The sequence below is a fragment of the Trichoplax adhaerens genome, genomic scaffold (assembly GCF_000150275.1).
Source record: "Trichoplax adhaerens TRIADscaffold_3 genomic scaffold, whole genome shotgun sequence".
NCBI classification, from domain to species: Eukaryota; Metazoa; Placozoa; class Uniplacotomia; order Trichoplacea; family Trichoplacidae; genus Trichoplax; species Trichoplax adhaerens.
In genome coordinates this window covers 3561566-3683954 of record NW_002060945.1, presented here as the reverse complement: position 1 = coordinate 3683954, position 122389 = coordinate 3561566, and the positions used below count along the sequence as shown (strand labels likewise).

At 34.2% G+C, this 122389-nt stretch overlaps 15 protein-coding genes across 15 annotated transcripts in view; 10 read left to right on the top strand and 5 right to left on the bottom strand.

Annotated features, from left to right (window-relative positions):
• Positions 1-10640: 10640 nt before the first annotated feature.
• Positions 10641-15982, top strand: TRIADDRAFT_23084 (uncharacterized protein; the record flags this gene model as incomplete). The annotated part of the gene is made up of 22 exons (XM_002110914.1): positions 10641-10702; positions 10906-11025; positions 11168-11345; positions 11429-11528; positions 11604-11685; positions 12000-12068; positions 12140-12210; positions 12288-12380; positions 12469-12635; positions 12738-12866; positions 12987-13056; positions 13134-13215; positions 13289-13343; positions 13473-13722; positions 14029-14126; positions 14193-14330; positions 14407-14520; positions 14832-14966; positions 15058-15154; positions 15278-15360; positions 15459-15674; positions 15761-15982. The coding sequence occupies 22 exons, from the start codon at positions 10641-10643 to the stop codon at positions 15980-15982; spliced, it is 2631 nt and encodes an 876-aa protein (XP_002110950.1).
• Positions 15983-19330: 3348 nt separating this feature from the next.
• TRIADDRAFT_63748 (expressed hypothetical protein) lies at positions 19331-27458 on the top strand (the record flags this gene model as incomplete). The annotated part of the gene is made up of 16 exons (XM_002110913.1): positions 19331-19364; positions 23164-23333; positions 24543-24611; positions 24741-24824; positions 24902-25039; positions 25183-25338; positions 25424-25492; positions 25564-25695; positions 25766-25824; positions 25914-25960; positions 26025-26093; positions 26164-26244; positions 26321-26401; positions 26476-26678; positions 26779-26883; positions 26969-27458. 16 exons carry the CDS (start codon positions 19331-19333, stop codon positions 27143-27145), a joined length of 1674 nt encoding a protein of 557 aa, XP_002110949.1. The 3' UTR covers positions 27146-27458.
• Positions 27459-28944: 1486 nt separating this feature from the next.
• TRIADDRAFT_54408 (uncharacterized protein) lies at positions 28945-33532 on the bottom strand (the record flags this gene model as incomplete). Its single annotated transcript, XM_002110388.1, has 9 exons — positions 28945-29011; positions 29202-29329; positions 29405-29517; positions 30137-30231; positions 30778-30893; positions 31065-31195; positions 31561-31668; positions 32477-32514; positions 33501-33532. 9 exons carry the CDS (start codon positions 33530-33532, stop codon positions 28945-28947), a joined length of 828 nt encoding a protein of 275 aa, XP_002110424.1.
• Positions 33533-34667: 1135 nt separating this feature from the next.
• Positions 34668-37426, top strand: TRIADDRAFT_54407 (uncharacterized protein; the record flags this gene model as incomplete). The annotated part of the gene is made up of 8 exons (XM_002110912.1): positions 34668-34716; positions 34870-34960; positions 35754-35887; positions 36072-36123; positions 36373-36488; positions 36863-36941; positions 37084-37141; positions 37289-37426. The coding sequence occupies 8 exons, from the start codon at positions 34668-34670 to the stop codon at positions 37424-37426; spliced, it is 717 nt and encodes a 238-aa protein (XP_002110948.1).
• Positions 37427-41847: 4421 nt separating this feature from the next.
• TRIADDRAFT_54406 (uncharacterized protein) lies at positions 41848-45038 on the top strand (the record flags this gene model as incomplete). Its single annotated transcript, XM_002110911.1, has 15 exons — positions 41848-41911; positions 42031-42266; positions 42387-42533; positions 42703-42789; positions 43010-43152; positions 43271-43308; positions 43392-43452; positions 43555-43651; positions 43717-43789; positions 43890-43966; positions 44122-44290; positions 44381-44457; positions 44578-44667; positions 44762-44854; positions 44961-45038. The coding sequence occupies 15 exons, from the start codon at positions 41848-41850 to the stop codon at positions 45036-45038; spliced, it is 1530 nt and encodes a 509-aa protein (XP_002110947.1).
• Positions 45039-45416: 378 nt separating this feature from the next.
• Positions 45417-51375, bottom strand: TRIADDRAFT_54405 (uncharacterized protein; the record flags this gene model as incomplete). The annotated part of the gene is made up of 13 exons (XM_002110387.1): positions 45417-45452; positions 46102-46287; positions 46378-46439; positions 46560-46630; positions 46703-46833; positions 46955-47013; positions 47139-47224; positions 47342-47678; positions 48321-48414; positions 48533-48654; positions 48962-49117; positions 49725-49841; positions 51324-51375. 13 exons carry the CDS (start codon positions 51373-51375, stop codon positions 45417-45419), a joined length of 1509 nt encoding a protein of 502 aa, XP_002110423.1.
• A 2255-nt stretch (positions 51376-53630) lies between these two features.
• Positions 53631-62657, top strand: TRIADDRAFT_54404 (uncharacterized protein; the record flags this gene model as incomplete). The annotated part of the gene is made up of 13 exons (XM_002110910.1): positions 53631-53672; positions 55274-55303; positions 57797-57905; positions 58575-58618; positions 59542-59602; positions 60298-60578; positions 60689-60744; positions 60884-60942; positions 61023-61132; positions 61206-61286; positions 61397-61418; positions 61541-61639; positions 61756-62657. The coding sequence occupies 13 exons, from the start codon at positions 53631-53633 to the stop codon at positions 62655-62657; spliced, it is 1896 nt and encodes a 631-aa protein (XP_002110946.1).
• A 1814-nt stretch (positions 62658-64471) lies between these two features.
• Positions 64472-67146, bottom strand: TRIADDRAFT_63747 (expressed hypothetical protein; the record flags this gene model as incomplete). Its single annotated transcript, XM_002110386.1, has 5 exons — positions 64472-64828; positions 64915-64984; positions 65101-65172; positions 65405-65543; positions 67068-67146. 5 exons carry the CDS (start codon positions 67144-67146, stop codon positions 64526-64528), a joined length of 663 nt encoding a protein of 220 aa, XP_002110422.1. The 3' UTR covers positions 64472-64525.
• Positions 67147-69705: 2559 nt separating this feature from the next.
• On the top strand, positions 69706-72468 carry TRIADDRAFT_54402 (uncharacterized protein; the record flags this gene model as incomplete). The annotated part of the gene is made up of 9 exons (XM_002110909.1): positions 69706-69753; positions 70218-70329; positions 70725-70806; positions 71010-71130; positions 71324-71396; positions 71480-71535; positions 71634-71695; positions 71818-71929; positions 72049-72468. 9 exons carry the CDS (start codon positions 69706-69708, stop codon positions 72466-72468), a joined length of 1086 nt encoding a protein of 361 aa, XP_002110945.1.
• A 647-nt stretch (positions 72469-73115) lies between these two features.
• TRIADDRAFT_54401 (uncharacterized protein) lies at positions 73116-75959 on the bottom strand (the record flags this gene model as incomplete). Its single annotated transcript, XM_002110385.1, has 10 exons — positions 73116-73304; positions 73551-73641; positions 73710-73813; positions 73911-74026; positions 74107-74190; positions 74421-74565; positions 74860-74999; positions 75145-75264; positions 75528-75608; positions 75881-75959. The coding sequence occupies 10 exons, from the start codon at positions 75957-75959 to the stop codon at positions 73116-73118; spliced, it is 1149 nt and encodes a 382-aa protein (XP_002110421.1).
• A 3234-nt stretch (positions 75960-79193) lies between these two features.
• TRIADDRAFT_22803 (uncharacterized protein) lies at positions 79194-83442 on the bottom strand (the record flags this gene model as incomplete). Its single annotated transcript, XM_002110384.1, has 5 exons — positions 79194-81289; positions 81479-81608; positions 81699-81889; positions 82143-82242; positions 83314-83442. 5 exons carry the CDS (start codon positions 83440-83442, stop codon positions 79194-79196), a joined length of 2646 nt encoding a protein of 881 aa, XP_002110420.1.
• Positions 83443-84414: 972 nt separating this feature from the next.
• TRIADDRAFT_63746 (expressed hypothetical protein) lies at positions 84415-87805 on the top strand. The gene is made up of 5 exons (XM_002110908.1): positions 84415-84621; positions 84745-84827; positions 85295-85375; positions 86587-86720; positions 87709-87805. The coding sequence occupies exons 1-4, from the start codon at positions 84547-84549 to the stop codon at positions 86702-86704; spliced, it is 357 nt and encodes a 118-aa protein (XP_002110944.1). The 5' UTR covers positions 84415-84546; the 3' UTR covers positions 86705-86720; positions 87709-87805.
• Positions 87806-94231: 6426 nt separating this feature from the next.
• On the top strand, positions 94232-99642 carry TRIADDRAFT_22755 (uncharacterized protein; the record flags this gene model as incomplete). Its single annotated transcript, XM_002110907.1, has 12 exons — positions 94232-94571; positions 95869-96143; positions 96832-96983; positions 97156-97353; positions 97466-97604; positions 97709-97832; positions 97945-97993; positions 98140-98166; positions 98305-98457; positions 98540-98585; positions 98705-98977; positions 99106-99642. 12 exons carry the CDS (start codon positions 94232-94234, stop codon positions 99640-99642), a joined length of 2313 nt encoding a protein of 770 aa, XP_002110943.1.
• An 84-nt stretch (positions 99643-99726) lies between these two features.
• On the top strand, positions 99727-100851 carry TRIADDRAFT_22731 (uncharacterized protein; the record flags this gene model as incomplete). The annotated part of the gene is made up of 4 exons (XM_002110906.1): positions 99727-100068; positions 100176-100299; positions 100420-100472; positions 100651-100851. Coding segments are annotated over 4 exons (720 nt in total), but the record flags the coding sequence as incomplete, so codon positions are not given.
• Positions 100852-116124: 15273 nt separating this feature from the next.
• TRIADDRAFT_22640 (uncharacterized protein) overlaps positions 116125-122389 on the top strand; it is a gene marked incomplete at both ends in the record, with an annotated part of 7417 nt that continues 1152 nt past the window's right edge. The window contains 31 exons of the mRNA XM_002110905.1: positions 116125-116257; positions 116340-116431; positions 116513-116623; positions 116882-117011; positions 117133-117242; positions 117422-117542; positions 117714-117778; positions 117855-117954; positions 118041-118169; positions 118256-118370; positions 118509-118645; positions 118731-118867; positions 119000-119080; positions 119169-119296; positions 119368-119452; positions 119578-119628; positions 119703-119750; positions 119853-119944; positions 120057-120097; positions 120234-120292; positions 120372-120452; positions 120594-120714; positions 120803-120844; positions 120940-121079; positions 121161-121322; positions 121407-121537; positions 121625-121716; positions 121804-121880; positions 121972-122142; positions 122215-122276; positions 122365-122389. The exon at positions 122365-122389 is cut by the window's right edge and continues 33 nt beyond it. Of these exons, the coding sequence (XP_002110941.1) occupies positions 116125-116257; positions 116340-116431; positions 116513-116623; positions 116882-117011; positions 117133-117242; positions 117422-117542; positions 117714-117778; positions 117855-117954; positions 118041-118169; positions 118256-118370; positions 118509-118645; positions 118731-118867; positions 119000-119080; positions 119169-119296; positions 119368-119452; positions 119578-119628; positions 119703-119750; positions 119853-119944; positions 120057-120097; positions 120234-120292; positions 120372-120452; positions 120594-120714; positions 120803-120844; positions 120940-121079; positions 121161-121322; positions 121407-121537; positions 121625-121716; positions 121804-121880; positions 121972-122142; positions 122215-122276; positions 122365-122389 (3069 nt within the window). The remainder of the gene's footprint in view (positions 116258-116339; positions 116432-116512; positions 116624-116881; positions 117012-117132; positions 117243-117421; positions 117543-117713; positions 117779-117854; positions 117955-118040; positions 118170-118255; positions 118371-118508; positions 118646-118730; positions 118868-118999; positions 119081-119168; positions 119297-119367; positions 119453-119577; positions 119629-119702; positions 119751-119852; positions 119945-120056; positions 120098-120233; positions 120293-120371; positions 120453-120593; positions 120715-120802; positions 120845-120939; positions 121080-121160; positions 121323-121406; positions 121538-121624; positions 121717-121803; positions 121881-121971; positions 122143-122214; positions 122277-122364) is intronic.

The following is a 122389-nucleotide window of genomic DNA, read 5'->3' as shown; positions in this document are numbered from 1 at the left end:
TCGCACGCTCGAAAAAGAATTACTATCGTAATTATTTACTCTTAATCCAGGATATGTTGCAATATATCGCAACATATCCTGTATAGACCGTTTCTATAGATAACTTTTACTCTGTATTTAGCTGCCAGTGTGCGGTAATAGTTCTACCGTACAGTAAATATGACCAGCCAAATTGATGATCACCCTGTCTACAGTAGTTGGATTTTAGTTGTACTCTACTCAGTCTACTGTGCCGTATTGAACTACAGTACACAAGAAATTGAGCTTTTCTTTTACCTCCATGCATGCGCCAGTGTACGGTGGCTCACAATTGTGATTGTGAGCCACCGTACCAATGTCTTTCATTCATCTTAACTATGCTGTTAACAGCCTTAGCTGCATTGCAATGCCCTATATAGTGAATGAGTGGATACGTACTTTATATCATAAACTACAGGAACTGTACCTTTTGACTGGTTGCAAAATCAAGACAGATGACTACTCTTTCTCCTATAAAAACCAATAAATCAGTTCAGTACTGACAGCCCAGCTGAAAAATACTACGTATGTAGTAGTCGGCTAATAATACATTGCAATGTTTCTTAATTTAACTTGTATGATTAGTACAGTATGATTGTAGGCAAGGCAATGAACGTATGTATACTGATTTGTCCTCTCGAGTATAATTAATTTATAACTACATTGTTGTATATACTCTACGTACTGTATCAATAATACAGACATTAGTGGATTGCCACTGTTCTCTTGTAAGTAAATGCAATTACCATAGTTACCGTATTAACGAAATAATATTGCATAGAGAACATTTGGATTTCCAGGGATTGTCCTTATTATGAACTTGATAATAAAAATTAAGGCGAGTAGTTAATGTCCATAACCTATGCACTGTTAGCGGGAACATGTAGGCTTTGAAAGATTGTTTTAAAGTATACTATTGCCTCTTGTTTAATTATGACAATTTACTGTACAGTAATTCGTAACTCCACGGTTGCGTACAGAACTAAGTGCGCCGTACATTGATTAATGACTAACGATAAAAATATATGGTGTATAACATTTAGTGCGGTACTCTATGACTATACTATGTAGTATAATTATGACATAGAGTATTTTAATTATTTGATGATACTATTTATTCTCCAGTCGACACAGCAGGCAGCGGGACACCTTAAGGCCGTTCTTTCTTTGTACCGTTACGCGTACTATCGTATGGGGCTTGCTATTCATAGAAGTCCATAAGTAGGTTGGTGTCTTGCAGATCTTTTCAATCAACCGCAGAGACGGCAAAGTCGATGTAAACCAAATTTGATCAATTTTTTTTCATATTTGATACCAATGCATTAGTTATTAATTGCATGCTGCAATTAATAATTTTGAGCATAAAAGCTTGTTAAATTTCATTAACGTAGGCTTTGCGACCATCTAATCACGGATAATTAATCGTGGAGCGATTCCCGGCAATAGGCTTGTAGTCTGCAGAAACCGTACGAAATGAGATATTGTATACTAATTAATAGAATCTTAATTAATTCCTGCTCCTCCGCTAACACGATCATATTCGTAAATCACTATTTAAACATTTATAAATTACATTCATACCTTCCATTGAAACTTTTTGGTTAAGCATGAGCTACTAAAATTTGAAATACGCGTATATATTGTATATCATTCACGCTAATTAAATATTTTACCATTAGCTTAAACTCATACTGTGCTAAGATATATTAGTATTATGGATAGATATCAAAACATATGCTCATTAAAATGTTTACGCATAGGTCGCTGAGAAATTCTCTGATCTTATGGTATAGAATAACTTATAGTTATGTAAGTCAGTGTTTGCTTGAAATATAGTGTCAAAACATTGCTTTCTTGATCTGCTATCACGGCATAATTTGTTATCCTTTTATGCAGTTTTATAAATATAAGGTTTTATATAAATTATATGTCTTCAGCACAAAGTCATGCTCACCTAGGTGCTCTATTTTAGAATATAAGAAACAATACTGTGTTTTACTGAGTACTGCTAAGCACTACATTGTAATGCTATGTCCTGACTTACAAGGATTGTATTGCTGCAATAGTGGTGATTTGAGGATGAGGAAAGGAACTGCATTTGCGGGGTAAATGCGCTTGCAGCTATACAGATAAAAAGAGCAGCACAAAATAGCTTTGGTAATAATAAGGACGTGGCTTATATATGCAGCTAGCAATAACCTTCAGCATGGTGTTGAATCGTATTATCTGTGATGGATATCGTCATCAGTAACAAGATAAGATACTACTGAAAATAGAACATATAGACTATCTTGAATTAAAGATAACTTGAATCTGATATACACCGTACTCTTCGAGTCATTTACGAATTTGCGAATATTGCTCTTTTCGGGAAGATATTTCACATTATTCGTGACTCATATTACTCGATCTTATTAGTACAGCAGCCACACAGATTACTTATACGATTAATCCAATCAATTAAATATAGTTATCGTCCTTGAATATCACTTTCTTCTAATGAAAGAATAGACTGTAATCGTAATTAGTTATTTTTTCGATATGGAAAATATTTTCGCTGTAGTTAGCTTCGTGCGATTACAAATCTATAAAGTATCTTTACTGTGAAAATATTAGATGTCACAGTCATAATTCTAACAGAATATATTATATGTATAACACTGCACGATATCATTTCGATGTGGACAATTACTTTAGTTTTAGTTTTAAGACTCTATGAATACCCGTAGCCCACGATATAAGAACTGAATTACTTTTTACAACTGTATTACGTACTAAGAATATAATGCAGAAGAAGTTCTACCAATCTATATTAGATTAAAGATGGTAACTAATACTGATCACTGTGCTAAATCCTATTATATCCGTAAATTGTCGAATATTTTATAATTAATGATAGTAAATAAAAAACGTGATTTAATTTACGTTGCGACTTTCGTTTGCTCACTTTTGCTGTTAAAAACAAAAGCGTGGTTGAAAAGTTTCACTACTTTAATATATGTTGTACAATTACTATTTTATACTTAAGATTTTGATTTTCGTTGACTTTTTTATTGCTCTAGCATATTTCATTTGAAATTATACGTAAGGAAGTTAGGGCTTTTGTTATTATTAATTTTTAGGGCCATGATTAACCAAAATAGCGCAATACACAGTTCTTTGCGTAGGTTACTGTATTATTGATGCAAATTTGAAAGATTCTACTGAGAAAAGCTAACATAGGAACAAATACGAATAAAAAAGGGGTACTATAAATTTTGTTAATGAAGAGAAAAATAAAAATTTAATTGAAGACAATCACAATGAATAGACAATACCAATGGAATTAATGGTAAAGTATAGTACTCTAGACCCCCACGATATATTGACTATTAAAGACAATGATGATGATAATTGGTTTCTGCCAATGTTTAATATAAGTCAGAACATTTAATAAACTATTTAGTATAGGCAATTTTTTTCTACGAAGAACAGCGGAGCAAATATGGTAGATCATTAAATCAATCCTTTAACGGCAAAAATCGAGAATGAACTATTTTCGAAAAGCACTTGCGCTTTCTCCTGCTACGAACTCTTTCCAACGTATAGTTAACGATAAGAGATTTATTGCTATTAAAGCATTCCTAAATTTACATAAGCGTAAAAAACAGCAAATTGATCCAAGTGCCGATGATTTGCATTTCTTCATGAATATCGCTGGGGTAAGATCAAGAACATCTTTAACGGACTGTGATATTTGTTCTTTACATACAGTAATTCCCATATGCTATAATTGCTATATCTAGTACACCGATGTTATTGTTTTAAAAGATATTAATATCGTTGATACCTTTATATATTTTATGACAACATTAATAGCGCCGTTTAATTATTTCAATACAAGTGAATGACCTCGTCAAAATAATTTAAGGACTATCTTTAGAGTGTAGGAGGTGAACTATGCTCTATATTTAAGATCCGGATTGCTATGTATTTTTGACGGTATTTACAACGATTTATTATATTTCATTCTAAGTACGGAGAAAGTACAATTATTATTTACGATTTCTACAGAATCTTGTAGCTATTGAATTCATATTCGATCATGTCAACGTTAGCAATGTGCTTGCTAATTAAGTTTTAACTTACCAAGATAACAATCAGGACGTTAAAACTCTTAGGAGGATGTAGTCGATACTAATAGTACGATAAGTTAATTTATATTTTCCCATACTCACATCCTATGGTTTACAAATACAATTTTTTACTTAATAGAAACAGGAAGTTACATTCTAAGATATCATGAGTATATCGTATCGGTACAACAGCAAAGTGTTAGTCAGTATGCCTGATACGAATAAATCTATAGTAGAGTGAAATTTTAAGAAGAACTAACGTGGACAAAATATATCTAATAATTAAATTTAAATCAGTTGATATGACAGAAGTTTCAATGATAAGTAGGTAGTTATTAACCATTAATAATTAAATACCGTGTCATATTTCATCTTGAAATACTTACTCACGATACTATAAATTCCAGAATGACGAAGTAGATAGTACTGTACACCTTTAAATTAATTGCCCTAATTGATATTCTATTAAGTTAAAGTTTCGTTGTTTAGTAGACGTTCGTCGATATCTACTACACTATCCGTTTATCCCATATTGTACTGCGGAGTATTTAAAATTGTAATGTACTGTATGTACATAATGGTGATTTGTAGGAATGCTCAAAAAGCAGCGATTGCTTGTACATTCTTAGTAGATTGACATTTAACAGTGACAATCACAAAGGTATACTTTAATTTGAACGACTTGTAGTGCAAGATGTATACTATTAAGTTATCAAAGTGGCACCAGCCAGTCAGTAGAATAGACGACCGTGAATAGAGTATAGTCAATGTGTAAAGCTCTTGAGCCTGATTTTAAATGCCATTAAAAGATTACCATTATTTTTAATTACTTCTCTTTTAACCGTTTTACGTATGCTGTTGCTGTATATTTTCCTGCTGTTTAAATCTCAGTTAAGGTACGAGTCATTAGGGTGTTTTCGATTTTGGGGGGTTTCTTTTCGGGTCGTTCTCAACGCGTACGATATAGAATAATGTCTATGCCAACTACTGTACTTAATTAGTAGTCGTAAAAATTTTGAATTTTATAAAGTAATACGTGTACGGTATGTACAGTATACGCGTATAAGCTGTTACCAAAGTGAAATACTGCATGCTGATTCTGACACTATAGTTGGTCATGATGTATGAAGCATACATGTTAGCAAATTAGGCGGAAAATGCATTTACTGTACATACATACGTATAAAATTTATCATACTGAAAATATCTCATTGATAGCGGTCTTAATATAATAGCCACGAATAAATTGGGTTACAAATTGCTACCGGAGTAATAATGATACGCATACTTTATAGTAAAACTAGACTCGTTATGGTCTCGTCTGAACATGCTAAAATGAAGTAATTGTACCATAATTTTAGAACATCTTTCTCTCTAATGTTTATCATAATATCAATTTTCAATGAGCTTAAGGAATGTAATGTCTGCTGATTAATTAAGAGGTCGCAGAAAAATAAAACTTGCCGAGTACTTAAAATCGTATAGCACTTGAGGGTAATGCCATTCCGTAATGTCATTGATTCCCTATCTAAACTTGTCCTTTTCTATTTGTATACTGTAGTTGTATTTCCCTTAGGCTTATTTCAATGTAAGTTTGAAATATCTTATCCTACGCTTCTTTTAAATATACCTAAATTAATATGAGAACGTCACTACTGACATAAATACTCGTAATGTAGCAAAAAGTATTCATAATACGGTATAACTATGAAATACTGATGCTAAACGATTATACATACACTATACGCGTAGCTTCATACGTATATTCACATTATGCATCGGAATTGAATTTAGATTTACTTTCTTAAATAGCACATCAGTATTAAAATGATACGACGTAGTCAAGACTGATAGTGATAGCAAAAGCTAAAAACGATTATGGTTGCATACTGAAGTTGAAAATGTCGATATTTATATGCTTGAATGAGACATTTCTTACAAACAATAACATTTATGCTGATGCCGATACTGGAGCCGGAAGGGTTCAAGTCTGGCGCTAATTTGATATATGAGAAGTTGCATATATTAATTTGTAGAATGAATAGTTCGCATTCATACAAGCCCTATGCTCATCACTTCGAGTCTGATACTGCTAGTAACAACGACTTTCTATCATATCGGCAGTAGAGTCAATATTATGGAAGGTTTATCGTCTCTTTAGCTGAAACGTTAACGTGTTAATGATTCTATATATAATTATAGGTATCTGATGAGACAATAAATAAAGATGTTTGTGTTTACTTAATTAACAGTACATTATATAGAAAACTGTCTCCCCGATACCATGGACGTTGTACACTACTAGCCTCGTCATTTGTATAGAATTCTTTGTAAAAGCTATTCTACCGATACACTAGACACTGAATATCAATGGATATGTCTAAAATGAATTAAAAAAAAATGGCAAAATCGACGCCAATCAAGTTTAAAATTTGAAATGCACGAAAGAAACTCTTTGCGATTCTTGTTGTCACTATAGATACTCATAGTCCAGTCAATCACTTTCCTAGCCACCGAAACCCTAAGCTTCATACAGTCTACTCAATACAGTATACTGAACCGTACTGAGTTGATATTAACAGGCCACAGTATACAGTACAATGTACTGTATTATCAACATGGTAAAATTAGAAAGTTTTTCATACTGTACAGTACAGTACAGTACAGTACAGTACAATGCTACAGTACATACTGCACAGCACTACAGTGTATGTACTGTGCATGAGACTCAGCAGCACCTCACTCACATCAGACTGAACACACACACCTTCTGTAGTGCGCTGACTGCTGTCATTTTGAAAATGGCGGAAGACGAAGTAAGTTTGAATGAGCTATTTTATATCATGATGCTACATTGACATATTAAACGGAAAGTTGGTTATTTGTGTTATGTTATGAAAGAAGATACATGTCGTTTCAGTCAGCGGCATGACACTGCTGTAATATTGATTCTATTGTACATCTTAGACTGTATGTTGAACTTGACTCCAGTATGTTGGACGATCATATTGATGATCGATGGATTCATGATTTTCTTTTGATTTACTGTAGTCCGCAGACGTGCAAGAAATTGTCGACTATACCACTGCCTCTGATTGGGAAAGGTAAGGATGTCAATTTTAATGCTTTCGCATCTTATGGGATAGAGTTCTAATCGAGTTTATCCACTCGCAATCAACAGTACGAGGATTGATAGTACACTCTACTGTATAGGAATGCACAATCATACATTACTAGATATACGATGGTACATCTAGTAGTCCATGACACAACAATCACCTTACTGCAAATAGTAAAGTGCTCTCATCATGGCTCTCATTGGGAATCAGTAGCACATTAAATTCAATTTGATGCCAAGTGTACTGCACTGGGCATCCTAAAGACCGACAGAGAAATTTGTAATGATGTAATTTCTCTATTTTTTGGTGCCACATAGTGTAATGATCATTAATATCTAAGCTTCAAAATACCTGAAAAGTAGTTACAATAGACACAGATAAAGCAGATTTTAGTAATACTAATGAATTCATTACAACACATTTACCCTACTGTAGAGTCAAGAGAGTTCAAATACTGTGCTAGCCCGTTAAATTCTATAACATCAGCAAATATCAACTGTATTCATTCCAGTCGCTCAATAATACTGTACTTGCCAACACCCGCATTTTGAGCTACGCTAGATACCGTAATGCGATCCCTTTATAGTTATAGAACATATACAGTCTCTTCCAAAATTCTCGGAAAAGCCTTTGTTGAACAAGATAATTAGTCATATGATAATTACTAGCTTACTATCCAGTTTCAGGATCGATTAGTCCCATTTTCATTTAGTGTTAAGGAAACATGTGTGCAACATTTTTTCGTTGTTATGGGACGATCGAAAAATACTATTGAGTTTAATATATCAGTATAAGTGCACATAGATACTGAATTGGTCGTTGAAAGTCAGCGATAGTTTATGTTTGGTAATATGACGTAAAAAAAGAAACACTTACGAACGAGCAGTAGACTCAATCATGGTAGCTGCGTAAATAAGCAAATGAATAAATTTGTCTAGACAAAATTCTTCTCACTGGTCTGAGATGGACGATGATATACTGTGGTTTAGGCGATGATACGGATAGTAAAATTATGCAAGCGCTCTTTATGGTCATTCATTATAATTATCTGTCGCTGTTAGATCAGTTTGATGAATACACTTTCCGAGTATTTATTGTAGTTATAAGTAACGTAATTTAAAAGGCACATATTTTATTTAGTTTACAAATCATATCTATTTGTTGTGCTAACGATCATGATAGTTGATTCAGTGATTGGTCAAGAACTTGATGTAGTCATAACGGTTCTACCATGATGATGCAAGTAAATCCGAATCACTTTACCTTATAAAGAAATTGATTACTTTGAATCACAACATGTTAGGGACGATACTGATACTGTAATGGTATGTGTAGGCTCTGCTTTTGCTCGACAGTACAGTCTACTCGACGTACTAAAGATTTCTTTGAAGTATTCAATTGCTTGACTATACTACAGTATAGTCAAAATATTCCAAAGTACTCCATCTTTTCATTTATGATAGGTTTATGCAATACCACGTGTATGAACAGACAGAATCTTATTGTCAGAATAAATATAAAGTAACATCAGTAGTTAGCTATTGCATCAGATAGTTTCCTAATTAAAGAATTCAGTCTTCATCAATGTTTCATTAGAAAAATACCCTCAAGGAACGAAAATTTGAGACACAAACCACCTCTAATACTGTACGATAAGTAGTATTACATAGCAGTGATACGCTAATGTTCAGTTCTGATAGGTCATGGAATTTTTTAGGCAAGTAAATTAGTAAATATTGCATTCTGAATTCTCACTTACTGTCTTAGATCCGACGATTTTAAATGTCCCTCATTGTTATACCTTCGTGTCTCTAATTAATACAACATTGTGGCATATGCTACCGTAAAATAATGTATACAGCCCACGATTTAACCAAAACTATCCTATTATGGTTCTTCTGCAGTTTATGGAGTTACTATAGCGCAGACTAGTTTGCGAAAATAATCACTTATACTTGCAGTTACGGTCTTGGAGTATTTGAAAACTATCGTACGTGTTGTTGACATTACGCCACAATCAATCTGGTAAAAAAGGATTTTGTGCTATTTTTAAATTGTATTCGATGAATAACCATAGCCGTGACCATAGATTCTTAGATTTTTAAATGAATAGATGTAGATATTTTAGTTAAACGCCCTGTTTAAGTAGACATATAACAATGCTAACATAGGAAATGCATTCTTGCCTTTGTTGTAATAACAGAATTTTCTCCAAAATTTAAGCTATGAACGAGTAAATAAAATGCAGGATATTAGCTATCGGTGAAAGATTGAAGATGCTTATGAGCCTTAGTTTAGCTTATAATAGTTAATATCGTAATTATTATTATGGTATACTTTCAACAATATATCCAATACTACAAATATGCCAATTAAATTACCAAATGTTGCAATCATTATAAAGCCTGTAAATACATTATAGTAGCCTGAATATATTAAATGAAATACAAAATGGCAAAATTGATGATGTAGAGTTTTGTATTTGTTATTACTGCATGTTTTCAAAAATTTTTTAACTCTGCTATATATAAAATACGACTCAGGTTTATAGCGGACTTAGATGAACTAATAATCCAGTGGAAATTGAACAACAGTGATCAGTCTTCGGCATCTCAGGTATGTATATCACAATAGCCAAGATTCTTCATCTATAACTATAACATTATTCAGTCGCTAGAAATTAATGTATACTCTTAGCGCAATAATCTTGAGAGTGATTAATGTTCAGATCGAAGCTTTATAGTCTCAGATACAATGATGGCGTTATGGAACTTTGCAATGAATTTAATCAGAAATATAGAAATAAATCTCACTTTTTCTATGTAGTAATAAGGTAGCTTATTACAGTACATTGCTATAAAGTCCGATATGATTATATTTTTTCCTAGCTATCATACTGTAGTACAGTTGTATTGATCAAAAAATTGTCATGCGGATTCTCATATCTACTATTCTACGCTAGATTGCTGCATTGATTCGATCAGATTTTGATAAAATAAAATTAGCTTAACATGTACATAAATTGTAAGAGTGACTATTACATAATTATTAATTTTACTAACGTATTTTTGAAATTTTTACAGTAGTTATTAAGTAAATAAGGCGAACCATCATATCTGAATGTTTTTCGATTGTGATTGAATTTAACATGAATGCTTAGGAGGATGAAGCTCGAAAGCAACTACCAGATCAACGACATCAAGAAATTATCGTTTTCAGAGAATGTCCATATTCAGTTACTCACTATTGTTATAGTAATGTGAAAGGACCTGATGGAGTTAATGATGGTATTTATTGCAAAGAATTTTTTTCATTATTACACTCACTTTTTTATAATCGTTAAGATTAATCTAACACTATATATATTTTAGATACTTTTCTTCCAATGATGTACGATATGCAATCAACAATTAATGATTTTCCATCGAGAGCTCACTGTTTGACTCGCTGGTAATTGTCATAAGATAATTTTGTTAATTGAAATGTACTTCCTAGCTACTAAACAAAGTATAGCGCATTCTTTTATAATATTAGATAAATAAAATATATTTGTCACTATATGACTTCGTTTAAATTTCAGTAGTCATTCATAACGAATTTAGCTCGTAGTACGCATAGTGAGTATGACTGACAACATCATTATTTCCTTAAAGGTACGGAGTGAAAGAATTCATAACTATTACTCCTGCGAAGGCAGAATATGCTATCACGAGTGAATCAAAAGGCAATCAGCTTTTGAGTGCGGTATCTATCTGTCTCTCTAATACAAAATGGTAGGTCATGATTGCTTGTAATCTGAAAGCTCGTGCATTATATTCGATCCTAGTAAACTAAATACTAATGTCGTCAGTGATATGCTGTACGATGCTCTCCATTGTTTCGATTTTGTTTCACTATTTCATTTTTGTATTGCAGTGAATTACCAATATTTTTACAGCTGCAGCAATTACGACGGCGACTATATGTTGGTCTGTGCCTCAATCGAAATTTCCGTGCCAATTTCGAGATGGTACAGTTGAACAATACCCCATCTCAGTATAGACATTTGTCTGGATTAATAGATATTTTCAAGTCTAAATTAGTAAGTTTATGTGTGATAGAAATTTTTAAAGTAAGGAATATCATTTAACTTTTGCAACGTTTCTAAATGTGAAAATAACATTTTTTTAACTTCAGTGTTCATATATACCTTCTGCGGAAATATCTGTTTCCATTCGTCAAACTTATATATTAAATTGCTTTACATATTCGCCTTGGGTGCCACAGGAAATACCTGGTATAGTACTGATAGAATATTGTTGGTTTATTTAAAACTGATATGTGATGATTTCTGTTTACTCTCGTTCTGTAGACCTTTCAAACTATATAACCGGAGGCATAGGCACTTCTGACTTTCAATCTTTACCTTTTGGCAGCATAGAAGATCCGATCACGTATGTTTCCGTTATCGTAGGCTAAGTATAACACACTCATTTAACAGGTTTATAGTGCTAATATATCATTAACAATTAGTGAAAGATTACTTTGGCTTGTTGAGGCATGCAGTCAAATTTACGAAAACCGTTCGCATAACCTTTATCTCTTTTAGTTCTTTATGATGTAAATTACTTTAAAATTATGTAAATTTTTAGTTTCGTTAACTTTCTATAAGTAAATGGTCTGAATATGATTGATAATTCCGACAAATATACCAATTTTTAATTGCAATAAGGTCATTACAATATCTTCATTTTTCTTTAAATCGCAGTGATATCTATCTTGCAGCTACTTGGCCAAGTGTTGCAGAATCGGCTCTTGTTGATAACAACTTGTACAGGTATGTTCATGCATATTAAATATTTAATTCAAAGCTTCGATTTCACACTACATCGATATTCTTTACGTAAGTGATCTAGACCCATATGAAGCACCTTTATGGTCTGTAAGAGCTGTAATGACGAAAAAGCCATGTTTATTAGGTGCCGAAACATACACTGAAAATCAACTATTGCTTCCGCTTGCCTTGATACGATTTTTTTATTCGGTTATATTACAGAGAGTTACTTGAGCCGCTTCATAGATGTATGTAGAAGTGTTGAAAGTACTGATGAATTAATCGGTTTTGCGAATTTTTATGACAATGTCGAAAGTAAGTATTGTTTACATCTGCATTTAAAGTAATACATACATCGTCTATTTCTACGGTTGAAAATATTGACATCTATCCCTTCACTTAGTGGACAGTCATGTCGTTCAGGCCTTAGATAAAATCACGGACTCTTCGGTGCATCCGATTCTTGATAAGGGCCTGGCGCGCATTGTGTCTAAAGCGACGAATCGTGTAAGTCGCGCGGGGAGTGAGGAATCGCACATTCCTTCAGCAGTCTTGTCTACAGTAATGCAGGTACTGAGGTGTTGCAATACTGTCTAGTGTATGCTATTCCTAGCCTTGCTGCTTAGATTTGTTTATCGTTTATTGTCTATTTTAATTCAACTATGCCTTTAGTGCCTTTTTCCTGATTCAATAAAAACCGAAGACAGATCTTATGGCGATCAGTCGAGCAGCTTTTACCACAATAACACTGCTACGGATTATTCTTGGCATCCGATAAACAAATACAATAGCAATTCATCTGTAAGTTGATTACAAGTTAATGTATAGCAAAAACTCGATTGTGATTAAAAATGTGATTGAATACGACAAGTGATGACCTTAAAAATTTTTTTATTTCAGACTGTTATTCGGGGCTTGAAGTCTGCTCCTGAGGGTAGTCTGACACACACACTAGCAATAAGCTTATGTATAATCAATAGAAATTATGGAGGTTAGTCGAAAAGTTTTAATGTTATCGCTAAATATTCTTCCGAGATTATGTGGTTAAGAGTAATTTTTTCTTACAAGGTCTAAGAGCGATCGCTCATCTGTGGCGAGAATTTATCATGGAGTTACGCTATAGATGGGAAAACAATATCATTATTCCTATGTATGCCATTAATTTTTAGCGTATTAAATTCTGAAACAAGGGGAAATATTCATGCTCATATCTTCGATCTTAGGTTGGAATTAGAGGCTCCAAACTTGCAGTTTAGTCTACTACATCAAAAGTTTCAGGTACGTTCGCTGGTGTCATGCATGAATGTTTTAATTTCTCAATGGGTAATTATGAATAGTGCCATGTAATAGGTAATATCATTTTCTCCGTGTCAATGAAAATATTCTTATGACGTGCCTTTGATGTAGATGCTTAACTGTTGTATTCTACAACGACGCAAACGTGAATTACGATCGCATTCCGAAAATCTTATTTTCAAATCTGGGAATTCTTTAAGCTATGGAAAGATTATGCGATCTATGCTAGAAAGTCGCGAAACAGAGGAAGAGGTCCTGACTAGTAAATTAAATTATAGTGATGATAGAGAGGAAGAATCTGTATCATATCAAGAAAATGTAAAAGTTGATGGCGATATTTATGTAAAAGATAACGCATCTAGTAGTGAAGATGAATTCTTCGAAACAATGGAGGAATATGAGGCGGGTGAAGTTATGGAGAAGTCGGAAGAAAACCAAAGTGAGAATTCAAAGGATAATACAGATACGGTAGAGAAACATGAGGCAGATAAAACCGTTGATACGCTGAAAGAAAGCCAAATTGAGGATTCAAATGGAGCAACTGATACTTTAATTAAACCTGGAACAGATAACATTGAGAAGTCAACAGAAAGTTATGATGAGGATTTGAAAGATGTCACTACAACAATGGACGACCGGAATGACGAAATCGATAGTACAGATGAAGACGATCGTAGTGATATGCAAATACCTATAGGTGTAAAGGAAGAATTCAATTTATTACTTCTAGAAACAAAAACTCCCATGAATATTCCTATCACCCAGGTAAAGGGCCAGTTTTTGAGATTAAGCTACCATAGAACTTGATTTAATTGCTGCTTTATAATACAGGATCCAACTCCGATGACGGAAGATATGTTGTCAGAACAAGCTGAGATTCTTACTAAACTTGGAACATCGGAAGAAGGCATTCGTATTCGTGCTCGTATGCAAAGTGCTTCTCTCTTATCGGACATGGAAGCTTTTAAGGTTTTGCATTTTACTCCAATATTAAATTACGAAGGTACGTACCAGTAAACTAAATTCTTTCTCATTAAAAATTTAGGCGGCAAATCCGGGATGCATCTTAGAAGACTTTGTTCGATGGTATTCACCGCGCGATTGGATACCGATAGAATGCAGCGGTAGTCAAGAAAATTTGACTCAAGATAACGTTTCTGTAATTGAAGATGACGATAGTGATTGGCATATGATCACTGATGATGAGGCGCAAGATGTAAATAACCAAGAAAATCAATTGGTTTCTGATGTAAACGAAAGTACTTCTAAGGAAGAAAATAGTAGTGAAGGATCTACTGACGAAAGTGCCAATCGCGTTGGTCATCCTGGAGCGAAAAATTTTAATGAAAGGGGGCACAATACGGATAGCAAAGATTATTCGTATAATCCCAATGTAAGCTATTTTTATTCAAAGTTATTACTGTAAATTCTCTTTGTTGTAGATTGAATTGAATTTTGTATCTTTTACAGTGGTATACGCAAGGCCATCTTAGCACTAGAATGCGCATACCTGGTAATATTTGGGCGGAGGTATGGGAAGCTGCTAAGCGCAGTCCTGCTTATAAACAAAAGAGGTTATTCGATGATACGAAAGAAGCGGAAAAGGTAACTTATGTATACTAGATGAATTTAAATACCTAAATACTGTCTATTTTGTGGAGTAATAGATTATTACTGACATTTATCTATTGTTTAGGTTTTCCACTACCTTAATAATTTAAAACCATCTGAAGTAGCGCTGCAGTTACTTTCAGTGGTAGTTCATGCTGCCATATTCCGTGCTAAATCTTTAGGTAGAGTATTACTATGAACTATATGTACAATATATACCTGCTGATATATTTAATCTAATTTATAAAATAGATTAGAGATGTATTTTTAATCTTTCCCTCTTACAACTATTTGTTTTATTACAGATTTATCTAACTTACCAAATGTAAATACCATGATTGACAGCATTGTCAGTCGTGCCTGTCGTTTAAGTGTTAAAGAACATACAGTTGACATCATTCCCCTATATCAGGCACGTAATTGCTTTTTTCGGCTTTCAATTATTATTTGGTAAAATGGTTATATTTATTTCATTATACAAAATAGGATTTGCTGAAAGATATCAAGAGCATAGAGTGCATAATTTCAGCACGTCAGTCTCTTGCTGCAAAATTTATATGTTACGAAGTTGAAGATTATGGTCTAGGGAAGCTGGAAGGCTTTGCTGGTAATCTTTTGAATCAACCTGAAGTTACAATCGAGGGCTCTGGAAAGGGTCTATTAGGAAAGATCATAAATCAAGCGTTTGTTTCATCGAAGAAGGTTTTCATATAGTCTATTTATATACTTAGGATACATTTGATTTGTATGCGTATTAACGTAAACTTTAACTAACAAATTTATTTTAGTTTGCTTTGGAGACTTTCAATGAACCTCATGTAGCCAAGCAAGAGTTAAGTTCGTCGAAGCTAGGCTTAAGCGAAATATGGGCTCAGGAGTTTATTTTACGAACCCAGCTAAGTAGGCCGGTATCATCTTCTAGGCCAACTCCGCAAAGATTATATAGTGCCTGTACAAAAGATGAATTCAGGATGGCGGGAACGTTTTGCAATGATACTATATTTCAGTAAATAATTCTTCGATTGTATCACGTAGGCAAATTATATAATTATTCCGAATTTAAGGGCCTCAGATTATTGTTGATTTTTTCTGACTGTATTTATATTCCTTTCTAAATCTTTCGATTACGGCCGTTAAATTCTAAAGTACTTGCTTTATAGAATTGCAACTTTGTGAGATATTTCATATTCATTCAAAATTATTGTTAATATATGTGATTTTCAGGAGTCTAGCACAATTTATTTCGTCTCCTTATTTATATCAAAGTGGCTGTGTTATTTCTACAGATCGAAACAAACATTATAATTAATTATGTATGTAAGATTGATATCAAATTTGGAATGGTTTAATTAACTTAATGGTTAGTTGTTCTACGCTTAGCTCCCAAATTAAGCGTCAATTTTACTCTAAAGTTCGCTGTTCTATATCAGCATCGACTACTGTAAGTTGATCGTGACTGATTGCATAGAGAAAATGATATCTTTATTATCACAGTATATTGTGTTGCTAAAATAAATTCAAATAGCAACTATGATTTATGGACCAGAAAGTGTAGAAATTTGTATACTGCATTAATTATAAAATTATGATTATCTAATTATAATATATGTATGTTCTATATTGGTTAGCATTTTAACGCTAACCATACCCAGTCAGTCCGATAGAGCAACCGGGTAACAAGTATGGTACATTTATCGATCAGTACACTACAGTTCAATTGATCAGTAAAACAGTTGGCCTCCATACGATTGCCTAAAATTTTGACTATGCTGACTTGTATTTGTACTGGTAAAGGCATCAACTATGCCAACGGTGATCAAGTCAGCACTGTACTTGCATAGCACAGTAGTGACTTCTAAGAATTTTCTCAGTATACTGTATTAACTACTGTAGTGCCGATTCATCTTCATACTGTACCGTATTTATTTTTCTAGCCATTGCATGCGTATCATCGTCGGACATTGATCATGTGCCCGAGATTTTCCAGAATCCAATGGGACCCCTAACCGTGTTCAAACCCTACTGCGCTATATCGCAGACGCTAACCATTACAGATTCAATGCAATGTCTACCGTACAGTCTGTACTACATAGCTCTATTGTAAAGGTTGTTTCAATACTGTGCATTAATTAAACATATTGATGTACCATGAACAGCATGAGGTAGTGAATATGGTCGTCGAGTCTTTCAAATAGAACAAATGTTAAGGCGTTTTTACTATACAATATAGATACGCCGTGGGATGCAGTCTTAGCTATTTCTCATTGCATTCAATATCGAAATGCCAAAGTAGTATTGAACGATCGGTAGATGGACTCGAGTTGACAAGTTGGATAACGTTATATGAAGATGCAAAATAAATCGAGAACAACAGTAAGAATTTCAGTAAAATTAGTCGATTTAGCGAGTAGGGTCAAAGTACTGTTCACGTTACACTGTACTGTACAGTATAGTACTGTACAGTTGTGCGTCAAAGTCATTCTTATTAACGAGTGACGGTACCGTGTACAGTACGGTAGAATCAACCATCAGATTGTGGGTCTGCACTGTACTGTACAGTACAGTTTTTTATTGTACTGTACCGTAATACTGTATACAGTACTGTATGGTTCTTTAATTTCTGAAAAGTGAGCGTCCCCTGGAAAAAAATTCTGTGGCCATACCCCAACCTAAGTTTCGTGCAGTTCTTTGTTCTCGGCTATGTTTAGCTGGCATCTGCTGTACTTTCATTCATAGTAGTGCAAATATAATCATGATTTAGTGGCTTAGCTGCTTATGTGGTCTTGTGCTGAAGTAGGATTCCTGCAATATTTAGTTTTTCGATCAATGTTACATAGTGGCCAAAGCACTCAAATCATTTCTGCCGTATCCGCGACACCCACTTTTTTACAATCCAGCTACGACAGCTTATTCATTAATTAATTATCAACACTGTACTGTACAGTACAGTTTTGACCTGAAAAAGGTTCGGTTAGTACCGTTGCTACTATCCTGTACAGTACCTGTACAGTACAATAAAGACAGTATTGGAATTTACTACTAATTACAGTAATTAACCGCTGAGCTTAGTACAGTATCAACACCAGTAGTACTGTACTGTACTGTACATTAGACTGCACTGTGTACTGTACGTGATTGCGGGTGCTTGCGGGCACAGCCGGCACCGTAGTGCTCTAGTGGTACATCAAGGAAAATAAAGTTCTATAGCATTAATAAACAAATAAATAGATTGATGTCTGAAAATCATGTTATGATGGTACTGTAGTTCGCCAAATAAAACTATTACATGATTCAGCGGCATACGGTAACTTCTTAATTTCTTTCATTCTTTCATTAATAGTAACGTTACGTCGGTCTACTGTAAAGTCCGCTATCTTGAAACGGAAGTTTGTTGATGCCGTATCCTCGTACCGTACAGTACTGTACAGTACACTGTACTGTACTGCATACTGTAAGGTACTGTACTGTAGTATCAGCACTACTGTATTGTAGACCTGAGATAGTTCGGTTCGGGTCAACCGTTATGATCTACAGTATATTCAGCACTAGTGTACTGTACAGTACTGTACATTGTACTGTACTGTAGCGTATTGACACACTGTTCGTCGTAAAGTATTCAAATTAGTTGGCAGTACTGTACTGTACTGTACGTATTCAAATAAAGGAAAGATAAAATATGCAGCGTACAGTATGCCGCCATTCGTGACGCTTTGCATGAATCATCCGCCGTAGGAACAATCCTGCACTGTACAGTACTGTAGTTGTTGGTAAGAATCAGTTATTCGCTTTCTATCCTTTCTTTACTAGCGTACAAAACGCAGATTGGAACAATACTGCTGATCTCAGTATCCTAGATGACTGTAGGCCAAACAATGCACCAACGCCGTACGTGTGAATGAACACTGTGAACACGACCTGATACGACCGCGTACTTGTGTACACAATATTCCGCTGTACAGTGACACTATTGGATGATTGTTCAGTACATTACTGGTTCGAGGCATTTCTGCCAGATAAAGAAAAGTACTTCAGGAATGAGATCCAACCAATCAAATCGCTGATAGTAGGCGCGCACATTTTAGTGATTATATTATCAAACAACGAATCCACTGCGGGTCGTTGAGAACCACGTGGCAGTTACATTAGCCAATTGATCAAGGTTTAACTATTGACGTAATCCGGTACGCTATCCTTTCTATTGTTGTTTGATTTGCACACACGCTAAAAGTCTTGAAGATATCCATTTTACTCCTCGACCATTTCTTTTCACTTACTGGCTTGTTGTAGGGTTTGTACATCCTAGCCTGTAAACTTGACAAACTTTGACTGTGTTTTTCCTCGAGCGTTCGCAAGTCAACATGCCAAGCGCAGATTGTTCTATGAGTGCCCAAGGTAAGTCTATTTAGTAATGGGAAAAATATTTTTTAAAGTAGGTAATTTTTAGATAGTTTTACAAAATTTTGTTGGATAATGTTGAAGCTAAAACTTCAATGCCATTTTGGACGATAACCCCCTGGTTGATACATTGTTTGTGTCTGAAGTTCGCCTTCGTCTACTTAGTGTTGCAGTAGTAGTGCGTCCTGTACATTACACTAGACAGTACGAGTGTACACATGCTATCCATAGTACAGTACGATAAGCCGTGCTGCTGTTTTACGTCGTGTTAAAGGTTGCAAAACTTTCAACTCCGACCTCCTAGCGGGATCTGCATGCCAATATAGTACAATATTCCATTTGGGTGTATTAACACGCTCTTTTCGTTACAGAAAAAATTCCCAATTTTTTTCTCTATTCTACAATTTCAATAGTTGATTTACGCTTTTTTTTTTTCCCCAACTACTTTCTAGTTTACAAACTACTTACTGAATCATTTAAAATACGTTATTTTCCGTTGACGGCACGCCACTACACTGGATTGGACGCTGTACAGTACAGTAATATTGAACTACAGTACTGTACGGTAGTGGGACTGTAGTGAATTGTGGAACGTGTAATAAAAGTTCGGTACAGTTCCGTATTGGAGTTGGGTGCTGTTTTAAAGCGATTGCTATAATACTTTAGTATACGGTGACCAGTCAATATCGTCGAGTTCATGAAGCCAGCCAAAAAACTGTAATCAAACTACCCAGGTGCAAACGGAAACCTTTGCCTGCGTGCATGAGTTCCGCACGTGTGGCTTTTGACATTTGCCAACTTTTTTTACGTTGAAAATATTTGAAACAAAATCAGTCACTGCAGCAGTGTACAAGGCATTGACTCCAAGCTACTAATACAGTACAATTTGATTTTAATCCGACGGTTACACAATTTTGGGGGCAACTTTAATCGTCGCCAAATGAAGCGATTAGTTTTCCGGATTTACTGGTTTTGTTCTTTACGGTCTGGTATTAGATTGTAGTTAAAATAGCGCTGAAGCACTCTATAGTCTACGGCATGACAGTACCGAAAATCGATATGGTAGAGGATCACTGCGATGTAACCGATTCTGAACTTCGAGATAGAAGCAGTAGCAATTGTTGCAGATTATAATATGAGAATTCAATCTAAAGTACAAATACCACAATATAACGGAAAAACTTCAGTAAATGACAGTATAGCGCGGATACAAAGTGATGTGCTACTGTACAGTCTACGTGATTGTGATGTTCGCTTGGAGCCATACGACTAGTCAAAGTTTTCGCTTTTAGTGCGGCATACTTACACTCGATTGTCTTTCCTAGATAATACCGTGACTTAGTATTAAAACTTATGCTTCGCTCACTATTTTCGTTCCAGCGTGTTGATCATAATCAGTAACCGTGAAGCGAATGATCAGGATTATATATCCGTCTGTCACTTAAGGTTTATCGTTTACGCTTTATCGCTAATTCAGTACTATAAATTCGATTTACGCAGCTTTGCCTCGCTAATAAATCGAGGATCCGTGAGCAGATTATAGCCTCTTTTCCCTACTATTTAATTTTTAGTATGGTTTAGTTATTACAGTTTACCTAATCTGTATATTGTACAGTACACTCGATAATAGAAATCGAGATGACCAGACCTACTTTAAAACGTACTACAGTAATGTATTATGCACAAGTGGGCCGCATTACCTGTGGGTGGTTAATAATTATATAGTTCACATCCAAGTGTCTTGATACTATACTATTTTATTTTATAGAACCCTGTCATCGTTAGCGATACATTCTGCTAGGCTATAAATACCGTTTTACTTCATGCTATTTATGTACTGTACAGTATTGTATGCGTTAACCGCGTTCAAATATTCACAATCGGTCTAACTAATCGGACCATAAATCCCAAATCTACTGAGCATTATTGATTAACTATGTTCTCAATGAGCAATTTGTATATCTCCAATATTAATCTTCACAACAGAGTATAGGATATACAAAGACTTTAGACTCTTTATTCGATAGATAGTCGATAATTATTTATTATTGTTATGATTTTGCTCATAATTAATGTAAACTATCTCATCAGCTCACGGTCCACGTTGTCTCTACCGTATCGCACTGTACTTAAAATCTAATCGCAAATTTGAAATGTTTTTTAATTCTGGTGGCCAAAATTTGTTTGCATTGTTGTTATAGTGGAAAATACTGGATCGTAAATCAAATTAGTAAGCTTTTAGGAAAGTAAGTGGAGACGTGACTACGAGTTTATATAGCTTGTGATTCTGCATGTCGAAATATTTCCTGATTGAATGTGCTTAGTAATACAGTAATACGCTACCGTACTGCCAGTTATTTAAGGGCGTGGAGATGCGGAGTTGAGTTTGCTAAATGCTCTCTTAATTTTTCTCACTTTGTGATCTGAATCAAAGCGAAGGGAAATGAGGAAAAAATGCTGCCTAAAATTTCACAAGTGATCTATTAACGGAAACAAATTACTTTTGCTGAGATACGTTGTACTATGCTACAGTAATGTATAAAATATTTTTTTTCTTCACTGCAGTCTTGACTAGTTTAATCTTCAGTTTTTTTGTATTTAAAATCTTACAATCTTTTTAAGGTAAAATTGTTCTAACATTTGAATTGTGCTTTACGCGTATTGAGCTTTATTAGCATCTAGTATAGCGTTGCGTAGGGAGGGCGGTGATTGCTGACAAGGGATAAATACTCAATGACAACTGCAAAGTATTTGTTGCGTGAACACAACTTGATTTTTACTTAAGTTTACTTGATTGTTCAAGAGAAAGAATAATTAATTATCTGTTTCCTGCAACTTATCTTTCTCTAAAGTTACTTTATGGGCTACATAAAATTGCGCACGATAGGCGAATGCTGTGTCCATCGTTGTGTACCTTACTTGCATAGCGTAAAGCTACATTTTGCTTTAGGATTAATGAAGCGTTCATATTGATACGTATGGTTGTGACGGGTGTAATTGCTTTACAGTATGTAGGTTTATGTTGTATCTAAAATAGATTTCAAAGATCTTAAAATTGTAAGCAATTACAGAGTATTCAATTTGAAATTCGACGATTGTGTTCGTAGTACGACGTACACAATTTAAACGTAATGTGCACAAGGTACACTGCTGTTGGACTGATTATGTCCTACTATTCTACTACGGTGCACGGTAAAAAAAGAGAGAGCAAAAACCCAAGGACGCGAATTTTTTTCCCCTACTAATTGATAACTGTAGACCAACCGCTGTAAAAGCAAATAATCCTATTAGGTGAATACAAATTCTAGTATTACCGCATTGTATTATAAATAAATTTTGAGATACTTTAGATTTCTAATTAAAACTTTTTCTACTAACCGCTGGCCATTGCCTTTGCTGGCTAAATTGCCAACTGAGACATTGTATGCAAAATCTCTGCGACTGATTACTATAAAGTGTAGAACGCTGATTGTACAGTACCGCACATAATAACGCCTAGTAATAAGGAATTGGGGAAGCTTGCCAATCGACGTTGTGCTCGTGCTCGAAACGAGAAAACCTCGCCATGATTGAAAGACAGTATAGCCGCCTACAATACAATGTACTGTAACCAAATCTCGCACTGTACTGTACGGTACTGTACAGTTGCAGGGACAACTATTTTAGTAGTCCCTGACAGCGGCTGCTAGGTTGCTTTTTAGCTTGGTCTGTAAATCTATAGACTGCTCAAAGATGGTTATTCGATTTACTGTATTTTGACAGTTTTATACTAAATACAACTATGGTTAATCTTTAGATGTACGTAGAGATGTAGATGCAGTCTGTAAAATATCCGTTAATAATTTTGGTATAGATGCACTGAAGACCGTTTTGGAGTCCTTAGATGATGAGAAGCTAGCTGACAACGAGCAAGTTGCTTCGCTGCGCTTACTCCTGCAACAGAAGAACGTTCAAAGTCTAGTGGCGGTAAGTTTGTCCTGTGATGGCTATATTTTTACATATTAATCAACAAATTTAGGACTATTTATCGTTTGTGTAGTCATATACAGTGTACTATTTTTGATGCTAAATGGGAGACTGTTTCTGCTGCAGAAATACATTCATATACTATCGACTACAAGATTACTAGTAGTATTGATTACATTGCGAGATGGCCAATTTAAAATTGAAATATAACTAATCTATGACCGAAATGTTTACTGTGTATTATGATGCATTATTCTGGATAACGTGACTAGCTGACTAGTCTACATTTCAGTTAACACATTTGATTATGCCGTCGAACTAACATCCAAAACCTAATTCATCATCATATTTTATTAGCTACTGCTGTAAAGAAATAATTTCATCGTGGTAGTTACGTAAGCATGTGTTGCTTAAACATTAATGTTGGTCGTTGTGATTAGTATAGAGAATAAGTAAAACAGTCCTAGTTGCTGACATGAATATAATTCGAGATGTATTCATTGAACTTTATACTTCATGGATTTTTACGTACTATTCTGGGTTGAATCGATGATGGTCTTTGTTTCTAATTATCTTCAACCTTCTATTTCAAGATTAGTAATTGAATGTAACCGACAATGTAATGCTATAAAAGATGCCATTTTATTGTCTTATGAGATTAAAGTACATCATATTTCGATATAATTTAGAAGTCAACAATATGGAGCGTATTGACCCTTTTAGTACAAATGCATTTCTTTTGCTACCTAACTGTGAATCTTTATTAAAGATTTGACAGTATTTGCTTCGCCAAGGCATGGCCTACTAGAAGAAAACCTAGGGTATTCTTCTAGTGGTCTATGGCCAAGGTAATCAGCCGCTACCCGATACTTTTAATTTGAGAATATTTCTTTCCATAATAATGCACAACGGCATGCATTACTGTACTGTATCATACAACATCCATTCACAAATGCAACACAGCATAGCTTGTAGTGTACAGTTTTGTTGCATTATAAAATATGTGTTAGTATCATAAGCACAGGATTATTGTATAGACCAGTTATTGTGATGTATTTTGGTTTTATTACTTCCACCTAATCAAACCTCTGCCGTAATATAGCGAGCTATAAATTAACGTTACGGACTAAAGTATGTTTTTGTTATTATTATACGTCGGCGGCTCTATACAAAAATTGTTCTAACTGCATCATCTGATTCTGAATACAGGCTTATGATAATGTAGAGTCTCAAGAAGAAGAAACGGATTACAAAAACAATACTGAAACTCTACAGCAGGTGAAATTTATTTTTATTTATGCACAGATTCGATAATGTAAATAGCTGTAATATTTGATAGGGAAACCGAGAAACAGGTTATCATTGCTAGGTTATTCGTAACAAACAGTATGCGGTGTATTTTATTAGGTTCTCTCGGAACTAGAACCAGATGTGGAAGAAAGTGAAACTGCTAATGAATTGAATATCATGCTTAAACAACCTCATTTTAGGGTAAGTGTTGTATTAATTGAATACAAGATTGGAACATGTTTTAAGTGTTAAAATAATACGTTCTTTATTCGCAACAGAGATTGGTTGAAGCTTTAGATAGAATTGCTAACAGAAAGTATAGAAATGAACCTGATTCATTTGATCCAGCTATCAATAGCGCTACAACGGAGGCTGTTCGCGTTGTTGTACTGCAGAAATTTGATGATCAACCATTGGTATGAGTTTAATAGTCTCTGCATTTGTTTAGGCTACTGCTATAGCCGAAAGAGAGTTTTAAGTCTGTATATTGTACATTATACTCGCGTACACATTATGTATTCGGATTAAATTGGTAATTATGCCACTTTTTACGTTTCAGGGTATTACCATCAGTAGTCGCAATGGACACTGTTATGTCGCTCGCATTTTGCATGACAGCATGATTCATGTTCAAGGTCTTCTTCACATTGGTGATTGTATCGAGGAAGTAGATGGACAGCCTGTAACTAGTCCTGAATTCTTGCAAGATAAACTTGTATGTATAATCAATCATGTGTCATGAAGTAATCATTGAATCTACTGCGTGGGTAACAATCAGTATATTTGATACCTAAAAATAGCGAAGAGCTGTTGGGAGTGTAACACTAAAAATCACGCCATCTTATAAGGAAAGCATGAATATTTGCGAGGTAAATTATTTTTTATAGCTAATTATGCGTTGTATTAAGAATAAACTGATTTTGCTAATTCTAAACTTCAGACGAACTTGAAAGCATATTTCAATTACTATCCTGAAAAAGATCCCCAGATCCCGACTAAGGATGCTGGACTAGAGTTCGAAAAAGGTGACATCTTGGAAATTGTAAACCTAGATGACGAGAACTGGTGGCAGGTACATGATTACATTGATCTTGTCTAGAAATAGTTTAGGTAAAACGTTAATAGCAGTCGATGTTACACAGGCTAGAGTTGCCGGGAAAAAAGGAACTGGTATCATCCCATCTCCCATGTTTGAGGAAAGGTTAATAGCATATGTATAGTAATCTTGTTATTTCAATTTTAGTTACATACTTGTTAACCGGCAGTGATTTTATTTTTTATCTCGTAAAGGAGGAAATCACATTTGCATTCAGGCAGCGCCATTAAGCGCCCAAATTGTATGTATTTTAAATTAGAGGAGATGCAAAGATTATATTTAATATAGTACGATTTTCTTGGTAGCTCTTCTAGCTCGTTTAACTGGACTCGACAGAAAGTTGGAAACCATGTATGTCGTTAGAAATAACATGGGTAAGTTATTTACGTATTCCTTTTACTTGCAGATAGTAGTGCGAACTGTCTGAACTGATTGTTTTTATAGATTTTGAACGACATGGTGTTGTGACGTATGAAGAAGTTGTGCGCGTGAAGCCAGGATTTCATAAATGTTTATATCTTCTCGGTTAGGGAATAGTTGATTAAATATTGGTTACGTGTTTACGTAGTTAAGACTCATTAAATTAATAAACGACTTTTAGGAGCTAAGGGAGTTGGGAAAAGAACCATAAAAACACGCCTTGTAGAAAGTGATCCCGAAAGGCTTGGTATCGCTATTCCTTGTAAGTAAAGAAATGTGCGTATCTCAGATAATTACCTATCAATTCCTTAATAGTTTATCTTAAATAATGATTAGATACGACTCGACCGGCTAAATCGGGAGAAGAAGATGGAGTTGATTATCACTTCGTTGCAGAGAAGCACTTCCGGCGTAAGCTAAAGGACAACCAATTTCTTGAATGGGGACGTTATCAAAATAATTACTACGGAACTAGAGCATCAACGGTCAAAGACGTCATGAACTCCGGAAAGATGGTAGTCTTGGATTTGATACCTGAGGTAATACAACAACATTGGCTGATTTCGATATAATTATGAAAAGCTACAGTAGTTTGTTAGTTGCAACTAGGATAAAAATGAACGTTTTTTGACACTGTAGGCAATTAAAGCTTTGAAGTCAAGTAATTTTAAAGCCTATGTCGTCTTCATTGCTTCACCGTCGGCTGAAATTCTTGAAAAGCGCCATGAAGATTCTACGAAGAGAGTAAGTTAAATAAAATACGACTGTTAAATTTGAGTTATTTTAGGTCTTGTTGATTCTGATAGGAATTATAACATGTATTTCGTAGTATGCTGATTTTCAGAAGATGAAAGAGGAATCAGATATCATGGAACAAATGTACGGCTCTTACATTGATGAAACTATTTTGAATCTGGATCCTAATGAAACTTACGAAAAGTTGAAAGAAATCATCGAGCGTTTGCAAAATGAAAGTTCTTGGGTTCCCACATCTTGGGTTTATTAAAACTAAATTGAAGCGTGTTAAAATTTTGCATAATGATGTGTATTTATTGTAGAGCTAGAAATAGTCACGATTCAGTTGCTAACCTCGGGGCTGCTTGTTTGATCTTTATCATGCGTAGTAAGATAAATATAATTATTATAGTTACTTTGTATGCTTTAGTTATAGTCAGTAACTTCTTTACGGCGATTATTTTACACTTCATTATGGATTTAACTACTTAACAGAATGTATTAGTAGGGCTATCGTCTAGAGTTGGAGTAATGTGCCCAAAGCTTAATAATAACTACCTGATAAAAATAGCAGGATTTCGCTGAGTTCTGTGTATTACGGGTGGTGTTTAAGTGGTTTTAAACAATTGAAATAAAGTCGCGGGTAATAAATTTATCAGTTTTATTTTAACACTTTGCCAGTAATTATTGTTTACTGTAAGCTTCGTGCGAACTTAGGACACTATCTTACTAAGCGCGTTTCAAGTTACAAATAAACGGGTTGATTATATATATATATATGTATATATACATATCGTTCTAATGAGGAAAGTTTACTGTGACATTAAGTTATTCGCATGGAAGTACTTTTTACGTTCCTTCGAGAGCTTTTTAAATTACTGATCTTACACGTTACATGGATTTATTTAAAAATATATCTGCATGTTGATTAGGTAAGTTGAATGCAATTAAACACACAAGGTCGGTTTTGTGCAAGCGAATGAAATTAATGTAGCTATATTATATCAATAAAAATTCATCTCTTAATCCCACTAAGGCAAACTATTAGTTGAACTATGCTCGTATTGATTGCCTGAATGCATGATGCTTGAAAGGTAATCACCGGCTACATTCTTGAGGACTTGGGGAAGAAAATCATGATATTTACGAGAGTACTCCCTAGTCTCCAAACTTATGTATGAAGTGACTACGATCAAGAAAAAGGAAGTGCATTGACTCGATAATTATCCGCGTTGATCACTTAAGGTGGTACATTCCGTTATAAACGTTTTGTACGTCGTTTCTGAACTCTTATGAAGTTAGTAAAACTACAGCAAAATTAGTTTATGTTTAGTAGATGCAAATACATCGTCTTTAGAAAAGGTGAGCGTATATATTAATATCGTTTTACTTCAGATTGTCTGAATTATTACGATGCCGGTTGTAAGTTTATGATATTCATGGCAGAAGTTATACGTATATCACGTGAAACAAACCGACAATGACTTTATGTATTTAGTAGTTAATCAGATTTCAGTCCTAGTCCTGGTTGTAATCTTATCAACACTGATTAAATGATAGATCTAGGCGAGTAAACGACAATCATTAATGGAATACTGTTGAAGTAAACTTAAGTTTCTCCTTTTATGGTATATGTAAGTCTGTCGAAGGTTACCAGTATTATCAATTTGCAGCTAAGAATTCGTGGCTTGATTCGATATTGTGTATCTATTAGTATAAGTTATGCTTTACGTCATAAAATGATGTCTGCGGTAGTCGTACAGTATATCTGGTTTGATTATAGCAAAGTAATTACATTCAATAAAGGTAAAAAATAAAACATGCACGTATTGGAAAATGAAGAAAACCTTTTTATTACGTAATGATAGTATCCATATCATTATTTATAAAATTAGTAAATCATTGATGTAGTAAAGATTCCTAGGTGAGACATCGATGGAAGTAAATTAATTCGAATGTATTTGTAAAATAATTGCTGTTAACAAGGTATTGCAGTTTGCTTTATGTTAATTGTTAAGAAAATGCAATGCCATGTGTAAATAATTACAATAGCTTTGTACAATCAGTCCATTATACTTTCGAAGATTCTATTACCGTGGGGTCATCTTGCGTATGTGAACGAAGTAAAACTTGGAGTCTTTTAAAATAGTAAATAAAAAATAAGTAGGTGTGACTTTTTAATAGTAAACAGCAAGAAATTTGTTTGCATAGGTCCAACACTTCATACAGTTATCATGATTGTGCCGATATTAGATTTTTAAACTAAGTCGAGCACAGCGTAATTCAAAGCCTATAACAGTAATACTTCTTTCGAAGTATGAACTGACCTGAGATCATGACATTCAACTTTATATCTAGCAATATTTAAATAAGTTCTGGCGTGAAAGATCTCAAATTTCGATTTAATAGCATCGCTGCATGACCGGGAAAGCATATCATTTGCAATATGTTCAGCCTAATTTAATAAGCAAAAGTTCAGTAGCGGAAATTATAGAACTGTTAAATCAGATATGGAATATAGTAACTAAACCTGGTTGTAGTAAATGCCACCTTCTGGATTAGCATTACGCGAATGCCTCGATTCTTCATTGACTGTTGTCGGTGGTGGTTGTATAGTGTGATTAATTAATGGTATATCTACTTCTAAGGAAGTAATTATTGTTTTATATTGTTTTGTTCCTAACGATGGTGGAAGATTTATAGTATCGGTTTTTAAAGAAAAATTAGAGGAATTCGATTTTAGCCGTAAAGAATTTTTAACTATCGCATTAATGTCCTTGGGAGAACTATTCATGGAAGAGTTTCCGGTCCGCTCTTTGAGAAAATAAAACATAAGCACATTTAAAAATCATATATCAAAATTTATGTGATTACATCTGAAAAGAGCATGTTAATGTTTAGGATGTAGCCTTTTCGATACAAACCTGACTCCAAAAGGATGCCTTGAGACTTTCGTCGCTAATTATTCATTTCATAATCAATAAATAAATATAATAGAAACAAGAAAAATGATCAAGTTAATGATTCTAATTACTTCAAGGAATGGGCTATGAGTATTTCTTTAAATATTTTCAGAATTTGAGAGAAATTACGTACAGACTGTGAGGGAGACTGAATCGATGCTCTGCTATCATGATCTTCTTTGAATAGTTTAAAACAAACGTAGATATTAGTTATTAGAATTTTGAGATCTAATGTTGTCAGAAATCTTTAAGTTACTATGTTAGTCAAGGAATGTTGTATGATCAATCTTTTGTAATACCCTTATTTTGTATTGATACTTCCGTATTAAATCCGTCATCATCTTCTTCAGGGGAAACTAATTCGTGGATAGTGCTCTGTTTATGGTGAGGTTCGCTGAAATAAAAGGATAGGAGATCCAATATAAATATTTCACTACCAATTTTTACCATAATGAACATTTAAAGGATAGAGAAATATGACGATGTGTATTGCAGTACTTGAAATCTGGCGCTGAATGATCACTCATGTAATTTTTCTTTACTGGATACTCGTCAGTATTAGGGAGTTTGGAACTAGAGCTTAATTGCGGATCAGTAGAACCGTTTTTAGATGTAGTATGATTAAATCCAGTAGAATGGTGGCTAGAAGTGTCTTTAGAGGAAGATAAAAAAATTGGAACATATTACATGGCAATGTTACCGATAATGCTGTGAAAATTTTCTTAATATGGTACTGTATATGTGAGAAAATTATTGATTTTAATGTTCGTAGATGATATTGATAATAATAATGCTACCTTTTCGTCTTTCTGAATCAGTATTTAACCGACTCGATCTTGGAGTAATTAGTGGTATAGAAGTAATTGAAAAACAGAAATACCATATTAGTGCAAGACATTCGTTTCAATTGTTAGAACAATATATTGCTAGTAATCAGTACTTTGGGTCATCTTCAATCCAGTCCTTTGGCTTTTCCCATTTCGATACTTCTGTTTTACAGTTATAGTAATACTTTCTGCCTGAAGAGCTCATATGTTCTGACCAATCTCCTTTAGACTTTATTATATCGATAGTATATATTGATTAGTTAAGAAGCTGATAATGCAGTAGCTCGGTGTTATAATTGCTGCTTTGAAGTTACACCTATAATTAACCTTGGCGCAATCTTTTATTGTATATATACATATATAAGCAAAAGCAGTAGGTTAATTCTAATTCAGGACTTACTCTTACTGTTTTTTTGCTATGAGAAGCAATTATATCTGAAGAATGGCCGGCATGAGTACTAGATGTTCGATTACTGGACTCAGTATGCTGTGTTTGATGGTATTTCGAGGATTGCGATGTAGAATCAGCTTCTGTGGAGGGTAAAAGTAGACCAATTAGTTGTATAAAAGGTTTGATGACATAATGAATCGTATACTGAACTCGAACGTATTTATTTCTTGCGTATTATACAGTAGTGCACAGGTATATTAAAAAATATTGATGTAAATATCATAAAAATTTCGCATTATTTCGTTTGCAATGTCTAATGGACAAAAGTCATCGTATGTTTCCATTATTTTCGAGTTTAGTGATACAGAATTTTAGCAAGTACTCGTATTTAAAATACAAAAACCAAGTTAACATTATCGTCTTTCAAGTTTTTGTTAGTAGATATAATATTTATAGCAGTTAAGAGCTTATAACTATCTAACCGGAATTAAGTACCATTAATTACCTCGATGTCGTTGACTAGTATGGTAAGATCTAGAATGGTGGCGATGATGATGACTCGAGTACCTTGGAGAGCGATCACGTTTGTTTACTGGTGAGTGACCAGAAGATGCTTTGTAGATGCAGTCCAGATTGTTATAAATGAGTAGAGTAAATGATTACAGGTTAATCAGTCATATTCCTAATATTGGCTGCAGAAATTGTATGCTAGACCTTCATACAGCATTCTGATACATAGTTTAATCCATTTTATCTTCCACTACCGTAGTCGAAAAACTAATATACTATCGTGACAGTATAGTATTTTGATCTAAAACAATAAGTAAGCACAATTGCGTAATGATTACCACGAATCTATAAGGAAAAAGGGAAATAAAAATGTCTACGTTAGTGACAAATAATTTAAAATAGAATGTAGCTTTTAAAGGCTACATAGATGAACGATTTCTTTCTAGTTTTTATTTATGATAGAATTCACAATAATTGCAAGCCGATAGCATAATAGTAGTAATATTTATGAATCGCAAGCGGTTATTAAACTGTTCGGTATTTTCCTTCCTCACTATGATACACCCTTGCTAAAGATAGCTTCTTTTAGGTGTAATCAATCGTTTTATTAATTGTGATTGGCCTAATACTATGCTAGACTTGCTAGTAACGCATTATTCTTTCAATTACTATTGATAGCAAATATCCTTTTTACTTTCTTTAGCATATTGTGTAGTCTAGTTCATCTGAAGCAACTGTTATTGATCATAGAATGTTTAAGCTGAGGGTAGATTGATTGACTGATCAATCTCTTACTTGATAGTAGTACGTGTATAGTAACAGTACAATTTGATAGTTTCATTACGATACCAAATATTGTACAGATTGTCTAATAGGATAGAAAAGGCTGTCTAAAATTTACTTTAACTTACTTACCCTATGAGAATCTTGATGGCGTGAATCGTGATACCTATTAACAGAATATAACGAAATAAACAAAAGTTGAGTATTTTGTTCACTGCAAGCAGAAGCAATAAGAAATCAACTTCAGTCGATTTTTAAGAGTAAAGAAATGTAATAGTTGCTGATGCATTTTCAGTGGGTTCACACGTTTCTTTAGGCTTTCATTTCTACGTTATTTCACAGTTCTTAAGCAATAACTGTGTAGTCCATGTTGTACGGCAATATTGTATTGGCCAGGTAGATTGAGTCTGAATTACTTCCTACTGTTTACAAGATACTTGTCTCCATCAAAATATTCTTTTTAGGAAAGAATTGGTTCACTGTTGTAGTTTAGTATGAGTACAATCAGATAAGAAGTTTCTTTATTTCATGTAGAATAGATTGAATCGATTAAGGTAGCATATATACGGATTATAACTTGAGTAAAGAATCGGATATTATGATGGCTATGCTAATACAGTAGTGTGTTCTGTAGTGGTATTTACGGCTTGAAATTGGATTTTTGAGGAGTATGGCTATACCGGTTACGAAGTGAGTTCACTTTTTGACAGATTTTGTAGCTTGATGCATTTTATCGTATTTCATTTCGCAGTTTGCACAGGAATTATATCCTACTATGGTATATTCAACTATCTACTATTGGCAACATCCTGCGATACCCTCTATGTTTTCCACTCGTTGTCATACAACTAGTTCGACTTGTAGAGGACAACAAAGTGCACAATTAATTGGTACGCCTAGTATATGTGTCCTATGCAATGAATACTTTACGGTAACAAGGAGGATTGATAATCTCTACTAACATGCTAACAATCTACTCGCTCTGGTGTAGCATAAAAAAGCACAGTGAATATTAAAAGTCGTACTGATGAGGTAGGGTATCGGTTATCATCGCCCTTTTAATGACTACTGACTAGATTAGCATCGATATTTCAAGAGTGAATAAAGAAGTATTGCAAAAATTGAATAGTTCATATTCTACAACCAAATTACCCATCAATTCTTCCTGATCTTCCTCTCTCCATTATCAAGTTTATTCATTCATTCGTTAGCTTGAGAAAATTTGGGTAGATACAAGGATTTGCAAGCCGTCACGTTGGATTAATGACTAGAGACGAAAGTGCATGGGAGCTGTCCAACGCGCCATCTTGGTAGTTTAGCAGGTCCAAGCGCTATAATACGTTGGGACATCACCCCGGTGGCCGTAGTAACTAGTAAAACGGTGTCGCCCCGCTGGACCGAGCGCGCTGGTACCAACAATGAGGTAGTCTTGTTGTCTGTACGTCTGGATCGCATGCATTCTTGACAAATCAACTGGGAAATAGACAACAAGTTCAGTTAAAATACTTTAAGCTCGTGTCCAGTTAGAGTACTTGTATAGTGATCGAATCCGAGCTGTACAGTACTATACTGTATCATACTGTAGATTACATGTAGTACTAACTACTATAATTGACTGTGCTGATACTGCAAGTCTTCTTCGCTATTCCTGACAGGCTCCTACTCAGTAGGTTCGGATTGATGGATGAACCAAGCTAGGAAAAATGGCTATGCTGTATACGAGTACTTATAAATTTGGCTATTATACAGTATAGCTATTCAATTTCGTTGAATTCATCGAATGCATAAAAGGATTACCTACTTATAGTAAGCCTGGATACTGGATTGACTTCAAAGGGATATAAATATTGATATTTGTTCATAATCATAATAATAATAAAGAAGAAGAAGAAGAAGAAGAACTAGCTAAACCCGTGAAAATTCCATGGAATATTGTCCAATTTGAAGTTAATAGACAGTTAGAATCCGGTACCAACAGCATAACATACTTACAATCGCATCGATATGATTCGATATTTTAGAATTGTAGTGTGTTCCATGCTAAAAACTTGATTGTCCTACATGTGATTTCGCTATTAGATTGTATAACAATTTAATTTCATTCAATTCGTCCAATGCGAATAAGGATTATCTACTGAAATGTAACTCAAACAAATTGCAAAATATTGCAACAGTGTATAGAATTAATAATACATTATTATAATAATTCAATAGTCTAAGCTTATGCGGTATAGACTACACTACTCTAGCAGTAGTGAGTCATGTATTGTTGGTTTAAAAATATAAATATATTACTAGAAATAGGTTTTATCTTCAACCATGGGTGATCAATACCTAAGGCCTCGCGTCCGACTTAATGAATATCTGGGTGAGTGCTATCAAATCTACGCGTATGATTATGGATGCATTATACACATACAGTAATTGCAATTTTTACAGGACGAATGTGCACAGTCAGTTAGTTTCAGTTTAGCTGCAATGATCATTTTATATACTGTATATTTCACTTAATATCTTACAGATCGAGCTGGCGTTGCTAGTAATTTACAAAGCGCCCTACTCCTTGTCCTGGAAAATAAACCTGATGATCCTATTTATTTTTTAAGCCAATTGTAAGTCGTAGTAGATTAGATAGAGTGTCATTCGTGCCCCTTACAACATGAATTGATATTATGAATTAATTACTATCTTGTACAAGGATAGATGCAACTTCAATATTATAATAGAGTTATTCAACGAGCACCAACGGTAATTATTAGTATCCGCTATCCAGTCTTGAGTAATACTAGTTAAATTGATATACGTATTTCGAGATTATTTTAGTCAATAGCTGTAATGTTGCTTGTATTGCATAAGTGAATTTAGTATATACTAAGAACATGTATATCCATCTTTCATCAATTTTCAAATAGATAATTGAATATTTATAATATGTACTTATGTAGTTAATAATTATATATATATATTATATATATGATGTAGTTTGGTTAAAAATTACCTCGCTATTCGTAATCAATAAAGTTTTGATCTTTGTCTTAATTAGTTAAATTTAGTTAAATGAGAGACATATGTTTAGTATAGTCGCTTATGAAGAGCCTGCCTATAGTAGTAGTGATGGTAGTATTGCCAAAAACTGCCAAGAAGGGCTAATTTGGCCATGCATGTAGACTCCCCATATATTACATTTTTTTCGGCTATAAGCCTAAGTTTATAACTATAGATGTATAGGACAAAGTCTTTATTCGATTTAGAGATTTATATGGTAAATGTATCGTAGTACAGTTGCATCGTCTTTCTACTTGAAGAATAGTTATAAAACGCGCGCAAACATCGAAGGTATATCATTGAATGTGCGATCGCAAGCCCTTGTCTTAAATTATGTCAATTTCTTTCAATCAATTATAGCTTTCGCAATGCTTGTACAGAAAATGCAGATATCAGTACAGCATATCAGAATCTGATGCTTGTTCATCACTCAAGACCTACCTTTCTGCGACATGTTAAGAAAACATTCATACAACTAGCTAGCGACGATTCAAGTGAGTACGGTATTAGCCTTATGTAAGTAATTACTGCGAAGTAAATCGATTGAGTATACTACTGTAATATCTGAACTATTGGTATTAGTACTTCTGTATAGTACTAGAAAATGTTGTGTATATTTGTTATTTATATGATCGATATTGGGCCTAAGTGTAGTTTTTCGTTTAAACAACTTACTAGGTACTAGTATAACTGGAAAAATTTATAACGAATTACTTAACTTAATTACCAGGTAATGTATATCACTGTATCTATTGAAAATCATCATAACCTTGATGTTCCATTGAAAATTTATTGTAAACACCTACATTTAACGTATACGAATATTTTTTGTTAAGTTCGTTTACCATGAATAAGTTTCACTAATATATACTTGTGATATATTTGCTATTGATATTTAAAATAACGTCTTTCTTAGACTGGCTGGATTGATAGATAGTATTGAAATAATGTTGATAGCCTGTTGAATTATCTTTTTCAGGGATTTAAATAGTTCTATCCAACGTCAATTACTAAGTCACCTAGAAGTAGACGATGAGTCTTCCGTTATCTTTGATGTTTTCTACTGGGGTATCCGCGACAGCCTTTTATTCATAGGTATAGTATGCAGCACCTATACTGTACACCTCAATATTTTTGTAATCTGTGAATTTTCTTCTATAAAGTGGTGAGGGTAGTCTAGATATTTTACAGTGTAACGTTATTGTATATAGGCTAATTTATACACTCATTCTATTTTTTGAGTTAGATTTTTATTCAGAAGCAGTGGTACTGTATGAAAGTCTAGATGTCAATGAGAAAGGTAACAGCTTGAAAGTCCTTACTTGATTTGTGCAAAACAATAACTATTTACTCATAGACAGTTAATTTGCTATAATGCTGTTGTGGATAAAAGTAATTAACTATGCTGTAAGTGTATTTATGTATCATTTGCAATGATAACGTATGGTTTTCTCTCTCTCTCTATATAGGAGAAATTACATGTGAGTTATATTATCGGCTGCTATACCGATTGCAGGCAGCGAACCAATTGATAATTAATTCGAAAAGGTGAGTAACACTTTATAGATTTTAATACGTTTATTGTATCTTATGTAAGAAATGAGTATTACAATTATTAATTAAAGGAAATCCCGTTTGTTTGTTATTCATTGGATTGAAAGTAACTCCCTAATTTTTTTTACTCTTGAAGCTTGATTGAGAGTGTTCAATTATTAAGTACTGGTGCCATAACGGAAACTGTAAATGAGGTTAGGTGTCATTGAATCAAATTGTAAATTAATTTAAGTCACATGCAGTGACGTATATATTGGAATTGGACAAGATGTTTTGCTTGTGCTGGCCGGGCTGCGACATTCGACTTTACTGATACGACTGGAAATTTTTCTAAACTTCAGGTTTACAATGAAATGGCAAGTCATAAAATGGATACAATGAAAAAGCAGGAATTCCTTGAAAAAATGTGTGAGCTGTTCTTTGATGACGAACTCAATGCAAAAAGGCGTTCGCAATCGGAAGTGAAACATAATCACTAGCTAGAGAGGTGTAAATTGAAAAAATCTTTTATTACTTAATGACTGCTCCTAATATTTTCTTATTGATTCTCTTGTCAGAATTAAGTTAATAAAAGATGTAATTTGTACAGCTCAGATAATCATAATTGCGAGTGATCTCTTTCTCGTTGTTGACTTTTTGTAATTTCTACGTAAACCATGCATCTAGGCTAAGTGAAAAATGTCGTATTTTTGATCCATTTGATGTTTAGAGAACGTAGTGCTATACAGTACACAGAGAATGTTCTCTTGAAGGCTTGATGAATTCTTCATGGTACAATAAGGTACAGAAAGTACAATACATGATCGATTGTAAATTATCCATTGGCTAGGGTAAACTGTAGACTTTAACTTTTGAAATTATGGCCAGCATTACCGCGACCAATTGATGGACAGTTCGGACTACATACTGTATACCAACTTTTGCATCGCTATTGTACATAACACCAGTGTGTTGGCTTCGATCATTTCCATGCTGATTGACCAAGTATCAGCGGAACATGGACAATATGTTTGCTATAATGAAATGCAGAATTGATGAGAGATACGAGTATATATCATATACACTACTGTACAGAGGACAGCATGATATTACGTATAATGTTGATGCAGTGATTTATAAATCATTCTTATTCATTTTTGACTGAAAAGGAAGATTGGCTAAAGAAATTATTTTCAAATGTGCGCTATTTGTTATTCATTTTTTTCTACTTCAATTCAGCGTTGACCAAAACAATCATTTTTCAAAGTCACAGCTGTTGTACTGTACTACGCAGGTCATGAAGAGATTGCCGCGAAAACGAACAATGGAAACAAAAGGCTGCGTTAGTCAATATACTGATACTGGTCTCTGAGTCCGGTATAGACTGTATAGAGTATTGGTGTACTGTACACTAGGACAAAGCTGGCGACCAACACTTGTGGTAGAGATACAGACTCTAGATACAGTACAGTACTGTACAGTACAGTACAGTCAATCGCGGGGACTACAAGCTACAGTGTACAGTACTGTAACGCTGTTTCTTTGAGGCAGAGTACAGTACTGTACAGTAGTTCGCAGTACAGTAGGACACTGAGTCGACTCGATGAAATGTTGACGCTGCTGTGCCTTTCAGCCAGTCAGCACTCATTACTCACTCTCAGTGAATACAGTAGAAAGATTGCTGGTGTGAGTGGTGTACTACGCAGGTCAAGAAGAGATTGCCTCGAAAACGAACAATGGAAACAAAGACTGCCTTAGTCAATAGATACTGATACTGGTCTCTGACTACAGTATAGAGTATTGGTGTACAGTAGGACAAGGCTGGCGACCAACACTTGTGGTAGAGATACTGTACTGTACAGTACAGTACAGTCAATGGCGGCGACTACAAGCTACAGTGTACAGTACTGTAATTAGACCTGAGTGTAATGCTGTTTCTTTGAGGCAGCGTAATTCGCAGTACGGTACTGTACACTGTGAGCCACCGTACCTTTCAGCCAGTCAGCACTCATCACTCATTCTTAGTGAATACAGTAGAAAGATTGCTGGTGTGAGTGGTGTACTACGCAGGTCAAGAAGAGATTGCCGCGAAAACGAACAATGGAAACAAAGACTGCCTTAGTCAATAGATACTGATACTGGTCTTCTCGAGTACAGTATAGAGTATTGGTGTACAGTAGGACAAGGCTGGCGACCAACACTTGTACTGTACAGTACAGTACAGTAGTAGAGATACAGTACTGTATATTCAATGGCGGCGACTACAAGCTACAGTGTACAGTACTATTACGCTGTTTCTTTGAGGCAGAGTAGTTGGTACAGTACAGTAGGACACTGAGTCGACTCGATGAAAAGTTGACGCTGTCAGCCACGGCACTCATCACTCACTGTCAGTGAATACTAGAGACCCTCACTAGAGACCCTCTAGTGAGGCTCTAGTATAGACAGCAGAAAGATTGCTGGTGTGAGTGAAAGAAAACAATAGCTATGAAATCATTCATACGCGCACGATCCATTGGACAGAGGCATTTCACCGATTTCAATTCTCTTCTACCCAGTGAGTCTGACAAGTAATACAAAACCTTGTAGTATGTGGAAAAGACTTTTAGTCTAGTTTAGTGTTGTTGGATGACCATTCCGTTAGGCACCATCTTGCCTGTTAGCCGCGCCAAAGGAAAGGAAATAACGGTACGTAGAAAGGCAATTGAATGCAATTGAAATGGATAGATAAGCTAGCATACATTTTATCCATCATTGCAAAAGGAAAAATGATTGAATCTCCACAAGCAACGATTACGCTAGTACCAAGTCGAGGACGGTTGAATTTCTTTCATTGACCGCTTGAGTTTTACAAGTCATTAGCAGTCAGTCGAGTGTTAACCCATTTCTTGTACAGGCTACTTACATAGACGAGAGAGATTGTTGTCCTGTGTATCGGAGATAAAAATTCAATGTTCATATTGTAATGGATTAACTAGAAAAGTAGAATGATCAACAATTCCATCGACATACTATTGAGTAGAAAAGTAAAATGATGAACAATTCCATCAACATACTACAGTACATACATTAGCTAAAAAAGCAATCTTTCTCAGTCAGATTGGAATAAATTGACTAGAAAAGTAGAATGATCAACAATTCCATGGACATTCCACTGAGTAGAAAAGTAAAATGATCAACAATTCCATCAACATACTACATACATTAGCTGAATATGGAATCCTTTCTTAGTGTTGGAGAAATTGGACCGTACCAATGTAGAGAGAAGGACGATCATCGCCAAGTATCAACTCTCCTTCATAGTACGAGAGGCACACGCTCTATCCATTTCTCTTATTTAGTACGGTACAGTGGCATCGATCTATTGCTCACCTTTTCAATAACAAACGCCATTGAAGCTTGAGCCTTTGAATTCAAGCAGTCGTTGTCATTGATACCACCTACTCGACATCACTCATCCATTCTGACGAGAATATTGCAACTTATGTTTTATCCTTTTATCCAAATGCAAATAGAATCGGTAGCCTACCTTTTAAAGTTCAATCTCCATGTAGAAATGAATACGCGTATCTTTTCATTGATTGACAATGCCTAAGGAGCAAAATACCCCTAAATTGCCTTACTTTATCTCTTTGGTTATACAGTAGGAGTAGGTGCTGGTTACACCGTCCTTGGCTGCACTCATTCAAAGTGCATAAAATTGGTTACTATCTTTTGCCATCACTGTATAGTACTGTAAAAATGGTTACCTGATGAGAATTGGAATACGTTGATGTAGCATTATCAGCTGTCGTACGTAAATCGATTTGAAATGAATAAAATGCTAAAGAGGAGGACAATGTTCAGATCAAGTCAAAACTTCAATGCTCTAGCTAGAAAGAAATTATTCTAGCAAGAATTGATTATCCTATAATAATAGATGCAATAGAATTCAGTAAGAGAACTTGTTACTCATCGACATCCACGCACCACTACGGCTACTGTATAATTAGTACCTTGCTACTAGCAACCATGACTATTGCTATCAGATTACCTGTGACTTGTTGCCTATTAATGGCTATATAAATGATTAGATAACGTAATACATATACGTATATACGCCATTTCTTGTCAGACCATATAAATGGTGCACCACGCGTATCCGTATGTTCATTCATAGCGTATAGATTGATCATGTTAAATAAGTTCCTGATAGAGAGTACCTAAGAACTGATTGCTTGCAGCACGCCTAGAGCTTCATCGCAGATTACCAGATTCACGGATGTTTCTAGCAATCGGTGGCTTGACTTTGCACCACATTAGGAATGTTTTGTCAGATAGCACACCGAAATCACCAAAAATTGATCTACACTTGTGTAGTAGTGCTAGTGTATTTATTTGCCTTGAACACAGCTAGAGATACGTATCATTTCAATTTCTATGCTCATTATTTTATACCTACAAAATGTAAAATGGGATTATTTTATTCTTCTTAAATCAATTGAAATTGCAGTCTTGCTGCTGCAATAATGTCAAACTGAAATACACATCTCTACATGTATACTCATGAAATCTATTACAAAGCTTTTTCTGTAACGTACAAGTAAAAACAATCAACCATACGTTAATTTAGCCGGCCTAGTGATTTGTAGTATTATACTCGCACTTTTGATATCAGTATAGGGTAGCTTTTCGACGACGTTTGCAACTGCATACTATCAAGTAAATATTTATTAGTATTGCACATGCTCTCAAAAAAGCTTCTTTGCTTTTTAATTATCAATAGTCCAGCTCTCATCAACGATCGTAACGGTATACTGTAAGGTACTATGTGCTAATGTTATAAGTGCTGGTGTCATACTTATCTTGTTGATTGTTGATTATGCTATACCTAGCAGGTAGAATATTTCAGGTGAACGTAACACTGCTATAAATAATCGATATGTCAGAATCTGATTCCGGATCAAGCGATAAATTGTTAGCAATTAGCGATGAACAGATGGACGGTATGACATAAGTGTTAGATCGTTATGCATTTAAAGCAGCATTTTTATTTTGAATACGTGCTGTTGTAAGATAAAAGCTTAAATAAGGAGAATTTATTCTACGTTTGCTTTTACTTCAGTCGACGAAACATCTTCAAGTAGTGATGATGTTACCAATAGTGAAGTCACTTCATCAAAGGATCAGGAGGAAATGATGGAAACTAACCTTATAAAGGTGCGCAAGTCTGCATCTACGAATACTAAAAACTCCAATAAATTGCCATATAATGCAGCTGGTCGTGGTGTTAGTATTGCTGTATTGATTAAAGATGGTATCTTGAAGCCTCGAAAGAAATGTCTTTCACTTGAATATTTGGTAATACTTTGCATCCAGGATAATGTACAACAACGTAGCTTAGCATAGTACTGTATTGTAAGATTGATTCCGTTTAATTGACTGATTGATTAACATCAACATCATTTTTGATTGCTTCAGAAAAAGACATTTTATGGTGACCTGTTGCCCAATGGAAAAATTCAATCTTCGACAACTGAAGATATATTTAATTCTCCTTCAGCCTGGGCTATTCATTGCAAACGTTTAGTAAATCCTGCAAAAAAATCGGGCTGCGGTTGGGCTTCTGTAAGTGCCGCACGACTTTGCTTAGCATCGTAATAAATTGTGCACTCACTTTATATTGGATCAGAATGTGCGCCATAAATAACTATTGACATACTTATATAACATACGCGTATACGCGTAAGTATGAAATCGATTGTCAAGTTACTTAAATGCTATTCAAACTTTTTAGGTAAAATATAATGGTGTAAAATTAGACGAATTCAAAGCGACATGGTACAAAAAGAAAAAGCTATCTTGTGGCATTCCAGTATCGGAGGTATTGACATTTGTAGCTTTTAATTCTTGATAAAATTCACTAAACGTTAATTATTCATGTGTATAAAATCTTTGTGACCGACGTTAATATACTGTTTTTTACAGTATTTGATATTCGATTAGTTAATATTATATTTACTAGTAGGTAATGTGACTTCTGTATTGCTACAGCTGCTGTTCTGTCACTAAGTTAAAAATGATACAACTTGGTTCAAACATAGGCTGAATCTCAAATCAAGATGATTAGAAATGAAATTATGCATGATGACAGTAGTAATGACAGGCTTAGTCCACCCACTTCTGAAGTTAGTTCAACGCAGTCAAGTTTGCCAACTCTATCTCCAGTATCTACACCGAAAGGAAAGTTAGTAAAATTCGCTTAGATTATAATTCCTCTTTATGAAGGAAGATAGTTTAAGATGAGACCTTGATCTTTGATAGCATATTAAAGTGGCTATCTTATATTACACTTTTCCTGGTAGGAGATCTGCAAGAAAAATCAATAGTGAGAATAGCAACAGTACGTACTAGAACCGTGAATAGTAAAAATTTGTTGAAAATCTTAGTGAAATTTGTATCTTTTCCTTCTTTATACGTATATAGATAAGGAATCAAAGAAGAAGTTTGCGTCTAAAATTCGATATTCACAAATTAATAATGATACGTAAGACAGGATTACTGAATCGATTCTATATTGCATACAGATGAAATCGCCCTTTATCATTTCCCGAAATTCCTAGTAAATTCGCTTCTATTTATATTATAGACCAGCTGATACGCTCATTGAATGTGTCCATTTCAGTAGCATTGGTAAATTGCAGCCTTTCTCTGTTTCGATTTCCAGTAACGCGATGTTAATAATGGTAAGCCTTTTGAATGTACAGTAACTTTGCCACGCTTTCGACTTAATTGTGAAATTTGTCTTTAGGATTTACATTGCCATTTAACAACCAGCGAGGTGGTGGGCTATATTGGTGGAAAATGGGATCCTCAAACACAATGTATGAAGTATTCTTTATTCAATATAAGGGCTAATATAGTGGATAATTCCCATAAAGCTATTACATTATTGATTCTTTGTATTATATTCATAATATGTAGTCTTGAGAGTATTGCAAGCATTCCCTTGCCGATGTCGTTTAGGTGATAACAATATATCAGCAGTAGTTCAGGAGGAGGTTAGTGATAGCAGTATTTCAAATTTTGTGCTATAGTGAATTTTTATCACTATGCTAGCATATGCATACAGTACTAAGATGCTCATTGTTACTTTATTGTAACCTTGAACTACTGCCATAAAACTGTTATTATACGGTTCCGTATATCGTTTTAGATTCAAAAATCTATGAAAGCTCGTGATATGATTTTAGTTGGCTGGTATCACAGTCATCCTACTAGTCAACCCAATCCAACCGTTCAAGACCTTAGTACGCAAAAGCAGTTTCAATCAGTGTTACGTACTGATGATAGCACACAGGAACCCTGCCTTGGATTAATAATTTGTACGTAAGATATGTATTTAAAGCCCGTATAATTCTATAGATCTGTAAACTCAACTCATTAACGTGTTAAGTTTTCCTGTTTTACTGCAGCACCATTTTACACGAATAGATCGCATGTTGATTCAGGCGTATGTAGTTATTGGGTATATTCAACAAACGATTCTGAGGTATAATATGTGCGGATACTACAAGATATAACATTCATTAAACGTGTTCCTCCATTTAGAAAATTGGACTAATTTTTCTTGCATTTTATTTTTAATTCATTGTGTGCTGATTTTATAAAGAGTGTTATTAATGGATCAAAAATGCCTATGCATGTTCATTATACACTGTCACAAGATCGATTTCTTACACAGGATGTTCTAAATGAAGTAGTGAGTGCAACGATTGATTTATGTTAGCAATATGGATGAGAAAGGTAGCTTGCCTAAGTTATAATTTGATTAAAATTTCAAAATCTCTTTTCAGAAACACCTTGCGGCATTTTATAAAGGTGCCCCAGACTATGCCAATTTTGAAAGTAGTTGGCATGGTTCGATGACCTACATTGAAAAGTTAAAGGTAAATTAAGAATATTTAAAATATTCTAAAAACCGATTTGCTGGTCGATGGTGAAATTGAACTAATTGTTTGTCATATTTATTACTCAAATTGCTTATTTTGTAAGGGATCGTTGGCAAAGAAACTTCCGAAAGATCAAGGAGGATCGTTGCTTTTAGAAATAATAGAAAGTATTTTATTGTAATAATTAAAATTTTTCGAATAGTCACATTAGCTTCGAATTCATATCGTAATATTCATTTTATTATATTACATCTATCGTTGGTAGAGATTCAAATATTTGCATGACTGTAAATCTTTTATACCTAAATTGGTAGCAATCACTAGTAACTCAATATATTGTTGTAAACGGTAATTTAATTTCTTTTTTCATTTTCTTACTACAGTCAGTCTGTCGCTTTGAAAGCTACTGTTAATTATACTTTACGTCCGGAGCAAGATTAGTTAAATTATAATTATCATTACTATTGTTAATATCCTTGATTTATCACATTTGTAATACGTAAGAAATTATAATTGTTGCATACAGTGATGTATTGATAAGCAGGCGATAAAAATAAAACTATGACATTTCTCTTTGATCTTGTTTGCATTTTAGCTGAAATTATATAAGGATAACGATTTGATACGTTTAAAGAGGCTTCTATAGAATTGCACTTGAGTACAGTAAAGTGCATGATAAATACCATAATATTCGTACGTACTGTACAATGTGTAAATGTACATTTTCCAAATTTCATATTTACGCATAGAAAAGTATTGCATGAAGCGAAGGATAGTAATCACAGTGTACGTACAAGTATACACCAGTCTCTTTTTGACAAAGGAAAAATTAAAAGCGGTAATCAAAATTTACATTAAAATTTCTATCGGTAAAAAGAGCTCGTACAATGTACAGTATTAATAGAGCGCTATACTTTAGTATCTTATATCATCTAACAAAAAATAGAATCTGCAAATTCCACTGCTCCCATCATGTACGCGTATACTCGTATTATAATTATATGCGATAATATAGCCACCTAAAGCTATTCATTTTGACTTCTTTCTATTTCAACTAAATTTATACATTCTGCGTCTTATTTACAGCATTAGAGGAGCAGCTACTATACGATTAAGTAGCTGGTAGTCGTAGTATATAATTGAAACTGCATTTAAAAATTTTTTTGCATGATATAGTATATATATACAATTGTTATTTTCGGTATTGGAATAAAAAGTGCCTACAATGTTAATAGTTATCTTACTAGACTGGGATCCAAATTGAATTTCTTATAAAAGTTATTTATAATATCAATAATGGATCCGAGGGATTTGGAATATTGTATGATATCTTCTATAACGTCATTCTCTGTTGCAACTGTTTGTTGTCCATTAATACTTGATAGAGCTATAATTAAATCCTTGCGAAGAGGTATAGCGCGGCAAGCCAGCTAATAAATATAAGGAATAGAAATATCGTATGACTATATGGTTAATAAAAGGTAAATTACGGTCATATTTGATAATGATCTAATAATTACCGAAAATACTCCTCTTATCATCCATCCATGAAATCGTTTTAATGCTTTGCCATATGCATAATCTAGTAATACAATTAAGAATGTGAGATACTGTAAGCACTCTTGTTTAAAGTTAATCTATTGGGTTAAATTTCTGTACAGTATTCAATTAAAAGTCTACTACTACAAATAGCTGAGCATACTTGCAGCTGCAACTAAATCTTGCTCTCCACTAGAAAATCGATGAAGAAAGTGATAGATAAATTCTAGCGCTCTGGAATATAATAATTAAGAAATCTTGTAATGTTTAAAATAAGCACACACAATAGATCGTTACATTTGTTACCTTTTCAGCCATAAGAGAGCATCCGTGGCTGAGTTTTTCACAGTAGTTGTTTTTGCTTCTACTTCACTCATAATCATAAGTTGCAGGGTTTGGTAAGCGCTTGATTTGCTATAAAATTTCTGTTGTAGTTTCTATTGATACATTAAGATTATCTTGAGTATTGCAGTATACTAGATTAAAATTGCTAGAGTATGTATGAATAGAGTAGTCAACGAATATTCAAGGATTTATAATTTATAATAAAGTACACACCTTAATGTTGCCATTAATATCAATTTTTACAGGAGCAAAAGCGGTTGGACCAATAATATCTATAATATGATAATCGATACAAATTTGTAAGATAGAAAGATAGGTACTTGATTAGGATATCAAAAGAGCATCAAAATACGGAAATAGATATTCAATATCATCGATTTAGTTTCTAAATACTTACCAAGGAAGCTAATAATTTCAGTACATGCAGCTAGAAAAGGTTGTGATGGAATTCCACCATCAGCGCCTAATACTATCAAATCGAATCTAATTTAAAATGGCAAAAAAAGCAAGTATAATTTAATTGTAATCCTTCTAAGATCGATAGCACGAAATTAGAGTTAACATTTAGCAGTAGATTATCATTAATTTTCATAATCTTACCTGTTTGATTTGACAGAAAAAAAAGTTAACGGCTTTGGTTTACTTTGTTCTTTACTTGCAATTACTTGTGATGTATTTTTATTGTTTGCTTGTACATTAAGCTCCACTTTTACCGTATTATGTGTATGAGTTTGGTAGCTTGAAGTTGTAATATCACTTTGACAAGTTTCATTAGCTTCATCCTTTCTTTGTACAGATGTAGTTCTATCTTCGTTGCTAACTTTACCGTTAACTGACGATTGTTGAGTTTGTTTTGTATCGATGGCATTAGCTGAAACAATTTTATTTCCGCTTGGCTTAATTTTGCGACTTACAGTGTTGATTACATTTGGTGGGGCTAGAAAGGTTTAAATTTTGTATTCAATACTATTACATTTAAGCATATTTAATAGTTGATAGGTAATTAAGGAAATAATAGAGCATACCACTTGCTAAAATGTCGTTCTCATCATCGCTATTATCGGCTGAATGAAAGCTTGAAACTGATGAGGTAGCACTACGTATAATTTCGAACAGTAGCACCAAAGTAAGTAAAATAATAGTACTGAGAATCTTTATTTCTTAATACTTCTAGTATTATTTAGTACGCGTATGCAATACGTTTTTCATTTTTAATTCAAGTTGGCTAGCAATCTTAAATAATATATGAAGTTAGCGTGCCTTAATCCAATAACAGTATTACCTATGATTCATTATTTCTCTATTAATTTCTACAGGTTTACCAGGTTTTGCTACGTAGAAAGGTTGCTAATATAGTGATAGAGTGATAAACCAAAGAGCTGATATACACCTTGTAATGTCATTACAGTACATCTTATTCAGAAGTATTTTCTATTACCGTTGATGTAGGAGTGTTAGGCTCGCTAGTTGGAAGGTGTGCAGGTATGCCTAGTATAAAACCGTGTTAACACTTCAGTTTAAATAACGGCTTACGATACATGGTATTAGGAGTTATGTACAGAAAAGACAATAAGTTTACCTTGCTTGGCTTCTAAAATTTGCATAAAAGAATCCACATTACTTAAAAATTCGTCGCACATATCAGATAATTTGGTTGCAGTTTGATCTAATGCCTACGAAAATTTGATGAATCATACCTTCGTTTAATTTATTAATCGTCAAGAAATATCGAGACTGTAAGAGATTCTTAAAAAGGCAGTACTGATACTATTAATTGCGCATTATCAGTACCTGCTGATCAATTTGATCTTGCGTTACATTGAATTTTAATGCATACACTTGCTGTAGTAAACGAATACGGTAATGATGTACTTCTTCCAGCTTAAACTTCAATACGCTTATGTTTCTTGATTCTACGTGGATAAAACAGATTACAGAAACGGGAAAAATACTGTAATAACTAGCAATATCAATAGGAAGTGAAATGATCTTAGAGTTAAAGCGAGTGATTTAAGCGTCATGTCCATGGAATTAATTAGTTTATTGCACTGAATGAAGTTTTATAATTATGAAGTGGCGAACATACTTAGGAAAATTTATTACATATTAAATATAGCATGAACAGTACGTATATTGTATAGATGCGCGGTAAATTGAATTAATGTGATAGCTCTGATATACAGTAAGCTTATCATTATGTAGTGGTATATTGTAACTTACGGGAACTACTAGGTTGCTCTCCCAAACCAATGCAAACTTTGGACGAACCCAGAGCGACTAACCATTTCTGTCTTTCAGCTTGCGTTGTAGCCTTTACATATATATACTGACCCGGAGGAACGAATAGATCTATTCGAGTTAAATCTGTGGGACATGCTAGATCATATAATTGTAGATGAGAAGTACAATAGAATTTAGATGTTACGTCTTGTGAAATTGAAGTCAAGGCTGTAATATGCGGTATTGTTAAGTAAATCAGTCGTATGGTACTATGTTAGACATCACATACTACTAAATTATATACATTCTATTCCATTAATCTGTATTGTACTACTGCATCGAACTACGAGATAGATATTCATCTATCAATGCCATAGTGTTTGTAATATAGTCGATTCCAGAACCATGGTAATATATTTATTTAGTGCATTAAATATCAGATTAGATTACGCATATTAGTATTTCGTTAGATGTAGATTCTACTACTGTATATACTACAGCATAGATAGATCGATATTCATTTATCAATATCATGGCATTTATGTTATAATCAATGCTAAATACTTCTATTGTTAATAATTTTCATTAATAGTATACATATTTACAGTATATGTGAATTTTGATTTTAATGTTTCGACTCAGCATTTAGATAATTGCTAACTTCAACGAATTACAGCATCGACGTTATAATACAATCATAGAAATATAATTGTGTGTATCATGACTAAATATAGTTGTGGCTTATTATTACACAAAGACTTACTTGATATTTCACATGAGGTCATTTTAAATGATCCCCGGCATCCTATATCGACCTCGTCTTCGCTTCTGTAGTAACTAAGTGTACCATCATCAAGAATAAACCATCGTGGTTGCCAACCTGTACAGAAAAAAAATTTACGTTATCCATAATTTATTATTTAATAATCATTAGTACTGCTCGTAGGGTAAGTGGTGGTAGCATCATGGTAATTACATTCGCGAACGTTAGCGGGAAGGTGTAAAAAGTACAAGCATCGTAAATATGTATTGCAAGGTAATTTATAATAGTTAACCGAGAGATTCCAATGTACGTGCATCTATTGACTGATTCATGATTTGATTCTACTCAAGTATATATATATGTATGCCTTAGAAACTTTTGGGCAGGGATTGGCATCTAAGTTAATATTATTTCCGGGTTATTACGTTCCTGGTGAAGTATTCAATAGGAAATATTTTCAACAAAAAATAGGTGATATTACGCTGGAATGGTTTTGATAATGGTCTGTAGATAATGCATACGTAAGAAGTCTTTGGACTTGCGGAGCGTATCTACAAAGTACGTACAATAATACGTACAATCACTCAGTATTTACGGTAAACTAATGCAATTAATAATATGTTGAGTATCAATCCATACACGGTCTAGCATGTCAATTTTGGATAGGAATATTTTCTACATGTATATACACAAGTGGCACAAAGAAATTAATTACAGTATAGCCAGTGTAGCATCTGCTACCGTCATCATGATTATAACAGTAGTGAAATCTTACTCTATTATCGTTGCAAGAACTTTCAAATTCGCTACACAATCATCAACAGTAACATGTAATCACTTGCATGATGTCAAGATGGAAAGTAATATCTGTAATCGGTAGTGTACATGTAGTATTTCGATAATGTAGATGGTAGGATAGCTCGCTAAACTTGGTCTAGCTACAGTAGGTGATCAGTCTATTATTGTAGACCCAGTTTCAATAAATGATTGTAATGTAGGGATTAATCAGTTGAGTTCAATCGCAAACATACGCTTGGGGTATCAAGTTTGTCAAGTAACAGTATTCGAATAATAGCACAACAGCAAAATCAATCTTAACCCATAACTTCCATAACTATGTCGAACATTTAGTGAAGGTATACTATGTCTGTGTGTCAAAATCTTCCTACTGAAGTATGTCTTTGTCAGTACGTTTCGTTAAGAGTAGTATGACAAGAATAAATACGATTGAGCAAGGTAATGCCCTTGCAAGAAGCTGTACGTTGACTAGACCACGAATAAAAATTGTATACGATATTTCTTAGTGAAAAGTGACATTTTCAGTTTTCAATCATTCATGGCGGTTCAATTTATTTTAATAATACTGCCATTGCAATTTTAGTATAGGATAAATTGGCTGAAGTAGTTGGAAAGAATTAGTATCACTGTAGAAGGATATTGAATTGGCCTATGCAACTACAATAAGCAGTATTAGCTGACAAGATGAGAATGACAACATTCATTGCATGTTGTACTGTATAACATTTCAATTGAACTATTTCCTTCTCTACTATTTTAATGGATGTTATCAATATCTACAATCCAAAAAAAGCTTTATACCGCTAATGTAATTGGTCCATTTATGAAGAAGTCCCTCTAATTTGATCGCCATTTTTTCCTTTTCTTGTTAGTCACTATAGCAATCATTTATTCACTGATGCAGTCATGTTCGCTTCACTCTCTACGTTGATGACACGGTCAGGTCTAGTGACACCAGCTACGCGTCATTTTATAATGGATGGAGAAGCCGCCTGTTGGTACTGATACAGCTTACAACTCAATATCCTAGTGTATGGCACAGTTGAGGTAGTGATAGATCTGTAGTCCAGAAAGGTGATACAGTACGCGATACACGTACTGTACGGTAGTAATACTGTACAGTACAGTACAGTACAGTACATTGTACTGTACAGCAGCGACTCTTAACAGTACTGCACTGTAAGCTGGGGCTTTTCCTCGGATAGGTGTGGATCTAAATCAGGACTATACAGTACTGGGTTGACTATGCAGACCGTACTCTTAATGGTTAATTCATCTGCAAAAAACGCAATAAGTGTAAGCGTATCAGACTACAGTAGCTCCATCAGCCAATCGATTTCTTTGTTACTGTACAATGTACATGGCATGGACGACTTCCTGTAGACCGCTGAGTCCATAAAAAGACCTATTTTAATGATGGTTTTTCGTAGTCTAGAACGGTACAATCATTCAACATTACCCGCGACTACTAAAAAGAAAGAGAAAGACTGTAGCTATGATTTTACTGAAAAAAGGATAGAGGCTGACTACTCTACTACTTACTTTACTCTATCAGATGACTGCAACCCGTACACCGTACTGTGTGAAACTGAAACCAACTTGATCACGAGTACTTACAGGATAGGGCGCAGCTGTAAAAGCAGTCAGACATGACAGAGAGACAGAAAAAAATAGAATTCCGTAAATGACTGCCTGATACATTACCTTGGTAGATACGTGATACATAGTTGTACAGTAACTGCATTCCAATGCGACTATTGTACTTGCGGATTACGTAATTGGCAAGTAGCTCGATTTAATTTCTTGTATATTGAAAGTCAAATGGATTATGCAAATAATCCTCAGCACCAAGTCTACTGACAGTGAATAACTTTCAAAGAGCCATTGAATCACAACTGCCGGTGTAACACTAGTTAGTATTGAGTATTTAAGCTTTTACCCCCTGTTGTACAATGTACAGCGTCAGAGACGGCCTACTGGGAAGTATACAGTACACTACTGTATCTCTCTGACAGTAATGTACCTAATGTACAGTACAGGACAACTGTACTACTGTACTATCGAGTAATCTCCATACTCTACTTTGCAGTGAAAGAGCACTATGATACAGCGGTCGGTCAATCAGTAGCAGCAGACCTAATGACTTTATGTTTTCCTGTAATACTTTGGTGTTGAAAAAGAAGGATTGATTGATTGATTTTTATTCATTATAATGATTATTGACCGATCCAGTAGCAGGGGATTTAAAACGGAAAGCGCAGACCAATGGGTACAAAACTGCGTGTCATATCGCATACCCTCTCTTCGATCTGCATGCCAAGTCTGTGTTATTCAACTGTCTGTCCCGTCCAGTCATTCCCGTATTAGAGTGTTGGCCTTCATTGGTGATAGTACGTCAGTAGGGGCAGACTGACACTAGTACTAGTATGAATCCACTTCAGGTTTCGATACAGGGCTGTGGCGCAAAAGTGGGCAGGGACTTGCATTGTCTACCATAGAGCACCTACTGGACAGTGTAGAGTACCACGAATGCCCGTACCAGTCGTTCATATGCACCAGGCCATTGTCTCGTCAGCGTATTGGAGCGTCACACCGACAGTCGTGAGTACTGTATGAGTCAGTAGTTGAGTTGGTGTTGATTGATAAGGTCAAGTGCGGTCAGTGAGTGACTCGTCCACAAACAGTTTTGTGCCTCTTGTAAAAATCTCAATCCATAATGGTACCATACCGTACCGTACCATACCGTACTGGTCATGGCGATGATCGCAATCTGAGTTTGTACTCCCTCTTTACTTCATACTGTACTGTACTGTACATACCGTACTGTACAGTACAGTGTACAGTGCACAGTACTGCCATGGCTACAGTACTGCGTACAGTACAGTACTACAGCATAGTCATGCATTGTCTATTGTCAATGGTATTGTGGATTTATTGTCAACTTGACTGTAGGGTCAACTATCAATGATTGAGTCAATCCTTTTAAATTGCAGGTCAGAAGAAATTGCGTCTCACCTTAATGATTTCCTTAGTGCAGTGTCCACAGCTTTAATCCTCTCTACTTGCAGGTAGCGAATCCATTCCTCAACAACTATCAATCCAATGAAAATGGCTGACTACGCTATCACCGAGAAGGAAATGAAAATGAAGGTAAATCAATCCTTTATTTCTTACCATGGAGAAAGGACTAGCAGTTATTTGATCGTAGCCAGTATTGTATCATCCATTTTCTTTGACGTTATTTGTTAACGTCAACACTGCAAAGTGCGTCATACACTCATCATTTCACAGCAGTTTCTCTTCACAGTCATCGACCAACATTACACCATTTTTTTTTTTTTTTCTCTACTTCGTCTCCAATTTTCCTTTTTTTTTTTATACCTGTTGTATCCATCATTGACGGTTAGAGGAAGATCAAGAAGGAGAGTACAGTCGTCAAGAGGTTGAAAATTCAACTTGAGATTGCTAAGAATAATCAATATTTGTATGTAAAAAGAAAGGTCAATGCTGTAGGAATAAATGAATCCAGTCAATCCCGCTCCATTCGACTTCTACAACAGCAGTAGCAAAGGATCGACAGTGGCAATAGTCGGTGATGTTGTACTCGACTCCATCTTAGTCTTATAACACCAATGACCTGTGTACAATCGAGCTCTATCGCAGTCAAAATTGGAGACGAAGTAAAAAAAGTGCCCCAATTTTATACCTTGGACCATCATCATCCATCAATTGCCCACAATCCTTGTACAATGTACACCTGCTGTCTTAACAAAGTGCGATCACTATACATATTTTATTGCATTGTCCTGATAAATTCATCAATGAGCTTGTTAACTGAATACTGTACGGTGTCTTATTTATGGACAACAACCAACCATGAGTTGGAAAGAATCGCTGATGTCCTTGTAATCCTAGTAGGTTGCAGTTTTCCCTCTCTCTTTTTCCTCTTCAATACAGGTCAGCAGTATTTTTTCACATTGGCTTGCTTGATTCACCGTGATTGAAAAAAATTCTTTTATAGCTACAATGGGTTGCTGCATACTGTCTTACCTTCAATTCATCACCACCATGGGAAAATCCATTATCATTCTACCATGATCATTTTTAACTGCAGCAACAACTTTTCTACTTTTTTTTTCCAAGGCACTATAGTCGGTTTATAGCGATGATGACTGATCAATGTTCTTTGCATAAATAACGGGGAATGAATAATACTTTTAAGGTGTAACCACCTAGTCAGAATTGGACAGTGGTACAGCTTACTGGTGTGTTTACTGTCTTCCTTAAATTAAGTTAATAAAATTTTCAACTAGTTCGACAAATACTGCACAATGTGCAAGCAAATGGACATGGGTAAACATTATCTCACACGCAATATACCTGTCTATAGCTATGCGTCAACATGGGACAGTATTCTGCTTTACATCTACTGCACTTCGTTTTGTTGATACAGTCTATCGTAGTTGCAGGCTTTGCCCTTAAAATCAAGTCTGTTTATGTTTAGGAAATTGGAGATATTGAATTTTGCAAAAAATGGATTGATTATTGGTTAATAATATTTAGATTTGCTTCTTAAAAGGAACAACTGTAATCTATCTTCCACAGCCCACTCGTGACGAAAAATCTGATATCATTGGTCATATTTTTTTTTTTTTTATCTACTGTGTGCTACTATTGAAAACCATCGGGGAGTGTTAATTATCTACTGTACATTTAACTGATGAAATTGATTCTTATAAATTATTATCCAGGCAGCTCCGCTATTACTAGGATGCATGCCAGTAAGAATGCCTAGATAAAAACAGATTCACCATTTACAAAGTAGCATACATTGTGCCTCCCTAAATCCAACAATGACTAGAATGTCAATCTGCTAGGATAGATAGCTATCGCGTACTGATAACATTTTCAGTTGGTAATGGATGCCTATTGCCGTATTACCGCTTCACTAGAGAGACTAGACTGTGTTTATCTATGCTTCAACAAACATCTTGCTCACGCCACCAAAACGATTATAATTATGATTATACCTAAATCTACCATAAACGTCCAACACAGTAGTATGAAATTAATTCCAAGGATAAGTTGACCAACAAAGATTGCTGCAGTCAGTTGATAGTAACGTAGTCGCTTCTTCTTAAATTCAAGGGGTAATAACTATAACATTAGTTCTAATTTGATAGCACCATTGTCGTCATTGTGTGATTGTGCCTATTTTCTATTCAATTGCTGTAGAGAGAAATGGTATTCCGTGCGAAGAGTTATTTAGAAATAGCAATTATACAGTATAACTGATAGCTATGCGTTAATGTGGTCGAGTTCTTGGCATACGCTTTTTTGTATGTAGTTTATGTAGTATTGTATATCTCTAGCATTGACTATTTAGTATTGACGATGCGATCGAGGTCTATATTGAAAGTAGTACCGTAGACGTGAACAAGTAATATCATATCGTATATCCAATATTTATTACGGTTTATCTTATTTCTGTGGTATCATTTATAACATTGGTCTATCACCTGTTTCTCAATTTAACTTCATAAAAGATATGTGATTCATTCAACCATGGGGAATGCGGTAATATGCTATTAATTTTCTTGATGATGTTGAATGGCTGCCATGGTTATAATTTCAAAAATGTAGTTTATAGTATGTTTTTTGCTTTTAAAAAATCTCTAGATACTACAGTAACTATACATATATTCATTCAAATTACAATGTTACTATGTTCGTACTCCTTTTGTAATACTCTCGCATTTTAGTCTAAGGGTATAACATCATCTGTTAATAATTGAACTATATTTTAATCCTGCTCAGATCTGCTAATAAGTAACACTTTGCCTTAGCTGCACGATTTTACTGATCATAACGACTCATAGTGCTACATGCTTTCTTCCTTTAGGAGCATTCAAAACTTTGAAAGAAAGTATTAGGTTAACATATTATTGTAAATTGTGCTCTCCACCATACAGTAAACAATGATAAAGCTATCTTTAACAATCTATTATACCATTGATGGAGTAGTGTGACCTATTGAATTTGTATTCAAATTAGTTACTGTATTTGCAGTATTTTTAGACCGAAGAAGAAATTTGGACAGAGTAAAACTGCGTTTTATGTTATGATACTACACAATACTGTTTCCAATTCATTATGTAGGTTGATTGCATTTCAGATACATTGTAAATAACTATTTTATAATTAACCACCGATTTTTAACTAAACAATTCCGTACCTGCTTCACTATATCATGGAATGCATTCAATGCGAAACTGCTTAAATAAGTGCATCACGAGACCTTCACTGATACTCTTGTACGGCATACAGTTCTATGTAGCCGGTACAGTTCCTAGTTTTTACGATTATTCTTCATATATGGTATGTTGTAGATGTCTTGACGACACTGTTGGATAGATCAATGTTATAGTTCATCGCACAAATTTTAAGTATTAGTCATGATCAAACAATTTGAAATACTATAAAAATAGATAATTTCTTTAGGATTGAGCGGATAATCCTATCAGTAAATTATTTCATACTGAATATCCTATTCGATTTTTCTGATAGATGCAATTCGCCTTCCATTAGGTAGAGTTAATTTAATAAGACAAAACGAATCATGCTCATTGAAAAAGTAAATACAATATTAGACATTAATTTTTTACTTGTTAGAAAAACTTACAATCTACAAGCAAATGCTTGAATACCTCACAGTAGTTTTTATAATTTATTTTTGTGAAAGAATGCCTTGGTCACTGTAAAAATAGTGCCAACCGAGATAACGGTATGCTACTACGAGAACGATGAGATACATAAAATACGTATGCGTACTGAAGAAAAAAGTTAATCTGTAATGATTACTCGTTGAAAAGTACTTTTTACGTATATCGTACTGACAGCATGCTTTGATTGAAACGATTCGACAGCGGTAACAATTATAACTATAGGATCAAAGTCGATTTCTCTATTATTTCTTAAATTGAATTTATATAATATCTAGACTATGTCACTGATTAATTACAAACAAAGAAGCTTTTTGATAATAATTGAATATGAAAGGGTGTTCGACATAAATCTGCCGAACTTTATGATATCTATACTTTTACTATATACATCTAATACTGCTTACTCTTGGTACTACCAGAACCATAATAATTTGAAACCTTTTTTTTCCCCCAATGAACGTGTTTATTTATTTAATACTCTTAATATACGTATCGAAGACTGCTAATTATAACTATTAAATCAATTTCTATGGGTATTTCAATCAATAGATATCCTTTATAGCTGGTATTGTGTCTGGCGTATCAAAAGATGAAATTATTATGATTCTGCAATCCTGTGATTACGTTGTTGAAAAGGCTGTGGCTAGGATCGAAGAAGGTACACATTATATGATAACTTCGTATTATGTATTGTAGCTTATAATAATACTGTACTGGTAATGAATTAATCAAGGATACATACATAACATGTACTGCTCATTGATTCAAAATTCATAAGTATTCATAGTAGCTGCAATATACATTATTTCGTAGCAAATGGCATTATAAGAAAATTTAATAGTAGTTTATTTGATACGCATACACTAGTCGTAAAATAGGTAAGCTCCTTTTAAACCGAGCCATTAAAAATTATTTTACAACTACTTGACTTCTGATTATTATTAACGTTATTCAAGTAATAGTTACTAAACTCCATTAGTTTATAATTTGTTATCGAACACATCTTGAAACATACGATAACCTTATTAACGTATTTAGTGTACTTGCATCAAAGTATTTGGTAATATGGAAACATACAGTACATATGTCCTATTGCTGTAATCTCTATTTTCATACTATCATTATGCCAATCTAGCGTTGTTCAATAATGATTTAAAAAGTTACTGGCTTATAGTTATTTATCTGATACATCTCGTAAAATATCATGATTTTGTTGACATGCTCACTATATGCGCATTTAGTAGTAGTGAAATTTGGGTATCAACAGTACATATCTTACATTGCTACAATCTTTATTATTGTACTAATATCAATCTATTATTTTTAGAGGGTGTTGAAAACATTCTCCAAGAGTGGCGTACACAAAAAGGGGTTCGTAATGGCAACACTGAAATAAATAATTTTAAATACTCTTTCTAGCTGTTTCACGTTCTTAGTTATGTAATGCTACATATGTATTAAATACTGAAAAAAAAAAAACAAGGGTCATTCTACATACATTTAATAATGAAGGAGGCAATAAGGATACAGATATCACTGCATGCATAACCTGTAGTTTTCTATCTGCTTTACGAATGTTTTGCATTCCTCTCTCTGGGGATTTTAACTTCATAGTATTAATTTGGATTTTTATTCGAATGCCTTCAATTACTTCAAAGATAAATTATTCACAATATTGTGATAATTGTGTTACGTAGCTGAAAATGATTACATTGTTGAAGTTGTTTTTGTTAATATGTTGTGTCTAACTCATTATTTTAATTAATTTAAGTGACAAGTATGTTACCTATTATTGCAGCATTACTTGCTACAGTATTTCAGTAATAACTCTAATTTCAAATTAGGACAAACTTAGATTAAAGATTGTAGTTATAATTAATCTGGTATAATGCAATAGAAGTACTTTAGTAGAAAGTTAAATGAATTTAGAAAGTACCATCTTATGGTATCAAAGTCTGCGTGACGTAATCACAAAACGCTAAAATTAATAAGATGATAAGAATCATCATGATTTATTATACAGCATGCTTCTCTTTTAGGTCACTTTTGGTTTTCATTATTAAGATTATATATCTTTTGTTGCCGCTGTGCAACGCATAAAAAGTTAACGATTTGATGATGTGGTGCTTAATTATTTTAGACACTTTTTTTATCGATTTTCACTTCGTTGTGACTTATTGATATTTACAGTACTAAAAGTCGTTCAGAAAAAATCTCAGTTATAAAATATTATAATAAAAAGTTACAATTTACAGTATGAAATATCACAATATTATTGATCTTTAATTTAATAGGGTTTTTCTACTGCCACATCTATATCGGACCGAAAATCTAAAAAGGCGAAAAGTAAGCCAGGTAATACAGTGCGCTTATATTATAATGATAGATGTTATGTCTACATATGTTCTTACCTGTAATAGTATAATATTATGTAGCGTTTTAACAGTACTAGACTTATATACTACGTTAGTTATACTCAAACTTAACACGGTACTAGAAAAGCCTTAAATGATGTTGCTTATGTGAAATTGCACAACTTCAAAGTTAAAATTTTAAATTAGAATGATTGATGTATGCTACTGTACTGATAAGAACCTTAGTTGCAACTATCAAGAGTCGTACTATAATTATCATAATACTGTATATACTTACGTGCTACTTTCCAAGAGATGACTATAATCAGTTTCTTAAAATATAGAGAACTAGAAGGGTATTATTACCGTATTTTATTAGGGATATATAGAAATATAGAAGATTAAGAACTAAATGTCGTCGTAAACTCATCTTTAATGATACATTTTTCACCTTACACTTGCGTTCTGTAACAAGATCTGGTATTGTTTGCGTATCCTTACCAAATAAATTCTTACCGTAATAATTAAAATTAGTGATCGCTCATTTACAAATTTTTGAAAATATTAATCATTTTACCGTATGAATTTTGGTGCAATAAATGGCTGTTAGTTTAATTCAGATGGTTTGATGGTCTTTTCTAATCGCTAGCGCTTTTTACCATACTAATTTTATCAAATATGTTGTTGAAGTTGTAGGAAATTCACAGGTTTCGGTGAATCCTTCCAACACTTCTCATCTTAGCCCTAAAAGGACAGGCAATAAACCAACTGAACGAGAATCTACGACTGCAAACAATAGTAAACGACGAAATAACGGTACAGAAAGTTTAAAAAACAAAAGCAGAGAATTACCTAGCAAAAATCTGGCTGCATCTAGCCATTTTATTGATGTGAATGATATCAGTCTGGATGATTTGAAAAGCAAACTTGTCACTAGCAGTCAATCAATCGACATCAAACATTGTCAATTAAAGCTGGTTAGCATAATGTATAACTTTGTCATATCTGCTACTCTTAACGAAATTTTAGCTATCTATTTTTATCCATCCTGCGGGTTTTAACTACTGTCGTATTGCCAAATTATTAGAATATTGATGGGATCAACTTAAAGTTTGCCGATACATTTAATGAGATAAAGCAAAGGTAACAACTCTGTCGATTTATAGTAGAACAATTTATTAGAGATCACTACAGTTTTAATCATGCTTTAATTGTAAATTGTCTTTTAGTTTAATGTTCTTTACCGTTAATTGTAAACTTGATTTGGAATTGTTGCTTTTAGTATTCACGACCGTGAACAATATTTCGAGAGTTTAGTAAATAAACGCGGCCATTTAATTGGTAAGTATTGTTAGCATTTAATGTTTCTTAATTTCTCCTCCAATTATTCATTGTCAATCGATTATCATATATAATTATAGAAACTAAGCTGATAGAAATACAAAAGCGAGCAAGTGATTTACGAATAAAATGTGAATCCGCTGAAGCAATGAATGAACAGCAGATAGAGGAATTAAAAGCTGATATTCTTGTAAGAAATTTATCCTATCTGGTAATAGTTTTTTTTAGAAATATAACATGGAAATCCATCTAAATCCTTATAGAACTATTTGGCTGATAGTCAAATTAATACTGATGCAATGGAGTTCAATTTTTCGGCGTCTGGAACTGAAGAGATAACTAAGGTATGCTATTGAAGCAGATAATGTCAGTTATTACTGGCTTATAGTGATTATCATTTTGTAGAAGTTTCATATGATTTATAATGGAACTATAATTCTTTTTTTCTTTATAGTTGATTGGATGTTTAGGAGCAGGTAATCGTTGATGTTTGTATTATTGCTACTCCTTATTCAAATTGACTTTAATTATGAGTGTTAATCGAAATTGGAATAGAAAAGTAAACGTATGATTCTAATTGCGATTCCTTGTATCTTAGTACATTTTAAGGCACCAATAGAACATTTATGTAAAGAGAATAGTGGAGTAAAAATTGTAGGAACATCATCGAAGGCAAAGAAGGGTGAAAAGTTTATAGGTAATGAAGAGTGACTGTAATATCCTCGAGCTGTAACTATTGCTATACTTAAGATTAGTCCTTCCTTATCTTTGATTTACTTATCTCGAACTAATTATTTGGATATTGATATCTAGGCTCAGCAAATGACTCACGAAATAATTCAAAAACGATAAAAGGCGCTGAGGGTGGAAAGTCTACTACTAGTTTAGTTCAGAAAACAGATAAATCGAAAAAGCACAAGACAATCAGAGATACAGTAAGTGAAGCCTTAAAGGAGGCTTTAGGAATCGAATCGAATGATGACAATCTTGTAAAGGAAGTGAACACAGAGAAAATTCATCAACAAAGCCTTAAGAAAGCTAAGGGCAAACAAAATGCTGACATGGATAATGCAATTAACGGTAATAATTTTGGTAATCGATCAAATCGACAAGTCATGGGTCAGTCTAGACGAGGAAGAAATGCCAGAAGAGGAAATAAAGCCAAACAGAGACAGGAAGAGGCGTCAAAAGCGGTCGGTCAGTCCGCGATGCCTAGAAATTATACGAAAGTTCGCGATAACTCACGACCAGTAGAAGATCATAAGGAACGAATAGAAAGTAACAGTCAAGAATATGAACATTCTCAAGATACTGAAAAAATGGATTTGAAATCAAATGATAGCACAATGAAAGCAGAAATGGATACAGCTAATGGTCAGACTACTACTGGGACATCAGAACGCCGTGGTAGTAGTAAGGAGTCTTCACAGCTAGAGTCTTGTAGAAATGAGAACTTAGGGAATAATAAGCACAATGGAAATCACCACATTGACGGTGAAGACTGGCGTGAAGATATAAATCCTGCCAACGGCTCTAAAGAAAACTTGAGGCATGATACTTGCAAAGATTTTCTACAACATTCAACTGATGTCAATCAAATTTCCGAAAAGTCAGAAAATCATGCCAGTGTGTCTTTACCACAAAGGTCGCAAAAATCTGCAGCGTATACGAATGGTAATGGTAGTCTAGATGATGAACTTGATTTGGATGAGTGATACATCAAGGAAGCATCTGAGATATGATAAACATATAGCATTGTTACATTGCAGTTTTGGATAATTTTATGCATTTGGTAAATATTTAGATTTAAGAAGATACCCGATCACAATATAAAATCATATTCATGATCGCGAGTCACAGACGAATTCAATATATGAATTGATTTTACTTCTTATAGAGACATTAAGTATTGGCAATAACACGTTAATTCTTGATCTAGATACAGTATAAAAGTTTTGCATATTTAATGCAGTACATAAAATTATGGCTGATTTCGTAAGAACTACATCATTTTTCAATTGCATACTAAGAATACTATTTTACTTTTAGAACGCCATTGTAAATGATAAAATTCAAGTGTGTCTCCTGAATGATTGATACTAAATTCGTAGCATATAGTGATATACGTAGAGTATTTTACATATTTACGCCGTAATTTAGTACAAAGCTTAGAATTACATATTATAAGTAGTACGCGTATTTCCATTTTGATGTTTTTCTTGGTGAATCTCTCGCCATGGCCTGAAAATTGCTTAAAAATTTATTCATGATATTGTATTATTTGTAAAATTCAAATTCCTCGTCATCTTGCCATGCGAGTAATCATATATTGATTCCAGAATCTTGAATTAACAATCTATCGTAGGTAGTAGTTGCAAACTTTGCTGGATCTTGTTTGTAATACGCTTTGATACTATAATTTTTTCCTTATAATTCACGAACATATTCTATTAGTGTTAGTAGAACCAATGTCTGATTGAATCTTAGCTAATTCTTCTAAACACTAACAAAAGAAACTAGTGTTTATTTCGGTAATGTAATGATAATATAATTCATAAAGTAGCATACATATGTCATATCAGTAATAACCTGAGATATATTAATATTATAAACATTTGCTGAACGTGAATACGATCACGTATTTGATTGCAATCAATGATAAAAGTATATTATTAACGTTTCTTGATTACAGACTGACCTCTTTTAATTTGTTAATAAATACAATTGTCGCAAGTAAGATGTGTACTGTCGTGTATACCATTTTATCTCGTATTTCCTTACTTTCTCATCAAGCCTGAGAATCTTGCAATTTCGTTCATCCTTGTGCTATACTCAGCGTGTAGTGTTTTACTGTGTATTTAGCATAGTATTTTATAGCTGCTATTTCTGAATTTTAAATCTATTGCGAACATGATTTGATATAAAGGGAATTGTGATGCATCTGTATACCATATAAAGTACGGTCATCATTCGAAAAATGATACTGTAAGTGTATGCGTTACAGTATAGATCTTACTACAATATCTACTCGTGCTCGTATTACTCGAAGGCTTTAACTGATTGCGATGGCAAAAACAGGCATTAATATAAATTGTTTATAATAACATAGGCTTAACCATTAGAAATTAAATCCTAACTGAATTTCAATATGATCCAAAGATAGGGCTATTATTGCATAAATGTGCGTGGGGTAGCTATTAGAAATTAAATATCAATTGAATTTAATATATGGTGCAAAGACGGGACTGCTACAAATGAGCATGACATAAGATACGATAATTCAGGTTATAAACGACATAAAAGCAGCAGTATTTTACTGTTGTCACCGAAACGGTTGCTATAAGTTCTAAGTATAAATTTATTAACAATACTAACTTTCAGACATGTAAACTGTCTTCATAGCTGTATTATTTCAAATCAATGGAAAACGTCGCTTATAAGGTATAAATGCATATAGTTTATTTTGCAGTCACGAACAGTTTCCTGTTCATGAAGGTCATCCAAATACATCACTGGAATTTCAGATTTAAGTTATTGTTTCAGATTTTGATGCCTCCTACGAGTATATAACATATAGATGTCATCATCTAGGTATGTTAGAAAATGTCATTCTCGGTCTAGGCCTGTTAACTGTGGTAACGTTGGTAGTATTATTTTGACCATTAGAAATCACAGGGTAAGCCTGATGGGGTGGTGCACTACTAGTCGGTGGTGCCTGAGATCCACGTATCTGAGATCGTGTAGGACGGTGTTGCGGTGTAACAGTTGTAGAATTAGCAGGCTGTGACGTTTTTGCAGCTGCAGCATTCGAAGAAGTATTGCTATTTGTTCTGGCTTGTTGCGGAGCAGATGACTGGCTGTGTTGCTGATCAGCATTACTGGGTAACTGCAAGATTGGAAAGGGTATAAAATCAATTTGTGAGTTGGCGATGATGAAGTAAAAGCAATCACTATATATTGAGAAATGAGCACCTTTTGCTGTTGAGGATTTTCAGTAATCGTCTCACTAATATTAGGATTTTCAGAATATACCATGCAGAAACTGTCCAAAAAATTAGGGAACATAAGTCAAGTGATTGTTTTCGAATTACAGTACAATAGCAGCTTTAATCTATAAAAGTACAATCTTATACTATAAATAGATTTACTAATACGTACTCTCCCATTCTTTCAATATATCCTCCTCGACCAGTATAAATAGTTAGAAAACCTTTCCAGTACGCCGTATATCTGTAGTATCACATAAGAATGTTATCATCAAATAGGCTATCGATGCAGTGCAACTTGCTTTATGAAAGCTCCTAAAATTTTGTTTCTATAGGTATTCATATGTGAACACTTTTGGATTGCAGTTAGCATCAGCAAAATAATTTAAAATTCTATTATTATTAATTATAACACCGTAAGAACAACTAGAAGTGTTTCTTCGCTACATTATAAAAATTAGATTTAGTTAAATTACCCTCGGCAAATTTTGATGATGTCTCCACCTTGGATTAGCTGTCCCCATTCATCCCAAACGGAGATATTTATCGATCCAGATTTATCAGCCACTCGGCATGTTCGTACCTCATGACCTTCTTTAGTTTTTGTAGGTTTTCCTAAATGATGCAATTTTTTAAAACAAATCTTGAGATTAATTACAGCAAGAATCGAATGTATGATACATAGCGATAGTTTGCGCTATATCTTGTTCATAGTAGGGTGTATAATCGACATCAAATTGATTAAGAGCTACAATTAATTAACTTAATTTTATACAAAAATTGAAGTTAATGAATGTAGCGCTTAACAAAGCCGCAGTTGCGAAAATAGCAGTAAGCCACATAACACAACGATTTCTTAGCACAGTATATGATAGAAAGAATTGATATGGTAGAGGTTATAATTTAGGAGTATACTGTACAAATAAAATTAATAAGAAGGTGAAAAGTGCATAGTAGGTTAGCCAGTCTGCCGTTTATCTATGCACTGTATGATCGATGTACAATTGTCCATGCATATTGTTCATACAGAGAAATTAGTCTACATTTTCAGGCCAGTAGGAAGATGCAATTCCTTCGTTGGATATTTCAGCTGTTTGATAACGTTTGATATGCACCTTACTAGCGATTCTATACGCGTAAATTCTATTTCTTGATTATTAGCTAGATATCTGGTGGTATGATGGAGATTGCTGCACATTAAAGGAGTCAATTACTAGCACTATATAATAATACATCAGTTAACCCACTGTTTATGATTTAACAAGTACTGTACCACTGTTGTCAATCCTAGTATTTAAAATATATACGTATACTGTATTTGCAAAGGGTAATTGTTATTTTTTATCCGTTGCTTTTCTATCGCGTAGTACATGTATAAGTGGTGTGTTGCTTCTCTTCTTCCATTGCAGAATTGCTACTTATTCATGATTGATTAAGAGTAAAAAAATTGAATGGTACTGCAGAGTAGAGGTTCAGTCTATATTATAATGAATTGATTGGAGATTGTTTAAGAACGGTGATGATTGATTTCTTACGATTCTGCACTATAGGCAATTGTAGTTGAAGGTCAACAAGGTGATTGGCTTTAGAAGAATAATTGGCACAGTTTGAATGGTTTTAGAATGGCAGTGTTGTCTTAGGAAGGTAACGAACTGGCTAGTTGTGATAGACTCTTTCTACTCGACACTCTTGCTATCTATTTCAGGCAAGTAATCGGTAGGCTTTGATATTTAGATAGTTGAAGTTTGCTATGATAATATTGGACTTTTAGTATCTTGAAGTAGCCAACAATTAGAAAGGTATCGGTGAATTTTTTGCGTTAATACAAGATCTTTGGCCGTCCCTAATGGCCATGGAGTGATGTTTTGAAGGTATCATGAAGAGCAGTGTAGACAGATGGATGGAAAATTGAAACAATACTGAACAATAGTTTCTCTGCTCATGTTGTAGACCTGTACGTCTTTTACAAGCTTGGCGGCGATACTCATTCTAACGTAATGCACTCCTATTGTCATGCTGTAAGATCGTCTAGAATGGTGAATTTTATCATGATATCGGATGCAAATGAAGATAGATCCAATCCTAATAGAAAAGCAATAGGACTGTTGATTGAAATAGACTTGACTTTTGAAAACTTACCTACATCCAATACAATACAAATCAAGACGATATTTTTCATGCCATGTTTAATGTCGCGTATTGAGATGTACTTTTCCATGTTGAAAGAGTTGATTAATATATCTTACAGTAAAGGTAGAAATTGCCTTGATACCACGATAGCCTATGCATCCATCAGTCAAGATGGCGTACAATTTCCAACTCTATACAGTAAGACAAATAAAGAGGAAGTTGAAAGTTTTCTTCTTGGCTGATTTGGACTGCAATAATAATAATAATAATTGTAATTGGCCATCCAAACTATTTTCTCGACGATGAGTAGACCGAAGTGGACACCACTATGTACAGTGTACAGTGTACAGTACATGGCTGGTGACACTGTACTGTACACTGTAAAGTCGCAGCCATGCGTGGGACAGACAGTACAGGGACTGATCCAATCTCTCCATTATAGTAGTATGGATCTTCCGTGGCTATTTTTCGAAATCACCGGTACTAATTTAAATAACGTCTGCGATCTTGTATGACTTTTTTCAAGCAGAAGTTAGCAACAGACTCAAGATAATACTGTATGACATCATTGAGAAAAATGGGTCGATTCAAGATTGAGGGTCTGCATACTAAAGTACTGTCATAGCGAAGAGTTTGGCACACTATTTGGACGAGATTGGGCGAAAAAATATCTGTCCGTCCAAGAGTGATCATTACGACTGTATACTGTACACTGTACGTACTGTACAATGTACTGTACATGTTCATTGGTCCATGGTCATCAGGCCCCGCTAGTTCCCCATACTGTACTGTACAGTACGTTCAATTAATAGTGTTGAAAATTGTCAATTACTGTATGCTGTGACAGATAGACTGGTTCTGCGGTGTGGCAGAAGTAGAGTTTCATCAACGTATGGGGAAACTAGCGGGGCCTCATGGACTACAGAATACTGCACATACATATTCTTGAAATCTTCATCTATCGACACGTCTAAAAACTCCAAGAATCAGGTCTAAAAACTGCGATATTTTGATTCACTGACTTGCAGTACTGTACAGTACAGTACTGTATGTGAAAAGAAAGGACTCAAGCTGTACAGTGTACAGTGTACAGTACGGTCCTGTGCAACTCCAGTACACTGTACTGTACTGGACAGGTTCTTAGTTCTCAGTGTTTTCAACTGTTTTCATCGTTGCCAAGGTCATTTTGTATTGTGTACTGAGTGCTGTCAGGGACTTACTGTACTTGCAAGAGAAAATTCTGCTACAAGTTCATAGTACAGTTCATAGTACTGTACTTACTGTACAGTGTGCACTGTACACGGTTTGAACCGAACCTTTCTCAGGTCTAGTATGCAGTACAGTTTGCTGTTACGGCACTCGTCTGTAATAGCAAGTTAGCGCCACTGAGTAAAATCAAATTTCTCCCTGCTGTACTATCACTTATCCTGACGTAACCTTGGCGAAAGCACTTTCAAATAAATCGACCCCCAAAGCCGTCCACCATCAGGTAAGAAAGCGTAATTGAGAGCGTAGTCCTATCCAAGTAATGGTGATATTGTAAAGATGATGAGTTCATCGTCTCAGTCAAGAATTAGACAAGATAGTGTCCTGTAGAAGAAAATTCAAAAGCTTTACCTTAGTCATTCAACGTGAGAAAATCCGCGAAAATGTTTCAAGCGTCTACTGTATGTACTGTAGCGAGAGAGAAGCGTGATATGATATGAAAAAATGAAATTAGGTAAAGCGTGCAAGTAAAGCATAGGAGAGATTTTAAGAAATGGCAAAGAGTAACACCATTGAAAGATCGATACTGTATTATGCTACGTACAGTAGAAGGATACAATGCCATACTGCAGAATAAATTGCACATAAAGTACACGTTGTACACTTGTAGAGAGTTAATGTAGGCTGGTATGATAGTCTTGAAGAATAGATTGATATGATATGAAAAAAGAAATTAGGTAAAGCATAAGAGAGATTTTAAGAAATGGCAAAGAGTAACACCATTGAAAGATCGATACTGTATTATGCTACGTACAGTAGAAGGATACAATGCCATACTGCAGAATAAATTGCACATAAAGTACACGTTGTACACTTGTAGAAAGTATAATGTAGGCTGGTATGATAGTCTTGAAGAATAGATTGATATGATATGAAAAAAGAAATTAGGTAAAGCATAAGAGAGATTTTAAGAAATGGCAAAGAGTAACACCATTGAAAGATCGATACTGTATTATAATACGTACAGTAGAAGGATACAATGCCATACTGCAGAATAAATTGCATATACAGTACACGTTGGACACTCGTAGAGAGTATAATATAGGCTGGGTATTATTACTATTATAGTCTTGAAGAACAGATTATATCGTACAGTACAGTACCTAGATAGCGATAGACATGACACAGAAACAGCAATCGATCATTCCCTTGTATGGAATGATAAAAGTCAGGATAGCACTTTATATTGTTGAAAGACGTGATCGCTTGGTGGCACCAAGTGATTACGATGATGCATAATATGCCACTAATTCCCTTTAGGAAAGGAATCGTTATTACCTTCTTTTGCTAATTAATTCCTATTGAATAATAAAAGTGTTTATTACCATGAAATTTTTCACATATCAATCATGGTTATAATTGCAAATTTTAATAGGATAAAATGGAGAACTCTTGCAGCGAGAATGACGATACTAGGAAGGGGGATAATGTAAGAATGGATATCGATCGTTTCTTTCTAATGTTCATAACTTTAGTTCACGGTATTTTACATTATAAGTCAGTTCCATGAATAATTATAATGCATGTGTATAGATGAATGGCATTATTACTGATTATATCGGATGGCTATGTACAGTACTGTACTGTAATTTTTTCAGTAATAAGTTGACACGGTCATATATCACTGATTGATCAATTCTCGAAATTAATATTAGTAACCTCTGGCCACTACTGGCTAACAGCCTCATGCACTAGCAGACTGGCTGGTAGTATTCTGGTATACGTATACTACTAAAACTTCAGTGTATAACGATCTAGAGCAAGCACTAAATGTCAACTAAATGCTAAGATGAAATTTATATGTACTGTAATTGTAGAGTCAACATATTTATCAAGCTTCGAATCCTATGTATTGATAGTAAAGTTGATTCTAAATTTTAATTGCATCAACAGAAATTAGCCAAGAATTATAAGCAGTATATGGAAATGAATAGCAACAACTTTAGGAAAATTCTATTTTCTAAAGAGCATCATAAAGAACTATTTAAATGGCTTCCTATTACTTGTAAGTATTGGATTCTCTGTAGTTAAGATCAATTAAATTGAATAATGAAGCTAAATGGATACGCCACATAGTTACCAGTCTTCGCGAATGACGTAAAATTTAAAATCTTACACGACATTGGTCATCACTGATCAGTAGACAGAGACATTTTTTTGTACGAAACGTATAGAATGTAGGATCATCATGTTAGCGCTTATATTACATCCTACTTAAGCAGTATGTATAATAATGATATGCAAACTTAGTAGAAATTATAACTTAATTGTGATGTAACGTTATCATAAGATAGATTTACATACTTCATTCTCTATAGATTGTAAACAGCAATTCTAATAGTACAATGTTATGTGATATTATTTATCTGATCATTTTGACAACTCTTACTCTATACTTAGCCCTGGCAGCTCAAATTTATAAGAAAGCAAGTGGATCTTATGATGATCAATTTAATGAAGAGTTTATTAGCAAATTAGACAGGTGCGCTAATTTAAAATTTTAACCAACAGTGATAATATCTCCATATTACAGAAATTGCTTAGTTCAAGCTTTACTAATAGACCTACTGTATGTACTTATGACTATTTACTTAAAAGCACTTTTAGTGCTTTTTCGAACTATTAAATGTGTATTAAAGGAGAGCGTAATAATAATTTTCCCTATTGCCACATTTTAAATTTTAGCCAATTAAATATCACCCCCTGTGCCTTGGTCTTAGCTATACTTTATATCGAACGCCTAATGCAAACTGACAGGGAATGTTCAAAACATCTTTTACCCTCCGAATTATTTGTCATTTCAATGGTGAGAAGAAAATATAATTTCTATCTCTGTGCTAATACGAAAAATAGCCACTTGAACTACCTTGTTGAAGATGTTATTTTAAATGATCGTACATTGTCGAAAAATCTTTGCTATATAGTGTTTTACCTTCAAGAATGACTCAGTTAATCAGATATACATTTTAATAATTCGTTACGTTTATGATTGATAATAGTTAATCGCCACAAAATATCTTATTGATGAGGGCGAGGAAAATGAAATTTGGAACGATGAATGGGCAAAAGCCGGTACCACTCCTCAATGTTACTTCTATTGATTTATTTCTTTCTAAAATATTGTAACCTCATTGTATTTTTACTTGAAATTATAGCAAACTTTGAAATCGATCGTGTTGTTCAATTAGAAAGGATCTTCTTAAACAGAATTGTACGTAAATTATACCCCTTATCGTAATTCTAAATGATTGATTATAATTGCTTAGCTAAGGAGATTAAGCTTACAGTAAATTATTTTCTGGCTAATAGAAATGGAATTTGTTCATATCGCCTGCTACATTCCATAAGTATACTGCCAGACTAGAGGCTAGGTAATGTTATTTACACTTACCTTTATATTTCTTAATAAAATTGTTTTTTATAAAAAAGTTTCTCGGTAAAATTATTTTAATATAGTACCATTGTACGGTTGATTGATCTATGTTAATTATAGAATGATAGTAAAGGAATTTGAAGATAGAAATTGGCTAACCTATGCTGAAATGAAAACCCTACTTGATTTATCTTCGAAACATACGTTGTCGACTATTGGTCAAATTATAAAAGTAAGATATTCTTCCTACATCTCATTTTTCTCTTTAGGTTGCTAGCGTACATGATCTTTTCGTTTGTGGATACGACCTTGACAACTATATTAATCTAACGTATTGAAATTCTATTACAGATCGTAGCTGTATCCATAACTTCATACCTAGCCTGTTTCATTATCGTGGTAGGAAGTCTATTTCTAATATACACTTATCAAAACAATCATTTACCGTACGTATGTGGTGGAAATAACCTTTTATCGCAAAGCGACGTAAATGGAATATACTTTCGACACGGCACTGGGGCTGCATACAATCATCTTAAGCATTATGACGTAGAATCGGGTAAAATTCACGCAGAAAGTTTACGCAATTTTGGTACTGCTTTCTATAACAGTGCACAGATTACAAATAATCAGTTAATGAATAATAATTGCCGTAAAGAAGCGCGATGGAATCACAATGTGTGGTATATCGCGAAGCAATCTTTGAATGGAGAAATGATGAACGTTGGAATGAAGAGTTATTCGATCCCGCTTCTTCATGTCATGTCATGACTGTTAAATTGAGCTATATAATATGTTGGCTTATTCATTCATTAACTACAAAATAATCGTATATTTAAAGTTAAGATTATTTTTCATTGGTATTTACGCGCATGATTGCGCACCTAATTATCGTAAGAAACTAGTACGTGCAGTAATCATTCATTATTAATTATTGTATCACTGGTGCTAGCAGTCAACATGTAATATATTCGAATGCGATAGCGCATATAACTTGATAGTAATTTACGATTACAGTTTTAATTTATCCTACTATTATAAGAGATTTTACGGTACAGAATTCTATTCAAAATCTGTAATATTTATATAGCTTTAGTTATGTTCATTTACCTAAGCTACTGTGCACAAAAAGGATATATTAATGACGAAATCGAAAACATTGGAACCTGAATGATTTATTTAGTGTCCAGCCTTAAAAATTCTCATAAGATTATTGCTGAGAGCCAGCAAGAATTTATTGTATGAATTTTGATTTTATAATGTAATAAAATCAATCTTTTGTGATTAATGTATTTCGGTCTTTTTGGTGAGTAAAAACTTTATTGTTGTAAATTATATAAGCGCATTGTACTGTCAGAAGAACAGGATAAAAGTCGCTCACCGTCTCTGCAAATAAAGAAGATGCAATTAATTCTTGGCTAAATAATAAAGACCTTAGAAAGGGTAACATACCCACTAATAGCTAAATCCAATATCTCATCATAATGTCCGTGCCAAACTTTAAGACATTCACCGTTAAGTCCGTCCCAAACTAGTATGTTGCCATTTAAGCCTCCAGTGTACAGAAGTGGTTTAGCAGGATTCCATAATAATTTGGAAACTCCTCCCTGTTATCGAAAAGATATTTCATATTGATAGGAACTATGTGATTAAAACCGTGAACGATATGACACTCTTTGTCTGACTACATAGGATTAAAATTGTACGCATTTCGGCTAAAACAGTGAATAAAACATACATACGTGTATATGTTATATACAGTACTATATGCACATTACGTGGACAGATTTACAGTACATAATAAATATGCAACTATGATACAACCGTAAGTACAGTAGTACACCTTCACACACCTCGTGTTTGCAACGATGTCGCAGTCTTTGTGTAGGAAGATCCCAGATGGCTAAATCTCCATTTAATGAAGCAGATGCGAGCAATGTTTGTCTTTAAAATAAAAATTTATTGTAAAAGTTAATCCCCAGTTTATAATTTAGAATTATCTATAAACATACAGTTTCGAAAATGAGATTGCTTCAACTGATTTTTCTGCCTCTGTGTTTGTGTTGTTATCATTATTGCTATTGTCTGGCCACGAGGCTGCATGGGTTAAAACAACCTAATGAAGAAAATGATATCAGTTCAGGAAAAGAGGTCGTTATGCTCTATATATCCCGGATATTAATTTACATCGCAAGGTGCATGTTTAAACTTACCCTTCCATTTGCTGAATTGATAACTTTAATACTTCCATCTAGAGAAGACGTAGCTATGAGAATTCCATCTGAATAAATATCTATTGAAGTCACTGCATCCGAATGGCCTGTATTTCCTAACAATCACAATAGCAGTGATACCATTAAATTGAAAATCATTTAAATTAAATTCCATTCTAGTTATCGCATAAAATACCAGATATATGGTACAATGTTGATAGAGTTCTGAGGTCCACTATTTTTATAGATCCATCTTCATAGCCAAAACAAGCTCGGTTACCTGCACATATGTACAAAATAGAATATAGTTTGAATGGGTTATTTCAATAATTGTTTACAAATTTTCAGAATCTAAAATTAGAAAAGAACGGAGTTTAGGTCAATTGTTTAACTGGAAACAATATTAAAATACTGAGTACCATTTAAATTAAGTAGCAAACAAAAATTTAACAAAACTGATTTATAGTAAGGGCATCGTATATGATATTATTCCTATTATTTCTCATGTACCGTCGTTGAATACTTTTCCACAAGTCGACTTTGAGCCATGGCTTTGACACATCTTGCAAAGACCTGTAGGGATTTGCCACATCCATACATTTCCATCTATAGCGCCAGCCAGAAGTACTGGATAATTGCTATGCCATTCCATCCACTATAAATACAATACATAGATCTTTCATTGATAACTAAATGTATATATACCTTCAACAACTAAAGTGACATGCTCAATAACCCTATATCATAGTAACCTTAAACCTGTTTAACAAAGCTTCTTTATCAAAATAGTAAAATCAATTTAGCACTCGTAAGTTATCACTCAAAAATAGTATTAATTCTTGCGCGTCGTTTATCAACCATAAAATACATATGAAATATATATGTTATATCATCAAATCTAGTAAGACCACACCCATGCATATATTATACATGGACATTTTTGCGTTACCTCGATATCGCTACATTCCGCAGAAAATATTTCTTGTTTTTTTTCAACTTCCCATACTTTAACAATCCCACTCATGTCGCCCGTTGCAAAATATTTGCTATTTGAACTAAAACTGACACAAGTTACTGAGTCTTTATGCCCTAAATAAATTTTTGCACATAAACATAGACATATCATTAATATGAGAAAATCATGAACTCTAAACATCCAGGTGGGCGCCGACATGATGTTGCTACATTTATTAAATAATGAATAAATTTATTCCATTGACTTATCAAATTATACCTTTGCATTCAAGCAAAATATTCCCGTTTTCTAATGACCAGAGATAAGCAACGTCATCTTCGCCTCCTGTCAATGCTAAATTGCCATTGGCAGGGTCGATTGCAACGGAAAACACTGACCCTAAATTAAAATTATTAATTGTACGTCTGTCATATGATCCGAGAAAGATTAGACTTGCATTAAGTATAAAGGATTGCCTACTTGACGATTTTATGACAATCTATGACTGTAATTGTGGATACAAGATTGTAATAGTAATGAATTTACGGTTATAACTTGCATTGATATGCAATAAACAATATTACAATTTGTACTTATATTATTAATTACGTATTTATATCATTCAATTTGGTTAATTTAACGCCTGTTTAGCCATAACTTACCTTGATGTTGCCTATATGATCGAGAATAAGCTTGTATTTCTTCGTCATCGCTTGGTCCCATTGCTCCTTCTGCAAATTCCTCTACATTACACAATCATTGTAAAAATCACTAGTTATATTATCAGAGTTAATATCCTAGCACCTTGTCATAGCGTCTACGAATAGTAAAACTTAACGATTATTTCTTATTATCACAGGCACTATAACATAACTGAATGGTAGGTCCAGCCAGTGCCAATAACTCTGATACTATATTGAGCATAAACAGCTTAATCGTTTAAGCCATTTATCAGAGGTGCCATTAAGATGAGAACATTCTCTGCAGATCATGTAACGTATTTTGTAATACTTACCATCATTCATGTCATCCTCACTTTCAGCAGCAGCATCGCCATCATTTACGTCAACAACTTCGTATCCATTTTCAGTCATATCTTCATTACCGTTAGAATCGTGTTGGTTATACCCGTCCATCGATTGAACTTACTTTTTTAATATGTGAGCTAATTTAGTGCAGCAAAGTTGAACGATCCAAAATAATAATAATCTGACCTGACTGAAGCTATATCGTAGGTACAATATAAAGTGTAGAATTTTATCGTCCTACGACATCCGTAGCGAGTAGATCCTGTAGAAGAATAGTATAGCCACCGCTTAATTGCTATTAACTACGTTAATGACGGTAATTTTCAAGCAAGAATCCAATTAGAAATCAATTTTGCAGGATTATTCACCTCAAGATTGAGCTCGGCTCGGCACTATATGTACAGTACAGTACTGTACAGTACGCGTACCGTGTACGATACCGCACAGTACAGTACTGTACTGTAGCTGTTTCACACATGAGACCCTTTATACTGTACTGTACAGTTACCGTATTGCACGGTAACGTTCTGGGATACAGTACTGTACTGTACTGTACCATACGGTAGCTTAGGTCTAGAGTACTGTACAGTATATTCATTGTCCAGTCTGATTGTTGCATACTGTAAATCGAGCTCGAATCTTGAAGCTCTTTAATAATATTCATTCGTCTTCGATGCATCGACGAAATAGTAATTATTTAAAAGACTATTAGCACCTTCAACTGGTAAGATTCCTCTCATATATTACGAAAGTAGTTTATAACATATACGCGTAAGTTTTTACTGATAGCTACTTATAGTACGAACTGAATAAGTCATCACTTAGTATGACTTCAAGAGTGAACAAAGTGTTATTGACTACCTGCAAAAATTAACCGTACAACGTGAAGATACCTCTCTTGGCTGAATAGAGAGTATTTTTATCCTACGTTCTGTATTATCCACTTGTTGCATATTGTATACATAAAGGGCTGGAAAGTATTGAGTTACTTTCTGTTTTATTTTAATCTATATATCGAATTTCTAACAGCAAATACCTACATCGTTTATTTTTTAGTGTTTTCACCAACGTTGGCTGCGGAAAAGCGACAAGATACTAAAAGCCCTGAGTGTATAATATAGTAATTATAATCTCCGCACAGTACATTATTGAGTGATTGTATCATCGTATATCGTTACTATCGTACTATTAATGCACAAAATTGTTACATAGTAATAACTGCCCACTGTCATTATATACCATCTAATTACAAACGATAGTGAATATATAACTGCTGTTGTAAGGTACGCAACATAGTATCACTTTGCAAATATGATATCGTATTTATATCGACGCCTGGATGGACTAAAGGTTAGCATGAAAACAGTAATGATTGGATGGTAAGTACTACCATTTATAATCATGTCGGTAAATGTCGATTCTATAATAGTTTGAAGTCTACAATCACACTTAGCAAGACTCATTCATTTAGGGATACCATTTACGTACGAAAACTGAGATATTGTGATTACAGTATAAAAATAATATTCATAGTTTCATGATATGTGTTTGCATAACTTTTAAAACCCATATTAATTAATTATCGAACGCACAGTCCCAAATAACTGCACCTACATTATACTGTATTTCTGTAGTATATAATGTAATTGTGTAATAAAATACAACTAAAATTACATGTAAGAGCGTAAGAACTTCTACTTAACAGATTATTAATATTTATAATTGCATGTAAGAGCGTAAGAACTTCCACGTAACAGATTCTTGATATTTAGTTGCATTTTTTGAACAGGTGTTGTAGATAGACACATTCTATATAAATATACGTATTTCATTTTAAAAAAAATTAAAATCTTTTCTAGGGCTTTTGCTATGACCAGTGGGGTAACAGCGTTTATTCTAACTAAAAGACACCTGGACAGAAAGCGCATGGAGTATTTGAACGAGAGAAGAATGAAACACAAGGAATTAGGCCGCAAGAAACGATCACAGAATGATTGAAGCCCAGCACTTTATTTCAATCATCAGAAATATTACCCGCCGAATAGCTCTATCTATAAATTTTTACTATTATTCTGGTTAGATTTGAATCTAGCTAAGGAATTACTCACTGATGGACATTAGAAATGCAAATGCAACCTTGGAATTGCTCTAAATTTTTAAGATAGTGATGAAAGTAAAATTAACTGAGATATATTTATATTTTTAGCTATTACTACTGTATTTCTACCTAAATAGGGTGCATTGCTCTGTTACTGTAGAATAAATGAACTGAAATATAAATTTATATAGTAAATATTGTATAATTTGTTTGATACGTCTTAAAAATTCAACAAGCAACGATCAGTGACATCGCCACTATCGTAAGGATAGTTTCTCGTTTTGCTCATAACGTGGCGAAACTTGTTACCACAGGAATGCTAATACGTATGTGGATAGCTACACTTACTGAATATGCAAAACAAGATATACATTGCTAAGCAAATATATCGCTATGTAAGCTTGTCATAGCGCTATATCTTGTATATCCGTAACTGAGTCCACTCGTTTTCACGAAATTTACGGTATTGTACTGTATGCAGGGATCAAATATAAATTGTAAGAATCGATAGAAGATTGTCAATGTAGTTAATTAACTGTTTCTAGATTACATCTTGCTAACAGAGATTGCTACATTGTTTAATATTCTGTAACTATTAATTTCATATATATTATATCGCAAGGAATTTCATTAACTTAAGAATTAAGTGCTACAGCAATAAAAGACAATTTCAGATCTACTGTAGTTGAAGAACTAGTAAGAATAAAAGGCCAATAAACTTTTCTAGCGATATAGTAGAACCCCCGCCGGGAATATGGAAAGCTATAATTTGCTCTGTTATTGTGAATTGGTATCTTCAGGTACCACGGTTCAAAATTGATTTCATTCATTGTGAACTTCACAGGGGCGAAAGTTTCAAATTTAAATTATTTCTTAGCTTACGTATATAATCGTCATACTAGAATGAGTACTTGCATATAACATTAAGTATCAAAAGGATAATTTATTAAGCAATTTCCTTTTCCTCAAATTTTCACATCCACCATTACGAGCGAGCTTCCATGAATTAAGACACCAATGCGTTATATAAATTTCATATATTTAATATAGTTGGCACAATAGAAGGAGTCTATTATTACGTGAATAGATAAACACAATAGGGTACTGAATGTTTTCAGGTCAAAACTAGTAAAAAGGCCTACTAAGGCGAAATTAAATCTATCAATGCTCATCTGAATAACATTTCCTGTTACAAGATAGTCTTATTTCGAAGGAATGTAGTTCTTATTTTGCATCCACGAAGTGACAGATGAAACATCGCGCGATAGCCACTTTGTATTTAATTCAATACTTTCAATCACTTGTTCAATCGTACGTTCCGCTGCAGGAACACTCTTCGTGCTGAAAAATTCCCTTATATCCGCTGAAAATTCTTCCCCGGCAAAACCGCTTAAACAGCCTTTGATTAGCCTTGACAGCAAAAAGCCTCCTTGGTAAATGCTGTTCAATTTATCCCAATTTTGCTTCATAAAATTCCATGTGAGCTGTCTACCAATTTTACCACTTCTGGCAATACTTTCGATGATGAAAACCTTGTCCTGAGATCTTACTTTGTCAGACATAGCAAATTCTAAAGCTCGAGTTAGCAAATGTTCTCCATTTGCTGCCCCTAGCGAAACCATAACACGCATCTTTTCTTCTTGCAAATCCGTTGTATCAATAAGCTTAAGTAAAGCATTGAAGGTTGTTTCGTCTCCTTCAGAAAGTACGACTTTGTAGATAGCACTTCGCAAATCTGGGTCTATAGCTTTAGTACCGTCCAAATGTGCTGCGAATTTTGATTTTGCTTCTGCCATGGTCTCAGTATGACCAAATCTACCTAAGTGTAATACTGCTAGGCTGCGCAGTAAGCCATCTGTGTGCTTTTCATTAGCCTTCATTTCCCATCCTAATGTCTTGACTATGTCTGTCAGTAATTCAATACCTACAGCTTTAAAGCCATCCGTGAGATTTGCGTACTCCATCAAACTTATAATTGAACCAAAGTTTCCGATGATATCACTCCAAACGGTATAATTATCTTCTTTAGAAAAAGCTTGCAGTAAATCAAGATAATCAGTAGTATTTAAGAGTCCAGCTTTAGTTAGAGCAAAAGTATCATTCTGCAGGCCTAGACGATCTCGTGGACTTAACACCTTATTAGCTACCGCTGGAACAAGTTTGAGTAACATGTCGGAAGTATAGCGGACACGATAAAATCCAAATTGTCCAAAATTGATTTTTACCCAATCGTCCTGTTTAACATCTTGTAATGTGACAGATTTTGACTTTTCATCAAGAATGATCTTAACAGGTTGTTTATTATTAGAACCATTCGCAATCACCATAGGTATCAACCACTCGTAATTTTCGTGGCTAGAGTCAAGCTGGCCGTCAGCACAAAATTTAGATTGAGATATTTCAAGCTCTACGGATTGACCAGAATGCTTCGCGGAAACTGATACTACAGGATAGCCCATTTGACGGGTCCACGAACTCATAACTTTATTTACGGGCTTTTGAGTTGCACCTTCGAGTGATTCCCATAAGTCTTCCGTCTGTGCGTTAGAATACTTAAATTTTTCTAAGTAATGATTCAAACCAGAACGGAAGCCATCATCTCCTAGAAAATCATGCAGCATAGCAATAATCGATGATCCTTTCTGATAGGAGATTGCATCAAAGATCTCATCAACTTCTGAGGGGTGACCAACCGGCACCTCAATTGGGTGGCTGTTATTTAACGAATCCAATTCTAATGCTCTAGCCGAATCCATCACAAGAAATTGAGTCCAAATATCCCATTCAGGGAAGCAATGGTCAACGCATAGGTACTCAATCCATGAAGCAAAGCCTTCGTTTAACCATAAATGAGTCCACCACTCCATAGTTACAAGGTTGCCAAACCACTGATGAGCCAGTTCGTGGCCGACAACAATTGCTACCCATTGTTTGTTGGAAGAAGATGAGTTTACAGGATCAATCAGTAGGGCTGTTTCTCGATAAGTAACAAGACCCCAATTTTCCATAGCTCCGGCGGCAAAATCGGCAATGGCAATAAGATCAATTTTGGGTAGTGGATACGGTATGTTGAAATAATCTTTGTAAAAAGGAAGAGTTTTAACAGCAACATCTAACGCAAATTTTCCTTGGTCCTTTTTACCAATTGGGGCGTAAACACGTACTAATACGCCATCGGCAGATCTAGCTTCAACATATTCGAAGTCACCGACAACAAAAGCTAAGAGATATGTCGACATTATTGGCGTCTTAGCGAATTTTATGACTTTTAGATCAGAAATATTTTCCGTTTCACGATCTAACTCTAGAGTGGTTCGACCTTCCTGCAAAGGCTCTTCTATCTCTGCATTCTGTAATTAAGAATGAATCGTATTACTAATATAGTTTTCGTATAAAATATTTAAGGATTGAATTCGAATTATTTACGTGTAAGCAAAATACAGCATAGCTTTTCTCAATTTCAATGTACTACATAATATGGGTCGACAATCAGTAAACGAAGCAGTTACCATATTAGAAAGAGCCACTTTGTCCTTAGGTACAATCATCGTCACATCGAAAGTCGCTTTAATTGCGGGTTCATCCCAGCATGGCAGGGCTCGCCTTGCATCCGTAGACTTGTAAAGATAGGGTACATGTTTAAGTTTAGCAATTTTATTAATTTCAAATTATAATATACTGATCAAATTTATACAATGTATAATTACCTCGAATTGAGTAACGGCTACATATCGTTCAGATCCATCAACCGCCGTAAATTTACTTCGGTAAAAGCCTTTCATCTTGTCATTCAAAATACCAACGTAATCAATCATTAATTTTCCATCACCCTTGGCAAGTTTCTGCGGGTACTTAATCGATACCGTCTCATCAGTCTCATGATAGGTAATATTAGAGCCTTAAAATATTGTAATTGAAACTCATGTTAGTAAATAGAAGTCACTCTTATTCCATTGGCAACTGTAGGTTACAAGATATATAAATACATGTATTAGAAATATTAATTATTATAATTAATGCTGGTAATTATTTTCTAGTGTACATATATATATATATATATACATGTATACGCGCAAAACATTATATTGCTTCCTAGCAATCAACCTCCAAGTATCGTACTTTTTAAACTCGTAGCAATTATTAACATTTACACAAGTTACGCTTGGACTCACTTTCTACACTGTTGAACGAAGCACGTAGAATTTCGATATCAGCAGAATTGATAAGAATTTCATCAGTTTCTTCGTTTACCTGTAATTAGGTTTATCAGTAAGTCATTCAAGTGGATTTTAATCCAATGTAATGAAATTGTATCATTTTGGTAATTATAGTCTAAAAAATAGATGAGTAATAAAGGATGTAAACGGACTCTGTCCTCGTCCTAAAATACGGGTACCGTATAAATACTGGTAATTGTTCCACTATGATCACTAAAGAAGTCTCATGCTACAAAGATATAATGATTATAATTGCAACAGTGATAGGTAGCTACTGATCGTATTTTAGCTAAAGCTTAGTTGTTGCTATCACTGATACGCATGGAGTATATCTTACACTGCTGTCAACCGTAAGAGTCACTGCAAATAGCCTCCTTACCGGGTACTTACAGTAACTTATTGAAAAACAATGTAATTCACAACTACAGTACAACTTTCGTATATCTTGCACTGCTGTTAACCGTAAAAGTCACTGCAGGCAAATAGTCTCGTTACCGGGTAATTACAGTAACTTCTTCAAAAACAACGTAATTCACAACTACAGTACTGTACAACTTTCGTATATCTTGCACTGCTATTAACCGGACTGACAAAGTCACTGCAAGTATTCTCCTCACCAGGTAATTACAGTAACTTCTTCAAAAACAACTTAATTCACTACTACGATACAACTTTCGATCTGAGGCATGAGCAGATCTATGACACGTATACTTGTCCAAATAACAAGTGTCTGTTTTGGATTAATCCCTAGTACAGTCCGTATACGTATTTATGGTTGGTATAAATTGTCAAATCATCTCAGTGCCGTGAATTTCTAAAACAACACACTGACGTCTACACGTACTGTCAGCTTTTACTAAGCCATAACTAAAAGGCCAAGATTAAGAAAAAAGAGCAGTACTCTTGTTAAGAACACGCTGATCTTTGACAGTACCCCCAAAATTTGTACCCACACTAAATCCAAGGATATTTGCATATCTCTAGACTGCTAACAGTCATACTAGTTTGTCTTACAATTGGTTAATGTATCAAGCCATAAGCGATAGTGGCGTTTGAATTCGACCTTTCACTGTGCATTTTTGGCATTCTACTGGACTGGTCTTACCTTGGTATCAACAACCACTCGTCCATTGAATTTGAATGTCTTCAAATTTGGTTTGATTTCCAAAGCATAATGAACAGGAATAACAGCTTTGGGTAAACGTGAGAACGGTAATTTCTTTATATTAGCCATACCGCCTGAGGATAACGCTGCCAAGGTAGTAAAGGTTCTTTTCAGGAAGAATCGCATAGAAATAAGGACTTCTCCCTTTCAGCAAAAATGGCTAAAGTAAAGACGCGTTGTGTCGTATGTGACACCTCAGATTGGCCTTCAAGCGACCATACAGATTACTGTAACAGTGTAACGATACCGATTTCAGCTGGGTGTCCTGTACTACTGTACTGAAATCGATTTAAACTTCCCCATGCAGTACTGCAACGCATCCAGCCAGTCTACAGTAGTCATAGTACTACACTAGCATCAACTTCTGCTCTACTAATTGAAGTTGCAGAGTAGGGTCAAGCGCACGTTACACTACACACCCCTCTATTCAGAGAGCTTTGGTTGCCGTATCGTCGTCCGTCCGTGATGGCGGATGACTTCAGTAGAAAGACGTACCGCACGAACGTGCACTAGTGACTGTCACATGATGTAGCGATAAGGTCTCTAATACTGCAGTCGGTAGAAAAGAAAAGTGGTTGCTGTACTGTACAGTGTGAACCAGTTCGAATCAGAGTACTTTAAGGTATCCTAAAATCACGAGTGTGAATCAAAATGTAATAAGAATTATACGAATATAAAGCTGAATAGTTCCTTCATCTATCTGTAGGTATAGAAGTTTAGGCAAATTTTGCAGCTTTACTACAATTTATTTTGCCTAATAGCACTCTAAAGAGAACTGGCTCACACCGTACAGTACAGTACGGTATACTGTACAGCGTACACTGTACACTGTACAAGAGTCAAAGAAGAATCACAGTACCCCCTACAGTATACTGTACTGTACTGTACTGACAGTGGACAATACATAACGTACAGTATACTGCAGTATTACATCACTGGGCATGTGACATACTGTGGCCAGTACAGTACAGTACTGGACTGTCGACCGTAATGTACGTACCAATACTGTACTAAAATATGCTCAATCGTCGCGGCGATGAGTATCATTTCATTCCATCTTGATCTTGCTGTTGACGTTCAACGGCTTGGACGATCGAGTACGCCGTAATCAACGACATATTCTAGTACTCTTGAATTTCCGATCCATCGCTGCTTCAAAACAATATTCCAATCATGGTATATCGATTCTGTGGGCCTAAATGCTCCAACTGCTGCTTTGTTCTAAGCATTTGGGGGATTGTAATGCTGGTACGATTTCTACAACAGGCGTACAATATTCATGTTGAATGTTCCTATCATATGTCAGCCCAATTTCATGGTTGAACTTTTTTTCCAGATGCTTTCCTCACCATTTTTATATCCCATTATTAGATTATTCTCGGTATTTTTTTCCAAACTCGTGCCGTCACTGTATCTGAAGATGTCGATGAGGATGGATGGGATCAAACTGCGACGTAAGTTAAACAATATAAAAGGCATCCAAACAGAATGTTGGTCTATGATAGCTTTTATGATAGTCACTACGTAATTGATGTCAGTAGAGTAACTGTAATGCAATACCGTACGGATTACTTCTTGTCATCGAAATTTAACCATCGATCCTACAGTAGAATAAGAAGCTAAATGTGAGACAAACACGTTAAAAGTGATCGTTAATGATGGTGCGATTGACGGTCTTAATATTTTCGATTAGCTAATTATTACTTTTTTTATATCATGATGCTTGATCATAGCATAACGAACAATTACCTATGGGATAGGGATACAGTACTGATACCTGCTACACGTTGACGATTTATTCAGTAAAAAGTTTAAAAGAAATGAACACTTAGGCGATACCAACTCTGTCGCCGGATCAATTGAAGCGTTTCAATTAGTTACTAAACACTACCCTTCCACACGTCGAATCATCTCTTAACAGTTCGCAGAGTTATCCGAAGATTAGTCGAATTAGTTGTTCAAATGACTGTAATAGCGTAGAACGTCCTTCACCTCAACACAAGTACGTATACGTATTCTAAAATTGGCCTGAATATCTCCCATAAATGATATCATTTATTAACTAAAGCACGCCAGACTATCCATGCGATAGCATCTGCTGTAAAATAGTCCTCTGTTATGCCTTTATCTCTATAACTATAGTAAAGGGGTATTGATCATCTTTAAATGGAAAAATAATATCTGTATACAGCAATATAATTATAGCTTGGCCCGAATTTCGCTTGTATTCGCAGTGCATATGCTCTAGAGAATACTTGATTGTCTTTATATGGTACAGTTAATCCTTCCTGGCTGTATACGGGGTATAACGCAGTAAAATGTCTTTCTTAAGGTTTGGTATACTGTACATCATACCAATCTATGATATTTTAGCGGATATTTATATATGATTACATAGTCGTAGCGCGAAGAAGTCGAAAGTAGCCTGTATAAAATGTAGCAGACATTCTAAAAAATTGAATATGCAGCACACACTTCACCGCTAATATTAAAGTACTATACGTACTAATAATTCCGTGTGGGTGTACCAGTATTTAGCATCATGTATAATATTCGCTGCATTACGAGATATTACTTCCGATAACTACTGTACAATAACTCAAATTGTACCGTACTTTACACAGTATCACGAGAAACAACTACGAGATTATATAATCTAATGTCGAAAGAAAGACTTTGCATTTAAAATAAGTAAATCAGTACTATGAAATAGTTGTTTAGTGCAAATACCTCGCACTGGTAGTATCGCTGATCGGAAAGATGGTAATTTATTTGCGACATATGGTTGCACAATTTGCCTGGACTGCAGTATGTATGTGATGCGACTGATACCAGTACTATACGGTAGAGTTTAAATTTAATACGCACATCAACGGATGCGTTGACTTTGTATTCATACTACGCGGTAAATTATAGCACCATGATCAATGAATGCTGGATCTCTGTTCATCATGCCACACCAGCTGCAGATTATAGTATCATCAATGCCTTATATTTTGCAAATTAAAGTGTATGCGAACTTCGTATTATGTTCGACCGAGTAATGTAATGACCATATGAATGATTTGGCCAATTTTTTTATTTATGCACTTAATAACCATTAAAAATCTAAAATGTTCATCAATGCGTTGCATAAAATACCATTGCGATAGCAAGAGATTATAGTTGCCATAGCTAATTATGTTTACTAATCAAGATTTCTTGCTTTTTCAGAAATTGCTACATTGCTGCTGGTATGTATGGCTTTACACTCTTAATTTCGATATGGCAGAAGTACGAAAACTCTAGAGCGGCTTATAGAGCCGGTAGTACAAGTTCTGGTCGTTTGTAATTTACCTTGAAAAAATGTAAGTTCCATACAAATTACGTAAAGATACCCGTTTGTATTGGCTTTATAAGGGATTGTATTTCTTCTATTTTTATTAAATCATTACAAATTGTTACTAGTTTTCAGCGCTACAACGTACGGTACCTTAAATGCGCTATCCTTACTAATATGCTCTCACATTTGCTTACTATTAACACATTAATGTATATAGTTACCTTATCATTGGTCTTAAGTATATAGTTATTGTTCTTAAACCATTAGCTTCGATTTTTAGATCATAAATGAGTTAAAAGGTAAATTATAGGTGATTGCTTGCAATGCAGTAATAACTTTATAGAGACAGAATCAAGAACAGAATTTGAAACATACGTCAATACGAATTTTCATGACTTTATCAGAACAGTAAATTTTTATAAGTCGTAGCAAGATGTTGCTTGTTGTAGTGAATGGATTAACAGCTTAGAATCTATATTGAAATTTTCTACAGTAGTATCTTTTGATAGTATATTACACATCAGAATTTATATAACATACAACCCTGTAACGTCTTTCCCATAATCGTATTTAATTATTTAGCACTTGCGTGCCACTTTAAGCTATCACCGCTAAACGATCTGATTTTGTGTTTAATAACCAAGTGATAATTTACCAAACCAACGACTCTTAGTAACCCTGCTATAGTTGTTAGTGGACCGAGCAGATTCGGATAATACTGTATATACAGGGTGTAGCACTATTGCTATCTTATTTTACGAAGCAGAGTATGTATTTATGATCGCTATGATGAGAATGTAAGGGTGATAAATTTCGGAATATTAAAATGACGCGATTGTAGTCTATTCATACGATGTTCCACCTACTGTAATGTACTACAACGTAGTGTATCACAGTTTCATAGACCGTTGCTAGTACTTAAAGTTGCGGATGAATTATTCTAAATCTATTAGATATGCATTAATAGAATTTGTTGGCTAATCTCAACAACTGTGTCTGTATTTTTCTTTCAGGACTAATATTCTCAAACTCAGAAGCTTTATGCCAGCTTATTCGGTTAATTGAATCGTCATATTTAGGATTACTCGACTAACCTTACAATTGGTATTCAACAATGAGAATTTAGTTTAGATTTATGAACAGTGTAAAAAATTGCTTTTTAGTCTCGTAACTACATTTTTACGAATTACAATACAGGATATTTATTTGCATACTTTTACGATTACGCTATAAAATCTGATACTAGAGTTGATGCTTATGTCATATTTTGAAATGATTGTGATGATAATCAGTGGCAACGTTATGGTAGCAAAAAGTTTCATGAAATTTCGCTTTGGAATGCACATACCAATCACGTAAATACAGATACATCTCTTTATTGTAAGTTTCAAACTGCAAGGATGAGACAGTCACAGTACTGTAATGTTGTATGCCTACGTCCACATCTACGCATGGTTACGAGAGTTCGCTGCTGAGCTCTGCTGTTTTTAAAGAAATTCTTATGATTCAATTGCTTTAATCTCTCATAGCAATAAAGTTAATTTCAAAGTTTATTTTTGTGTTATTGTTTATACTGTTCCATATGCGTTATTTACAGTTATGTTCTGGGAATACGATAAATGAGATTTTTCTCCCTATTATTATACCAGGTTACTGGTGTAACAACTACTATAAATTAAATTTAGTATTGTTCTTCCCAGTATAAATTACAATTTGTTAACTACATTACATTATAATAGCCAATTAATGTAATTACATTCACAGATAACACGATACTGTACTCATGCACAACGGCGACTTTTAGGCTAATAGAATAGTCCTTGGCACTTTCCAATTCCAGAATTTAAAATTTTAGCTAAAAATTAAAAAATTTGGTGCTAATGTACATTGTAAAGTATTAATTATTTGCAGTATAATTCTTCCAGGAAAAAGTTAAAAAATTGGCTTTTTTACTAGACAGCAGTGTAGTATTTCTGATTATTTCTATACTAACTCATACAGTTTAACATTAGTTGCAGAATTTACCGGAACCTGATCCAGTGTGCTGTACTATACTGTATATATACAGTACAGTATATTATAGTAGACACTGTTTACTGGACTGTAAACACTGTGCTGCCACACTGTACTATACTATACGGTAGTAATCCCACTGGATTGCTATCCAGTCATTTATCCGTCACTGTCCATTAAATTCCAGCTATAATTAATTAATTTACTATGTTAATATTGTCCTGAGTCTTCAAATCTCAACTGGTAGTCGTAATCAATAGCATGAGTTGATGAGAATCAAGGGATCGAGTGTTATAGCGTTATTTAAATTAATTCAAATATTATCTTATAATTTGTACCATAATTTAGAACAGTAGTTTGGACAAAGATTTGTTTCATACGTACTGTACTGTACAGTACAGTGAAAACATGAAAACAGTACAGAACTGTACAGTACAGTGTACTGTTACTTTTGGGAGGAGTGATTCACTAATCGATACAGCACTGTACTGTACACCGAACAGTACAGACTAGACGGCTTAATACCTAGGATTTTTGTGAAAACGGAATGTACTGTACGTACAGTACATTACTACAGCATCACTGTACTGTACTGTACTGTAGACCACAGTCTGTAGTCCTTTACCGAATCACTTATTTTTCTTTTCTTTTCTTCGTTAATCAAGAGAAAGCGGCGCTTTCTATTGATTCAAAATGCGTTTTTCTCTGAAAGAACATCATGTACTGTACACTGTACTGTATGTGTTATACTGTACACTGTACACTGTAGTGCACATCCGAAATAAATAGTGGGTGTGGCTTATACGTTAATACGTGCATATAACATGCCATACTGCAGATACTGTACTCTAGAGACCCTAAAACATCGTAATTACGTAAACTCGAAGCCTCGTTGCGACCACGCAACTACGCAAGCACGCAGGCAAACACCAATAAACGGTGCCGATGCAAAACTTTGACTACTGAACTGCAAATATTGTACAGTACAGTACTGTAATCAACCCTAGGAGAAGAAATAATACAGCGGTACTTGCTGCAGCGCTATTTTCGTGTCGGGTGAAGTCATCAGCGTGAAGGTAAGTCTCAACAAAATTAAGCTTGCTTAGCCTGCTTAAGAACTGATTCTGGCTTACAGCTAAAATTTATCCTTTTGCTTGGTGTAAAGTGTAAATATATTGCAGTTACTTGATTATACAGATGATTATGTATCCTTTTAAAGCGCCTTATTTAGTACTTCTTGCTCATATCTGAATGTCCAAGTAATATAGTACTGTACACACACTCCGTCGTCTGTACAGTATCACATAATTAATTTGTATCCCGATTCTCTGCTCATCATAATGACGAAGTTTATGAACTGATCGTGATAACTGTGCTTGAGAGAATATGAATTATAAATGGAGTGAAGAGTGCAAGCACGTTTGATTCGAGTTTTGATAAGGTACACTCTTCGACATGTGGCTGACTTTGGACTTAAAACTATCCATCTACAAAATATTTTATGCTACAGTGTATAGAATAGCAGTAATATGACTTGAGATAATAGCGTATGTATTAAATGTGTGCGTATACTATTAAAACAGTACTGCATATGTACAGCGTTCTGTATGTTTGCATATATAAATTAAATTTCATTTAATTTAATTAATAAACCTTACTTTCATAAACTGTAGTGCATGAAATATACTAGTAGCATTGTATTGTTGTTGTTGCTTCCGATGTAGCTTTGACTTGTATCTGTCATCTATTCATTGATCATGCATCCATCAGTACAGTATGATGCGACCATTTCCGAACACAAGCGTAATTAGATGACCTTCTAATTACTACTCCGCCTTGATATTGACAGTACAGTAATAATAGTTTGCCTAATTAAGTTAATTGTATTTACACATTTCACTGTGCGGTTTTTAGCGATGCTTTGACAGACAACATAACGTGCAGTTCTACAGTAAAATCACACACTATGTCATTTTGGATATCCTTTTTTTTAAACTTAATACACAATATTGATGCTGTTCGCCGTTACACTTGAGCGAACAGATTGCTAAAAAACAAATGATTTGTTACATTGTATTGTGTTCCATTCTACTGTATTACTGATTGTGTCCGTACTATGGATTATTGTTGAATGCTTACAGTTGGATGAATGTATTGTATAACATCGACAGCATTGGTGACTCTACTGCAATGTCAATGATTTTGCCAATGTTGAGTAGGTTTATAGGAAAGAGTACTTTCCATTTTTTGGCGTTTTTCGATAAAACTGAAATGTAGGATCACTTCTATCCTAAAATCATAACGTACAACACCTCGTGCTATGTAAACCTACGCAATGAGCAAACATTTATCCTTGATAAATTACTATTCTATCTTGAACCTCAGCTAATGTAGTGCGTGCCTTTGTCTAGTGATTGTGGATCGTGAATCTGTATTACGGAGACGTTACGATTCGATACTCGGTAATAGCTACCAGATATGCATCATCAATTTCTAAAAATGATGAAGGCAATGAATTCAGCTTATGCCAATGATAAACGTTCGCTAAGATGATTTAATCCTTAGATTGATTAGCCACTGCAGTATTACGTGACGAATGCATTGCCTTTTTAACTGTTGCTGTTACAGTAGAGCTGAGGTGTAGACATTTGGGAAGATCATATAAGTAGCGTATTACGGTAACAGCATTAGTAACTCAAACTCCTTTTCCAAATAGTAATTACTCATTAGCGACGCTTGCAGCTCTCATGTTTTTGTACTTTGCCGAGGTGTACAACTATGCACTTTTTACAGACCCTAGTTGCCTGAGGAATTATTTGTACCTGAAAACGGATACTAACCAACAGAATTAGCCTTTATCCCTAGTAGCGCTAGCTACTGTACTATATGAAAGAGCAGAATGCCTTCATGAAACTAAACTCTTGAACTTTCCGATGATTAGAAATTCTAATCATAGTTTACTGTACTGGCCGTACAGTACTGTACAATATGTATAATATACAGCATACTATGCAGTATAGACAGCAATACGTACAGTACTGTAGTCATGATTGACGAAAAGCGTTTTACTTTCCTGTATGTACTGTACTTCCGCTTATCGGATTTGAGGCGTGACTCCGCGTATGTACTGTCCTACAGTATGCAAATATGTCATAAGCTATGATACAGTTACTCCTTCATTATTCCACTATTGGCTCACCAGGGTTAAGTAATATATTATTTTAGTGCTATAGTTCCTGGATTTACGTTTACAGTTTAGCACAATTTGCGATGTTCACCGTCTGTAGTACTGTATACAATTTGTGTTTTGTTAAAAAAGCTTCTACACAGTCAGGGTTTTCCCTTAAGAAGTCTCTTGCACGGAAGACCACCGAGATCATTGTGGACACACCTTTTTTAGCTACAGTACAGTACTGCAAAACGATTTTTTTTCTGTACAATGTACTGTACAGCGTAGTGTAAACTCATCCAGTTAACCCGTCAAAACTGGCCGGCTGTTCGCTGTGGCTAAGGTCCGGTCCATTCCCTCCCTAATCGGAGGGGGGGGGGGGGAGGGGGAAAGGGGAGAGAGGTAAAAGATTCGGCATGAGGTCTAGTACTGTACGTCTACTTAGTGTTGACGTAACACTACGTCTGCACTGTAATCAGAAACCACTACAATGGTCGTATTCGACCATGGTTACACTACTGTACACTCAGTGTACAGTGTACAGTACAGTACAATCAATATGTCAAAAACGTCCAGCTTTAAAACGACACCGGTTAGCTTATAACACGTTTTGCGTTAACGGCGCCGAGTGCTCTATTACTGAAGAACACTGATAGGGAACCTTTTAGTGATTTGATGTGAAAGACACTTTAGTGTACTTTTTTTCCTCTTTTACACACTAATATTATACTTTTGATGACGTTGCTAGCCTTGTTGAAATGTATTTTTTTGCCTTTGGCTTTATATTGTATTTCTTATAATAATAATTGCCTTTGATAGACTGGCCACGTATCTTCCTATAAGAATGAAATAAAAACAGTTTGCATGCTGCTTTTCTTTATTGTATATGTATTATTCGTAGCTAGACTGTCTTCGTACTACAGTACAGTAGTAACAGCACGTTATAAATCGTACTGTACTAGTGTACATTGATGATGTAGCAGACTGAGATACCGTTGTTGTGTAGTTTGTAGTCAGCGTCCTATCTTTTATGCTTAGTCATGCGTTTGTTCTGAAAGCTCAAGTTTAGTAGACAACGAACTCTTTCTAGATTATAGAAGTATGATCTCCTTCTTTTAATATTCTACAAAAGCGTATTGCCCAAATACTATCAGGCAACTTGAACCTAAGATTATACAATACTGTACAATAATCAATAAGACAATATGACACACAATAGAGAGAGAGAGAGACCTCTATATAAACATTCAGGAAGGTTCATCTCTAATCAATGTTTTAAACATTGATTCGACTCACGTCGAACAAGTATTAAGCTACAAAAAAATTTTTAAATAATACTGTAAATGGTAAGCTTAGTAGTTTTCATTTCATGAATAGGTAATGGTGAGTATAGGCTGATTATATCGTATTCCAAATAAAAATTCTGAAACACGTATCAAGATCGTGCTCGTAGCCTTGAATATCGTCCGTACACGACCTACCAGTAGCGCACTACTAGTGTCAAAAGTAGATATTTAGACTGTAAAATATCATGATGTTCAAGATACTGATTTTAGGGCCTCTTTTTAATTATAATAAGTTATTCAATTTTTCGAATGCACTGTACTCTACAACTTAAAATCTATTTACGTTTAACTCAATAATACAGATAGATTACCGCTCATGTTAATATACAGTACTGTATCGTACTACGATAGCTAAATCAAATTAACCCTTAAAATAACAACCTTTTTGACCAATGTATTTGTATTGATTACAGATAGTATAACAATGTAAAATACTTGTAGCAGACTGGAGCTTCAATTTATTGAAAATTTTGAATAGTGTAGCCCAAGCTTGTATCTGTAATTAAATAAATATACTCGTATGATACTGTAGTATCGCTTTTAATTTACTTCACTAACTTGATGAAGTATACACTAATAGATAACATAATATTGAAAATAAATGATCTCTGTCTTGGTATTAAAATCATATGATGTAACTAATTCGGTTATACTGTACTGACATTATATCAAGCGTCACAAACAATTTGAATCAACGTAGGCTATGTTTTGACATCACAAACCATTTTAAGAAAATGTCATATATCCGGAAGATAGAAGATAAATATCAATCTGTTATATCATTGTTCAGTTTATCTATTATGCATTCCTTACATAGTACTGTATAGTATGACCAAGATACAGAAATGTTCTACAAAACCTTTATACTTTAAAATTACTTAAAATATGTATTGTATAATGTAAAATGCTACGCAGTAGCTTTTTACATATTAGTCTTAAAAAATTGTGTTCTGCACTTAATTACCTAAATCTTTACGATTTATCTCATTTTATCCGTTTCTATGTCAGATGAGTTCCATAAAAAAGTCGACGGTCTCAACGACTGCAAGCAAATTTACTCCCAAAGCTAAGGCCCCTTTCTTCCTCCGTAAACCAAAAAATACGAAAGTAAAGGCCGGTGAGCCTATAGAACTGAAGATTAAAATATCTGCTTCTCCAGATCCTACTGTTGAGTGGCTAAAGGACAACACTGTTATCGAACCTAATGCCTCTGTCCATGTTACATTTGAGGCTGGTCAATCTACTTTAACTATTAACCACAGTAAAAGTTCCGATTCTGGTCGTTACACTATTGTCGCTTCAAATGAAGCTGGTGAAAAAGATTTCTCAGTTACTATAACTGTTGAAGGTATCACTTCTATTCCCAGAAATTAGTTCTATTTTAATTATAGGAAAGTGACATTTGTATCCTAAGTTAACTTTTACAACATAAGCATTCTTCCTTATTATTGTTGCATTATGAGATCGAAACTTAGGAATTGCATTGATTGATTAACATGCGTAGGTGATGATGATACTCAAAAACCAGTCACAACTCCGCCTAAATTTAGTCAGTCTATTTCTGGGTTAGAAGTAGAAGAAGGAGGGGATGCTACTTTCCGTTGTGAAGTAACCGGTCAACCTCAACCAAGTATCAAGTGGTATAAAGACGACTTGGAAATTTCCAACGGTAATACATCTAGTAATGGGCCAGTACATATGTTGATAATTAAAAACTGTCAGAATGGCGATTCTGGTACCTATACAGTTTCTGCTACAAACACAGCTGGAACCCAGTCCTGTGGAGCTAGTTTATTCGTTGCAGGTAAAAATAGCATAACACTACTGCCAGGGTACCTGGCAAGATATTTACAACTAGTAGAAGTATTATACTGTTTAAATTTATCGTAAGTTTTCGTGTTAAGCAAAGTATTTATAACGCGCGCTGAATTTTAAATCTTAGCAAAAAAGGAAATAATAGAAGTTAAGTTCTTGAAGCCTCTTTCCGATATTTCCGTGAATTATGGTGATTCAGCCCGCCTTACAGTCAGTGTAGAGTCAACCGATCTTGATTTTGATGTACAATGGTATAAAAACGACGAATATCTCGAAAACAGTCCGGAATACGAATATGCGTTTGATGATGATGATGCATCTTGCTGTGAATTAGTAATAAAAAATTGTTCTTCTAAAAGCAATGGAATCTACAAATGTGCAATCATTACAAAAGATAAAACGGTAACAACTTCAGCTAGATTAGATGTTAAAGGTAATTAGCACGATTTTCTTACTTAATCGTATTCGAAGTATACCCACATTTTCTATGTTACTGTGCTCAACGATGTATGACTAAAGGAAAATGACATTACAATTTTTTGATGTAAATTTTACTTATAATTAAACAGAACCAGCAGAAGAATTAAGTAATCAAGGTAATTTTCTATATTAATAGTAATGCACTACATGGCATGATAAATACAATTTATTGTGCTCAATGATGTATGACTAAAGGAAAGTAATACTACGATTTTTTGATGTAATTTTTTTATTTATAATTAAATAGAAGCAGCAGAAGAATTAAGTAATCAAGGTAATTTTCTATATTAATAGTAATGCACTAAAGGCATGATAAAATATAACTTGTAAATTTTTAAATATTATTACAGCACCACCAAGTCGACCAGTTGATCTACGATCAGCTAAATTAACCACTGATTCTATTCTACTATCCTGGGAACAATCGGAAAGCGATAGTCATCAAGAAACTAAATACATTGTTGAAAGCATGAAAGTCGGTGATAGTTCATGGTCGACCGTGGACAGGGAATTGATGGAATGTTCTTATGTAGTCAATAGGCTAGAATGTGATATGGTATATAAATTCCGAGTAAAGGCATACAGTAAAGTCGGCTCAAGTGAGCCAAGCGAAGAGTGCATTATCGTTATTGAAGCAGAAGGTATCATATGTGTAATTAAATTGATTCCTATTGTCCTACTGTGATTAAATTATTTAAAATATAGCTATTTACTATAATAGTTATAATGTAAATATTTATAATACTCTCTTTCAGCCACGACTCAGAAGCAAAATAATCAAGATGATAGTGAGAACTTATACAGAGTTATATTATCATTCGCTGGATCCAAGGACAATCCTCTGACTTTATCGGAAGGCGAACTTGTTAAAGTTTTGGAAAAGACAGAAAATTCTTGGCTTGTGAAAGCTAAATCAACCGGTTCAGCAGGATTTGTTCCACAAAACCACTTAGCTCCTATTCTTAACAACGAAGCTAAAGGTATTTATTGCTAAATTTACTGGATAGATCAATTTTCGTCATTTATTGGTCTAAATTAAATATGGAAAACATCATTGTAAATAAAATTCAAGCATGTGACTGTTACAATTGCATAATTATCTATTAAAACTAAGAATTATGATAACTTTTTTTACAGAAAGTACAACTCAAAAAACCATGGATAACAAAGTCAAACGTCTGTAACAATTCTAATACATATTTATTGTAATTTAATATATGGTCTACGATCGTTCAATCTGCATTACTTACTTAGTACAATACCGAAAGTTAAACATATTTTGTCGTAGTTTATTATTTATGCTACCGTTCTAGCGGACCGTATATACCTTTAAACAAAAGAAACTGATTTATTGCTCTACGCGAATACGACATGATATTCTAGGCCCTCCCAAAAAACCTAGGAAAACTGAATTAATAAAGGGAAACCTCAAGGACGACTATACGTTATTGGAGGAACTTGGAAAGTATGATGATAATAATAAATAAGCTACATGCACTGTTATTCTTGTGCTTGCTGAACTAGTGTAGGAGCCAGCATATCTTATACTAAATATCAAACTTAGAACTTTTACGGATTATGGCTACCTATACAATATAAATATGTAATAGTGAAGTTTAATAATGATGCTTTTGCAGGGGACGCTTTGGTGTAGTATACCGCTGTGCGGATGAATCCGGAAATATCTTTGCTGCGAAACATATTGATTTAAAAAATTCTAAAGAGGAAGATATCCATCGAGAGATCGACGTCATGAACTGTCTTGATCATGATAGATTAGTCCGCCTTTATGCCGTGTATCAAACACCTACTGATTACGTGATGGTCCTTGAATTGTTAGTAAATACAGTAGATACTAGTATACGCTACTTGTTCGAAGGAAATAAATCATAGCTATACATGGCGTTAGTATTATTTATTAATGAGGCTCCTTTTATAACTTTGTAGCATTTCTGGTGGAGAACTATTTGATAGAATTGTAGAAAAAGAGTACTTATCAGAAAAAGAAGCTGCCGAATATATAACTCAAGTATTAGAAGGTGTTCAACATATGCACCAAAATAATATCATCCATCTTGACCTGAAGGTTAATATGTTTTTATAATCACATGTATTCTATCCTTTGTTTTATTATAGCTTTCAGAACATTTATATCATAAAAGTAAATAATATAGATTGTTTTTATGTTAGCCTGAAAACATCCTATGCTTAAGTAACGATTCCATGGATATTAAATTGATCGATTTTGGCCTTGCTCATAAATACAATCCAAAAGATAAGATAAAAGTCATTTGTGGTACTCCAGAGTTTGTTGGTAAAAACGATATATATTAAAGAATTTTACGAAATTACGTAATACTATGAACAACTACAGTAATACAAATGTATTCCTTGAATATATTTATTTCATTATATATATACTATAGCACCGGAAGTTATCAATTTTGAACCGATTTCGTTTAGCGCAGATATGTGGTAAGTGATACCCAATGAAATAATTAAGTTAGTCATAAAACATCGACAGTATTATTTTACATCGCTTACTATTGCTACTGTTTAAAAATATTTGCATTCAGTAATTTACGAGAAAAGATATAACTAAAAATTCTTTCTCTCTGTAGGAGTGTTGGAGTAATAACCTACATTTTGTAAGTCTAAGAAATGAATATTCTATGATTTTAAATAGCTTATACAAGTAATTAACTATTGCTTAGCTCACCAACAAATTGTAGTGCGAAAAAGTAATTTAGTTTACTTCGATTGTTCTCTATCAAATTTTCTAACAGACTAAGTGGATTGTCGCCTTTTATGGGAGAAAATGATGGCGAAACACTACAAAATGTTACAAATGCAGAATGGGATTTTGATGATGAAATTTTTGACGAATTATCGGAAAATTCCAAAAATTTTATGGAAGGATTAATTCAGAAAGATCCAAAGTAATTATATTAGATACTATTACTGATAGAATTAAAATGATAGTGAAATTAAAATAAGTCATCAATTTAATTTTATCAACAGATCACGCTTTACTATCGAGCAAGCATTAAATCATAGTTGGTTAAAGGTAATTTTTCATGATTCATTTACACAAACTAGTAATACTATGATTTTTTGTAAGTTGATAAATATGAAACTAACATAATATTCCTATACATTATTTAATTGTGAATTGCAAAAATAAAGAAAAAAATTGAAAAGAAAATTAAAACTTCAAGATTGAAGCGATTTTTGATTAGACGAAGATGGAAGGTAAATTCTTATAGTATTAGGCATTTGATAGTGATCATACTTATCTCTAATACGGTATGTATTATTAATGACCTATTCATTATACAGAAAGCTATCAATAGTATCATTGCTGTCATTCGATTTCATCATGGATTTGGTGGTAGCTCAGATCTTATAGTGAGTCCTATAAAAGAAACAGACCCCGAGCCTAAAACTCAGCAAGATAAAGTAGATGGTTAGTAATCAATAATTTCTAAACAATCAATTATATCATACACTATATCTATTTCGCTTGTTGAATCTCTAATTCTGATTTACGTTTGAAATTAAACTTAGCTCAAGCGCCATCATTTAAGAGTAAACCTCTTGACTCCGATGTTTATGAAGGAAGTGCAGCTAGATTTGATTGTTGGATACAGACTTCTGATCAAGACTATGAAGTAATGTGGCTAAAAGATGGTCAACCGATCGAAGATGAAAATAAATACCAATACATTTTTGAGGATAATAACAAATGCAGCCTTGTAATTGCTGACTGTGTTAGCGATGATTCTGCGACTTACAGATGCGTCGTAATTTCTTCCCATGGCGAAATTTCTTGTGCTGCAAAGTTAATCGTTAACTGTAAGTGTTGTCAAATTTATTATATAAAGAACTTCTTTCATACTCAAATGATTCATTTCCTCTTATCATCAGGTGAAGAAGAATTTGGCAATGAAGAAGAAGAGGAAGAAGCTGGTGAAGATGTTTTGGATTATAGCCGATTTACAGAATGGAAGCCACAACATAATAAGATGGCTAATATATTACGCGACTGGACTCAAGTCTTTGTGAAAAATGATGATCCAGAGAAATACTACGTCATGAAAGATGAATTGGGAAGGTATATTTGAAGCATAGTGATGTAAACCTAAATTGAAGAATACGGTTAGATCTTTGTAAATTGTAATTAATGAGTAATTTAATTTGGCATTATTAGAGGTAAATTTGGTATTGTCAGAGCATGTACGGAGAAGAGCACTGGGGTAGAATATGCCGCTAAAATGATAAAAACGAAAGTTAGCGATAGGACCACAGTTTTACAAGAAATTGATATTATGAATCAGCTACATCATCCCAAACTAGTATTTTTACATGACGCATATCAAACGGATGAATACGTAGTGATGATTATGGAAGTTCTTCGTGGTGGAGAGCTTTTAGACCGATTAATTAAAAGGGAAACATTGTTAGAAGTAGAGGTTATATACTATATGCAGCAAGTTTTACAAGGATTGAAATTTATGCATGATAGTAACATTCTGCATTTAGATCTGAAGGTAAAGTAGCTTGTCTATGTCCTTATTTAATTGATGTAGAAATTTGTATTGTATTCCGTTTCATATGCATATTAGACCTAAATTCTAATTCCTAAACTCTTATTCAGCCGGAAAATTTAATGCTTTTTGAGAAAGACTATGATGATATTAAGTTGATTGATTTTGGAATGGCACGCAAGTTCCAGGCACAAGATTCATTGAAAGTACTCTTTGGAACACCTGAATTTGTTGGTAAGTGAGCTAATTTATGTTTTAACTATCGTAAATTAATTTTCATACTAGGTAGAAAATCATGTAACTCTTAGTACACTAAATATCAATAAAAGAGCTATTTTTAATGCTATATTTAAGCTCCCGAAGTTGTCAGTTATGAAAAAATTTCACCAGCAACAGATATGTGGTATGTGTTATTTTAAAATTGCCACAACCTAGAATACTCTAGCAATATTTGATACTATTTTAACATCCAATTTAACAATAATAATATATTTTCTTTCTTCAATATAGGAGTATTGGTGTCATAACATATGTGTTGTAAGTACTTTTCGATAGAACTATTTTAGAAACTATTCTTATTCTAAGTTATTACCGGTGCTTTGTATTAGGTTAAGTGGTCTTTCGCCATTTATGGGTGACAACGATCATGACACATTATCAAACGTTACGGCCTGTAATTGGGATTTTGATGATGACATCTTTGATGATATTTCTGCGGAGGCTAAAAGTTTTATTTCGAGTTTGCTAAGAAGAGATCCAAAGTATGATTATGGCCTGATGGATTAAATATATTGAGCAAAATTTACTTTACCCTGGTGTGTCCATTAATAGCATATTTATTAAATAATCAATAAATTGTGTTTCTAGGCAAAGAGCAACTGTTAATGAAGCGTTAGATCATGCTTGGCTGAAGGTATGCCTGTAATCGTATTATGATATAGACCTTGTTGGGTCTATTTGCTAATTGCATGCAACGATGATTGTTAACATGATATACCGCGTTAATACCAGCTACCAGAGATGGGAAAAGGTTCAGGACAAGTCCAGGTTAAGAAACTAAGAACATTTGTAGTTAAACGACGATGGAAGGTAAGATTTATTGTTTAATTAATAGAAAGGATGCTTGCTTTTAATTACGGCATTTAACCTTGCTTTTTTATTATTATTATGTATAATTTGTAGAAAGCATTTACGGCAGTATGTACATCTAATTTCTTAAGACGCTTAATTGCGGATAATCGGGAGAAAGCTATAGATAAAGCCGGTAAGATTTTATTATACAAAATCAAATGATTTATCCCGTATATTGCAAATACTGTAGCTTTATTATTAATTTACTTGTAAACAGCTGAAGGGAAGCCTACATTTAGCAATCAATTTGAAGACTTGCAGCTGACTCCGGGAAAGAGCTTGAATCTCAGTTGTAAATTAAAAGCTGACCCTGCTCCGACTGTAGTATGGAAGAAAGACGGAAAGGAGTTACTAAGTGGTGGAAGAATTAGAACGACCTCAAGCAGTGATGGAACAGAGAGTTTATCAATAAGAAGGAGTCAAGTTGAAGACTCTGGGATTTATGAGTGCGTTGCTTCGAATTCAAAGGGAACTAGTACATGTTCTTGTGAAGTAATTGTGGCAGATGTGCCAGAGGCACCAGCAGCTCCAGTAGTACGAAAAGTTTCTGGGCGGCAAGCTTTGGTTTCGTGGGCTGCTCCAAGTTTTGATGGAAATAGCCCTATTAATGGTTATCAAATCGAATTTAGACCAACAGGTAGTAAAGAATGGACACAATTAAGATTTAGAGACTCAGAAACCGAATCCATCATTGAAGGTCTTGAGCCCGAGACGTCCTATAGATTCCGTGCATTTGCAATGAACAAATTTGGAACAAGCCCAGCTAGCCGATCATCAGCCCTAGTTACTACCTTAGCCAAGGGATCGCCCCTTATAACCAGTAAGGAAACGAATTATTGTATTTGAAATTAGATTCTTGTAGGCTATGTTAGGGTATCGCAGTAATTTGGTGTAACCTGTTAGCCGTTATATTGTGCTTACGTGTACTGTATAAGACAGTTATATTTCTTCTTTCATTTTTACACAATACCTTTATTTGCTACTAATATGACCCTATGTATATTTTTTTTTCAGAATAAATGTATTAACGATTCGCATGTTGGAATATAGCATCATGAGCTTGTACGATTTCGCTGATTATGGAAGGTTTTAGTCGACATGTTAACATTATCACATTATCTACAAGTAATAAGGAATGCATTTTAACTGATAAGCAGTTGCAAGTACGTTCATCATCGACCGAAGTAGAAAGCTACTAATTTATAAAGTTCCTTTATTAAGGAATGGAATTAATTGGCAACCTCTTCCGCTTGCAAATTGCTTCCGACTTTATAATCTATTATATAGTATACAGTAGCATTATAATTAATTACTAATTATGGATTACTTCTGTACAGTGTTTCCGTATTCTATTTTTTCTGACGTAAAGCTGTTCTTGGTGCCTACAGCAGTAAATACAAGTTGCTTACAAAGTATGGATTACTAATTAATCGTTTCATGCACCTTGTGGTGTTAGAAAGATACTATTTACAACTTTGATAATTCTAAACGGAGCACTTTATAGATCAGTGGGATATTATTTCTATTTCATGCTAGACTTGTCGGTATATAATCGCCTGATTCGTTAGCTATTTTTTATGAAATTTTTATGTAGGTTTGGTTTTTTGACGCTTTGAACGTTGTAGGTTACATACTGTAGTCATTTTCTTTTTAACAGTTCTAGATAGCGATTGTTACTGTCTGATGGCGGTATGTCATTTGTTTTAACGGTTGTCCTTTAAATATCAATATGAAATAATAAATTACAAAGGCGGTACACTATCTATAATTAACGGTTACATTTTTTATTTTACGATTTATCATTTGGATATATACAGTGTGAGATTATCTATAGCCGTAATTCTATTTTCCTACTGTTGCTAGTACTGTAGGTACTGCACATTAATACTGTACGCCTTGAGAAGTGTAAAATAGAATTACAATAGTCGGTTATTAACGTTTTTATAAATGGGTTATCTACCTATAGGACATTACTCATATAGTTGTAGATGTTGTTCGTTCTAACCCCATTTTTGGGGCTACTGTATTACAGATTCACATTCCACGTTACTCTACTATGCTTACTAGAGGATCAGTTTTATTCGAATAGAACTATAATGTACTGCATGTTCATCGAATGCCAATCTGTCCGCCAAAGTAGTAATGTTCTGTAGAGTATCTCTAGTATACTGGTGCTAGCATGTTGCGGCTTAAGTGTCTATCCAAGCACAGTACGGTTTTACTATGGGAATCGAGTAATAATTAATGATGAATATTGAATATCAATACTGACAAAGCTGGTGAAGAAAGATTATTACTAATACGGCATAGTTGAAATTGTTATTATTAAACTACAATCTAGCTTTTTTTTCCATCTCTATGGTAGCAACGAGTACTAGAAGCTATAAATGGCATGACATACTCATCTAAATTGGATAACATCTAGGCATTAACAACATAGCACAATCAACAATAGGATTGTATGGAGCACTGATTTACAGTATGATACTGTATAATACAATTACATTTGCCCATGGACAAATAAAAGCTAAAACAGTCCTTCATACTCGTCTATGATGGCCTACAGCAGTAGATATTATCTTTCTCTTGATAACTGATTTGCATACAAATAATTAATTAATTACCTGTATGGTATATGTCGACACAGTACTGTATTATTATTATTATCAGCAGGGGTTAGACTTTTTCTTTCTACAAGTCTGCTACTTCTACACCGCCAACTATTTTATCTGAGTGGTCCCTGTTCAAAGTTATCCTGTCAATACGTTTATCTTGATTGTAGGAGATTAGTCCAGCCATGAAATTTGTAGATTATAGTCCATAGTTGGGTTTTATCTCGAGTCAATAAGCCTCGAACAAGTGGTATACCAAACACTATGATCAACATACAGTTTACTCTAGAAGAGACGTAGAAAGAGTACTTAAAGTACACTATGCATTCGAATGTTTAAAGCTTTATTAGTACATAATTAAGCTATTTCTCCAGTCAATAAGCTGGTTAAGATGTACAGCCATTACTACTACTATCAACCCGTAGAGATAGACGATTTTTTCTTACGCCTACGCTAAACCTAGAACACTCGATAACTTTTCTAGAATAGAGATGGAAAGGGTGCTTAATTAAGCTACCCACTGTACTTTGAAGCCCTTACTAGTCTATAATTGAGCTTTTTCTTCAACCTGAAGTAAGTTGTTCAGTGAATATTGCTATCAATCCTAGAGACAGAAATTTTGTTTTCTCATGCCTCTATGCTCTAAACATAGAACACTGGAGAATTCTAGAATGGAGAGAAAGGGTACTTAGGATACGCTACGCAATCAAGTATAGCTTTTACTAGTCCATAGTTGAGCTTTTTCTCCAGTCGACAGTAGAGTAAGTTGCACATTAAGTACTGCTATCCAACATACAGTACTGTAGATATAGGAAGGTTTTTTCTTACACCTTTAAGCTCTAAACAAAAAACACTGGAGAACTCAAGAATAGAGGGACAAGATACTTTGGATACTCTACGCAATCGAGTATTTATAGCCTTTGCTAGACTATAGTTGAGCTTTTTCTCCAGTCTTGAGTAAATTGGCTATGTAGAACTCAAGAATAGAGGGACAAGATACTTGGAATACTCTATGCAATTAAGTATTTATAGCCTTTACTAGACCATAGTTGAGCTTTTTCTCCAGTCTTGAGTAAGTTGGCTATGTAGAACTCAAGAATAGAGGGACAAGATACTTCACATACTCTATGTAATCAAGTATTTATAGCCTATACTAGACTATAGTTGAGCTTTTTCTCTAGTCTTAGTAAGTTGGCTATGTAGAACTCAAGAATAGAGGGACAAGATACTTGGGATACTCTATGTAATCAAGTATTTATAGCCTTTACTAGACCATAGCTGAGCTTTTTCTCGAGTCTTGAGTAAGTTGGCTATGTAGAACTCAAGAATAGAGGGACAACATACTTCACATACTCTAAGCAATCAAGTATTTATAGCCTATACTAGACCATAGCTGAGCTTTTTCTCCAGTCTTGAGTAAGTTGGCTATGTAGAACTCAAGAATAGAGGGACAAGATACTTGGGATACTCTATGTAATCAAGTATTTATAGCCTTTACTAGACCATAGCTGAGCTTTTTCTCGAGTCTTGAGTAAATTGCCTATCTAGCAAAACATGAAGATAGCAGGAGGGCTTGGGTCTCCTCCTAGGTGGAAAAGCTACTGAAGGTATACTACGCAATCAAGTGATCAAGTTGTTGCTTTACTATGTTCAAATCGACTATCTCTGCAAGATTGGTGGTGTTTGATGTTGCAACGCTGACTCATACACTGTCTACGTCATATTGGGCTCTCGCTAGGAGACACCGGTACCATAACGGCTCCGATCCACTTTACTAGGATCAGTATGGGCTGGCTAGGAGACCAGTTGGGTCCAGTAAGTGAACCGATACCGGTTTTTTTCTTTCATCATTTGAAATGACTTGATGCTATACTGGCTACTATGATAGTACTGAAATGAGCTATTGATAGACAAGACTTAGACTGGTTTCGATCTTGACCCATGCTCGCCTATAGTAGGCCATAGAAATCGACACCGAGTATTATCACCAAGAGTACCAGCGCTGGAGACCAGTCCAAACCTTCTTGTAGAATGGTGATCGGCCATCATCGATCGTAGGATAGACATCTTGAATTGAAGGCGAATTTTTGAACCTTATTCACTTAGCATGGCCAATCCAATAGAGGAAATGCCATCGCATGTAGTTGCTGCACTCAAGAATCTAGATGCAGAATTACGAGAAGGTAAGAAAACTTTAAAATTGCCATGAAAAATGCAGTTGGAAAACATGCCATCTACTCGATCAGTCAGTGATAGGGCGATAGCGATTGATCAATTGATCATCAGTCTCTTTTTTCCCTCTCTCTAATCCATCATGTCTAAATCATCGTTTCTCCCATTTTTCCAAAGTGATATATTACTCTTATTGCCTTGTTAATGAATCATTTAGACGGACGACAAGTCAATCATCAACGTGTAGTCGATTTCGAGTAGTCAATGATAACTCGATCGCCGCCCTAAGGACTAGCGAGATGATGCGCTGATCAAAGAAAATAACAGTCCAACTTTAAAGTTGGACTGTCAACCATTTCTTTTTAACCTGTCATTTCGATCCATTCAAGTATGGAAACGAAACTTTCTCTGTACTGTATATACGTTAAGCAAATCCATTTCAATCTACAGTTCAATTCATACTCTACAATACACTCTCTCCATGGATTATGCTTCACTCTTGAACACTAAATAATCCTGCAATGATCATGCAAATTTCACTCGGAATCTTGTTACTATTAAAGACTTGTAACGTGATCATTATTCTTCAACTCTACTTGCATCATTTTCTACAATTGGCACCAATGGCAGACATGGTAATTATAGAATTGTCTTACTTATATGACTGGCTAGTCCATTAAAGGGTACACAGGTAACATAACCCATAGTCAATCATCATTTTTAACGACATCTTCCATTTCATTAGATAGTCCATCATGTCGATCCATAGTCGAATCTTCAACTAGCCTTTTTACTTACTTCACGTTACCACTTTTTCTATGCCTCGAGTACTACTAATATCGACCAAAATAACTTCACTACATCATGATGATGTTATTATTAGCTATCAGCTAGTCGCCATCAACTTACATAAACTGGAAAAATTCCTGATGACTTACCATCATGTGGTACTAGCGGTTTTTCAATCATCCTTCTATAGATGGGACTATTTTGATGTTGACAACTTTGTTGTTGATGATGAGACAGTGTACGTAGGCCATGGATAGATAGAATTTACCCTATGGTATCGTTTGAGATCCATTTTGTCTAGCTAGGCTACTGATGGAATTGCTTGCTCTTGCGATGGTATATGCGAGACAGTTGTTTCAATTCGAAAGTCCTCGTGAGGATCCCCTAGATGAAATGAAGATTAATAGATAACGTCATGTTGTAGCTGGAAAATTCAAAAGTTAACCGATCTAGGCAATGGGTACATTTTATTCTATCAAATACTCGAAGCTAACTTTCATCTATCCAGATTGCTGGATAAATCCCTTTATTCTCTTGTAATGGTGTGTAGTACTTGAGACAGTTGCTCCAATTTTCAAAGCCCCTGTGATACCAGGAGCGACGAAACGTAGACTGGCAGAAAAGCAAATGACTTAGCTAGAAAATTCCAATTGATGCAATCAAGGCCATGGACTACTAGATGTACTATTAATCTAGTAGCCCATATCTAAGCAGTAGGTAGACTTTACCTCATCCAATAATTGAAGTTCAATTTTCATCTATTCAACCGACTTGATAGATTTCTTTTTCCTCCTCTTGCGATGGTATATACTGTAGTATTTAAGGCAGTTGCTTCAATTTTGAAAGTTCTTGTCACAACAGGAAATAATGAAACGTAGACAGAAAAGGTAATATCATAGGTAGAAAATTCAAAGTTTACTTATCCAAGGCGACAGGTAGTGATGGCATAGTTCCTGCCCTTAATGACTCTATTGGACGATCTAGAAGACAGCTATTTCTATTGACAAACCCCCTAGCCAAGATGGGAAAGCTGGATATGGATGAAACGCAGATAGGGTAGAAAACCCAAACAACGTAGCTCAAAGTTTACCCTATTTAACCCATCTAAGCTATGAGCATATTACCCTGATGAAATAACTCCAGATCAATCTGGCTACTAAATACATTTCCTACTCTTGATAACGGATAAATATAAAGATAGTTATTTCAGTTGTATAGCCATCGTCAATGGTAAGTAGAAGATGAAATTTCCTTCCTAAAAATTGAAAATGGATTAGGAAAGAGCCAGTAGCTATACAGTAATTCCTTGACTATGAATACGTCCATTATCCCATTCGAGAATTCTTTTGCTATGCGCGTATTCTCTAGATCTTCCATATTGGACCATTTTACTCGTATACCACTTCCAAATGCAACCGTACTCGTATAATGCTATCAAACTCTAGAGAACTTGAAGCAAATACAAAATACAAATACAACTTGAAAGAGAACTGATCTAGTCTAGAATCCCTGAAGTAAATATCCTATCCATTTTACCAATGGATACAGGTGTAGACAACGCTGTCCAACGTCGAATAGTGTTGTAATCCAATGTTAGGCGTATGATGATCCTTTAATTCGACTGAGTCAGCATAACATTACAGTCGATATGATATCTTTCGGCAAGAAATTGTCGAATAGTTATGATTAAAATTGCTTTTGCAATTTTAACTTAATGTAGTATCTAATTTAGTATTATCTTTGCAAATACAACATCAAATGGTGATGATAGTATTTTTAAATGATGTAATCAAGTAATGCTAGGTAATGGAAGTAGCCATAAGATTCTGAATAAGAACCCAATTATGATTATAGCATCATATACAGTGCAAGAAGAATGATTGATCGATTAATTAATTAATCGACTAATTCATAGGTTGATCATCTTTTATCCATAATAGCGCGGCGCAATTTGTGCTAGGAGAAGGAAGTAGTAATAAGATCTAAATTAGGATTCTAATCATCGTTTATCCACAACAACACAGCGCAATTTATGCTAGGAGAAGGAAATGGTAATAAGATCTAAATTATGATTTAGGAAATGGTAGTACAGTAACAATTCAAATTATGATTCTATCGCAGTATAAAGGAATACAGGAATAATTAATTGATTGATCAATTAATTGACTAATCTTAATGTTCATGGAAATATCATCTTTTATCTACAACAACGCAGCGCAATTTGTGCCAGGAGAAGGAAATAGGTACAGGATCCAAATTATGATTCTACTGTAGTAATTAACGCTGCAAGAATACTTGCTAATATACAAAATCATAGTAACAAATTGTACAAATAGAAAGAAGAATTATACTATCAACAAAGATTTTTCCCTTTTTAGCCGAGATCAATGAACGTTGATGACATAATATTAGACATATTAAAGGAGCCAAAGTGTAAGCATTTTCCTATGAGCTATTGTATACAATCTACCTAATTCCAATAGTGACAACAATTTTAAGAATGAGGCATTCTACTGTCTAACCATCCAGTAGCAAGTACATGCAATTGATCAAAATCTACAGACATGTGCTCTACTGCTGATTAAATAATGAAGGAGCAAGTATCTCTAATCAATGGAAAACTTTCGACATTTATTCTACGACTGATTGAATCATGTCGCTTCGGTTTCTGACCCATACATCGATCACTCAAGGATGGAGGAGTAAGTATTTCCAATCGATGGAGAACTTTACATTTACTTTACTATTGATTAAATTATGACGGTCTAATTCCTTTCTGAGATTACTGTACTTAATCATGGAGAAGCAAGCATCGCCATTCGATCTTTCGGCCAAAATGACTGTTTGTGATTGTAATATTGCTTTTCCGGGACATAATTTACAGTACCTAGTTATAACCGAGCAAGCATTTCCAATCAATCTTACTCTAATAATTCTATTTGTGATTGTCAGATTGCTTTTCCGGTACATCACTTACCTAATTACCTAATCATGACGGAACAAGTATTCTCAATATATCTTATTCTATTAACTTGTAATTTTAATATTATTTTTCCGGTACATCACTTACTTAATCACGATAAAACAAGTATTTCCAATCAATCTTATTCTATTAGCTCTACTTGTGATCGAAATAGTTCTCTCGCAGTACAGTACAAGCATCTTTGATGAAAGATCAAGTCTTTGCAATTGATCAGGTTTATTTACAAACGAGTATACTCTACTCCTTATTAAATCATGTTATAAGCAACAAATGCTAGCTTTGTTTTAATAGCGGGTATACGAGCAATCTTGGTTGAATGATGAACATTTTCATTCCGTTTATACTGTCTAATTATCAAGTAGTAACCAATGGATCTGTCAACATGTACTCTACCTACTCCTCTAATTATTGGTCGAGTTATCCATATTACAAGTATTTGAGGCCTATCGTTATTAATAATATACAGTAATATAGAACTGACTGCTGATTAAATGTTGGGCATAAAGATGACGATAGCCTCATTACTATTAAGCGTTTTTACTTCTGCCATGTCTCTCTGTAATAAGTCCCATCGAGTATTTCAAAAGCTTGCAATTCTGCAGACATCCAATTTCCTGTTACTCTTTAACCTTGATGATAGTGATAAGTGAAAAGATTTAATAGTATTCATTTCCTTTCAGCCAACACCTCATGAATTAATAACTCATCTCTTCATATAAACGTTTACTTTTCATCGCGCTGGGAATAATAATCTCTTTCCCCTTAATCGATCCCATCGAATTTTAAATTGACCCAAGCCTACAGCTATCTCTCGTCCAGGAAATACCACTTTTGATTCTTACAACTATAAGATATACTTTTAAATATTAAGAAAATAATCAATGATCCACCTTGACGGTGATTGATGTAATCCCTTCGCTAAGACAAGTAAACTTGCTCCATCAAACTTCAATTTTTTCTTTCATTCCTTTCATTTGTTGCTTTATAACGATTCTCAAGTTGATCAAGACAGTTTCATCTTCGATCTAATAGCCATAGCCTACTGTTGAAGAGGATTTTTCTAGTATGAATATTGCTAGTTTACCCTTATAGGCCATTTTATTATTCGTATACGCGTAGGCATTACCGGTTTCAGGAAGTAAAACTTTCAATCTACTTTTTAACTACAGATTAGACTCGTTAGAGCATCATTCATTTTAATCGTTAGAGAATTGTCAATCAAGTTATTATTAGCCTAAGGACAAAATACGACGCAATGATGAAAATAGAAAACAGTAATCATCATATCTTTCTCTTTACGCTTAAGATCATAGCTCGATATCGCCCTAAATGCAAATTAATTCCTCTATTTTTGATCCTATTAATCGCTATTGAGTATTCTATTTTTACTCTTTTTGAATCACTTTGTCTAATAACGAGATCAACGTCTTTTCACTCTCTTGTATATCGACTGAAGACTGCCTTACACGGTGATGAAATAGATTAGCAATAATAACAACAATTTTAATATATGCAGTATAATTATCGTCGTTATCTATCTCGGAGACGTTAGATTAGAATGATCGATAGATATCTCAATCTCAACAATAAACCTAATCTAGATATACTAGATAGCGATTGATTTCATCGTTATCTTAGCTTTTATCTTAATGCAATGATTGATCTATTGTAAACACAAATGGCATGAGATCGATGAAAACTTCGATCACTAATGTGATTCATTTTATTTTTCTACGTGATGGATTAAACTCCTGTTTCCTGAGAGCTTATTCGCCACCGAATTTATTATTTCACCTCGGTTTGATTAAATCACGGTGGACCATGCTATCTATCCGCCACTGCTTAATCTCCCTTTACTGTGTACTTGGATGTATTTCACTTTTTCTACAGCTAACTTGTTTTGATAAATAATAAAACTCAATGTACAAAGGAGCCATAAACATCATTTTCAGTGGATTGATAGGTATCAAAGGATATGGAGATTTTTCTCCCCGCAGTGCATGGCCGAGGAGTTACTATAGCCCCCCGCCTAGCGCCAACAACCAAACCCTTTGTCAACATGTTGTTAACCCTTTAGAAAGTTTTCTGAGAGTAATATACAATAATGTAACAAGGATTCCTTCTCTCTAAAGTTTACAGTGCCCATAAGAACTACATAATCAGAAAGTAAATGTAAAGGCATTGCCAATTTTCCTACTTCCGGCCTTTGCAACACCGTGGTATACAATGCTATTTCTCCATATTTTTCATCATAAATATTTCATGCTTCACTTAACATGAAAGACAAGACTCGAATAAATAAAATGTCGTCAACTTTTTCCCATATCAAGGCATTGATAACGTAATCCACAAAAAATTCCCCACATTCGATTGAATCCAAGAGGACAACTAATCATTCTCTCTTCTGTCTGCTTAAATGATGTAGTGATCATCAACTTGTCGATGAGAAAGGTAATATGATGTAATCGACGATACAGTAACACATTTAAATAGCACCAAACTGCTAATAGAAACCAAGATGATAGCGATGATTTTAAACTAACCCATTCTATGTCGATAGGAATAATTCTTCTCAATCGATATGAATTAACCATTTGTAAACATTGTGTCCAATGACAATGCCTATGACACCCGAAATTACCCTCAGGCAATATTCAAATCTAAGAAGCGTAATCATGAAGTACAGTCTATTTTTTCTTCGATGATCAATTGTATCGGTAAAATTCATAACTAGCCGAAAATTGTATTGAAATAATATTCGTACATCATATCAAGAAATGAATTATATAAAGCCTATACGAGCGTAAAAGTTACTAGATTTATGACCTTCCCACTGAATAATCATCAGGAAAAATCAATCTTGTCACGAATTATTAACATGGCTTGTCTATCATGGTCTTGCTTTAGTTGACATATTGCATATCTTGTGAAATTATTTTTTTCTTAATTGTTATTGAATTCTATGTGTATTATTATCGGATATGTACAATGTCCATCAGACAATACTTACTCTTCAACTATCTAACACATATGGTCTAGTACAAGATTTTCCGTAAACTCTCAATAATGTTTTGTGTATGATCGCCCTTCTGATAAATAAATACAAGATTGTTCATTGTTTACACAGAAAATCATCCGTTTCTATGCGTACTAATGCTGCATTAATCGATCTGCAGGATATATTACAGCCAAAGGATACGAAAAGAAAAAAGCGAAAATATTATCCCCTTTTCAACGAAGGGCAACTGATAATGATTGTAAGTATAAATATAACTGTACTGTTATTATGCACTAATAAAGGTATCGTAGCGATTGATTAATCTACTACAGATATATAAATACTGCAGGGTTAATAAATAAATCAGAACATAAAATAGACATTGTCTACATGAACTATGGGCATAAAACTTTAAGACACTGTAGAGATTAAATCTTCTCTCTACAGTATCCTACAGTTTCATTACGTAATCATAAATGCATCTTAGCGATTATCTAATCACTCTATATTTATGATATGTTCATATTACAAGGTAAATTCGAGATAATATATCAACTGGTAATAAATTAGTCGATACTACATGTACAATCCTATCTGTAGCGATCTGTAAACTCAGTTATGAACTAGTCCTTGCTACGCCTATAACACGCAACTAATTTTTTTAAAATTATTCATTCCAATCATATAATATTTATTACAGTCTCAAGCCGGCTAGCTAGCCCTAGCAAAGCTGATTTGCCATTTGATAAAGCCCAAGGACATAGTAGCGCTGCTAATAGAAAAGACCCAACTGTAGATACACCAGGTCGTCCAAGCAGTCGCGTAAATAAACTTAAGGATAATGATAATTATAGTAGAAACCCAAATAGTCACGGCGATAGCAGCGCAGCCGATAGTAGATTTGCTGCAAGTAAACCGAGGTATCCTCCAGGTGCCAAGATTGAAACAGAATTTGGTAGAGATGCTACGAGTAAAATAATAACTACCCCAACTACTCCAGGTACCCCTGCAAGTGGATACCCTCGGGGACAAGGTGCGTATTTACGTAATCTTATCTATGAAAGAAGGAACAATGTCTTTATGCTGATCTCATTTTATAATCTGCAAGTATTATAGAAAATTACAAGTACAGTAGTACAGCTGTTAAGCAGATGTCAATACGCTTTCTTCACGATTTGTAAACTATTTTCTGCCATAGTTAAATTAATATAATACTATTTTCTAGATGACGGTATTCAAGCCAGGCATTCGAAAATAAGTGGAACACCTCCAAAAAGTATTTCAGATATAGGACGTAAGTAATTCCCTTATGTTATAACTGAGAACATCGTGTGTACTAATCGCTGTTGCTTTTCATTAAACTCGAGCGGGAACTTTATTTTGGCTGAATAAAACTTCATATACTAACTTCTGATATTTTATAAATTAAAAAGCTCCCGACGATAGCAAACAGATTAGAGCAACCAAGATGGATCCCAAATTATCACAGAGAATCAGTACCGAACTAGGACGTAAGCCTAATTAGTAACTAGTCAGTCTTATATTTCGCTAGCTTGGCGCTTCGATATTGCGCAGTTGGACAATAACTTGTAGACACCTGAATTATGCTATATCCAAAGCTTGGTGAAAAAGCAAATTAATTGCGTTATTTTTATTAGCTGGACATCAAAGCAATAAAAATCATCATCATCGGCATACGCAATCTAGTAGAAATTCTACTCAATCGCAATGTGAGCTGAAATGATAAAAATTTAATGCTGCTCTTTAGATTGCTGCTCTAAATTGATGCTGCTGCAATTAACTAAAATTTACTTCTAAAAATCAATGTAAACTCTGCTGCTTCAGCCAAATTGAAAACATCCCATTCTGCTCCTAATAATACGCCCCTAAGTGGTAATATGTCTCTGACGTTTAACCTAAAAAATCATCATTTTAGAATATGTATATCCGTTTCTGATTTGCATACATGCTCTTCGATTTTGACTGATAATCTAAATAATATAAATATACATATATATATATACTACCCAATTGTTTTAAGCTAACATCATTCCTTTAAATCAATAGCCGCAGCAATCGTTGCAGCAGCTGCTGCTGAACGTAGATCTTATCATGGCCTTGAGGTAGAACCGAAACCTCAATCAAAAAGTGAAAAAATATATTCATCAAATAGTAGCCACGAATACAAAAGCGGAGGTGAATAATACTGTATTAACGTTTAAATAATACTTTCATTATATCTATTCTGGCCCTATAGTTATCACTGGGAACGTCCTATCAACTAAGCTACTTCGTTATAATTTTATAGGTCACCGTAAACAACATTACAAACAGAAGAAAGAACCAACAATTCCATTAAACTCTAGTAAAAGTAATCACATTTTTGAGGCGAAATTTTGTCGCTTTTAAAAAGTGTCCATTTGATTACTACGTATAACACTTAAACATAACGTTTTTTTATTACACAATTTGCTACTCTTAAGAACATAGAACCGAAGCTATGCAATCTGTTTTAAGTAATGTTCCAAAAGAAGCGATGGAATTTATACAATCTGAAAGAAGATTAGATGGAGGTACAGTAAGACTATTTTATACTTTAGTTATTTATCATTTAGTAAGATGTACGAACATAATTTTGGATTCCACCTATATGTTTTGAATTTGAGGCATTTACTTTTTGTATTATATATACAAATTCATTTAGGCCGGCGACCAAATCAATTACTCTTAAATGGTCCTCCTAGTAATGCGAAAAAAGAAAGTTCTCAACTCTCAAATTTTCAACCAGGTCCAGGTATGATGGTCATTTATCCACTTAAAATTACTTCGTTAGGTATCTCTGAAATTATCCTATTTATTGACTAGGAATGAACGTGTCAACCAAGATCAAAAAACTTGTTGATACGTTAAAGGTATAAAAGCTTTTACATAACATGCTTGCTTGTTACATCGTTAATAGTTGATTATAAATTCAATTTACTACAGAGACCTAAAAAGAATGAGATACTGGCTGATTTTGGAGACACTGATATGGAAGGTGCAAAAGGCAACTAAAATAGATTTAAGATGTTTTAGTAGATTGATAATCTAATACGCCAATTAATGCTTAAGGAATCCGAATACAAGTATATTTATGAATTACTCAATATTAATTGCATACTTAATACTTATGTTTCAGTTCAACCATTGCCGGTAAACCCAAGTGCCATCAAGCCAGAAGGCCAATTTATGAAGCCAGCCAATGGAGGAAGTCTAAAGGTTCTAAAATTTTATCATTTTAGTCTACGAGGCAATTATCTAAACCATGCAAGAATTTTTAGGTAGTGTTGAAAGTTCATCTGACATACTAGTATTTTCTAATATTTGAATATCACATGCAGAAACTTCAATCAAACCAACCCGATAGCCCCGAAGATGCACTATATCACTATGGTAATGTGCTAGCGAAATGTCCTTTTATGAGTACACTCGACAAAAATGATAAAGTGGTCAATACTCTGACTTACGGTAATTACACAAAGAGATATACTGTAAAAAGTGCAAAGAAATTGTTTTTGACTTTCGATTTCTGATAAATACGATTTTCTAGGCAAGTTATTCACTAAATGTCACAAGCTTGCGTATAACCTTGTTACAAAATTTAAAACCCGAAATGGCGACGATTTAAATCCTGGAGATAGAGTATGATTCGTCTATATTTGTTTGCTTATAATTTATACCATTTCAGAATTATATAACAAAACGAATACTCATTGATAACAGGTAGCGCTAGCGTTTCCTTCTCATCAAGCAGATAGCTTCGCTGTTGGATTCTTTGCCTGCCTTTTGGCTAATTTAGTCCCAATTGCCATTGAGCCACCTGATAGTAAAAATGTGAGTGAATAAATTAGGAAATTATTTAAAATTCCCTGATAATAAGTAGTAGATTTAATATTAATCGTTAATTCGATTACTATCCCTAAATAGGTTCTATTAAGGAATTAAGTAGATATTTACAGTTCTATAAATAAATTTTTAAATTCTGTGAGCATTTTCAGTACTGTTGTATCAATAAATAAAAGATAGATATAATTAAATTGCAATATTTATTCATCTACTATTCTTTCTGTTTACTTTTGTTTTATAATTCAGGAACCCGGAATTGCCCAGAAAGGTTTCTTATTGAGGCAGTGTTCAGTTTCTGTAGTTCTCACTAGTGAATCTTGTTTAAAATCTTTACCGAGGGACAAAGATGATAGTAGTGTTAATATTAGCTTTAAAGGTAACGATCGTACTATTCTCAAATTATAAAATATATTTCACAACATGGATACAAAATAGTATTGTCAATCATTTTATAGTTTACCTATATTCAATCAACTTTATATTATACAAAAATATAGGATGGCCGATCATGAATTGGCTAAGTATAGATCATTTACAAAAACCGACTAAAAATTGGATTCCACCTAATATTGATAGACAGTCCCCGGATATTGTATCACATATTGAGGTTTGTAATTTGCGCTCTGCCTCTCAAATATTGAGACGCTAAAATGAATCAAAAGTTTATTGTCTTATCTAAAAAAAATACTTTTTAAAAGTTGTATGGATTATTTAAAGATAGTATCTTGCAAATCTAGAGCACACGTTTTACTAAATTTATATAATGAATTTACTGAATTTTATTAGTATACGGTCGATAAAGATGGTTCCGTTATGGGAGCTATTGTATCTAGAGCTTGTATGTTAAGCCATGTTCGAGTACTTAATAGCCTATGCGCATACCGATCGCCCACATCTTCAAAAGAAGGTACGTTCATTAGTTATTACTATTGTTCAAAGCCTACCTGCCATCTCATTCCATGAAAAAGTTTACAATTTATAGCGTCGTAGCATTCGTTAGATGTTAGTAGTAATACTAAATTAGGTGAAGGCATTACAATAATTTTTAATTTTTACTATTTACTTCTATTTCATAAAGTGGAGACAACTATCTGCACAATTGATTACCGAAGAGGAGTTGGATTATGGCATAGCATTATTATGGTAAGTAGAGAGCTAACAATATTCACGTGTGTTCAGAGATTATTACTTACGTTACAATATGCGCTTACATTATTAGCCCCTCATGAACGGAATGCATATTATTCAAATACCAAACACATCACCAATGGGGTATCATCATCCACTGGAGTGGTTATCAGTCTGCTCTAAATTTGGTGGTCAGTAACTGTTGCTTATGCATACTATTGTTAATATTACTTGTTGATGTTCTCTTTTAATTACATTACATGCACCTTATTTTTAGCAAAGTATGCGATCACATCTGCTAGAATTTTGCAAGTAGCTGTTCTCGCTAGGCAAAGAGACACAGTACCTTTGTCAATTAACCTTAGTAACTTACGGATGCTTCTTGTTGCGGATGGACAAAATCCTTGTTAGTACTGCAAAATTAATATTTGCCATCAACACTTTCATCGTATTCAACACATAAATATTAATGACACATTGATTAAAACGAAGGGTCCTTAGCCGCCTGTGACGCTTTCCTTGATGAATTTGAAAATAGCGGTTTACGAGCCGAGTCATTGTCTACATGTGCCTATTCAACAGAGACATTAACAGTATCTATAAGAGGGTAATGATCCATCCAAATTTAAACAGCGGCTACTGATTTTGCTAAATTATTGTAGCAAAAGAGGACACCATCATTTTCTTGAGTACTTGATTTTTGCCTAAATAATAATCTATGTATTCGATACTTTACTAACATTAGACCATTCAGTCGAGCGGCAGTGACAGGCCGAGGAATTATGTCTCTTAGTGCTTTAAGTGATGGTGCAGTGCGTGTGGAAAACGCAGGTTCCCTTACGTCTTTGACTCTACAGGATTTAGGCCCAGTTATTCCAACTGGTACGTGATAAAGTATTGTTGCGTTGTTTTTTGAGCATATAATGTAATATTTTAAATTTATCAATAATGGGTTATAACTGTATAGGCTCCGTTGCAGTTTTAAAAATCGATGGATTGCCAAATTTATGTCGCGTCGATGAAATAGGTGAAATCTGCTTATCCGGTAGGACTACTGGCAATGGCTACTTTAAACTTCCAGGAAAATCAAAGCACGTATTTGAAGTATGTACTACGTGTATAAAAATAAGCACGGATATGTATACGCGTAGGAGTTTAAAGCTGTGCGATAGTAATATATAGCTGATGCGTAAACGATATTAATTATATCGTGTCTAAAAAATCTTTTTCTTTCAGGTAACTCCCTTAAACGACAGGAATCAAGCTATTACCCAACAAACTTACGTTCGTTCAGGCCTTTTAGGGTTTTTAGGACCGGTAAGTTGATCTGTATCGTTTTTTACTTAGATCAGATTATTACTCGAATCCTTAATCGTGCTTGCTATTGAACGTTGATATTACGAAGAGCAATGTGATATTTGTTTGCGGAAATCGCAATGGGTTAATGACCGTCAGTAATAGACGTCACAACACTGATGATGTTATAGCTACTATCCTAGCTGTTTCTCCCTCTAGCTATGTACATCTTGGAAGGTGAGAAACGATAATAATATTGACCTTACCCTTAATGCTATTACCAAAATTTTTGCTATTTATTATTACAGAATTGCTGTTTTCTCCACTACTGTTTACTATGATGAAAGAATTATTGTTGTAGCCGAACAAAAGACTGACTCCACGGAGGACGAGGTTAGATTACTACAAGGATTAATAGTCCTAAATAAAGCTAAAAAATGTATGTGTAGTTTTTAGACATTGATACTACAAACTAGCAACATTTTAGACCGAAAAATAATTAGTATATTTACCACTAGGGATTTCAATGGATGAGTAGAGTTATGCCATGTGTCGACAAAATTCATGACGTAAGTCTTTCTTGATTTCGTCTATCTTGAGCTATGAATTATTATGCAAGTAATTTTAATGATCCATTTTCTAGGTCAATATTTACGGTTTTCTTTTGGTTCCAGCTAACACGTTACCTACTGTATGCTTAACACCGTATTATTCGCTAGATTGTATATTAATCTACTTTCGGGTTATTTTATAATTGACTAACAATAAACTTTTGCATTTGCATGTATACCAGAGTAAAGATGGTTTTGTTGACGTTTATGAGACGAAACAGCGATTCTTTGAAGGAATGCTTCATCCATGCTGCGTCCTTATGTGTCCTCATAGGTTACTATTATACATTAATAATTGCTATTTACGCATCAACTATCGTGCGAAATATATAGTGTTTATCAATGTAACTGCATTTATACGTTAATTTCTATTAAAACATTTTTAGCTGTATCCCCAATATGCCGATCGCTAATAAGAGAGCAAGAGGTGAAGCTAAATTTTTGATTCTACAATAAGCTAGATTATCAACTATTTCTCTTAGTAGTTTAATTATTGATAACATATAATTACTACCTTGATTGCATAATTGTCTTACTAAAGATTATTGGCTACTTAGGTCGAGGAGGTATCACATCGCCTATTATTTCCGAAGGGCGATCACTTGAAATCCTAGAAAATGAAGTAAAGCTTTATTAAAATTTTCAATATGTCAGGTACATGGTCATCTAGTACTAAATGAAGATATAACTATATTTTATAGACAATCTATCTAGCAGAATATTTAAGAGTTCGAGCCGCACAATCACCAGATGATGTCATATTTACCTTACTGTCCGGAAAGGTAAATAGTTAATAATCTTAAATGGCACTCTACACATGACATTAATGACAAATTGAGACCGTAATACCCATGATCGCGAAAAATAATAAATATAGCATACACTACTTTTTACAAAGTTAATTAGTTAATTAACCTATTTAGGGAACCGCTATCGCAAGTGTAACTTGTCTACAGCTTCATCGCAAGGCTGAGAAAATTGCAATCTTGTTGGAAAAAAGTGGGCTCACAGCTGGTCAACATGCAGCACTAATATATCCTCCTGGTATTTTAGCTTTTCCTGATCAACTAATTTCCAAGTGAAAGCATTCCCGTCCTAAATTAATGTGTTTTCAAATATCCGTTTGTTTTAGGAATTGATTTGATTGCCTCCTTCTTCGCTTGCTTCTATATCGGTATGTTTAGTTGCTTCATAAGATCATAAATTTCTAAATACCTCCTACAAGCAGATTTTGTATAGTTGATGTTACCTATGGTGTATCGCCCTTAGGTTTAATTCCTGTTCCAATACGTCCACCACATCCTCAAAATGTTGCATTTACCCTTCCAACTGTAAAAATGGTTGTGGATACTAGTAAAAGTGATGTTATCTTATCTAATCATAATATTATCAAGATACTAAGATCCAAGGTACTAATAAGTTACTTATCCTCACTTACATAACTATAAGAATCGATATTTATGAGTACATTCCTTCAATTTGTAAATTAGGATGCAGAAACCGTAGTACCGCACAGATTATGGCCGTCAATGGTAGATACTGATGCACCCGTAAAAGGCCGCTTGCAAGAATTCTATCAATCACAATCATCTCATTCAACCGCCTATTTAGATTTTGGTGTAACAACAAATGGGATATTGGTGGGAATAAAAGTATGTTATAATATATGTATCGTAAAAATTTGATATTGTAGTGACACGTAAACTTATTCAGTGTTAATTTTTGACTTTATGTAGATGTCACATGAAGCTGCGGGCTCTATATGTCACTCACATAAAATAGCTTGTGAGTTGTATCCATCTCGTCAGGTAGCCATTTGTGTTGATCCTTACTGTGGTTACGGCTTAGTAATGTGGTGTCTTAGTAGGTACGTCTGTCACATACGATTCGGTAGCACATTTTACCAGATAGCTTTGTCCATTAATCATCTTTGCTTTATTGGCTGATCTACTAGTATATATTCTGGCCATCACACTATATTGATATCTCCAAGTGACGTTGAATTGAATCCTACACTATGGCTTATGGCCATAAGTCAATACAAAGGTAACTAACGCAATTACAAAAAGATATCATGACGATATTACAGCTTAATCGCTAATGAATACTCCTATATTTTATTTCTCATCAAAGTACGAGATACGTTTGTATCTTATGCGGTACTAGATGGATGCATTAAAGAATGTTCTAATTCCATAAATACCCTCTCGGTAGGCTTAAATTCTTGCTTACTGATACCCGATCTTTTCTTTCGATTACTTGATAAATTAACCGATATTTTCTTAATAATTTGTTTCGTAGGGCAAAGGAATTAACCTGTCCTCGCTGCGTTCCTGCGTCGTTGTAGCGGAAGAAAGACCTCGTACTTCTTTAATTTCAGTCTTCACTGCTTTATTTTCAAGCTTAGGATTATCAAATAGAGCAGTTAAGACGACGTTTGGGTGTCGTACCAACCCAGCCTTATGCTCACAGGTTTATACGATTAGAACTGTATACTAATATTATATGCGTTCTAAAATTAATATTTTCATCTACTAATTATAGAGCTTATCCAGTCCAGATCCGTCGCCTCTTTATGTAGATTTACGAGCTTTAAGAAATGATAGGTAAGCGAGAATCAAATTGAATTGCTTAGCAAGTGCGTCGTATAATACTAGCATCAATTTATATTTCTTGAATTATATGAACCATCAGAATAAAAATTGTTCAGAAGGGTAGC

Excerpts from the sequence above, each read along its gene's own strand:
- TRIADDRAFT_63746 (XM_002110908.1), top strand. The coding sequence starts at position 84,547 with ATGGTATATCGATTCTGTGGGCCTAAATGCTCCAACTGCTGCTTTGTT. Across the intron at positions 84,622-84,744 it reads TTTGGGGGATTGTAATGCTG|ATTATTCTCGGTATTTTTTT; the intron begins GTACGATTTCTA and ends TCCCATTATTAG. Across the intron at positions 84,828-85,294 it reads GGATGGGATCAAACTGCGAC|TTCGCAGAGTTATCCGAAGA; the intron begins GTAAGTTAAACA and ends ATCTCTTAACAG.